Source organism: Bos taurus, chromosome X (assembly GCF_002263795.3).
Source record: "Bos taurus isolate L1 Dominette 01449 registration number 42190680 breed Hereford chromosome X, ARS-UCD2.0, whole genome shotgun sequence".
NCBI lineage: Eukaryota > Metazoa > Chordata > Mammalia > Artiodactyla > Bovidae > Bos > Bos taurus.
Window position 1 is genome coordinate 138,717,809 of NC_037357.1, and position 136,903 is coordinate 138,854,711.

The 136,903-nt window shown below is 50.9% G+C and overlaps 3 protein-coding genes and 1 long non-coding RNA gene across 10 annotated transcripts; 2 read left to right on the plus strand and 2 right to left on the minus strand.

Moving 5' to 3' along the window:
• Positions 1-1,349: 1,349 nt before the first annotated feature.
• Positions 1,350-34,009, minus strand: XG (Xg glycoprotein). 5 transcript variants are annotated; one of them, XM_005228484.5, is made up of 15 exons: positions 33,793-34,009; positions 26,192-26,236; positions 25,780-25,803; positions 24,735-24,797; positions 23,092-23,148; positions 22,691-22,750; positions 20,446-20,487; positions 19,112-19,156; positions 16,901-16,942; positions 15,557-15,601; positions 13,332-13,373; positions 12,007-12,051; positions 9,771-9,806; positions 7,414-7,524; positions 1,350-6,255 (listed from the first exon to the last, which is right to left on the minus strand). In XM_005228484.5, the coding sequence occupies exons 1-15, from the start codon at positions 33,851-33,853 to the stop codon at positions 6,239-6,241; spliced, it is 735 nt and encodes a 244-aa protein (XP_005228541.1). In that variant the 5' UTR covers positions 33,854-34,009; the 3' UTR covers positions 1,350-6,238. The 5 variants fall into 5 exon arrangements, with proteins under 5 accessions (XP_005228541.1, XP_024844637.1, XP_024844638.1 ...); XM_024988869.2 differs by lacking the exon at positions 26,192-26,236; XM_024988870.2 differs by lacking the exon at positions 24,735-24,797.
• Positions 34,010-36,899: 2,890 nt separating this feature from the next.
• Positions 36,900-67,077, minus strand: CD99 (CD99 molecule). 2 transcript variants are annotated; one of them, NM_001244214.1, is given in 10 exon segments: positions 36,900-40,273; positions 40,466-40,519; positions 45,825-45,938; positions 48,469-48,537; positions 49,429-49,476; positions 50,837-50,902; positions 51,754-51,801; positions 53,489-53,527; positions 55,672-55,701; positions 66,932-67,077. In NM_001244214.1, coding segments are annotated over 10 exon segments (561 nt in total). In that variant the 5' UTR covers positions 66,999-67,077; the 3' UTR covers positions 36,900-40,247.
• Positions 66,403-83,953, plus strand: LOC104970645 (uncharacterized). 2 transcript variants are annotated; one of them, XR_003033523.2, is made up of 3 exons: positions 66,403-66,712; positions 68,929-69,063; positions 80,784-83,953. It is a non-coding gene; the product is annotated as an uncharacterized lncRNA (long non-coding RNA). The 2 variants fall into 2 exon arrangements; XR_817181.4 differs by having other exon boundaries at positions 80,060-83,947.
• A 9,446-nt stretch (positions 83,954-93,399) lies between these two features.
• On the plus strand, positions 93,400-108,250 carry LOC132344373 (uncharacterized). The gene is made up of 2 exons (XM_059883942.1): positions 93,400-93,797; positions 106,907-108,250. Exons 1-2 carry the CDS (start codon positions 93,411-93,413, stop codon positions 106,988-106,990), a joined length of 471 nt encoding a protein of 156 aa, XP_059739925.1. The 5' UTR covers positions 93,400-93,410; the 3' UTR covers positions 106,991-108,250.
• Positions 108,251-136,903: the final 28,653 nt, after the last annotated feature.

Sequence of the window (136,903 nt, forward strand, 5' to 3'; positions counted from 1 at the left end):
TGTATATTCTAGTCGGGGAGGTGGGGAGAAGCCAGGCAATAAACAATTGAAAGTCACACTTTATACGGTGTTGGAAGTGGATATGGGAGACAGAGAGAGAGAACAAAAGTCTGAGCAGAGGAGGTGGGCAAGAAAGTGCCCTTGGCTATGATTGCAATGGTCTCATCTCTAATTAATGCCCCTCTGGTTTATAGCCAAAGGTGAGAGAGCCAGCTGGTGCCCCCAGCCCTCCACTCCAGTGGCAAAATGTTCTCTGCTTGTCAGTCCAACTTGTTCAGTCACTCAGTCGTGTACGTCTCTTTGAGACCCTACAGACTGCGGCCTGCCAGGCCTCCCTGTCCATCTCCAACTCCCGGAGTTTGCTCAAACTCATGTCCATCGAGTCGGTGATGCCATCCAACCATCTCATCCTCTGTCGTCCCCTTCTCCTCCCGCCTTCAATCTTTCCCAGCATCAGGGTCTTATCCAATGAGTCAGCTCTTCCCATCAGGTGGCCAAAGGATTGGAACTTCAGCTTCAACATCAGTTCTTCCAATGAACATCCAGGACTGATCTCCTTTAGGATGGACTGGTTGGATCTCCTTGCAGTCCAAGGGACTCTCAAGAGTCTTCTCCAACACCACGGTTCAAAAGCATCACATCCAAGCACTGCTTTTATTTTCGGCTGAGGGGAGTTTGGGGCATCTGTCCAACCATGGACCATTTATGGAGCCCCAGCTATTTGTGGACAGGCAGCTATCTTTGCCGCACACCTGTTCTAGAAGGGCGGGGAGGGAGGTGGCCAGGATAAAGGAGAGACGGCTGCAAAGCGCAGATGTGCTCACAGCTCTGCTGGATTCCGGGGAACGCGCTGCGTTTATATTTGGAACTCCTGGGGACAAGCCTCCGTTAGGAAGGCGGGGCTTGGGTGGACGCCAACCCACACCCACTGAAGCCTGTCAACACCCAGGCCCAGAATAGTACGCGATATGAAATCAGACAAGCTAATTCTACCATTCCCTCTGGAGTCTGACCTGCAAATAAGCACTCACGGGAGGGGACTGGCTCTTGGACACCTTGATCCTTTTTTCACTTTTTGCTGCATCTTCTGTGCTAGGAAATCTCGGGAGACTTTTCACCAGTGAGAGTGGGCTTCTTGTGGCTCAGACAGAACTTGCGTTTGAGCACATTGTGACTCCAAGAAAAGCAAAAGGGTTGCCCAGTGCTTAGCGATCTCTAATGGAGAGGACGCAGGTTCGATCCCTGGTCAGGGAACTAAGACGCTACATGCCGTGGAACAACCAGACGGCCCGAGTGCCACAGCTAGAGAAAGGCTGAGCACTGCAACAAAGACTCACAGCAGCCAAAAGTTGAAAAAATATATATTTTTTAATTTCAAAGAAATAAAGCAGAAAAGGCACTGAATTACCCCACCAAGATTAACGCTTATTCTAAAACCACATGGCAGGTGGTGACTGTTTCCAGATGTATGGGTCTTCCCAGGTGGCTCCGCGGTAAAGAATTTGCCTGCAATGTAGGAGACTCAGGAGACACAGGTTTCGATCCCTGGGTCGGGATGATCCCCTGGAGGAGGAAACAGCAACCCACTCCAGTATTCTTGCCTGGAGAATCTCATGGACAGAGGAACCTGGCGGGCTACAGTCCATGGGGTCTCAAAGAGTCGAACACGACTGAATGGCTAATACTTTCACTTTCAAAGGAGTTTTTATAAGAAGCCAGACGGTTAATGCTGTTTGCAGTGAAATGGATGGGCCTAGAGTGTGTCATGCTGAGTGACGTGAGTCAGACAGAGAAGGAGAAATAGCATATGACATCCCTTACACGTGGAATCTGAAAAGATATGATACAAATGAACTTACTTAGAAAACAGAAACAGACTCAGAGACTTAGAGAGTGAACTTATGGTTGAGGCGTGGTAAGGATGGGGAAAGGGATAGTCAGGGAGTTTGGGGTGGACATGGACACACTGCTGTATTTAACATGGAGAACCAGCAAGGACCTGCTGGACAGCACAGGGAACTCTGCTCAATTTCATGTGGCAGCCTGGATGGAAGGGGAGTTTGGGGAGAATGGATACATGTATATGTATATAGTTGAGTCTCTTTGCTGTCCGCCTGAAACTATCACAACATTGTTTGTTAATTAGCTATACTCTAATACAAAAGTTTTTTTTAAAAAATAATGAAGCTAATGTTTTTTTTGGAGGGGGGGATAAAAGAAGCTAGAGGGTACAAAGAAACAGAGAATTAAACAACAAAATGTTAAGAAACATTTGCTGAAAGTAAAGATAATTCTGCTACACATGGTGGCTCCTTCAATGTGAAATACCAAAGATGCTGGAAATCTTGAACGTGGATCACAAGAAATTTAAAGGAAATTGACTTCTGAGCACAGATAAAGGAGTCCTCCAAACCTACGCAAGAAACAGCCACCAAATCTACACTAAATTACCCGAAGGAAGATAAAAGAACAGATGCACGCACATATCCTCTGAAACAGTCCTCAAAATGAACAAGACCCGCGGCAGTCAGAAGAAAACACAATTTGGAAGTGAGATTCTATCACGTCAGCAGAAACATATGGTCACTAAGACAGCTGCTCTGTCCCAGATATATACGTGTGTATACAATGTGCTGTCACAGAATATTCAATGTCTAGTTAATTTTCCGTGGAAAGAAAGAGGAAAGTCTCGCCAGAGCCACTGTATGGATCAACTGTGCTCGTGGCATGCCACACGCCTACAGAATCCAAGCAAAAATACTCACAGAAAAATTCACAAAGAATTCTTCCCCCCAGCTTTACTGAGACATAATGTACACGTAGCATTGTAGAAGGTTAAGGTGTACATTGGGACGATGATACATTTCAGGGGGACGAGGATACATTTCAGTGGGATGATGATACATTTCAGTGGGATGACCATCGCAGCTATGCTTCAGTGGGATGACCATCGCAGCTATGCTTCAGTGGGATGACCGTGGCGGCTACTTTTCAGTGGGATGATCACGGTAGCCTTGTCTGACGCCTCCACCGTGTGACATAATTCTTTCTTTCTGAGGTGAGACTATTTAAAATCTTTCAAAATATAGGATACAGTTCCTTGGTGGCTCCAGGGGTAAAGAATCCGCCTGCCCATGCAGGAGACTGCAGTTCAAATCCCTGGGTTGGGAAGATCCCCTGGAGAAGGAGATGGCAGCCCACTCCAGTGTTCTTGCCTGGAAATTTCAATGGACTGGGGCCCCTGGAGGGCTACAACCCATGGGGCTGCAAAGAGCTGCACACAACTTAGCGGCTGAACAACCACAGCCTCACCACTGTTTTGGAAGACAGATGCCAGAAGTCAGTTTCCTTGAAACTTCTTGTGATCCACGTTCAAGATTTCCAAAACACTCGTTTTTCAGATGAGATGACGGACACCCAGAGAGGTTGCCCAACTTGCCTAGCGTCACACAGCTTGACCTGGAGAAGCCAGACTGTGATCTCACGCTTTGGGCCTGAGTCCAGAGTTTAATCATGCCTGGCTTCCCGTACCACCTGTACAGACAAGCTAGATGCATTCCTCATTCTCGCGTTTAAATTAGAAAAAAAAATCCCTCACCACTATGTACCCCAAATATATTCATCTCTGTATGACTTTTTAAGGATGCCTTTAACAGAATCCCACAAACTGGGCAGATGAAATAAGAAATATGTATCTTCTCCCAGTTTCAGAGTCTGGAAGTCCAAGTCCAAGCGGTGGGCAGGCGGGCCTGCCCTCTGAAGGTTATACGGGGCTCTGTCCCGGCTTGCGATAGCTCTTTGCCTTGTGGCTGGGCCACTCCAAGCCACTCAGGTTCCTTTCCTGGTGTCTCTCTGTGTGTCTCTGAATTTCCCCTCTTATACAGACACAGCTCATATTGCCTCAGAAGCCATCCTCCTGTTCTGACTCATCGTCTTAACTGATCACAACTGTCCCCGATCTTTTGACACATAAGGTTCCACTCTGAGATGCCAAGGGTCAGGACATCAGTGCATGAATTTTGATACCTGTGTGTGTGTGTGTGTATGAGAGAGAGAGAGACTTGCTTTCCCCTGCATTAGGAGCTGGAGGCGGGTCAGCAGCCCTTGCATACAGTGGTTTATCCTTGGAGAAACGGTGTTCTCTTCTCTCTTCTGTTTCACTGTAGCTGGTTTACAATGCTGTGTTCGTTTCCGGTGTCGTCTTCCCTGGTGGCTCAGTTGGTAAACAATCAAATGCCAATGCAGGAGACCCAGGTTCCATCACTGATCAGGAAGATCCCCCGGAGGAGGGCGTGGCAACCCACTCCAGTATTCTTGCCTGGGGAATCCCATGGACAGAGGAGTGTGGTGGGCTCCGGTCCCTGAGGTCACAAAGAGCCCGATATGACTGACCGACTGACACATAAGGCAATTTCAGTTATTCATGGAGATATACATATATTCTTTTCCAGTATCATTTATTACCACATTTTGAGTAGAGTTCCCTGTGCTATCAAGTAAGACCTTGCTGTTTATCTATTCTACATATGGTATCGCGTATCTCTTCATCCCAAACTCCTAATTTATGCCTCCACGCTCTCCCCTTTGGTGACCAGGAGTTCGTTTTGTATGTCCATGAGTCTATCCCTGTTTTGTAAATAAGTTCATTTGTATCCGTTTTCTTAGATTCCACACGTCAGCGATATCATAGGGTATTTTGTGTTCTGCAGACTTACTTCACTTGCGGCAATACTCTCCAGGCCCACCCATGTTGCTGCAAATACCATGGGTTCATTCTTGTTCACGGCCGAGTAATATTCCATCTGTACACATGTACCACATCGTCTTAAGCCATTCCTCCATCGATGGGCTCTTAGGCGTCCCATGCCTTGGCTACTGGAGATAGTGCTGCAGTGAACACCGGGGTGCAGGTATCTAAGGGGGAGCACCCACACATGAATATCTAGGATTTCCGTGCATCATCTTTCTGCGTTCCAGACTCTAATGACCATCTTCCTCTCTGGTTCCGATACTCAAACCCTAAACGTTCTATCAGCGTTGATCTCAGTCCATCAGACTACACTAGTCTGCCCAAACTACCCATTCTCTCCTCTCCCCTAAAGAATGACTGAAACCCAAGCAAGCAGCTGGTCTACTTTTTAGATGCTGAGGGTAGACAGTTAGTCCAGGACAAAGAAAAGTATACACCAAGCAAAGCGCTGACATTGTGTTAAGAACTGGTACCCACAGAGGATCCAAGGCCAAAAATAATACAAAAAGGTCTCGACATTTCAAAATCTCTATCCCACGTTCTGAAAAAAAAAAAAAGTAGAAACCATACAATTTCATGGCAAAAAAAAACCACAAAAAAAAACACCCCAAGATCTCTCCCCAAGAAGGTTTCCACATCATGGGCCTTGCACTTAAATTTCCAGAAATCCAGCCTCATCCTCTGCAGGTGATAATACTTTGGTGAGCTGAGATAAAGTTAAATGCTGCCCCTAGGGTAGAAACACATTCATTCCTGATTCACAGGCGGTGGTGAACTGGTCCGGATTCCTGACGTTAACTAAAGGTGCTGAGTTTCCCCTGATGGCTCAAATGGTAAAGCATATGCCTGCAAAGCGGGAGACCCAGGCTGGATCCCTGGGTCAGGAAAGATCCCCTGGAGGAGGGCATGGTAACCTACTCCAGGATTCTCACCCGGAGAATCCCCATGGACAGAGCAGCCTGGTGGGCTACACTCCAGGGGGTCGCAAAGAGTCAGTTGCCACTGAGTGACTAACACTTTCACTTTTGCAAGGAAGCTGTAGCATGAGCTAAGCTTGTCTCCCCAGCTTGCTAGAAACCCAAGCAGCATCCATCCTTTGGAAGTCCTCCACGGCAGCCCCACCCGAGACCCCCAGCTATTCTCCTGGCTCCTGTGTTCTCTGACCATGTCAGTGGCCCGTGGTCTCAGCAGGACATACTCTAGAGCTCAGACCAGAGTCGGAACCTCTCAGCCCGCATGGCTGATGGAACCCACAGATCAAGCAATCTCTTTACAATCCAAGATCCAGCTGTCCACCTCGTTCCCATGGGTGTATCTGAGGAATTAGGAACCCCCTTCTTTGTGGGGCAGCACGTCTATTGCAAACAGAAGAGAAGACCCTCCAGGGCAGCGAGTGAAGCCAAGAATGAAAAGGAACGTTCCACAGAATCGACAGGGTTGTCATCTGAAGAGAGGTTTTCTCAGAGTGGTGGGTGGATTTTGAAGACCTCAGATGGTCCGTGGTTCTGCAAGGAAACATTGAAAGCAAGACGTCATACTTATAAAAAAAAAAAAAACAACAAACCATACACACACTTCAGTGGACTGATCTTCAAGCACTGTTAATTTTTTTCACTGTACAGGCGGCAGAGGATGAGATGGTTGGATGGCATCACTGACTCAATGGACATGAGTCTCAGTAAACTCTGGGAGTTGGTGATGGACAGGGAAGCCTGGCATGCTGCAGCCCACGGGGTCGCAAAGAGTCAGACACAACTGAGTGACTCAACAACAACATCTGTGATGAGGCATGTGGTCCAGAATGTAAGTGGTTTTATTTTTTTCAGAAACTCTTGCTTCCCCCCTCCCAAACTTTCAGGCTGGGGTGTTGTATAGACCAAGGCGCTTCCTGGCCAGGGTGTAAGTCAAAACCACCCAACCACCAGCAGAGGGAGGCAGAGGGCAGCTACTGAGATGTTGAAGTTTCCCAAATCCAGAACAAAAACACGATTGGTATAGACTTCTGTTTCATAGCTTCCCTCAGGGGCAGTGGAAACCTCACTCTGGCAAAACCCAGATAGATCCCGACATGAGTGGTCTCAGGACCAAAGCTTGAGAGAATCTAGATTAACGTCTGAGCTGTTGCTTCTTCTGCAAGAAAGCGTCTCTGCCCCAGCCACCTCTTTAGCGACGTCTCTAGGAATTTCCTGGATCAGCAGCCAGGATCTCTGCTCCCAAGGGCAGCTCCCTGCGCTTGTAATTCTGCAAACCCAGGAGCTTGGACCCAAAGTTGAAGCAGAAGCCCTACCTCGCCCCCCACCACCCCCTGCATAAACTCGTTTCCCTGGAGGTCGTGTGTGTGTGCGGGGTCGTTCAGTAACGTCTGACTCTTTGCGACCCCGTGGACTGCAGCCCAGCAGGCTCCTCTGTCCATGAGGTTTTCCAGGCAAGGAGACTGGAGTGGGTTCCCGTTTAGCTGGTTCTTTTTAATCCCCTCCCCTCCGTCTAACCGCTGCCCTCTACCATCTCCCCACTGGGAACGACTAACTTGTTGTCTGTATCTGTGAGTCTGCCTCTTTTTCATTCATTCACGTATCTATATATCTTTTTAAAATCGGGCTTTACCAGTTAAGGCAGACACAATTGGGGGCGGGGGCGGGGGCGGGGGCGGGGGGAGGACTTGCCGTTTGTCCTGAGAGAGTTTCTCCTCTGGTTATAGTACCTGACCGCCAGCCCGATCAGCGTCACCACCACCATGGAGACGATGGGAGATACAATTTTCGCTATCATGTTGCCTGTGGGAATGCAAGGGAACAAGACGGTCTCAGGAAAAACAGCGCCAGCGTGTATTCCCAGCAACTCCCCACTCACCTCCGCCCCTGGCCCTCCGCGCCCTCCTATTCACGGGAAAAAGATGGAATTCATCGAAGAAGCCCAAGGGAGGCATCCTGCTTTATGTAAGGGGCACTTACTAACCACATCTGATCAGTCTGGGGCATCCAACGGTTTTGTACAGAAAATATATATATATTTAATTTAATGGGTGTGTTTGGATGAATTTGTATCTTTGGGGACAGAAAAGCTTGACTCATGTTCTTCAGTCGCTCAGTCATATCCGACTCTGTGTGACCATGGACCGCAGCATGCAAGGCCTCCCTGTCCATCACCATCTCCCAGAGTTTGCTCAGACTCATGTCCATTGAGTGGGTGATGCCACCCAACCATCTCATCCTGTGTCGTCCCGTTCTCCTCCTGCCTTCCATCTTTCCCAGCATCAGGGTCTTTTCCAGTGAGTCAGCTCTTCGCATCAAGTGGCCAAAGTATTGGAGTTTCAGCTTCAACATCAGTCTTTCCAATGAATATTCAGGACTGATTTCCTTTAGGATGGACTGGTTGGGTCTCCTTACAGTCCAGGGAAATGCGTGTAGAAAGTTCAGAGCAGCCCAGGGGTCACCCGGTCAGTTACCCCTGTAGCCCCCACATCCGTTCCATTCCATACTCTGGCCCCACAGATAATACAGTTCCTGGGGCTCCGTTCAGTCAAAGCTAGCACAACACCTCTGTCTCCTGTCCTGCCCGACGCCCACACATCCGTAGACTGTACCTTGGAGATGTCCCATCCAGGAGCAGTCATTCTGTCTTCCAGCCCACCCCAATCTTGGGTGAGTCCTCTGTCCTGGCGAAAGTGAAAAAGTCTTAGCCGCTTCATTTGTGTCCAACTCTCTGTGACTCCACGGACTGTAGCCCCACCAGGCTTCCTCTGTCCATGGGATTCTCCAGGCCAGAATACTGGAGTGGGTAGCCTTTCCCTTCTCCAACGGATCTTCCCAACAATGGAATCAAACCAGGGTCTCCTGCATTGCAGACAGATTCTTTACCAGCTAAGCCACCAGGGAAGACTGAGAATACCGGAGTGGGTAGCCCTTCCATTCTCCAGGGAATCTTCCCAACTCAGGAATCGAACTCTGGTCTCCTGTATTGCAGGCGGATTCTTTACCAACTGAGCTATCAGGGAAGCCCCCTGTCTTGCCACGGACTCCATGAATCTGTGTGTCAGACCTGAATCTTGTCTGGGGAGCACCTCTCCTCCCCTACCTCCAGTCCACGAGAAGGAAAGCATCCGTGGCCTTCACAAACGTCCCGTAAACACCCAGGCCCCCGGGGAAACGGCAATACGTCCTGCAAACGGCAATACCATGGCCCCGCCCGGGTCCTGGGCCTGATGGGTTAGAAAGACAGCTCTGTCCCTTCTTTCTCCCCCAAAGCCTTGGGGTCGGCCGTGCGGCTCCAGCATCGCCCTGCACTCATGTCAGCCTCCAGATCCCCAAGAGGCTGGCCTCCGCCGTCCCAGCGACACACGGCATACCCTCGCTGGCCGGACCCCAGGCCTGCCCCGCGGACCCGTGATGGGGCGGGCGGGGCCCCGCTGGGGGCTTCTCAGGGAGTGAAGGCCGTGTTTGCTCTGCTGCTCTCCTTTGAGGCTTGAGGTCAGCTGTGGTCAACGAAATGGGCACCGGCGGTGGGCAGCAGGAGCTCCAAGCACAGCAGCCGCCCTCGCAGAGCCTCAGGCGTCTTTCAGCTCCGAGTTGGTCCCCAGAGCATCAGGCATCTGTCAGCTCCAAGTCGGTCGCCAGAGCCCCAGACATCTTCCAGCTCCAAGTTGGTCCCCACAGCTCCAGGCATCTTTCAGCTCTGAGTCGGTCCCCAGAGCATCAGGCATCTTGCAGCTCCGAGTCGGTCCCCACAGCTCCAGGCATCTTTCAGCTCTGAGTCGGTCCCCAGAGCATCAGGCATCTTGCAGCTCCGAGTCAGTCCCCAGAGCATCAGGCATCTTGCAGCTCCGAGTCAGTCCCCACGTCTCCTTCTCTGACCCCCGTGGGACAGACCCCGCCTGGAAGGAGCTTCTGCACGCCCACACACAGAGAGAAGGTGGTCCCTGAAAGCCCTCCGTGGAAACAATACCTCGCCTGCCCGGGCCCCTCTGCAGCCACATGGGGAGCCCGCCCCTCAGAAGGCCGGGAGCCCCGCCCCTGGGCCGTACCTTGCTGGTTGCCTGCTGTGGAGTGGCCGGCTCCACCTGGAAGGGGACAAGCGCACAGTCACATGGTATTCGGAAGAGCTGGTCACGGGCTGCCTACTGCTGGGAGGCGGGCATTACACGTCCAAGCAGGGGAGGGGACGGGGGTGAGGCTGTCACCTCAGGGTGTAGGGATACACACAAAGGCGTACACAAGAAGCATGCACACACACCCATATACACACACGCGCACATACACACCCACACCCACACCCATATACACATATGCACACACACCCATATACACACATGCACACACACACCCATATACACACACGCGCACACACACCCATATACACACATGCACACACACACACCCATATACACACATGCACACACACACACCCATATACACACATGCACACACACACACCCATATACACATACGCGCACACACACTCATATACACACACGCACACACACACACCCATATACACACACGCGCACACACACCCATATACACACATGCACACACACGCACACACCCACCCCTATATACACACACGCGCACCCACACACCCACCCCCATATACACACACGTGCACACACACACACACACCCATATACACACACACGCACACACACACCCATATACACACACGCACACACACACACCCATATACACACACGCGCACACACACCGATATACACACATGCACACACACCCACACACCCACCCCCATATACACACACGCGCACACACACACACACCCCCATATACACACATGCACACACACACACACCCATATACACACACACGCACACACACACACCCATATACACACACGCGCACACACACACACCCATATACACACACGCGCACACACACACACCCATATACACACACGCGCACACACACACCCATATACACACACGCACACACACCCACCCCCATATACACACACGCGCACACACAGATATACACACATGCACACACACCCGCACACCCACCCCCATATACACACACGTGCACACACACACACACCCATATACACACATGTGCGCACACATATCACACACACACAATACACACCCATATACACATATGCGCACAAACACCCCCCCCACACACAATATCCCCCACACACAACACACACCCATATACACGTGTGCACAAACATCCCCACACATACACCCATATACACACATGCACACACACACAACATCCCACACACACAACACACACCCATATACATGTGTGTTCATACATGCAATACACATACATCCCATACACACACACAACGCATTGACACACCCATATGCACGAATGTACATACATGCAACACCACACACAACACACACCCATATACACACATGCACACATATCCCACATACAACACACACTTATACACACATGCACACACCACACCCATATACACACATGTACATACACTCAACACACACAACACCCCACAACACACATCCATACACATACACACAGCCCACACACATGAACATACATGCAACCCCCCACACATACATGCACACACACAAAACACACCACCACACATGCAACAACCCACATACATACAGACACGCACATACAACACACGGACACACCCATATGCATACATGCACATCTGCGTATACACATATGCACACATGTACAACACAAGCACACGTCCACACACACACATCGGCACAGCCGTGTGTGCACACAGGCAGGCGTGCACACTAGCATCACAGGCACTGTGCCTGTGTGGACATGACCGTGGACACACACGTGCATATCTCCACATGTGTGTGCGCAGTACACGCCCGCACATGTACACATGAAGACACAAGAGCTGCACATATTTCCACATGCACACATCCGCCCTGACCCGCACACCCACAGCACACACACAGGCACGTGTGTCTGAAATTCATACTCACACATGCACAGACACACAGCATGAAGGCACATGTGAACGTATGTCCACATGCATAAAAGCAAGCGCCCTCCCAGCCACACGCACACACATGCATGTGCAGGGACACACACATGCCACACGCGTGTGCACAGGCAGTAACATGTGTGAGCGAGCCTTCATTTCTTGGACGGATTGCGACCCGCGTCCCATGCAAACCCCTCCCCAGCTTCGGTGCGCAGTGAGGACGCCGATCAGAAACCCAGGCGGTCAGGCAGCGCCCACGCGGGGGTTAGCTCCTCAGCAGGAGAGCTTCTCCTGCTTTGGCTTTTATGAAAGACCTCCTTTACCATAATTAATGCCAGGGAAGCGGAGTCTGTTGCGCCCTCCTTGCCCTGCAGGAAAGAAAGGCCACGTGAAGAGGAAGGTAAGGCCCAGAAATGCCGGAGACATCCCCAAAGGAAGTTTCAAGAAAGACAGGACCCTGAAGCAGAGGCTGTGACATCCGGGCAAAAGCCCCACCCGGATTGTCCCCGAGCCAGAGGAAGAGACAAGCGTACCCCGGGACATTCGCTGGCTGCACCGAGTCGGGCTGAGCTCACCTTGCAAGTTCAGCAGGTCTGCTAATGCCAGGGGCACGCTGACCCCCAGCTGCGAGAGAGGGGGCTTGCCTGAGCTCAAAACCCCACTTCCTGGTGCTGCCAGGGAAAAGTCCAGTCCCCAAGGCCAAGAAGCATGCCCCAAGGGCAGTAAACAGCCATCTCAGTGACTGAGCAATAAAAGGACCTTTCTCCACACCTTCTTATGTCCAGAGGGCAATTTTTTTTTTCCGGTTTTTAGCTGCATGCAGGATATGCAGGATGTTAATTCCCTGACCAGGCACCAATCTCAGGTCCTGCCAGTGAGAGCCCACCGCCCTAATGACTGGACCACCAGGGACGTCCCCAGGGAGTAATTTTTAAAAAGCGATTCCCTGGGTGCTCAACATGGTAAAGAATCCGCCTGCAATGCAGGAGCCAGGTTCGATCCCTGGGTCAGAAAGATTCCCCTGGAGGAGGGCATGGCAACCGACTGCAGTATTCTTGCCTGGAGAATCCCACGGACAGAGGAGCCTGGAGGGCTACAGTCCACGGGGCAGCAAAGAGTTAGAGACGACTTAGCGACTAAACAGCACCAACATCTACATTGACAAAGTATCACGTGACTACTTTGTACAATGTTTCATGTGGATTCTATCTCAGTTTAGAAACATGGATCCAGTGCCTTTTGCTTTTCGGGCTCAATTAGCTCCCAAGTTCACTTTACAGCACCAGAGACCCTCTGGAGACTTCTAGATCCACCCCTCGCTTTGAGAAAAGCTCGGTATAGACAAGAATGGATTTATCCCAGGGTAAATTCCTTTCTTTCTTGGCATGATGTACTATCTACATAAAGAATCCGCAATTCCTGGGCTGTTCTCTGCTAAGGAGCTTGTTGCCCGGGGCTCTGTGTCTTGTTTCCTGGACAGAGGGTTGTGGGGTCAGCCCCTGGAACCTGGATGAAACCAAGCTGATGGTCAGCAGTGAAGCAGCCCACACCCAAGACCCAGGAGGAAGCTCTAATGGGAGCCCCGGCAAAGCCCACCCAGCCCCGCCAGCCCCACGGGCCCCAGCGCTGCATGAAGCGAGCCTGTTACCGTAGCCGTCGTGCCCCGGCTGGAACCCGCCACCGCCGCCTCCTGCAGGAGAGAAGAGGGATGTGACAGCCATTCGCAGCGTGGACCTTGGGGTCCAGCAGGCATCCGCCTGGCTGGCACCAAAGCCAGACCCAATAGTCACCCCCAAAAGAGTGCTTGTTGTCCAGTGGCTCAGTCTTGTCCGACTCTTTCGACCCCATGGACCGCAGCACGCCAGGCCTCCCTGTCCATCACCAACTCCTGGAGCTTGCTCAAAGTCATGTCCATCGAGTCGGTGATGCCACCCACCCCTCTCATCCCCTGTGGCCCCCTTCTCCTCCTGCCCTCAATCTCTCCCAGCATCAGGGTCTTGTCCAGTGAGTCGTCTGGAGCCCTATATAGTGGAAAACCTCAGGACCTTCCAGAAAATGCTCTAAGGAGTCCCTCCCCCGGAGGCATGGCTTCTGGATGGAAAAACTCATGCCACAGACAGCCCTTCAGAAAGCTGTGTGTTTTCAGAGATTACTCATGCCCCCCCACCTATGCCGATCTAGGGCTTCAAGGTAACACAGGCTTACCCCCACCTCAAGGGACGCAGTTCTATCATGCTAGAAGTCAACTGCATCACATTAAACATACATTTTTTGGGGGGAAGATACACAGAGACACTTCTGCAAAGGCTGGTATAGACACAACATCTGTGTAAAGATAGGTGTGTGTGCGTGACAGGCACTCATTCGTGTCCGACTCTCTGTGACCCCGTGGACTACAGCCTGGTAGGCTCCTCAGTCCGTGGGATTCTCCAGGCAAGAATCCTGCAGTGGGTTGTCATGTCCTCGTCCAGGGGATCTTCCCGACCCAGGGATGGAACTCAGGTCTACTGCACTGCAGGCGGATTCTCTACTCCTGAGCCCCCTGGGAAGCCCAAAGATAGCAACTTAGGACTATAGCTGGATGTAGATAAAGAACAGATATGGATGCAGGTAGAGGAGTAGACAGATATAGATACTGAAATAGAGAAAGATACAGATACAGATGCTGGTATAGCTATAGACAGATATCGATATACAAATAGGTACAGATATAGATATATAGGTGGGCTTCCTTGATAGCTCAATTGGTAAAGGATCCGCCTGCAATGTAGGAGACCCCGGTTTGATTCTTGGTTCAGGAAGATCTGCTAGAGAAGGGATAGGCTACCCACTCCAGTATTCTTGGGCTTCCCTGGTGGCTCAGCTGGTGAAGAATGTGCCTGAAATGCGGGAGACCTGGGATCGATCCCTGGGTTAGGAAGATCCCCTGGAGGAGGGCATGGCAACGCATTTCAGTATTTTTTCCTGGACAAGAATGCTTGCCTGGGATACTCTGTCCAGCATCAAATGGACAGAAAGGAGCCTGGTGGGCTAGAGTCCATGGGGTTGCTAAGAGTTGGATACGACTGAGTGACTGAGCACAGCACAGATATACATGTGCATATATACAGACATAGATGTACATATACCTGTAGGTAAACATATATATATATATAAATATATATTCAGATATACATACAGGTAAACATAGAGATAGATCGATGTACATGTAGATATAGATAAAGATATAGATAGATATACATGCAGCTATACATATAAATATATATACAGATATAGATACAGATATGCATATAGATAAACATAGATATACATATAAATACATATAGATACACATATAGATCCAGGTAACATATAGCTGTAGATAGAAATATATATGCAGGTATGGATATATTTCTGCATATAGATAAATATAGATATAGGTACATATACATACAGATACACATGGATCGAGGTCTAGATACAGATATAGACAGAGATGCACATAGATACAGATATAGCTACGCCCTGACCCGCACACCCACAGCGCACACACACGTGCAAATTCATACTCACGCATGCACAGACACACAGTGCGAAGGCACATGTGAACATATGTCCACATGTATAAAAGCAAGCGCCCTCCCAGCCACACACGCACACATCCACGTGCAGGCACACACACATGCCACACACGTGTGCACAGGCAGTAACACGCATGAGCAAGCCTTCATTTCTTGGACGGATTGTGTCCCGCATCCCATGCAAACCCCTCCCCAGCTTCGGTGCCCATTGAGGATGCCGATCAGACCCAGGCGGTCAGGCAGTGCCCACGCGGGGGTTAGCTCCTCAGAAGGAGAGCTTCTCCTGGTTTGCTTTATGAAAAACCTCCTTTACCATAATTAATGCCAGGTAAGCCGGGTATGTTGCGCCCTCCTCGCCCTGCAGGAAAGAAAGGCCACGTGAAGAGGAAGGGAAGGCCCGGAAATGCCGGAGACATCCCCAAAGTAAGCTTCGAGAAAGACAGGACCCCGAAGCAGAGGCTGTGACAGCCGGGCAAAAGCCCCACCCAGATTGTCCCCAAGCCAGAGGAAGAGACAAGCGTACCCCGGACATTCCCTGGCCGCACCGAGTCGGGCTGAGCTCACCTTGCAAGTTCAGCAGGTCTGCTAATGCCAGGGGCACGTTGACCCCCAGCTGCAGAGAGAGGGGGCTTGCCTGAGTGCAAAACCCCACTTCTCAGCGCGTCCAGGGAGAAGTCCGGTCCCCAAGGCCAGGAAGCATGCCCCACAGGCAGCAGACAGTCATCTAGCGACTGAGAAATAAAGGACCTTTCTCCACACCTTCTTCTGTCCAGAGGGCAATTTGTTTGTTTGTTTGTTTTTTCGTGTTTTTGGCTGCATGCAGGATACGCAGGATTTTAATTCCCTGACCAGGCACTGATCTCAGATCCTGCCAGTGAGAGCCCACCGTCCTAATGACTGGATCACCAGGGAAGTCCCCAGGGAGTAATTTTTTAAAAGCGATTCCCTGGGTGCTCAACATGGTAAAGAATCCTCCTGCAATGCAGGAGACCCAGGTTCGATCCCTGGGTCAGAAAGATTCCCCTGGAGGAGGGCATGGCAACCCACTCCAGTCTTCTTGCCTGGAGATTCCCATGGACAGAGGAGCCTGGAGGGCTACAGTCCATGGGGCAGCAAAGAGTTAGAGACGACTTAGCAACTAAACAGCACCAACAACTATATTGACAAAGTATCACAAGACTACTTTGTACAATGTTTCATGGGGATTCTATCTCAGTTTAGAAACATGGATCCAGTGCCTTTTGCTTTTCTGGCTCAATTAGCTCCCAAGTTCACTTTACAGCACCAGAGACCCTCTGGAGATTTCTAGATCCACCCCTTGCTTTGCGAAAAGCTCGGTATAGACAAGAATGGAGTTTCTTACTCCCGCGGTAAATTCCTTTCTTTCTTGGCATGATGTACTATCTACATAAAGAATCCACAATTCCTGGGCTGTTCTCTGCCTAATGAGCTTGTTGCCCGGGGCTCTGTGTCTTGTTACCTGGACAGAGGGGTGTGGGGTCAGCCCCTGGACACCTGGACGAAACCAAGCTGACGGTCAGCAGTGAAGCAGCCCACACCCGAGACCCAGGAGGAAGCTCTAATGGGAGCCCCGGCAAAGCCCACCCAGCCCCGCCAGCCCCACGGGCCCCAGCGCTGCATGAAGCGAGCCTGTTACCGTAGCCGTCGTGCCCCGGCTGGAACCCGCCACCGCCGCCTCCTGCAGGAGAGAAGAGGGATGTGACAGCCATTCGCAGCGTGGACCTTGGGGTCCAGCAGGCATCCGCCTGGCTGGCACCAAAGCCGGACCCAACAGTCACCCCCAAAAGAGTGCTTGCTCTCCAGTGGCTCAGTCATGTCCGACTCTTTGCAACCCCATGGACCGCAGCACGCCAGGCTTCCCTGTCCATCACCAACTCCCGGAGCTTGCTCAAACTCATGTCCATCGAGTTGGTGATGCCACCCACCCATCTCATTCCCTGTCGCCCCCTTCTCCTGCCCTCAATCTCTCCCAGCATCAGGGTCTTGTCCACTGAGTCGTCTGGAGCCCTATGTAGTGGAAAAGCTCAGGACCTTCCAGAAAATGCTCTAAGGAGTCCCTCCCCTGGAGGCATGGCTTCTGGATGGAAAAACTCATGCCACAGAGAGCCCTTCAAAAAGCGGTGTGTTTTCAGAGATTACTCATGCCCCCCACCTATGCCGATCTAGGGCTTCAAGGTAACACAGGCTTACCCCCACCTCAAGGGACGCAGTTCTATCATGCTAGAAGTCAACTGCATCACATTAAACATACATTTTGGGGGGGGAAGATACACAGAGACGCTTCTGCAAAGGTTGGTATAGACACAACATCTGTGTAAATAGAGGTGTGTGTGCGTGACAGTCACTCATTCGTGTCCGACTCTCTGTGACCCCGTGGACTACAGCCTGGTAGGCTCCTCAGTCCGTGGGATTCTCCATGCAAGAATCCTGCAGTGGGTTGTCATGTCCTCGTCCAGGGGATCTTCCCGACCCAGGGATGGAACTCAGGTCTACTGCACTGCAGGCGGATTCTCTACTCCTGAGCCCCCTGGGAAGCCCAAAGATAGCAACTTAGGACTATAGCTAGATATAGATAAAGAACAGATATGGATGCAGGTAGAGGAGTAGACAGATATAGATACAGAGATAGATAAAGAACAGATATGGATGCAGGTAGAGGAGTAGACAGATATCGATATACAAATAGGTACAGATATAGATATATAGGTGGGCTTCCTTGATAGCTCAATTGGTAAAGGATCCGCCTGCAATGTAGGAGACCCTGGTTTGATTCTTGGTTCAGGAAGATCTGCTGGAGAAGGGATAGGCTACCCACTTCAGTATTCTTGGGCTTCCCTGGTGGCTCAGCTGGTGAAGAATCTGCCTGAAATGCGGGAGACCTGGGATCGATCCCTGGGTTAGAAAGATCCCCTGGAGGAGGGCATGGCAACGCATTTCAGTATTTTTTCCTGGACAAGAATGCTTGCCTGGGATACTCTGTCCAGCATCAAATGGACAGAAAGGAGCCTGGTGGGCTAGAGTCCATGGGGTTGCTAAGAGTTGGATACGACTGAGTGACTGAGCACAGCACAGATATACATGTGCATATATACAGACATAGATGTACATATACCTGTAGGTAAACATATATATATAAATATATATTCAGATATACATACAGGTAAACATAGAGATAGATCGATGTACATGTAGATATAGATAAAGATATAGATAGATATACATGCAGCTATACATATAAATATACAGATATAGATATAGATATGCATATAGATAGATATAGATATAAATACATACAGATACACATATAGATCCAGGTAACATATAGATGTAGATAGAAATATATATGCAGGTATGGATATATTTCTGCATATAGATAAATATAGATATAGGTACATATACATACAGATACACATGGATCGAGGTCTAGATACAGATATAGACAGAGATGCACATAGATACAGATATAGCTACGCCCTGACCCGCACACCCACAGCGCGCACACACGTGCAAATTCATACTCACGCATGCACAGACACACAGTGCGAAGGCACATGTGAACATATGTCCACATGTATAAAAGCAAGTGCCCTCCCAGCCACACACGCACACATCCACGTGCAGGCACACACACATGCCACACACGTGTGCACAGGCAGTAACACGCATGAGCGAGCCTTCATTTCTTGGACGGATTGTGTCCCGCGTCCCATGCAAACCCCTCCCCAGCTTCGGTGCCCATTGAGGACGCCGATCAGAGACCCAGGCGGTCAGGCAGCGCCCACGCGGGGGTTAGCTCCTCAGCAGGAGAGCTTCTCCTGGTCTGGCTTTTATGAAAGACCTCCTTTACCATAATTAATGCCAGGTAAGCCGGGTATGTTGCGCCCTCCTCGCCCTGCAGGAAAGAAAGGCCACGTGAAGAGGAAGGTAAGGCCCGGAATCACTGGAGACATCCCCAAAGGAAGCTTTGAGCAAGACAGGACCTTGAAGCAGAGGCTGTGACATCTGGGCAAAAGCCCCACCCAGATTGTCCCCGAGCCAGAGGAAGAGACAAGTGTACCCCGGACATTCGCTGGCTGCACCGAGGCGGGCTGAGCTCACCTTGCAAGTTCAGCAGGTCTGCTAATGCCAGGGGCACGTTGACCCCCAGCTACAGAGAGAGGGGGCTTGCCTGAGCACAAAACCCCACTTCTCAGCGTGTCCAGGGAAAAGTCCAGTCCCCAAGGCCAGGAAGCATGCTTCACAGGCATCACACCATCATCTTAGCAACTGAGCAATAAAGGACTTTCTCCACACCTTCTTCTGTCCAGAGGGCAATTTGCTTTTTCTTTCTGTTTTTAGCTGCATGCAGGATATGCAGGATTTTAATTCCCTGACCAGTCACTGATCTCAGATCCTGCCAGTGAGAGCCCATCATCCTAGTGAGTGGATCACCAGGGAAGTCCCCAAGGAGTAATTTTTAAAAAGCGATTCCCTGGGGTCTCAACATGGTAAAGAATCTGCCTGCAATGCAGGAGACCCAGGTTCGATCCCTGGTACAGAAAGATTCCCCTGGAGGAGGGCATGGCAACCGACGGCAGTATTCTTGCCTGGAGTATCCCACGGACAGAGGAGCCTGGAGGGCTACAGTCCACGGGGTCGCAAAGAGTCAGAGACGACTTAGCGACTAAACAGCACCAACATCTACATTGACAAAGTATCACATGACTACTTTGTACAATGTTTCATGGGGATTCTATCTCAGTTTAGAAACATGGATCCAGTGCCTTTTGCTTTTCTGGCTCAATTAGCTCCCAAGTTCACTTTACAGCACCAGAGACCCTCTGGAGATTTCTAGATCCAGCCCTCGCTTTGAGAAAAGCTCGGTATAGACGAGAATGGAGTTTCTTACTCCCGTGGAAAATTCCTTTCTTTCTTGGGATGATGCACTATTCACTTAAGAATCCACAATTCCTGGGCTGTTCTCTGCCTAATGAGCTTGCAGCCCGGGGCTCTGTGTCTTGTTTCCTGGATAGAGGGGTGTGGGGTCAGCCCCTGGACACCTGGACGAAACCAAGCTGACGGTCAGCAGTGAAGCAGCCCACACCCGAGACCCAGGAGGAAGCTCTAATGGGAGCCCCGGCAAAGCCCACCCAGCCCCGCCAGCCCCACGGGCCCCAGCGCTGCATGAAGCGAGCCTGTTACCGTAGCCGTCGTGCCCCGGCTGGAACCCGCCACCGCCGCCTCCTGCAGGAGAGAAGAGGGATGTGACAGCCATTCGCAGCGTGGACCTTGGGGTCCAGCAGGCATCCGCCTGGCTGGCACCAAAGCCGGACCCAACAGTCACCCCATAAAGACTGCTTGCTGTCCAGTGGCTCAGTCGTGTCCAACTCTTTGCGACCCCATGGACCGCAGCACGCCAGGCTTCCCTGTCCATCACCAACTCCCAGAGCTTGCTCAAACTCATGTCCATCGAGTCGGTGATGCCACCCACCCATCTCATCCCCTGTCTCCCCCTTCTCCTGCCCTCAATCTTTCCCAGCATCAGGGTCTTGTCCATTGAGTCGTCTGGAGCCCTGTGTGGTGGAAAAGCTCAGGACCTTCCAGAAAATGCTCTAAGGAGTCCCTCCCCAAAAGGCATGGCTTCTGGATGGAAAAACTCATGCCACAGAGAGCCCTTCAGAAAGCTGTGTGTTTTCAGAGATTACGCATGCCTCCCCCCATGCCGATCTAGGGCTTCAAGGTAACACAGGCTTACCCCCACCTCAAGGGACCCAGGTCTATCATGCTAGATGTCAAGTGGATCACATTAAATATACATTTTGGGGGGGAAGATACACAGAGACACTTCTGCAAAGGTTGGTATAGACACAACATCTGTGTAAATAGAGGTGTGTGTGCATGACAGGCACTCATTCGTGTCCGACTCTCTGTGACCCCGTGGAGTACAGCCTGGTAGGCTCCTCAGTCAATGGGATTCTCCAGGCAAGAATCCTGGAGTGGGTTGTCATGTCCTCGTCCAGGGGATCTTCCCGACCCAGGGATGGAACTCAGGTCTACTGCACTGCAGGCGGATTCTCTACTCCTGAGCCCCCTGGGAAGCCCAAAGATAGCAACTTAGGACTATAGGTAGATATAGATAAAGATACAGATATGGATGCAGGTAGAGGAGTAGACAGATATAGATACAGAGATAGAGAAAGATACAGATATGGATGCAGGTAGAGGAGTAGACAGATATAGATACAGAGATAGAGAAAGATACAGATACAGATGCTGGTATAGCTGTAGACAGATATCGATATACAAATAGGTACAGATATAGATATATAGGTGGGCTTCCTTGATATCTCAATTGGTAAAGGATCCGCCTGCAATGTAGGAGACCCCGGTTTGATTCTTGGTTCGGGAAGATCCGCTGGAGAAGGGATAGGCTACCCACTTCAGTATTCTTGGGCTTTCCTGGTGGCTCAGCTGGTGAAGAATCTGCCTGCAATGCGGGAGACTTGGGATCGATTCCTGGGTTGGGAAGATCCCCTGGAGGAGGGCATGGCAACGCATTTCAGTATTTTTTCCTGGACAAGAATGGTTGCCTGGGATACTCTGTCCAGCATCAAATGGACAGAAAGGAGCCTGGTGGGCTAGAGTCCATGGGGTTGCAAAGAGTTGGACACGACTGAGTGACTGAGCACAGCACAGATATACATGTGCATATATACAGACATAGATGTACATATACCTGTAGGTAAACATATATATATAAATATATATTCAGATATACATACAGGTAAACATAGAGATAGATCGATGTACATGTAGATATAGATAAAGATATAGATAGATATACATGCAGCTATAGATATAAATATATATACAGATATAGATATAGATATGCTTATAGACAAACATATGTATATAAATATATATTCAGATATACATACAGATAAACATAGAGATAGATCAATGTACATATAGGTATAGATATAGATAGATATGCATACAGCTATAGATATAAATATATATAGACATAGATATACGTATGCATAGAGATCAACATAGGTATAGATACAGATTCATATAGATACACATGGATAAAGTTATAGATACAGATATAGATAGATGTGCATCTAGATACAAATATAGCTATACATAGAGATATGTGTCTACAGACAGACACCTGTACACAGACATGTACATAAGTCCGCATGTCAGTGGAGGTATGTGTATGTGTATACACACACATGTGCACACACACATATTTACATGGAGACGACCCCCACTTCTAAGCAGCATCGGCCCTATGGCCGGTTCCGTCCACCTTGCAGACCGCAGGAGTGGACAGCTTCAGGGATGCGCCTCCCTCCCGCCCCTCAGAGGTTGGAGGGGAGAGTCCACAGCCCACCACCTTCCTCGCGGGGGCTGGGGCGGAGTCATGGAAGCCCGCACGTACCTGCGGGACGCCTGGGCGGGTAGCGGCCGCCGTCGATGAGGTCCGAGTCGCTCAGGAAGCCTGTGGACAGAGCAGAGGGTGGTCAGAGCCCGCGGTCTGGGGAGCCCCCTGCACACCCAAGCCCACGTATCGGGGCGCATGGACAGCTTATGCAGAGGGAGGGTTCCACAATTGGAGAACCTGTGCCGAAAGATCCACGAGCCGAAACCAAGACCTGATACAGCCAACATAAAAATAAATATAGGATTCTAAAAAGAATTGCTAAAAAAAAAAGGTTCTGCATATTTTAAATGCAACCCGTCTTTCACCATCGAGGACCAAATTCTCCAAAACATATTCCGGAAGGCATTTCAGTCCTTCCAAAGATGCTTCTGAAAGTCATCTTACTCCTGAGGACTCACCTCCACTGTTACCAGGCTGCGGGCGAGGAGGCGGTGGCTTTGTCCTTGGGTAGATATCTGTCGGGAAACATGTGATTTTAGGAAAAGAGGGACAGCTTCCAGCGACGAACCATTCACACAACACAAGAGGCCGGTATACAAAACGACGTTCTGGCTAATTCATGTTTGCTGTTTATCGCTTCCACGGAATCTCTGGTGCTCAGAATCCCCAAGCATAAAGCTCTTTTTAAGCATTAGTTTTTATTGGAGTATAATTGCATCCCTGGTGGCTCAGACGGTAAAGCATATGCCTGCAATGAAGGAGACCCAGGTTTGATCCCTGGGCTGGGAAGATCTCCTGGAGGAGGGCATGGCAACCCACTCCAGTATTCTGGCCTGGGGAATCCCATGGACGGAGGAGCCTAGCAGGCTACATTCCACGGGGTCACAGAGAGCCGGACACGACTGAGTGACGAACACACACACACACAGTTACTTCACCGTGTTGAGCTCGTTTCTGCTGTATGGCAAAATGAATCTACTATGCGTATGTGCTAAATCCTTTCAGTCATGTCCGACTCTTTGCGACCCCATGGACTGTAGCCCGCCAGGCTCCTCTGTCCTTGGGGATTCTCCAGGCAGGAATACTAGAGTGGGTTGCCACGCCCTCCTCCAGGGGATTGTTCTGGACCCAGGGATCGAACCCTCATCTCTTAAGTCTTCTGTGTTGGCAGGCGGGTTCTTTACCCGCCTGGGAAGCCCATGTAACTTACAGGAAATAGAAATTCATTACTCAGGGGCACCACCATCATTTTAAAGGCACGAGATTCTAGCAGGCTTTAAAAACAAAAGCCGGAAAGCAACCTTCCTCTGTTCTGAAATGTGCCAGCTGCTGGAGTCCTGAGTCACACACCCCCAAACCTGAGGCTGGCCCCCGCATGCTGCCGGGTAGATGAGTCTCCTGGGCAGTGACTCATCTTACGGGATGGCCGGCATCTATGATTCTCTGGGGCCCACAGGCGGGAAGCCCATGAAAATATGTTCAACTCATGTTTCCCAAAAACACTGGAGCAAGAAACATCCCCCCACTAGACAAGCAGAGACATCACTTTGCCGACAAAAGTCTATATACTCAAAGCTCTGGTTCTTCTAATGGTCATGTAAGGGTGTGAGAGTTGGACCATAAAGAAGGCTGAGCGCCAATGAATTGATGCTTTTGAACTTTGGTGTTGGAGAAGACTCTTGAGAGTCCCTTGGACTGCAAGGAGATCCAACCAGTCCATCCTAAAGGAGATTGGTCCTGAATAGTCATTGGAAGGACTGATGCTGAAGCTGAAACTCCAATACTTTGTCCACCTGATGCAAAGAGCTGATTTGTTGGAAAAGACCCTGATGCTGGGAAAGATTGAGGACACGAGGAGAAGGGGATGACAGAGGATGAGATGGTTGGATGGCATCACCGACTCAATGGACATGAGTTTGAGAAAGCTCCAGGAGTTGGTGATGGACAGGGAGGCCTGGCGTGCTGCAGTCTGCGGGGTTGCAAAGGGTCAGACACAATTTAGCAACAGAACAATGACAAAGGCTTCATTCAGCCTCCATGATCTTCCCTGAGTTCCAGTGGGCAGGTTCAAAGCTGTTTTGAAATGAATGACCATTCTTACCTCCACCGTTGTTGGGATTTCCAGGCTGTGGCTGGTAGGGGGGCCTCGGGTTGGGGTAGATACCTATTGGGGAAAACGACATTGCATGTTAAGAAGAGAAAAATGTCCTTCCATCAGAAGCAGCTTATAAAACAAGAATATAAGCTTGACAATAGATTTTATATTTTATTCACAGTTGGTGCTCATGAAATAATTACCATTGATCAGCTTAAAACGACTTAGACACTAGAAGCTGAACCTGAACATTTAGAAGTTGAAAAGACTACATACACACACTTACAAAACTGTCTAGCATTTATAAGGTATGTAAAAAGCAAACAAAAACTGCTTATTCCCTGAAGGCTTGGGTTTGATCCCTGAGTTGGGAAGGTCCCCTAGAGGAGGAAATGGCAGCCCACTCCAGTATTCTTGCCTGGAGACTCCCATGGACAGAGGAGTCTGGTGGGCTACAGTACATGCGGTCGCAAAGAGTTGGACACGACTGAGTGACTAGCACACACACAGGGAAATTCTACGTGCAGCTTTCTGAGGAAATGCAAGACTGTTTTCTGTGGAGGCTGCACAATTTTCTATCCCTACTGGGAACATGTAAACGTTCCAAAGTCCCCACACCGCCATCAACACTTGTTATCATCCATATTTCAATTTTAGCCATCCCAAGGGGAATAACAGCTCACTGTGATTTTGCGATCCATTTCGTGAAGGACTTGGGCTTTAAACATCTGTCCATCAGTCACACCCTCCACGACCCTATCGTTGCTGTGATTTAGTCGCTCAGTCTGACCCTTTGCAACACTATAGACTGTAGCCCGCCAGGCTCCTCCGTCCATGGGATTCTCCAGGCCAGAACACTGGAGTGGGTTGCCGTTTCCTCATCCAGGGCATCTTCCTGACCCTGGGGGTGGAACTCTCGTCTCCTGCACTGGCAGGCGGATTCTTCACCACGGAGCATCCTGGGAAGATGTGATAAACTCCTTCCAAAACCTCAGCTTGCAGTGGGGCAGCCTGGTTTCTGTCCACTCACCTGAATCAGGTAGTCACTCACCTGAGCTTGGCTTCTTGGTGGGCTCTGTGGACAGAGAACATATGTGCAATAAGCCCTGAGGGGTTTTGTGAGGCTCAAAGAAACAATCATTAAAGTCCCAATTTAAAAAAAAAAAATGAAAATCTCAAGGCACTAACAAAGATAGGATCAGTTCAGTTCAGTCGCTCAGTCGTGTCCGACTCTTTGCGACCCCACGCCAGGTACCAACACAAATTCCATTCCGTGTTCGAGGGGGAGGGGGACTCAAAGGACAAAAGGTCCCTTCACATACAAGCCCAGCATTGGCCCCTGGAGCAAATGCAAGCCCACCAGTGTTCCTTTTCTCGTTAGGAAGTTGTCCTTAGGAAGGAATCCCGGCCCCACCCAACCCGGAGCCTTCCAGTAGCTGAGGCAGGCTGCCAGAAGCACTTACTGGGGTCATCGAGAGCATCAGCCAAATCAAAGTCCCCATTCTCACCTGCAAGAACACACAGGGGATCAGTCACAGCGGGATGGAACTGGCCACCCGGCTTTCCTTTGCCCCAGCTGCCCAGATATCTCCCCCCTGCCCAACCCCACTCCCACCACCCCGAGCTCAGCAGAGAAGAGGAGTTCCACCCCTCTCTCCAGCTCCCCAGTAGTGTGTCTGTCCAAACAACCTCCTATTCCTAGCTTTCCCAGCAGGCTCTGCCCACAGCAAAAGAGATCCGTGAAGGAAGATAACTGTACCCTCATCCTTTTTTAAATCAAACTATAGTTGATTTCTGGGCTTCCCTGGTAGCTCAGCTGGTAAAGAATCTGCCTGAGATGAAGGAGACCCCGGTTTGATCCCTGGGTCCAGAAGATTCCCCCGGAGAAGGAAACAGCAACCCACTCCAGTATTCTAGCCTGGAGAACCCCCTGGACAGAGAAGCCTGGTGGGCTACGGTCCACGGGGTCGCAAAGAGTTGGACACAAGTGAGGAGAAGGGGCCGACGGAGGGTAAGATGGTTGGATGGCATCAGCGACTTGATGGACATGAGTTTGAGTAAACTCTGGGAGTTGGTGACGGACAGGGAAGCCTGCAGTGCTGCAGTCCATGGGGTTACAAAGAGTTGGACCCAACTGAGTGACTGAACTGAACCAAACTGAACTGAGTGACTAATACTTTCACAGTTGATTTACGATGTTGTTAGCTTCCCTGGTGGCTCGGATGGTAAAGAGTCAGCCTGCGAGGCAGCAGACCTGGGTTTGATCCCTGGGGACAGTGTACAGAAAACTGATTCAGTTATACATATATATAAATTATTTTTCTATACACATACATGTATCTGTTCTTTTTTCACACACTGTTCAATTATAGGTTATTGAAGTGAAAGTGTTAGTCCCTCGGTTGTGTCTGACTCTTTACGACCCCATAGACTATAGCCCACCAGGTTCCTCTGTCCATGGGGATTCTCCAGGCAAGAATATTGGAGTGGGTGGTCATGCCCTTCTCCAGGGGATCTTCCAGACCCAGGGATCAAACCCAGTCTCCTGCCTTGCAGGCTGTCTCTTTACCATCTGAGCCACCAAGGAAGCCCATGCAATCAGCCCCTGACAGCTTATAAGCGTCTCTCACCAGGCTCGTCCCTGAAGCTCGAGGCAAACCCCTCAACAATCTTCTCAAACCGGAGCGTCCAGCCACTCCCTGTTCTGAGCCTCTGCTACTTATCTCGTCCTAGTCTCTCCCTAATCCATTGCACAACAGACTGGGCAGCAACTGGGCATTTTCCAAAAAGGGCATCTGGCTGCGTCTGGGGACTAGAAGCCTCCAGAGCCAGGCTGCTGGCAGTAGGAAGCCAGGGTGCGCCCCCTCTCCCACTGGCTCTGGAAACAAACCAACTGCCCCACCCCATTCCGTGTCCACTTCTCATTCCAGTGATCTCCTTCCATTTGCAGATGTTTCTCATGATAAACAATGCTGAGTGCCAAAGAACAGATGCTTTTCAACTGTGGTGTTGGAGACGACTCCTGAGAGTCCCTTGGTCAGCAAGGAGATCCAACCAGTCCATCCTAAGGGATATCAGTCCTGGGTGTTCAATGGAAGGAGTGATGTTGAAGCTGAAACTCCAATATTTTGGCCACCTGAGGCAAAGAACTGACTCACTGGAAAAGACACTGATGCTGGGAAAGATTGAAGGCGGGAGGAGAAGGGGACGACAGAGGATGAGATGGTTGGATGGCATCACCAACTCAATGGACATGAGTTTGAGTAAACTCTGGGAGTTGATGATGGACAGGGAGGCCTGGTGTGCTACAGTCCATGGGGTCGCAGATAGTCGGACAGGACTGAGCGAACGAATAACATCTGACGATGACTCAAGGTCACGGGGGAAGTGGCCTCTGGTTGTCATGGGTGAGGCGCTCTTTGCAGAGCCCTGCGTATGACTCACAGACAAGGCGGATTCCACCCAGGGGCCCCCCGCCCCCTTGGCATGGAGCCGATCGTGTCCTGCAGGCCTGGCTGGAGTCTACCATCCTCCCTCTGGTCTCCGGAGGGGCTGCAGCCAAGAACCTACCTCCTCGACCCGCTGCCAAGCGCATCGCGGTCTAGCCCCGCCCCGTCATGATTTAGTCCCGCCCCCACCACGGTCTAGCCCGGTCCCACTGTGGTTTAGCCCCACCCCCGCCATTGTGTAGCCCCGCCTCCACCACTTTCTAGCCCCGCCCCGTCACAGTCTAGCCCCGCCCGGTACGTCCTAGCCCTGCCCCTGCCACGTTCTAGTCCCGCCCTGTCACGTTCTAGTCCCACCCCGTCACAGTCTAACTCCACCCCATCCTGGTCTAGCCCCTCCCATCACGGTCTAGCCCCACCCCTGCCATTGTGTAGCCCCGCCTTCACATCTTTCAAGCCCCGCCCCGTCACAGTCTAGCCCCGCCCCTGCCACGTTCTAGTCCCGCCCCATCACGGTCTGTCCACGGTCTAGGCCTGCCCCCGCCACTCTATAGCCCCGCCCCATTACTATAGCTCCGCCCTCCGAGGTTCACGTCACTCCGAAGATACCGATTCCAGGGGCTCAATGTCAGGGGGGATGGGGTGTGGGAGACGCAGCTCTCCCGGAGCAGTTATTTCCACCAGCTTTGTTTTTCCCCTCAGAGCCTGAGGACGGGGCTTGGAACACAAGATCTGTTTCCCATCTGGTTCCTTTAGAAGGCCCGGCAGTTTCTAATCAACCCCACATGTGCTCTGGGCTCACCACGCGGGTCCCCATGGCTGACCTCCTGGAAACCTGGGTTTAAAAGGACTCGGGCTGGTGGGTGGGAGGTCTTAGCGTCAAACCCCATACCCCCTTACCCTCCGAAAAGAGCTATTTAGGACGGATTTAATATATATATATATATATGTATATATTTTTATTTATGGCTGTGCCAGATAGTTGGCACATGGGATCTAGTTCTCTGACCAGGGATGGGACTGGGGCCCCTTGCATTGGCAGCTTAGAGTCTTAGCCACTGGACCGCCAGGGACGTCCCAGAGGGATTTTCAAGACAAAACTAGCCTGGGTTGGGAAAAATCCCCTGGGAAAAGTGGATGGCTCCCCACTTTAGTATTTTTGCCTGGGCAACCACATTGACAGAGGAGTCTGGCGGGCTACGGTCCATAGCCCGTAGTCACAAAGAGTCTCAAAAAGTCTCAAAGAGTCAGACACAACTGAGAGACTTAGCATGCAACAGATGGATAGATGATTGATGATAATTCGATTCATGGATCATAGGGAATAGATGATAATTAGAAAGATGAGAGATACACTTAGATGTTAGAAAAATAGGTATAGGATTGATAATAATTATATAGAGAAATAGAAGATAGGATATGTAAAAATAGATGATAGATACAGTGATAATACACTGCTAAGCTGACAAGAGCATTGACAGACACACGGATAGATACGACAGGTACACAGGTAAATGCCGTCTCTAGCGCTCAGGCAGGATTTCTCAACCTCAGCAGTGGTGACATTTGAACCTGGATGACAGTCAGCCTGCTCTGTAGGGAGTCTTGTGCATCAGAAAACATTGAGCTGCATCCCTTCTCCAGGGGATCTTCCCAACCCAGGGATTGAACCCAGGTCTCCCCACATTGCAGGCGGATCTTTCACCGTCTGAGCCACCAGGGAAGCCCAAGAATACTGGAGTGGGCAGCCTATCCCTTCTCCAGCAGATCTTTCCAACCCAGGAATCGAACCCAGGTCTCCCGCCCTGCAGGCGGATTCTTTACCAACTGAGCTACGGGGGAAGCCCAAGGCCCCAGTGGTGACAACCAAAAATGACTCGAGACAGGGCCAAGTGTTGCCCAGGGGGCAGTGTCACCATGGTTGAGTATGGCTGGCCGCATGAAGCAACACCTGGAGCTGTGATTTCTGCACCTCCTGGGTGAGAGACGCGTCAGTACTACGGGAACCACAGAACAGACATTCTCCCTCTGGCAGAGATCCTTGAGGCTCAACCCGTTGGTTAATCAGATGGCCGGGAGCTCAGACATCACCTCTCAAAGGGCATCCTGACTCCATGAGCATGGCCAGGGTGTTTCCCACAATGCAGCTGCCCTGTCATGGTTTGTCCAGTAGTCATGTAGAGACGTGAGAATTGGACTATAAAGCAAGCTGAGCGCTTGAATCGATGCTTTCGAACTGTGGTGTTGGAGAAAACTCTTGAGAGTCCCTTGGACTGCAAGGAGATCCAACCAGTCCATCCTAAAGGAGATCAACCCTGAATATTCATGGGAAGGACTGACGCTGAAGCTGAAGCGCCAATCCTTTGGCCACCTGATGCAAAAAACTGACTCATTGGAAAAGCCCCTGATGTTGGGAAAAATGGAAGGCGGGAGAAGGGGACGACAGAGGATGAGGTGGTTGGATGACATCACCGACTCGATGGACGTGGGTTTGGGTGAACTCTGAGAGTTGGTGATGGACGGGGAGGCCTGGCGTGCCGCAGTCCACAGACTCTCAAAGAGTCGGACATGACTGAAAACAACAAGAACCACAGTCACTCCAGCGCCTCACCCACCTACCTAATGAAGCTCTTGCACAGCTGCAATTGGAGTGGTGCCTTCATTTATTTCTCTTTGGCTGCCCCGAAGAGCTTCAAGATCTCAGTTCCCTGACCAGAGATTGAACTGTGAGCTGCGGCAGTGAAAGCCCGGAATTCTAACCCCTGAGCCACGTGACGAGCTGAAGGCATCTGCCATCCAGTGACTCCCGACAGATCAGACCAACTGGGCCGGTTAGGAGGCTGAGTCGCCTGTAGCCGCAGGTGAGCCCAGAGTTTGGTGTCACTGCCAAGGGAATAAAGGCTCAGACAGGTTTTGCTGGCTCCGCTGCTGGGCGGGACTGCAGAAAGACAGAGCTTGGCCTCAACGCTCTTCCTTTAGCCCTGGTGTCGGTTCACAGAGAACTCACATCTCCCTGCACACAAAAGCTCCCGACCTCGTTTCTGCATGCCCCACGTGCGGGAAGACGCTCAGACCGTGCGGATTCGTGGAAGGGTCTCTAGGAAGACCTTGGGCTCTGGGTGCCGGGATGGCTCACAAAACCACACCTGTTTCAATACCCGTCCTCAAACAGGTCACACAGGATGTGCCATAAGAGTTACATCCAAACCAAATCTCTGCACTCCTAACCTAGTCATTTATGCACGGGAGAGTCGGACGATAAAGAAGGCTGAGCGCCGAAGAAGTGATGCTTTTGAACGGTGGTGTTGGAGTGCCGGGAGCCACCACGGGAGATCCCACGCATGAGAAAGGTCATGCAGAAGACACCTGACAGGCAAAGGCGGATCAGGCCTCAAGGGACCCCCTGAATCTGCTCGAGCACCCACCCCAAAACCAAAGTCTGTCTTACTATTTTGTGCCTCTCACCAACTCTTCTGACATTAACAGGGGGCTATCTCCGACCACCTTTCTCTGGAAAAAGTCAACGTAGGGCTTTAGTTAATGGGCATGAAAGGAATATTTCTATTTTAACCCCTCCGATGGCTTTCTAGCTTGCCCGACGGGTTTATCCGTACTCTTGCAATTAACACACATGATTGTTCACAACTCCCCAACCTTGAAAGGCACGGGAAGCCAAAGCATTCTAAAGGTCCTAATGAGCATAAAGTCCTTTAAGGGATGAGAAAGTATTAGGGTAGTACTGGTAAAGGGCTTCATTGTTCGGCCAATGCTTGCTGCCAAGTGCCCGTGTCCCTTATCCATTGTGCACCTGGGAGTGCATTGGTTAACATAGTTGGAATGTAAGAAAAACAAGCAGCAGCCTTGGAATTAACCACCTCAGACCTTTGAGCTAATTGGTTCTTTCTTTGTTGCGACTCACTGCACCTTTGCTCCGTGAGAATGTAACTGTGTTTAGTACTTTCTGAGCCTGGGAGAAATAAAGAAGAAACACTTTAAGGGAAATTAAGTTTTCTGGCCGAGCAGCCTTTATCAAAAAAGGGTCACAAAACGCCCACAGGCCTCCAAGGCCAGAAGATAACGTATACAACATTGTTTGTGGGAAAGCTATGCAGGAAAAATCCTGGTTTCGATAAAGACAAAAGAGATGTAATGTTTGGGCTGACTCTGTGTGACTTTGCATCTTTCATTTCCCGCTATGTACAAGTCAAGGTATAAAAGTTCCTTTTGAAAATAAAGTTATGGGCCTCGCTCACCGAAGCTTGGTCTCCCTGTGTCGTTCTTTTATCCTTTTCCTTCCTTTTCTCTCTCTGTTCTTCTTTCAGGATGACTCCTTGGAACACAGGAGCTTTATTGGCTTTCTGTGTTTATCAAGGAAGATCAAGCCCTGCTCTCCGCTTTGTTATCCTTATCGCCTAAGCCGTCATCCTGAGGGTACCCCTGGATCCTGCTGGGGCTGGACCCCGGTAAGAAGACTCTTGAGAGTCCCTTGGACTGCAAGGAGATCCAACCAGTCCATCCTAAAGGAGATCAGTCCTGGGTGTTCATTGGAAGGACTGATGTTGAAGCTGAAGCTCCAATCCTTTGGCTCCTGATGCAAAGAACTGACTCATTGGAAAAGATCCTGATGCTGGGAAAGATTGAAGGCGGGAGGACAAGGGGACGACAGAGGATGAGATGGTTGGATGGCATCATCGACTCAATGGACATGAGTCTCAGCAAACTCTGGGAGTTTGTGATGGACAGGGAGGCCTGGTTTGCTGCAGTCCATGGGGTCAAAAAAGACTCAGACACCACTGAGCAACCGAACAGCAATGAGTGACATTGAAAGAAAATCTTTTAATTTCTAACCTACAACACTACTTACTCTTCAGCCCCTCCCAACCCTCAATGCCTTAGAATTTCAATATCCAAAGGACCAAATATGTGTCTCCAGTTGCTATTAAATCTTGCCCTTCATGGGTTAATTATAGTTTCCTGAGTGAGGCCCCTCCCTGCCTCTGTTCCTCAACATGCCAAGATGGGGAAGAGCCTGTATTGGAGTTTCGGGCGTAAACAACTCGCGTGCTTTTAATTTGCCAACCGGAGGGCTGACATTGAGGAAAAACATATCTAAAAAACGTGAACCGAGGCTGTCCCTGCAAAACCCCGTCTCTGGCGACAGTGACTCGTCCCACTGAACCCAGCCGCATCTCAGCTCCTTGGTCGCCCTACAGAACTACACGAGCCACTCGGACTGTTGATAGAAAGCGCAGAAGTAAAGAAAATCTCAACCCACCCCAGGGACACGGATCACTTTTTCCATGCGTGCCACACCCAGAGATCAAAATCCGAGAACCGGGGAAAAAAAAAAAAAAAAAAAACCACAGCTGGCTTCTAAGTGTGTTCCCAGCCCTACAGATCTGGGTCCGTTCCCCCCAGAACCCCGAACGTGGTACCCGGTCCCCTGGTTTGCTGTCCAGTGCCATCAGATCGGAGTCTGTTTTTCTTTTCTACACTCTGGCAGTTTGCAGCCGTTTCCTGGGAGGAAGTGGTTTGGGACGGAGTGTTTATTTTTTTCAGCAAGCAGATAGAAATGCACACCTGAGCACCTCTTTCTCTGGGAGCCAGCCCTCCCTTACCTCGGACATGCAGCAGAACACACAGGAGCGTGAGGCAGGAGAGACCCCGCCATGCCTCCATCCTTGGTCTCCAGCGAGTGGGCAGGTGGGCGAGCTGGGCGATCTGGCCACCCCACCCTCGACGGGCGACGCCGTGCTGACTTCTGTTGTCGAGAGGAAAACAGGAAAGAAAAGAAAAAAAAGGATGAACCAGCCTCTCTGCCTCTACAGCCTCTCTGCGGGCTAGTGATGAGCAGGGCGGTGCCGAACCTCCCAGCCGGAAGCCCGCCCGTGGGGACCAGCTCTTACATGCCTGCTGCGGGGAAGGCACCTCCCTCAGCTACGCCGGCCAAACACCCTACGAAGGTGGGGAAATAGGCGACCGCCTGATGCCACTGGGCATCTTGGGTTGTAGGGAAGCTGGCACACTGGCTTGGCAGCTCTGCGCCCTGTAGGCGTGGGAAGAGCCCCAGGATCAAAGGTGCCAAGCTCGTGTGTAAGCAAGAGCTGCCTCACCCCACAGACAGGGGTCATTCCCAAGACCCTCGTGCAGGGAGACGCCAGACCCAAAGCCTAGAGCAGCGCAGAGAGTGAGACATGTGTCTCAGTTGCTCAGCCGTGTCCGACGGTAGCTCGCCAGGCTCCTCTGTCCTTGGGGATTCTCCAGGCAAGAATACAGGAGTGGGTCGTCTTGCCCTCCTCCAGGGGATCTTCCCAATCTGAGAACCGAACCCAGGTCTCCCTCATTGCAAGCAGATTCTTTACCGTCTGAGCCACCAGGGAAGCCCCCGTTTAATCTCTGCATTTTTTTTTTTTGCAACTTGCAGACCCTGTGCCCTTAAAGAGTCACACTGCGCCCCTGAATCTCAGTTATCGATGCAGGTGGAGGGGCAGTGAGGGTCAGCAGCGGGGATGATGGGGGGCCAGACAACCCGACTTCACTTGCTCTGTCCCCTGATCAGTGGTAAAGAACGAACCTGCCATGCAGGAGACGTGGGTTCAATCCCTGGGTCGGGAAGATCCCCTGGAGAAGGACATAGCAAGCCACTCCAGTTTTCTTGCCTGGAGAATCTCATGGACAGAGGAGCCTGGAGGGCCTGCAGTCCGTGGTGTAGCAGAGAATCAGACACGACTGAGCTACTGAAGGACAACAAAACGCACTGTGGGCCTTGGAGGTGGTTATAGACGGGGGCAAATTCCTTCTTTTTTTTCCTTCAGTTGAAGTATAGAGTTGGTTGACAATGTGGTTTTAATTTCAGGCGTGCAGCAAAGTGATTCAGTTATACAAGTATGTTTATATTCTTTCCCAGATTCTTTCCCATCCTACATTATTTTACTGAATGTAGTTCCTTGTGGTCTATATTAGGACCTTGTCGCTGACCTGCAGGGGGAAAAAAAGAAAAATGCATTCTCTTTGAGAGCGACTCTGGGAACCCAAAACCAGGTAGTCTGGTGGTCACGGAGAGGCAGACGATTTTGAGGATTTTCAAGTCGAAGCACGGGCATCAGATGAGGTGAACACGGCCATCACTGTTTTGTTACCTCGGAAGAGCGACTCAATGGGTCTCGGACGTGATTTGGCAAAGAATTAACTGCTCTGCCCCGCCTGCCTGCCCAGGTGGAAGTGAAGTGAAGTCGCTCAGTCGCGTCCGACTCTTTGTGACCCTATGGACTGTAGCCCGCCAGGTTCCTCCGTCCATAGGATTTTCCAGGCAAGCGTACTGGAGTGGGTTGCCATTTCCTCCTCCAGGAGATCTTCCCGACCAAGGGATTGAACCCAGGTCTCCTGCCTTGCAGGCAGACGCTTTACCATCTGAGCCACCCGTCTGGCAATGCAGAAAACATATAAGAGACGCGGGTTCGATCCCTGGGTGTGGAAGATGCCCCTGGAGGAGGCCATGGCAACCTACTCCAGTATTCTTGCTGGAGCATCCTCCGGGCTTCAGAAGAAATTCCTTCGAACCAGACAGAGGCCCTGGTTGCACGACACTGCGAAAGCCATCAGACGGGAGACCGACAAGCCAGCTCTGGCTTCGAGGTTGGGCTTGGCCAGCGCACCAAGTGGCAGGGAGGACCCCCCCACCACCACGCTCCCACCCACCACTGTCCCACCCCAAGTATGTCGGAGGAGGACCCACATCCACCGAGGGGTGTGCAGAGCAGCATCAGGCCCCATGAAGTGGGCTGGAAGGAGGGACAGCAGGGGGAATTTAAAATTTAAAAAAATTCCCCAAACGCATCTGCTGCAAGCCCCCTCCAGGCTGACTTGGAGGAAGCGCGGGGTCTCAGATGGGAAAGATATGCTCGGTTAAGGGGGGAGGTGCTGTGTATGCCAGGAGGTTCGGGGACTTCCTGACGTGCTAGCACCCCCGAGACCTGGAAGCCCGCTGGTGGAGACGGGGTGCGTTAGGGAGCTCCCAGGAGCCTCCAGGGTGTGACGTGGGCAGGGGAGCATCCCCAGATTAACTTGCTGCCAGTAGAGCTCAGGGCATGCTCGGGAGAAGGTGGGTCGTAAGGAGGGACAGGGACCTAGGGTGACGTGTGATGAGAGCAGGAGACTCAGCAGCAGGTGGCCCTTGGTCCCCAGGAGGGCCTGCCTAAGCCCAGAGCCGAGCCTGACCGTGAGTGCACAACGGTGCGTCCGGCCGTTCCTGGGGAATATCGCAGGCAAGAGAATGCCGGATGCAGGAACCAGTTCTCAGGTCTGGGCGGCAGGAGAGGAAAGCGTTGAGCTGAGACAGGACTCTTGGGAAATCCTCGAAGATGGCAGTGTGAGTCACTCAGTCGTGTGCGACTCTGTACGACCCTATGGACTGCAGCTCACCAGGCTCCTCTGTCCATGGGATGCTCCAGGCAAGGACACTGGAGTGGGTTGCCATTTCCTCCTCCAGGGGATCTTCCTGACCCAGGGATGAAACCCAGGTCTCTTATGTCTCCTTCATTGGCAAGTGGGTTCTTTACCACTCGCGCCACCTGGGAAGCCCTAATATCAGTATGGTTGGTGCTTTTTCTAGGTATGACAACAAGCCCAGAAACTAAGTTCACTACACAAAAATAATAAATGTGAATGGGGGGAAACATCACTTCAGAGTTAAAAGGTGAGGCATAAAGTGAAAAAGCACATTTGCTACTTATGTCAAGTCAAACCTTTAATATGTGAAGAGTTCCTACAAATCAATAACAAAATAACACATACGGGCAAACAGCATATTCATTTCCTTCAAAAACAGAACGTCAATGGGTCTCCCGCACACAGATTCTCAATCTCACTTGTGTTAAGATAAATGCAGCATAAATACAGTTGACGGGATATCATTCTTCAGACACTGGCACCGATCGGAAAGCTTGCTCAGCAGTGGGGAAACAAATCTGACATCACTGGGGTGTATCGTGAATTTGCAGAACTTCTGTAGGGGGTGTTTGGGCAATGTCCATAAAAATTAAATATACACATGCTTTTTTTTTTCCCCCCTCACAAAGCCAACTTCAGGCATTAATGTAACACACACATTGCACTTCCATGGAGCCACAAAACTCTGCTTCCAAAGCTATTCACTGCAGCATCTCATAGCAAAACCTTGACCACAGTTTACACGGGTTGATCAAATCCATTATGACCAAGACTTGTAACAAATCCTTTGCCGGTATGTCCTCAAATAAAATCTTGACATCAATTTCAAAACCTGTTGGACTGCGATTTCTTTATACAGGACTTCCTAAATGAGTTTTAAAAGCAATCATTACGCAAGCATTTAATCATCAAACCACCCAATTTAAACTCAATTTTTCAAAAGGCCCCACCTTTGATAAAGTCCTATTTTAATCTCAACAAGACATTGAGCTGAATCTACAACCATGTACATACACCGTCCATAATAAAAGCCTAGGTGACTTCTTTCTTACAGGTAGAGGTTCAGGAATGAGTCACAATTTCCTAAACCTAACCACTTCACCAGTCTGTTGTTTAATGAGACGTTTATGCTTATCCTATGATTGTGATGCTTACAAAAATGTTGACATTATTCATAGAGTTACAAAAAGACTTTACACATTTTTTTATAAAGCAAATCAAAGCACAGACTCTGGTGACTCATTGGGGGTGAATGTGGACACTCTCTGGTCCCTTTGTAACCCGATGACCTGAGCTAGTTAGCAAGAGGACCCGAGCATATTGATTAATCCAGGCCTCAGCTCTTGACAACTGGTCGACCCCTTCCATTGACTGAAGACATTTATTTGTGTTCTGTCCTGTAGAACCGAGATGTCATGTCCACCCTTATACACACCCGGGCCACAGGTATTCCTCATATGAAGTGATGAATGGATATGATAAATACTTAATCTTCATTTTTTAAAATCATTTCATACATGCAAAAATTATCATAGTGTCCAAGACAGAGCAAGTTCAATAGACTGGTGGCGGTCTCTGGTAATACCTTGAGAAGGAAACTCCCAATGCTTTTCAACAATGACGGGAGGAGGGGTCGTGGAGAGAGGGGGGTTGAGCCTTCAGTAGGGAGATGGCTCAGTTGCAAACCACCCCACAAAACAACTGAAAGAGTCTCTCTGAGCTTCCAAGCAGGAAAGACGCAGAATTCATGACCGATATGGGGTTGGCCAAAAAGTCAATTCTGCACTTTTCGTGAGATGTTTCAGAAAAACCCAAAGGAACTTTTGGACGGAGAAGGAAATGGCAACCCACTCCAGGATTCTTGCCTGGAGAATCCCATGGACTGAGGAGCCTGGTGGGGCTACAGTCCATGGGGTTGCAGAGAGTCGGACGCGACAAGAGTGACCAGTCAATACCTTGATGGCAGCCGCTTCCCAGGTCGGGTGGTTTGTGAGGGCCACCCGCACAGGTGTGCTGACATCATACCTTTGAATCCACGTTGACCGATGTGGGGCACACAACAGTTCTTCACACCATCATCAGTAATGAGATTACGTCTTCACTTGGGTAAATGCTGCTACCCTGGATAACTACCCTAAGAGCTTTATGTGAGCAGGCCTGCGCTACAAGAAAATTAGGGAAACAACCTCATATTTCTGGAGAGGGAAGTCTATGGGTGGGGTCCAGCCCATCTGCAACATCAAGGCTTCCACGCTTTCCGAGATAAACACAAAAACCCAAGCAAAGCCCTTGTATGGGGTTGGCCAAAAGGTTCGTTCAACGAACACGTTGCTCCCTACAGCTGCAGATGAAAACGAACATGTCTTTTATTTTTACTTAAAACCAAACGAACGTTTTGGCCAACTCAGCACATAAAAGCCTGCATTTTGGAAGCCGTGCGGCGTATGCCTTGTTGTGAGCGGAGGAACTGCTTTTAAAGGCGGAGAAGTCATTGCTAATAGCCAAGAGAAGAGCAGGCACTCAGTCCACACTCTAAGATGTTAGAAAATATAGGAGACTGTCTCTCACAAAACAGTGTGGCCCCCCCAGTTAAACCAAGCCCTCCCGTGGAGGCTGATAAATGTGTTACAAAGATCATAAAAAACAAATTCCTGGCCATTTACCTACACGGAAGACGCAGGAAAGAATCTGACGCAGGGCAGAAGGGCTGCTAACAAGTATTTTCCCCACGATGTCATCAACTGGAGGAGGAAATGGCAACCCACTCTGGTATTCTTGCCTGCGAAATCCCACGGACAGAGGAGCCTGGCGGGCTACAGTCCACGGGGCCGCAAAGAGTCGGACGCGACTTAGCAAGTAAAGCGCCACCACCAATGTGAGCCAAGAAGGGAAAGAAAACACAAAAGCAAATGCCAGAAATAAGAGCTAGTGCTTAGGGTGATCTCCATCTTACAGAAAAAGGAATTGGGAATCCATGTCACTACTGTCAGTAAATTTCCAACAGCCTTCTTTAAAAGGCACCTCCCGGCAAGACATTTACGTAAATAGGACTTGATTTCTAAAATTTCTTTTTATTAGTCTGGTGTGGGGGAAAAAAATTCACTAGAAATGAAAGAACTCTTGAGGAAACTCGCTTGAGGCTTAACGCCCACTGCGTTAAAGAGTCAATGGTCAGGAGAGGTTTCAGACACATTCCATTTACAGGCAGTTTGTAAACGGTCCAGAGTTTCTGCTCGGGGAACCTCGGTGGCATAGGAACGATGATGGTCGGGAACTTGGCAACCTGGATGGGACTTGGCGTTTCAGTCGGTCGGACGTTCCTGCACTCATGGGAAAACCCCCTCAGGGTCGTGGAGAAGGCGAGTGTGATTTCCCGCTCCCGTGGATGGAAAACTCACCACAAGTCAAGTTTCACCTGCCCAGCACGGCGGAGGGGGTCGTGGTGGAGAGGGGAGTGGGGAATAAAGCATCCCAGCGTTAAAACGAGGAATCCAACTTGAAGGAAGGCACGGACAAGCCGGGGCGCGGTCCCAGTGGGTCGTCTCTGCTCCTCCAGCCCATCTCTGGAGCGGCTCGGCAGGCAAGCTTGCAAGCCCGCTGCGAGTTACTTGGCTGCCAAAGGTCTTTATTTCTCCAGAAGAGTCTGTTGAACTGCAGAGAACAAAGACACAAGAACAGATTTATTTTTTCTTTTCAAGGCGTCTCCAGGCGCCCTCCCCTCCCCAACACCCTCTGAGTGGGAGGGCAGGGCAGCAGTTGGAAGAGGTGAAATAGCCATGGTGGGGACGCAGGTGGGCATGACAGTTGGTGATGATGGCGGATGACACTCCCAGCCTGTCTCACCTGCTGGCTCAGCGGTGGTGCGATGGTTCTCCATATTCACCTGTCCTTCTTCGGCTGAAAGCAAGAACAAAACGGGCCCGAGTTGGGGCGGGGGGCGGCAGTGAATACAAAGACAACACACCCCGTCATCATTCTCAGGGTGAATCGGCATCGCCCCACTCAGCTGCCTACCCAGCCCCTCCCGGAAAGCAGAGGAACAGCCCCGGTCATCAGGGTGTGAAGGGCTTCATTGGGGTCCTGCTTGTTTGCTCCTTTGCTTTTCTGAGTCTGTCTTTTTATTTCCAAATTTCTATTCCTCGATTTCGCACACACACATCGACACCAAGAGGATCAACATGCTTGCCACCCACCCCCAACCGTCCCCAGAAAGGATCTGTGAGCATAGCATCCTTTGAATTCAAGTGTGAGGAGACAGAATTCGAAATACAGGAGAGGGAGAGGGGATGGAGAAGGGACAGCCTGGGAGTTTGAGGTCAGCAGATGCCAACTCTTATATACAAGATGAATGAAGAACAAAGTCAGACTATAGAGCCCAGGGAGCGTCTATTGAATACCGTGGGATAAAGCAGCACCAAAAAATAAAATATAACAGAGGAACGTACATATGACTGAGTCACTTGGCAACACAACACTGTCAACGATGCTTCGATATAATGCAAAGCGAACAAAAAAACACACATGATATTCCCAGCCAAAACACATTTATTTGTATCAGAGTCGGTTCAAATGAGGTGGATGAACTCTGCCATACAGAGTGAAGTAAGACAGAAAGAGAAAGCTAACTACCGTATATTAATGCATATAGTGTTAGTCGGTCAGTCGAGTCTGACTCTTTGCGACCCCATGGACTGTAGTCCTGCCAAGGCTCCTCTGTCCATGGGATTCTCCAGGCAAGAATACTGGAGTGGTTGCCATTTCCTTCTCCAGGGGGGGATCTTCCCCACCCAGGGATCGAACCCAGGTCTCCCGCATTGCAGGCAGATTCTTTACCATCTGGGCTACCAGGGAAGCCTTTGTTGATGTACAGCAGAGAGCAACGCAGTATTGTAAGGCAATTATCCTCCAACTAAAAATAAACTCTTTAAAAAAGTTAAGGTGGAAGAAAGTGAATTAAAATAATAACAATAAAGCTTGTTTAAGTCGAATGCAATGCAGGAGATGTGGGTTTGATCCGTGGGTCAGGAAGATCCCCTGGAGGAGGAAAAGGCAACCCACTCCAGTATTGTCGCCTGGAGAATCCCCGTGGATAGACAAGCCTGGTGGGTTACAGTTGATGAGGTCACAAAGAGTTGGACACAGCTGAACAACAGATCGTGCGTGCATGCTAACTAGGACGCAGGCTTCATTTCATCAAAACCAAGATTACTCCCTTCAAAGACACAGATGGCCACGGGAGTGACCAGGGTGAAAGCCATCAGGGTGACTGGTAGAGGGTGATGGGCCCACGGCAAGAGCATTGAGAGACACCCCGTTGCAGGGTTCTCAAGCCACCCCCCGTTACTAATCCCAAATCCTGCAACTCGGCCTCCAGACCAGTACCGGCCGTTCCACCCTGGGAAGGGACACGACCCTGACCCTCAGCACGAGGTTGGAAAAAGAAAACTCGTATTTACACGCAAGAAGGAGATGGTCTGATGCGAAAAAAGGGAAAGAAAGATCCGGCGTTGACTTCCGTGTTTATGGAGGGGTGCGAGGATGCACGAATTCTAGGCGGTCATAGACCCTGTCCGTCGTGGACTTCTGCACTTGACATTTCAGAAATTTTAAGTCGGGGTTGGGAAGGAAGTTAAGGGGAGGGTGTGAGGGAGGCTCAAGAGGGAGGCAATATATGTATACATATGGCTGATTCACACTGCTGTACAGCAGATACTAACATCACAAATGTAAAGCGATTATCTTCCAATTAAAAATAACTTTTAAAAAAATCAATTGAGGATGGTGAGATTTTTCAGGTTATTCCTAAGCATGTGGGTTCTCCTTTTTTCACTGAGAACTGCGAAATTCATGTAATTGGCAAAAACCAATTAGAGAAAGAGTTGGGGAAAAAAAAAAAAAAACACTTCATGGAAATGGGCTGTAAAAATCCAGGCGCTACGGAGTCATAAAGTTACAAATTCCATCATTAGTGTGAAAGATCATATCCTATGCCTTAGGGCTGGCTTTGCCCCGGGGAGGGGAGGGGGGTCTCTGCAGACAGGATGGTCCACCCAACGGGCAAGGATGGAAGGTGATTGACAAAGCCGTTTTTGTTCACGGAAGCCCCCCAGCCCCGGTGGTCGGTTTCCACTTTAAAAGGGACCACGTCTGCATTTGTCTTCACTTCTTCTACATTCGAAGGCAAACTGCGCCTTCGAATATAGCATCCCAAGCTTCTGTGCTTCGACAAGGCAGAAAACATAGAGACTTCACAGTACAGCCAGCGGGGTCACGGAGAAACATCCCTGGGGAAACGTCTTAGTAGCAAGGAGGAAAAAAAAAAAAAGGGACAGACAAGGTTTGCTTTTCGAGACAGATGCAGATCAGAAAGGATCATCTCCACGCCCCTGCCCAGGATTCTCCATGCGTCCCCTAGATCTTCGACTCATCTGCAAAGGAAGACCGGAAAAGGACAATGAAAAAAAAAATAAAAAGAAAATCAGAATCAACCGGAAATAAATGTCTGAGAGCTTGGCTTCAGGTGCAAGAGCCCACAGGTGCATGTAGCAGCAAGCTGTTAAGAGATACGTCTGCTGGGCTCAGAAGTTAAGGAGACGGGTTGATACGGCAAGAGAATCACTGGAGTGGATGCTGGGGTTAAGGGGGAGGGGGATGGTGGGGGGATGGGGAGGGGAGGCAGGAAAAGAAAGAAAAAGGAAGACAGACCAAGAGGAAGGGAGAAAGGGAGAGACAGAAAGGAAGCAATGCAGAGAAAGAAGAAAGGACGGATCGGTAGGCAGACAGAGGAAGGCTGGAAGAAGGAGGCCAGGACAAGAGGGGAGAATGGGGGGGCACGTGCCCATGGCTCATTGTCACCCAAGCCTCCAGAATCCCCTGCTACCAGGGGCACCAAGGGAGCAGCCTGGAGATGCGCCGTGAGCAAACAAGCTGTCAGCCACCCACCACGTCCAGCAACAGAACAGCCACACACCAGGGCCCACCGTGGTGGCCACGTCCTTCCAAAACCGAAACTACAGACTCGCAGCTCCACGTGGGTGCCACACGACTCACAAGGAACACCCCAGAAAAGACAACTCTCCTAGAACGGCCCCGTGTGCAGAGAACGCCGAAAAAGGGTCCCCTGGGGTCTTCCCACGCCCGATGGACCGGGTTTCGACGTTTCCATACCATCACGGTTCATGAAATACACGTAACTTGGTAACAGGCAGTAAACTCATTCTGGAAGGCCTGTGTTCCACGCGGAGCGTCTTACCCACCGAGCCAGAAAGATGCCTCACCGCTCTGCATTCGACTCTGGTGTTCATATGAGAATGTGTGTGTGCCAGTCGCTCACATACATTCCGTTTTTTTTTTTCAGAAAAGCCTGGGGCTCGTACCCCAGTGCTTTCCCTATGGAGCGCCTTCCTCGTCTCCCCGCTTGAGTGCCAAGCTCTGAGTTTAAGCGTCTTCAGACAAGGGGAAAATGTAATTGAAAGAAAGACACCGGGACTTCCCTGGTGGTCTCATGGCCAAGACCCTGCCCTCCCAATGCAGGGCGCCTGGGTTCAATCCCTGACCAGGGAATTAGATCCTACAGGCCAAACCACGACCTCCTACAGCCAAGTAAAATAAAAAAGGAAGAGGAAACACTGTTTCGCTTCCATCGAAGGCTTCCTCTTTGAAGCTCTTTTTGCTAGTTCTAGGAGAAGGAAATGGCAACCCACTCCAGTGTCTTGCCTGGAGAATCCCAGGGATGGGGAAGCCTGGTGGGCTGCCGTCTATGGGGTCGCACAGAGTCGGACACGACTGAAGCGACTTAGCAGCAGCAGCAGGAGAAACAAAAGAAAAAAATATATATCTATATATTTGGCTTCTGTTCCCCTCTAGCCTCACCTAGATTCTAACTGTAGATCTTTTACCAGTATCTCCTGGAACTCGGTCATCTGTCCATTTGGGCTTTGCTGGATGCTCACCCTTCTGCCAATGTAGCGCACCTTCCTGAGAGCGGCCAGATGGAGGGCTCCCACTCCCACATGGGAAATAAGATGCCCTCAGGCAGCCCTTACCCTCCTCTGGCAAACAGAGGGCTATAAAAAGAGCCGCTTACTTTAGATTTCCGCATCCAAACGCCCGCGTCGGACTGTCAATTTCGGGCTACAAACCGTGTCTGCGAGCCTGAAATGCTGGAAGACGGAGGGTCAAATTCCAACCCTCGGGGGTGACTGTGCCTCCGTCAGCATCAACTCAAGTCTCCTTGGGAGTTTCCCAAGATCCCTCAGGAGGCAGGCCCTTAGGCAGACAACATCAGTTGGCAGACGGCTGAGTAAGGACTCAGGATCTTACATAGGATGAGAAGTTCAAATACCTCAAGTCTCCTCCCGGGAAGAGGGGTAACCACAGCCCACGGGGCTGCCCACAAACCATATCACGACCCGCTCCTCTAGTGGTTCTGAAACAAGACCTAGACAAGAACCTTCCAGAGACCCACAAAGGTCAGTTGTGTTCAAAGCAGTAGAGTTCGCTGATATCAACACAAATCCCAAGTTAACAGGACTTGAGGACAAGGGCCCAAATGCCGGTGATGGAGTTCCCATCACCACACTGCTGGCTGTGGCATTCTCCACATTCCCGCTACAAACTGTCTGGGCCGTCCAACTGTTTTGAGTACCCCCTGGTACCAGGTTCCAGCAAAAAGGGGACCACCTGCCCGGTGTTTCCCCTGTGATTCCCTTGGGTTGAGAAAATAATATGGTGGCCCCATGGCTATGGCTGTTATCCTAAAGACGACGAAGTGTGTGAGTCACTCAGTCGCGTCCGATTCTCTGTGACCCCATGCTCCAGTCTATGGGGATTTTCCAGGCAAGAATACTGGAGTGGGTTGCCATTCCCTTCTCTGGGATCTTCCCAACCCAGGGATCAAACCCGCCCAGGTGACCTGGGCATCACCAAAAGTCTAAAGCACAGACCATCGCCTCTCCTGTCCTCGTTACATAAAAACCTCCCAAAGTGGCATGGTTAGTAACTTGCACAAGCTCACACGGCTAGACGCAGGAAGCGCCCAAATCGAAGCGGCAAAGTCAGATCCCGGTTTTCTAGCGTGTTAGGAACTCTCAGCCACTGTCCCCACGGTTCGTGCCAACCGGAGCTCTGCTTCTCTTTTAGCTTTTTTTTAATATACGGTACCCAGACCCCACGGAAAGGAGGTGGCGGTGAGCGCCCTCACCGTTCTCTTTGAAGCACAGCTTTTTCTTCTGGTAGGCGATGAAGCTGGAGATGGCTCCTCCCAAGGCCACCACGATAGCACCCACGATGCCCGGGATCACGCCTGGCGATTCTTCTGTGGGGAGAAGCACAGAGCGCCGCGATGGGCAGGAGGGAACGCTCACGGGGGAGACCACGGAGTGGGGGTAGGGGGGCGGGCTGGTGGCCCCGCCTAGAGGAAGCCAAACCAAAGTAATGAAAGTAATTTATAAATCAATTAGGCCCCGAGGACTGAGCCAGGATGTCAGCTTCCGCCTACAGGGCATTTGTTGCCTCTGACTGTCCAACGTATAACCATCCTCTCCCACGCCCTCTCCCACGCTGCCGGCAACTTCCGCGATGTGGGTGTTACAAACCCCGTCGTGCTGGACAGAAACGATGCGACCACTGCTGATGGTTTCAGAGGCTGCCTTCTTCGTTTTGAGGACGCCTTTTCAAGTTCCAGCAACAGCTAGCAGAGCTTGTGATGTATCCACCCACCCGGCTAATAGGAGTCCCTAGCGGGAAACATTGTTGCTGCGGTACAAATTCCACAGCTTGATTTACACAACATCCTCTGGGCAAGCTGCCCAAAGCAGAGGGATTCCAGGACTCAGCGACGCCCAGTTTGGGTGGGAAAGCGGGGAATACGGAAAGAACACGTGGAGAAGGCTCTCTGGAAGGCTGCCACCGACAGCAACAGACTTGATCATCACATGCAGGTTTTTCCAGCTAACGGGTGTGTGCACGCTCGTGTGTGTGTACGGATATGCACGTGTACATGTCTGTGTGTGCATCCCAGAGCATGCACACTGCAGAGGGGCATACTGCACCAGTGCCCAGAGGTGCGTGAGTGCACACATGTTCAGTGTGCTAGTGCACGAGTGGTGCGGGCAAGTGCTCACGAGTGCACACGTGTGTCTGCGTGCATGAGTATGTACTGAACGAGCACTGCACACGTACCTGGGCGCGTGTGCCTTGCATCTGAGCCTGAGTGTGTGTGCACAGTCTGTCTGCTTTGAGCTCTGTGTCCAGGTACCCCCCAGCCTGGTTGATTCTCCCCCATCACGTGGGCTCTTCGGCAGTGCTGAGCGCCCCCCAGCCCACCCCACCCTCCTAAGAGGCCGCCTCCTACCCCCAGGCTGACCCCCTGGGACCCACGTTCTAAACTATCATAAACTAGCAGACCCATCATTCTAAACGATCAGAAGACACACACCATCTTCAGAATTAGGCATCAGGTGTGATCCTATCTAACTGCCAAGAAAATTCATACGATTAAAACTTGTAAATAACATCAGAAAATGCTCCTGGAACTAGTTAGGGAAAGTCTGACGATATGGAAGGAAGTCTGTGACAAGCTTAAACAGCGTATTAAAAAGCAAACATCACTTTGCGGACAAAGATCTGTATACTCAAAGCCATGGTTTTTCCAGTAGTCATGTATGGATGTGAGAGTTGGACCATCAAGAAAGCTGAGCACCGAAGAATGGATGCTTTTGAACTGTAGTGCTGGAGAAGACTCTTGACAGTCCCTTGGACTGCAAGGAGATCCAACCAGTCCATTCTAAAGGAGATCAGTCCTGGGTGTTCACTGGAAGGACTGATGCTAAAGCTGAAACTCCAATACTTTGGCCACCTGATACAAAGACCCGACTCACTGGAAAAGACTCGGATGCTTGGAAACACTGAATGCAGGAGGAGAAGGGAACGACAGAGGATGAGATGGCTGGATGGCATCACCGACTCGATGGACCTGAGTTTGAGTAAGCTCCGGGAGTCGGTGATGGACAGGGAGGCCTGGCGTGCTGCAGTCCACGGGGTCACGGAGAGCCGGACACGACTTGGCGGCTGAGCAACATTATGACGCAGTATGACTTAAAGACCGACAGTTTCACTTAACATTGCTTGCATTTAAACTGATATAAAATACTATAGAATAATCACCTTCACTGTGTTAGAAGATGGACGCTATTCCTATTTTTCCATATGAAAAATTAAACAAATAAATCAGTTCAGCCAGTCACTCAGTCTTGACTGACTCTTTGCGACCCCACGGACTGCACCACGCCAGGCCTCCCTGTCCATCAGCATCTCGCAGAGTTTACTCAAACTCAACATCCACTGAGTCGGTGATGCCATCAAACAAATACATAAATGTACAAAGTATACAAACAAATAATATATTTCAATGAACAAAAAAAGTCCACTCAAAATGGGAAGTTTCAACAGCTCTTCAACTCAGAAAACTGATGGCAGTCTAATGACTCTGAGAACACGAAGATGGGTGAGAAAAAGCAGAAAGCATCAAGGAAAAACAAAGAGCTTTTACTGAACCTCATCTTTCTCCAGATTGATTCTCGGTATTAAAAATCCCATTGAATAATTCTGAGCTTTCATTAAAACCTGGTAAGTCAAGTCAGCAAACTAAACATCAAATCCAAAACAAAACAAAACAAAACAATCTTTTTGCATACTGCTTTCCAGGACTGGAAAACTGGAATTCCCTTGCACAGAGCGTTCACTGTATGATCACGCCACCCCTGGAATGACCTCCTTTCAGCCGACACAGGGATCACCGAAGCCTGAAACACACATAAGGAACCACAGGAGCCCCAGGGTCTCACCGTTAGACTCAGGCTGATTGGGGTCTGGCTGAGGTTTTGACTTTGGTGAGTCGGGTGACGCTCCGCCACCTGCGAAAGAGGACAGTTGCACTTGTGAGCACTCTGAGGTCAAGAAAGCAGAACATGTGTTTGCATCTGTGGGTGCTGAGTCACTCAGTCGTGTCCGACTCTTCTGCGACCCTGTGGACTGTAGCCCCGCCAGGCTCCTCTGTCCAGGGGATTCTCCGGGCAAGAATACTGGAGTGGCTTGCCATGCCCTCCTCCAGGGGATCTTCCCGACCCGGAGATCAAACCCACGTCTCTTACGTCTGCTGACTTGGCAGGCAGGTTTGCTTTTTTTTTTTTTTTTTTTAACCACTAGCACGACCTTCGAAGCAGTTGCATACAGATAGTTAAGTGGGAAATGCAAGTGTGCCCTTTGTCACGGCCGGGGACACCTCGTCGTGCTGGGGATCCCCGTACACACAGCCACCTGTGGATTTCTGTCCGTCGGCATCCAGCTGTCATCTTTCACTTCGTGTATCTCCCATAGAAAATAAAGCAGATGGCTGGGCCAGCTGCAGAACGTGTGGGGTCCAGTGCGAAGTGAAAAATGCATTTTGCATGTCCTTGCTCCAGACTGTACCAGGAATTACCGTGAGAAATGAAAGCGTGGCCTCTGTTTGTTCAAACCAAAACGCAGGCCCTCGTGAGCGTGGGGTCCTGTGTGTTCACACATGCCTGTGAGGCCCAGCCCTACCAATGGTATTCAAAGTGCCTTATTCACCCCAAAGACTCTAAGAGTTCTAAAACAAAAGTAGGCGTACAGATAAAAGCCAAAAACTCAAGCACACAAACCATACACCTATTCCTCAGGGTTTCCTGGCGAAAACTAATTCGACGTCTTTAAGACAGACGCACTCCTTTGAAATGATAAATAATCAATTCAGACAGGTAGGACATTTAAGACAGCCTACTTACCATTTCCTCCACCATCAAGGGCATCGTTTAAATCCCAGTTCTCATTCTCTAAAGGAGAAAGATAGTGAATGAATACTGAAGTTCTGCGTGAAATCAAGACCAGAAATGACTTTCTATACAGACAGTATCGAGTATCAGTCTGACCAAAGACTCAATAGGAAAACCAAACTCCGACCGTTTTCACATTCTTCTTCTCGGGTCAAGAAGAAAAAATAAAAGGAAAAACTAAATCAAAATAATGAAAGCAACTTATAAATCCATTATGCCCCATGGGCCGAGTTGGAATTCCACATTCTGCCTGCACACAATTCTTTCCCATTGACTGTCCACCCTATAACCAACCCTCCCAAGTTGCCAACGACTTCCGCAATACAGATGTTACAATGTAAGCAGGATATCTGTGGCCAAATCTGGGCTAGTGCGCACTGAAAGAGGGATTCAACTGACCCAGCTGTGCTCCGTAAAAGGATGTTTTATGCCCATAAAATAAAAGACTCCTGATGGTTTCAGATGCTGCCTTCTTCAAGACTCTTTTTCGAGTCCCAGACACATCTGGGACAGCTTGTGCATCTACCCAACTTACTGAGTTATTATGAGATGCTAGTGGGGAAGTGTTCCTGCCCCAGGGAGCCCGTGATGATACAAATTCCATTGTTCAAATTATCCACCATCCTCTGGGCAAGCTGCCCGCAACAGAGAGGGGTTTCCAGGACTGGACCATGCAGAGTTTCAGTGGGAAACGGGGAATACGAAAAGAACACGTGGAGAAGGCTCTCTGGAATGTTGCCAGCAACAGCAGCAGACTTGATCGTCTTTCCATCGATGTGTATGCATGCTCGTGTCTGTGTACGGATGAGTGGCTCCTCTGTCTGTGGGATTCTCCACGCAAGAATACTAGAGTGGACTGCCACGCCCTCCTCCGGGGGATCGTGCCGACCCAGGAATGGAACCCAGGTCTCCCGCATTACAGGCAGATTCTTCACCATCGGAGCCACCAGGGAACCCCAGGAATACTGGAGGTGGGTAGCCTATCCCTTCTCTAGGGGATCTTTAAGATCCAGTAATCGAACTGGGGTCTCTTGCATTGCAGACAGATTCTTTACCAGCTGAGCTTCTAGGGAAGCCCATGTTTTCCCATATTGATTCTCTATATTTAAAATCTTACACTGTTTTTCTCGTTTTTATTTCCATTGCAATCTTGGAAGTAAAATCAGCAAACTACACATCAAATCCAAAAAAAGAAAAATCTTTTTGAATACTGCTTTCCAGGACTGGAAAACTGGAATTCCCTTGCACAGAGCGTTCACTGTAGGATCACGCTAACTCTGGAATGACCTCCTTTCAGCTGACACAGAGGTCACCGAACTCTGAAACACATACAGGAGCCACAGGAGCCCCACGGTCTTACCAGAAGTGCCAGGCTGCTTGGGCTTTGGCTGAGGTTTTGGCTTCGGTGGGTTGGGTGACACTCGGTCTGTGAAAGAGGACAGTTGCAGTTATGAGCACTTTGAGGTCAAAAAAACAGAACATGCGTTTGCACGAGTGGGTGCTAAGTCACTCCAGTCGTGTCCAACTCTCTGCGACCCCATGGACTGGGGCCCGCCAGGCTCCTCTGTCCGTGCGATTCTCCAGGCAAGGACCCTGGAGTAGGGTGCCACGCCCTCCTCCAGTGAATCTCCCAGACCCGGGGATCAAACCCCCGTCTCTTGTGTCTGCTGCACAGGCAGGCGGGTTCTTTACCACTAAGTACCATCTGGGAAGAACTCGCACACAGATGGTTAACTGGACTGTGGGAAATGGAAGTGTGCCCTTTGTCAGAGCCGGGGACACCTTGTCATGGCGGGGATACGTACGCGCAGCCAGCTGCGGATTTCTGTCCGTCAGCATCCAGCTGTAATACTTAACTTCCAGCAGCAAATAAAGGAGATGGCTGGGCCCACTACAGAATTTGTGGGGTCCAGTCCAAAGTGAGAATGCATTTTGCATGTCCTTGCTCAAACTATGCTACCATTTTCAGCGGCCACACAGCATTCGTTCGACCAAGGATCGAAGACCTACTCGGCGTGACCCCACGAACCCACGAGGCCAGCCCTGCCAAGGGTGTTTTCATTTTCTCTCATGTCACCTCAGACACCATCAGAGGTCTAAATCAAAAGAAGACACGCAGACAAAAGCCAAAAGCTCAAAACCAACAAACAACAACACCGTTTCCTTAGGCTTTTCCGGGTGCAAACCCATTTGATTTAGTTAGAAGAGAAAAAGCCTCCTTGAAATGATAAAATAACCAGGTTAGACCCACAGGAGATTAAAGACAAGACTACTTACCGTTTCCTCCACCACCAATGGCATCGTTTAAATCGAAGCCATCGTTCCCTAAAGGAGAAAAAAACTGTGTCAACAGAACTTAAAGAGCAGAAAATGGCTTTCGACGCAGACAGTACAGAGTATCAGTCTGTATCAACCGCAATACCAAACTCCTGACCGTTTTCACACCCTTCTTCTCTTCAAGGAAAAGAACAAAAGGAAAGATCAAAATCATGAAGGGTATCTATAAATCAATTATGGCCCCCGTGGACCGAGCTGGAATTCCGACCTCTGTCTGCAGACGATCCTTTCCCTGTCGACTGTCCACCCTGAAACCAACTCTCCCAAGAGGCCCGTGACTTCCGCAACGTAGATGTTATAATACAACAGCAGAAACCTGTGGCCTGATTCGGGTTCACACCCAGTGAAAAAGTGATTCGGCTGACCCAGGCGTGCTCGATAAAATGATGTGACGTTTTAGAGGGCTGGAGATTTTAGAGGTGGCCTTCTCTGTCTTAAGGACTCAAGTCCCAGAGACACACCCAGGAGAGCTTCTGTGCCCACCCAACACAAGGTTCGGAGCCATCGTGAGTCATAAGTAGGAAACACCATCAACGTTCCAGGGAGCTCGTGATGGTACACATTTCTGCTGTTCAACAGTGACTCAGCCAGCGTGTTCTGCACACGCGGGTGGATCCAACTCAGTAATATGAGCAACGCTATCCTTTACTCAACAACACTTCCCTGGTAGCTCAGATGGTAAAGAAGTGGCCCACAATGCGGGAGACCCGGGTTCGATCCCTGGGTCAGGAAGATCCCCTGGAGAAGGCAATGGCAACCCGCTCCAGCATTCTTGCCTGGACAGTCCCACGGATGGAGGAGCCTGGCGGGCTACACAGTTCACGGGCTTGCAGAGAGCCAGACACGACGGAGCAACTAACACTTTCACCTTTTCAGGTGAGAAACCCAATAATTAAACTGAGCTATTATATATACATATATATATTAAAATAGGCGATAAGAGCTCGGTTAACTTAGGGCATTAATTGCATGCTGGGTGGCTAACTCCCAGTGAATCTATGCGTGCGTGCGTGCGTGCGTGTGTGCACTAAGTCACTTCAGTTGTGTCCACCTCCGTGCGACCCCATGGACTGTACCCTACCAGGCTCCTCTGTCCGTGGGATTCTCCAGGCAAGAATACTGGACTGGAGTCGGTTGCCATGCCCTCTACCATGGGATCTTCCCGACCCTTGGCTCGAACCTGCGTCTCTCACGTCTCCTGCATTGGCAGGCGGGTTCTTTACCACCAGCGCCACTTGGGAAGCCGCCCCCACACCCCACTGTATCTGATCCTTGCGCGGTTCTGTCATTGGCCTGAATCTTGAGATTTTTCCAGAAAGGGTGAGTGACATCAGGTATGCTCCTCGTGGACACTGAGATCTGACTCTGCTCACGGGTTAAAAGAGGGTCCCAGCTTCTAAAATTGCTCCTCCCAAGAGATGAGTATTGAAACCCAGTAAGAGACACTCGGCATAAAGAGACGCTTCCCACGGGACCCCCAGAGCACCTCGCCAAAGTGTCAGCGTCTGCTCGCTTACGGCCACTGCTGGACGTGAGACCTCACAGCATGGTTCAAATAAAAACCAGGCCGTATCCATTGCGGGCATCTAGCCGTCTGCATCTCCCCCAGATCCTGGCGAAAGTGGGGTGCACGACTGTGCTGTGTTTATGGACGCTGAGCACCTCTGCTTCTTACCGGGTGCCGGTTTTGGTGTAACAGTGGGTTTCTTGTCATCTGTGGGAAGAGAAAAGACATTTCAGTCAGAAACCTGGCGGCTGGGAAACACACTCAGCCCTCCACGCACTCCTGTTTCCTTAAAAAGAGTCAGAGAGGGGGGTCTTCCCTTGGTGGATCCAGGGCTTAAGGATCCCCCTGCTAACGCAGGGGACACGGATTCAACCTCTGATCCGGGAAGATCCCACAAGGCCAGTAAGCCCACGCTCCCACAACTCTTGAATCAATTCAAGATCCAACTCTTGAATCCTGCATGGCCTAGAGCCCTTCCTCTGTAACAAGCGGAGCCTCCACAATGAGAAGCCCGTGTACCCCAATGAGAGAGTAACCCCCACTCGCCAAAACTAGAGAAAGTCCAGGCTCAGCCACAAGGACCCAGAGGAGCCAAATAAATACATTTAAGAGAAGGAAAAAAAAAAGAGTCAGAAAATGTCTGAAGCATCATGTTTTCCAGACAGCTCAGCCAGCGGCCAAGGAGTAAAAGAGGAAGCCCGGAGAACAGCTGTTTAGCAGCAGGACATGGGGCAGAGCTCGGGGCCTTTGCAGGAGCAGGGGAGCAGCCTTTAGCAACCCCTGGCTAAAAGGCTGTTCGGGTTTCTTAGGCGGAGCAATCTTTTGGCCACCTGGGACTCCCACCGAGGCTGACCCTCTGGGCACCAAGGCAGAGTGGAGCTGAGATCATCTGGACCATGGACACCTCCAGGGCATCTCTTCCCAGCAGCCAAGCAGGAGAAGGCTTCCACCATCAAGAATAAGACTATCCCCCCACCCACAACCATTGGCTTTTGGGAACGCTGCTGCTCTCGTGGGTTTCACTGAGGCCTCCGCATCGGACCCCAGGAGTTAAAAAAAGATGTCCTGGGATGGATCCTGGGCCCCCAAATTCAACCGGAGCCTCAGAATCTGACCTTTACAAACAGGGTCTTTGCAAGTAATGTTGGTGGTGGGGGGTGGTCACAGTGCGTTAGCACAGACCCTTATAGACGAGGGCCCTTATGAAAAGGAGACTGGGAGACACAGAGGTGCTGATGCCAAGTGGCCGCGTGGGAGGAGGCGGAGATGGTGAGATGCAGCCACAGGATGAGATATGGAGTCAGTGTGACCCTGGGGGAGCAGCCCACGGGGGACCAGCCCACGGGAGACCAGACCACAGAAGACCAGCTCACAAAAGTCCAGCCCACAAGAGACCAGGCCATGGGAAGCCACCAGGACAGATCAGCCTATAGGAGACCAGTTGATGGGAAATCAGCCCATGAGAAATCATCCCACAGAGGACCAGCCCCCAGGAAACCAGCCCACGGGGGACAAGCCCATGGGAGACCAGCCCACAGGGAACCAGTCGCTGGAAAACCAGCCCACGAGGGACCAGTCCACAGGAAACCAGCCCACGGGGGACCAAGTCCACAGGAAACCAGCCCACAGGGGACAAGCCCACAGGAGACCAGTCCACGGAAAACCAGCCTACGAAGGACAAGCCCACAGGAAACAGCCCACGGAAAACCAGCCCATGGGGGACCAGTCCACGGAAAACCAGCCCACAAGGGACAAGCCCACAGACCAGCCCACGGGGGTCCAGTCCACGGAAAACCAGCCCACGAGGGACCAGCCCCCAGGAGACCAGTCCACGGAAAACCAGCCCACAAAGGACAAGCCCACAGGAAACAAGCCCATGGAAAACCAGCCCATGAGGGACCAGTCCACAGGGAATCAGCCCACGGAAAACCAGCCCACGAGGGACCAGCCCCCAGGAAACCAGCCCACGGTGGGGCCAGCCCACGGTGGGGCCAGTCCACGGAAAATCAGCCCACGAGGGATGAGCCCACCGGAGACCAGCCCATAGAAAACCAGCCCACGGGGGACCAGTCCACAGGGAATCAGCCCATGAGAGATCAGTCCACAGGAAATCAGCTCAGCGAGGACCAGCCCACGGGGGACCACCCACTTCTCCAAGCGCCTGGCAATCCTGTGTGGCCTCCTGACCTCCACGGAGTATGGAAGTTACTGCACCAAAAAAAGGATTAACGTATCCTGATGAGAGCATCTCCATTTTCCTCAACAATTGTGAGTCTGGTGATCGCCATTAAGACGTGTTTCAAAAGATTTACTATGTTCCAAGTCTATAAAATGCTTGCAATATTACTTACCATCAAGGGCGTGTGATAAATCGAAATCCTCTGGAAAAAAAAAAAAAAAAAAGAGTCCAGTTAGTTACTAAAAATTAAATTGGGAATTTAAGAAAACAATAAAAAAAGGGGCATGGTTTTGGAAGGTGGATCACGTGTTGAGTTCTCTTTTGCAATATTCACCCTCAAGCCTAAAAGTAAGAACATGTCAGCTTATCTTTTAGACTGTCGACGATCTCAGTGTTTAGCAACAACTAAACTAGCAGGAAACCAGGATAATTCTGCACGTGAGTTATTCTAAAAAAAGCAGGTCTTTCGAAATCGACAAGGAACAACTTCCAGGACTGAGCTGGGTACCCATTCCCTTCTCCAGGGGGTTCTTCACGCCCCAGGGATCCAACCCGCGTCTCCTGCATTGGCAGGTGGATTCTTCACCATCTGAGTTACCGGAGAAGCCCAGTTTCCAACACACGACGGAGAAAACGTGGAGAGGAAAACCCTTCGAATAGCAACCTATCCATAACTAAACAACCCAAACGTACTTCCTGTAGAAACACCAGACGATCCAGGAAAGCATAACTTTTCCTTTTCTTTCTTAACTGCTGCCGAGAAGGCGGAAACTGCCTTTATTCCACGGTTCTTCGATCCAGTTGCTGACTGCTTTATTGAAACGACATCAATACTATTTCTATTCCCAATTAATGATGAATTGAAGAAAAGCAAAGGGAATTCTGCTGAGTGTCCGGTCAGCAGAAAGGAGAATGGTGGCCGACTAAAGGTCGCTCAGTCGTGTCCAACTCTTTGCGACCCCATGGACAGCAGCACGCCAGGCCTCCCTGTCCATCACCAACTGCCGGAGTTTACCCAACTCATGTCCATCGCGTCGGTGATGCCATCCAACCATCTCATCCTCCGTCGCCCCCTTCTCCTCCCGCCTTCAATCTTTCCCAGCATCAGGGTCTTTGCAAATGTGCGCAAATCAAAGATGACACGCAGCTCCCCCAACCTCAGGAACTGCCGGGCATCTAACAAGCTGCCTTCATCCCCGGGAAGCTCCAGATGGTCACGATATGCTCTGTCCTGCGGAATGTCACACAGAAAGACTAGAACCCCCTTCCTCTCTGTGTGTATGTGGACGGGCGTGCAGCTGTGTGTGTTGAGTGACTGAGTGTGTGTGTGTGTGTGTGTGTGTGTGTGTGTCTGTGCCCATTTACAGAGTGGCTTGGGCTTCCCTGGTGGCTCAGATGGTAAAGAATCTGCCTGCAATGCAGGAGACCTGGGTTCCATCCCTGTATCAGGAAGAGGGCATGGCAACACTCCAGTATTCTTGCCTGGAGAATCCCACGGACGGAGGAGCCTGGCGGGACTACAGTCCATGGGGTCGCGAAGAGTCAGACACGACTGAGCGACTTTCACTCACTTGGGACCCACAGGGGTTGGTGTGTAGGTGTGTGGTTTGGGCTGTTTGTGTGTGTGTATGCGTATAGGTATGTGTGCTTGCCTTGTGCGTGTGCCCAAGTGTGCGTCTAAGTGCAGTGTGGGTGTGTGGATGTGTGGTGTGTGTACAGGTGGGGTTTCCTATGCCGATGTGTGCAGTTTGGGTGTGTGCACATGTGCAAGTGTAGAGTTTGGGGCAGTGTGTCTCTGTGTGTGATTTTCCTTCCCATAAGAACAGGCAGGCAGATCCTATTTGTAAAAAAAGAACGCAATAATGCCATTTGCGGCCACATGAGTGGACTTGGAGACGATTATACTCAGTGAAGTCAGTCAGACAGAGAAAGCCAGATATCATGTATCACTGACGTGTAGGATGTAAAAAAATATTATACCAGTGAGGCTATTTATAAAACCAAAACAGGTTCAGAGACACAGAGAAGAAACTTGTGGTTCCCAAAAGGCAGAAGTGGTGATGGCGCAATGAATAAGGAGTTTAAGACTCAGACGCACACACGCCTACATCTGGGGCTTGCGAGGCGGCTCGGACAGTAAAGAACCCGTCTGCCAACGTAGGCGACACAGGCTCGATCCCTGGGTCGGGAAGACCCCCTTGGAGGAGGGCAGGGCGACCCACTCCAGTGTTCCTGCCTGGAGAATCCCACGGACAGAGGAGCCTGGCAGGGTTATAGTCCACGGGGTCGCAGAGAGCAGGACATGACTGAGCGACAGATGCATATGTGTGCATATGTGTGCTCTGCAGGTACACTCTCACGGGTGCGTATATGTGTGTGTCTGTGCCCGCGCGTGAATACGTATTGAACAAGTGCTGTGTGTGTGTGTGTGTGTGAATACGTATTGAACCAGTGCACGCACCTTCTGTCTGAGTGGCTGTGCACACACTGCCTCCCTGCTTAGCAGTCCTCACTGCAGACTCTGGTACCCACCCAGCCGGGATGGTTCTCTACCCATCACCTGGGCAGCGTCTCCACACTGACCAGGGCCCCGCTCTCCCCAGAGGCTGCCTCCTGTGTCCCCACCCCGACTTCGAGAAGCTGACGGCTCCCCTGAGTGCCTCCCACCTCGGCGGGGAGTTGGGGGGGGTGCCCACACACAGACCCACCCCCAGCCCCACCCCAGCGGTCGTGGAGGTGGGGCGGACTGTCCACACGGCCAGAAGCCGAGTGCCCGCTGCAGACCTCGGAGGCAGAGACCTTCAAGGTGGTTCACTCGCTGCAGAGCGTGGCAGAACCCCAGCCCCTGGGCCGGAAGCCTTCGAAGCGTCTGTGGTTTGCAGGCGGTGCCCCCTCAAGCCTCCAGATATGCTGGAGGAGGGGACGGGGGGGGCACCCCATGACTCAGATGGGGCGAGGCAGGCCCCGGAGGGGACACGGGCCATGAATCATCACCCAGCATCCTCCCCATCGCGCTCGGCCAGCTGGTTTCCTTCCTTCCGTCATCCCATCCTCCCGAGACCCCGGGCGTCCCCAAGGCCTGCATGCTGGGCTCCTCATGGGGGGCACCGCCTGGGGCTTCACCTGCCGCAAAAACCATGAGTCCGTGCCCCTAATAACCACTGAGCCTCCGGGTGCCCAGCACCGAGCTCGAGGCCATGGTCCAGCTTCTCTGGAGTCCCACCAGGGTGATACTTGGACACGCCCCAACGGGAGGACAGGAAGACCATAAACACCGAGTCACAGCAATGATCACTCTCCCCGTGGGTGCGGGACACCGAACCACCTCCATGGCAGCATCTCCTGGCTGTCCGAGGGACCCCTCTTAGAAAGCCCTTCTCTAGCACCATGGATGTCAAGTTTTGTTCTCCGGCGCTCAGCCCTCTTTCTGCATGGTGTAGACGCCGCGGGCGTGATTACAATGGATTATATCCATCAGTGGTTACAGAGGTGAAGCATAAGCTGGAGAGAAGTTTTGGGGGGGCAGGTGAGATCTCGGGGGAAGCCAGCATCAGCCTTCGCAGAGGCGGACAGGAAAGCTTGCTTCCTGCAGCCGGACAGAGTGCGCAGTCCACACCCCAGGCGACACTCACCTTCTTCCCCAGCACTGAGTCCCCTTATCTTGTAGGAATGCAGAGATGACAAGCCACGGCCTGGTGATAAGCTTATAAGGAGTCTGACTGATCTATTCACCTTATGTATAATCTATGTATCATTTATGTGTGATCATTCATCTAAGATCTATCCCCTGCAGAAGGGAAAAGCTACCCACTCCCAGGATTCTGGCCTGGGGAGTTCCTTGGACTGAAAAGTCCATGGGGGTCGCAAAGAGGCGGACACGACTGAGCGACTTTCACTTTCAAGATCTCAGTTTAGTTCTTTGCGACGCCATGGACGGCAGCACGCCAGGCCTCCCTGTCCATCACCAACTCCCGGAGTCTACTCAAACTCATGTCCATCGAGTCACAGATGCCATCCAGCTATCTCATCCTCTGTTGTCCCCTTCTTATCCCACCTTCAATCTTTCCCAGCATCAGGGTCTTTTCCAATGAGTCAACTCTTTGCATGAGGTGGCCAAAGTACTGGAGTTTCAGCTTTAGCATCAGTCGTTCCAAAAGAGACCCAGGGCTGATCTCCTTTAGAATGGACTGGTTGGATCTCCTTGCAGTCCAAGGGGCTCTCAAGAGTCTTCTCCAACACCACAGTTCAAAAGCATCAATTCTTCGGTGCTCAGCTTTCTCTATAGTCCAACTCTCACATCCATACATGACCACTGCACAACTTCAAGATCTATCCATCTATATTCATCCATCCATCCAACTGTCCAATCCTTACATCCATCCATCTAACTGCATAATCATTCCATCTACCGGCCTTATCTATTATCTATCATGTGTCTAGCTAGGCATGCATCCTGTCCATCATCTATAAATCTATAACCCATCGTCCATCCATCAATCATCAATCCCATCTACCAAGGGCTGGCTCAGTCCAGCCAGGCCCTGAGTGCTGTGCTAAGTCGTTCTAGTCGTGTCCAACTTTTTGCAACCCCGTGGACTGTAGCCCGCCAGGCTCCTCTGTCAATGGGGATTCTCCAGGCAAGAAGACTGGAGTGGGTTGCCACGCCCTCCTCCAGGGGATCTTCCTGACCCAGGGATTGAACCCGGGTCTCCCGCATTGCAGGCAGATTCTTTACCAGCTGAGCCACCAGGGAAGCCCCAATCAGGCCAGTGGTCCTTAACTCAGTCCTCAGCACAGTGGCAGGGGTGGGGTGGGGTCGGGGCTGCCCTCATGGGTCAGGCAAGCACCCCATCCCCGTGACCTCACCCCCTATGACCCTCCCGCCCAGTCTCAGATCCACCCAGGCCCTTTCTCTTCCTCCTACATCGTGTGACCCCTTGTTCGAGCACTGAAGCCTTCACCTCCCTGGCTCCCTTTGTCCAGCAAGGCTTCATTCTGTGCCCAAGATGAGGGCATCTTGATCCTCCATGGAGCACTGACCTCTAAGACAAGATAGCCGGCCACAGCAGATGGTGACGGGCAATACTGGAATTCTCGACCTGCAGAGAGAAATCTGCACACCTCCCCGCCCGCCCCAGAGGCAGCAGCATCTGCTTGCTGTCTGTCTATCCCTGATGAGGTTCACCGCGCCCTTGCGGTCACACCACCACGAGGCTTCTGGTCGGTTTGCAAAGGGGCAGAGTGCGATCAGACAAGGCTGGGGGTGGGGTGGGGGTGTGGGGTGTGGGTGGTGGGTGGGAGAAGGGGAGGGACGCTGAGAAAAAGAAGTGGTCACAATGTTCTGGCTACGCGGTCTGGGGATGACTAATACCTTCCAAGCTCTGGAATGCAACCCTCCTGACTTTAGCCGCGTGCTCAAGGAAGGGCGGTGAACAAGCGGAATTCACCCTAACTCTCTGCAGACACTGGAAAATCAGTGATTGACACGCGTATGTTCCTCCTGGCGGATTCTTCACCGTTCTGGGTCGGGTTTTTTTGTAGGTCTTTCCTCCCTCCTGTGGGTACTGCCCTACGGAAGTCCCTTTAGTATTTGCTGGAAAGCTGGTTTGCTGGTGTTAAACTCTTTTCAGTGTCTGCTTATCTGTAAACCTTTTGACTTCCCCGTCAACGTTGAATGAGATCCTTGCCAGGTAATCTTGGTTGTAGATTACTTTTTTTTACTTCAGTACTTTAAAGATATCCTGCCATTCCCTTCTGGCCTGCAGAGTTTCTGCTGAAAGATTAGCTGTTAGACAAACTCAGAGGTGGGATTCAAGAGTCAGGGGACATGTATGCCTGTGCGTGCTAAGTCGTGTCCGAATCTTTGTGACCCCACTGGACTGTAGCCCACCAGGCTCCTCTGTCCATGGGATGCTGCAGGCTAGGATACTGGAGTGGGTTGCCATCCCCTCCTCCAGGGGATCTTCCCCACCCAGGTACTGAACCCAGGTCTGTTAACATTTGGCAGGTGGGTTTGTTTTTTTTTTCACCACTAGCATCACCTGGGGAATCCCAGACACATGTACCCTTATGGGGATGACAGAGGATGAGATGGTTGGATGGCATCACTGATTCAATGGACATGAGTTTGGGTGAACTCCGGGAGTTGGTGATGGACAGGGAGGGCTGGCGTGCTGCAGTGCATGGGGTCGCAAAGAGTCGAACACGAATGAGCGACTGAACTGAAGTGATGGTTAATTCATGTTGCTGCATGACAGAAATCAAGCCAATATGTAAAGCAATCATCAATTAAAAATATATTTTTTTAAGTAATCTTTTTTTCCTCTCAAAAGCACCCTAAGGAGTCATTACTTGACTCTTTGAAAAGTCGCTGACGTCCTAACTGGCTCTTCTGGAAAATAAAGAGATTCTATCAAACAGTTTCACAGGCAGAACGCAAAGCGGAAAGAACAGAGGCTTCAGACTGGCAAACGCATGTCAAAGTCCCCAGCCTGCGACCCTCAGGAACAAACAGGTTTCACTAGGAAGCCAGGTCCACCCAGAGGCACGAACAGGCCTGAAACCACACCGGGGCTTACTTAGCAATGCGTGGGCAGAAGCAAGCTGCTGTTTGCTCCTCTGACTTGTTTGATGATTTTCTTCTTTGATTGCTCTCAACTCACAGCACATCGGAGGTCTCGAACCCCCCACCCCACCACCCCATGGAGAAACACTGGGGAATTAAAAAAAAAAAAAAGAGGAACTTTTTGGTTTCCTGTTTACAGGACTTTAAAAAAAATAATTTGAGTTAGCCAAACGGTGGGGGCACCCAGTCATTCTAAGACAAAGCTGAAACTCACACACCCATACGGCAACTCCCAAAACTGTTATACGAACTTGGCAAAGAATAAGAACAGGAAATTGAAAAAAAAACCAAAAGGAACTGCTGTTTCCCTACATGAAGAGATACAACTTCAGCTGTCAAAGGCAGGGGCAGACCTGGTTTTCCTGTGTTTTCCTTTACACTTATTTATTTATTTTAACAAATGAAGGGTTTGGGGCAATCCCGCTCCAACGCCACCAAATTTACAGGCTCTGTTTTCACCATAACTTGGGCTCACTTCCTGGCTGTGTGCCATATTTTGCTGATTCCTGCGACCTTTCAAACTTTTTCATTATGATTATATGTGCAGTCATGTCACCTGGTCCCCACCCTTCATAGAAAATAGATGGGGAAACAATGGAAAGAGTCAGAGACTTTCTCTTAGGTGCGGGGCGGAGGGGGGGGTGGGCTCCAAAATCACAGCAGACGGTGACTGCGGCCATGAAATTAAGAGACGCTTGCTTCTTGGAAGAAAAGCTGTGACCCACCTAGACAGCATATTAAAAAGCAGAGACATTACTTTGCCAACAAAGGTCCGTCTAGTCAAGGCTATGGTTTTTCCAGTGGGCATGTACGGATGTGAGAGTTGGACCATAAAGAATGCTGAGCGCCAAAGAAGTGATGCTTTTGAACTGTGGTGTTGGAGAAGACTCTTGAGAGTCCCTTGGACTGCAAGGACATCCAACCAGTCCATCCCAAAGGAGATGAGCCCTGGGTGTTCGATGGAAGGACTGATGCTGAAGCTGGAACTCCAGTACTTTGGCCACCTCATGCGAAGAGTTGACTCATTGGAAAAGACTCTGATGCTCGGAGGGATTGGGGGCAGGAGGAGAAGGGGACGACAGACGATGACATGGTTGGATGGCATCACCCACTCAATGGACATGAGCTTGAGCAAGCTCTGGGAGTTGGCGATGGACAGGGAGGCCTGGGGTGCCATGCTCCATGGGGTCGCAGCGAGTCAGACACAACAAACCATTTGCGTGTCCCGTACAACCAGGCCATTCTCCCAGGAGGACACGCGCATAAAAAACTACTCACAACTGTTGAGTGTGCTAGAAGCTTGTGTGTGTGTGTGTGTGTGTGTCTTTGTCCCATATGGTTTTAAGGGTGATTATAAATTAGGATTGGGACTTCCTTGGTGGTTCAGTGGTTAAGAATCCACCTGTCAATGCAGGAGAACAGAGGTTCGATCCCCTGTCCGGGAAGATCCCAAATGTGTCAGAGCAACCAAGTCCAGGCACTGCAGCTACCGAGCCTGGACTCCAGAGTCCGGGAGCCGCAGTCCGGGAAGCCCCATGCCCAGACCCGCTGCTCTGCAACTGGAGAGTAACCCACACTCGCCACATCAAGAGACAGACCCTTTGCAACAGTGCTCAGTCCTGTCTGACTCTTGGCGACCCTGTGGACTGCAGCCCCCCAGGCTCCTCTGTCCATGGGATTCTCCAGGCAAGAAGACTGGAGTGGGTTGCCATGCCCTTCTCCAGGGGATCTTCCCGACCCAGGGATCGAACCCAGGTCTCTTGCGTCTCTTGCACTGGTAGGTGGATTCTTTACGGCTGAGCCATCCGGGAAGTCTAACAAAGACCCAGTGCAGCCAAAAAGAAAATTAAAAAAAAAAAAAAAATCCACAAAGCTCCGTTGGAAACAGGTATAGACGTCTCTTCCCTCACTCTTTTCATTATGATTACACATGCAGTCATGGCATCCGGTCCCAACCCTTCCCAGCGAACAGATGGGGAAAAATGGAAACAGTGACAGACTTCGTTTTCTTGCGCTCCAAAATCACGGTGGACGGTGACTGCAGCCATGAAATTAAAAGACACTCGCTCCTTGGAAGAAAAGCTATGACCAACCTAGACAGCGTATTGAAAAGCAGAGACGTTACTTTGCCAACAAAGGTCTGTCTAGTCAAGGCCAAAGTCCTTTCTCTGCCCTTTTCAAAGGTGGGTAAATATTTTGCATGGCTAAAGGAACCTGTTTTGACAACCTGTACAGAAGGGATGACATTCACTTAGCTGCTTTTACTTTTTTTATATATATATATTTTTTTATTTGGCGACACCAGGTGCTTGCTGGGGCCCCCCGGTGACTCAGAGGGTAAAGACTTTGCCTGCAGTTCAGGAGACCCGGGTTTGATCCCTGGGTCTTCTTTGCAGCATGCGGAAATAATTCCCCGACTAGGAATCTAAACCAAGCCCTCTGTATTGGCAGCCCAAAGTCTTAGCCACTGGGCCACCAGGGAAGTCCATGAAGGGTTAGTTGCTCAGTCGTGTCCGACTCTTCTGTGACCCCATAAACTGTAGCCCTCCAGGTTCCTCCATCCATGTGATTCTCCAGGCAAGAATACTGGAGTGGGTTGCCATGCCCTCCTCCAGGGGATCTATCTGGCCCAGGAATCGAACCCGGGTCTCCTGCATTGGCAGGCAGATGGACTCTTTACCATCTGAGCCCCTAGGGAAGCCTGTTATATACCCACAAAAGGACTTCCGGAGATCCATAAACACACAATGCCTTATTAATCATAAGAATTGGTGCAGGAAGACTTGCCTGGCCGTCTGGGGGGTTAAGACTCTAGGCTTCCGTGTATGTGGAATCTAGGAAAAAATGGTAGAGACGCACCCCTCTCTCTGCAGGGCAGGAACAGAGAAGCAGATGTGGAGGATGGATTGGGTGGACAGAACGGGGGAAGGAGAAGGCGGGATGAACGAGCAGAGCAGCTCGGACATGTGCATACTACCACAGGTAGGAGAGAGAGCTGGTGGGCAGATGCCGTATGCGGGGTTCTCCGGCGGCTCACTGCAGTGCAGCCTCATGGGGGCTAGAAAAACTCTCGCGAGCAGGTGTGACTCACACAGCAACAGACAGCAAAACGCTTTCACGAAGAACTTTTTACTGAAGCAAACCAAGCAGGTTTTAAGGCAGGAAAGAGAGAAACAGGAAATCCAATCCGGGCCCTCCCCACCAAGCTATCAAGTATTCCAACAAGTCCCCACGGATCAGGCTGAATGTCTTCTAAAGCCTCCTCGCGAAAAGCACAAGCTCTTGAACGTGTTTTCAACTGAAAGCCGCTTTTGCGACGCCTTGGAGTGCAGCCCACCAGGCTCCTCTGTCCATGGGATTCTCCAGGCCAGAGTACCGGAGTGGGTTGCCATGCCCTCCTCCAGGGGAATCTTCTCGACCCAGGGATCCAAACGGGGTCTCCTGCATGGCATGCGGATTCTTTAGCAGCTGAGCCGCCAGGGAAGGCACACAGTTTAAAAGTTCACACATTAATTAGCAAACCCTCCCTAAACCAAACAGCAGTCGGGAGCCAGGGCTTAAAAAATGCAACCTTCATAGCCTGAGCTGGAAATTTCCACATCAACATTTTTTTAGGTCCTTGGGGTGCCGAAGTCTGGTTCCTAAACCGTGCGTACCACCGATCCAACCAGTCCTGAAGACTGGACACAGCCCACGTCTCTGTCTCCTTAAAAAACAACCATATATAAAGGAGAGAAAGCAACCGTTAATTGGACAAACAGGTTTTTTTTTTTAAGCCACACCCAGCAACTTTCCTTTTAAAAGGACAGATTAGACTGGAAACCAGGATCTCAACTTCCATTTTAAGACGAGAAAGGAAAATGCAGGCAACAGGCAGGCAGGCTGGGTGTGGAGGGTGGTCGGCCTGGGCGTCCTTTATTTTATTTTATTTTTCCAAGGTTTTTCCCAATTATCTCCTGGGCCACATGGTTGATCAGTTCGCGTCTCTTGGATGCGGAGCCCTCCACCCGAGCGGCGCGCTCATCAAGTCCCCGCGGCCCTAAGACACACACACACACACAACTTGATGGTTTCCAGGCCTCCGAGTTCTTCCTGCCTCCCTCCCCCTCTCCCGGGTTTCAGGCTCCCGGGCCGACTCCAAATTTAGGCCGGGGCCGTAGGGCGTGGCTCCGGGGAAGCGGCCGTCACCAGGCCGGGCCCGCGAGCAGCCGGGCCCGGGGGCGGCCGCAGGGGCGCACCGGTGCGCCCCGGAACGAAAGGGGAACCCGGACGGGGCGGGAGGTGGGGGTCTCGGGGAGGGGGTCTGAGGCCGCCGCCAATGCCCATTGGGTGCCTCCAACTTGAAGACTTTGTGGATTTGAAAGCAAACAAACAACAACAAAAAAAACTTTGAGAGGGTCCGCCTCCAAAGGCGCACGGGGAGAAAGCGAGCGGAAAGAGGGAGCCTGCCTCCTTGGGGCGTCCGGCCACCGCTGGCACGGCGGATCCTTGTCGTGGGGAGCAGAGCCCCGCGCGCCCCGCTCCAGCCACACAAAGTAAGCCTCCCACCGAGGCGCGTCTCCAGGCATCGTGCGCCCCCACCAGGCAGGTGAGCCCAGGCACCGCCGCCCCCAGGTACCCTCCCCAAGTGCGCCCCCCGAAGTGCGTGCCAAACGATGCCCAGCCCCCACGGACCGCCTCTTAAGGTTCGCCGCCCCCGCCCCCCTTTCCTGGCGTCCCAACGCGGGTCGCCAAGTCCGATCCGCGCGCGCCTGGTCGTGGTCGGGTGGGGGGGTTGGTGGGTGCCCACCGGCCGGCGCTCACTCACCCTGGGTGGACACCAGGCTTCCAAGCAGGGCGAAGAGGAGCAGCGTTAGGGCGGCCCGACGCGCCATGGTGCGCCCCTAGCCGCGCAGGGAGCGTCCCGGGAGTGTCGCGCGCGCGCGGGCTGGGGCGCGGGCGGCGGCGGGTGGGCAGGACAACCCCACCCGCCCCCACCTCCGGGGCGGGGCAGGCAGGCGGGCGGAACCCGGGTGGGGTGCAGCGCGATCGCCCCGCCCCGGCCTGAACTCTCCCCGCCCGCGGGCGCCACCCCAAACCCTGGGCCCCCGGGGAGCGAGCCGCCGGGGAGGGGCGCGCGGGCTGGAACCCAACCCTCTCCGGCTCGGGCCGGGTCTCCCCGCCCCGCTTCCACTCCTCTCTTCTTGGGAACCCCTAGACAGACTCCATTCTCCTCCCCTTCTCTGTTAATTGTGCTCCTCTCTGCCTTGGACGCCGCAGCCCGCGGGCCCGCGTCCAGCCTGGACCAGCACACTGCAGAGCGTGGGTGAGGCTTTTAAGGGCGCAGGGCGAGGCCCCTGGGGCTTCCCAGGTGGCCTTAGCGGTAAAGAACCCGCCTACCTCTGCAGGAGACGTGGGTTCGATCCCTGGGTCGGGAAGATCCCTTGGAGGAGGGCATGGCAACCCACTCCAGTGTTTTTGCCTGGAGAATCCCATGGACAGAGGAGCCTGGTGGGGCTACAGCCCATGGGGTCACACAGAGTCGGACAGGACTTGATGCTTACTTCCCAGACTGGCCAAGAACCTCCTTTGCAGGTTCTTTGCACTCCCTAAACATCTTCTCCCCAAAGGCAGGAATGGGGAGGTGCAGGCCACCTCGACTTCTTACCCATTCGAGGCAGCTGGCTGGCGCCCAGGTTGGGGGTGGGGAGCGACCTTTCTGGGGACAGTCGCCAGCCACAGCCGCAGCATGGCCCTTTGGCCCTGTCCCAGGCTTAGGTGGGTGCTAAGAAGCTTCAGTCGTGTCCGACTCTCTGCCACCCCATGGACTGTGGCCCGCCAGGCTCCCCTGCCCATGGGATGCTCCTGGCAAGGATACTGGAGTGGGTGGCCATGCCCTCCTCCAGGGGAATCTTCCCGACCCAGGGATCGAACCCACGTCTCCTGCATTGGCAGGTTCTTTACCACTGGCACCACCTGGGGAAGTGAAGCTCTGAGCTTGAAATGCTCTCTGCCTGCCTTCAGGGCCCTGGAACAGCGGGTTAGACCGAGAAATAGCCCTGAGTCACAGTTCCATCATTCCACCCTGCCCCCCGGCTCAGACCCTCCCCATCACACACCTTTCCACTCAGGATGACTCAGAACCCTCCTCCCATTCCACCCCACCCGCTACACACACACACACACACACATACGCACGCACACCGCTGCCTGCTGCTACCTTCTGCCCGTACACACAGCAGACATGTGTTCCCCTGGGTGGGACACAAACCTGGCTGGAGAGATGCAGTGACCCACACACACCCCAGGGCTCCTCGACAGCTAGACAAACACACTTCCAAGGCGTGGAGAACAGTGGTTCTTTTTTCTTGGCCAACGGAAACCCCAACACACACAAGATTGCAGTTACATAATGTAAGCATGTGGGGGGGGAGGGGACAGAAAAACGGCCTGTGAAAGTGTTACTTTTGTGGATTGACTGCTCCCCCCCACCCCACCTCCCCTCTCCTGCAATGCATGCATGCTAAGTCCCTTCAGTCTTGTCTGACTCTGTGACCCCAGGGACTGCTGCCGCTGTTAAGTCGCTTCAGCCGTGTCCGACTCTGTAGCCCACCAGACTTCTCTGTTCATGGGACTCTCCAGGCAAGAATACTGGAGTGGGTTGCCATGCCCTTCTCCAGGGCATCTTCCCGACCCAGGCATCGAACCTGCCTCTCCTATGTTGGCAGGCGAGTTCTTTACCACTGAGCCGCCTGGGAAGGCCAGAGAGACCCGCACCTCCTTGCAAACTTCTCTCTGCATCTTTTTCTGCCTCTCACTTTTCAGGCTTTTCACTCTGCCAGTTATCGCAGTCTTGAGGCCAGTAGAGGGTGTGCACCTTGGGCGGTTGTAAAGACCTTTCCTCCCTTCTTAGGGAGGAAACGGATGCTGGAGCTGCTGCAGCCATTTTGGCACCTTGAGGTAAGTCAGACTCTCAGTGAAGAAACCATGTGCTTCCTGCCAAATTCCAAAGACCCTTCCCTGGGAACTTTCCACTTCATCCCATGTACCTTCAAAAGAAACACCCTACCTGGGTGTTTCTCCAACCTCTGACAACTGCACTGCACCATGGCTGACATGTTTCTCTTTTTGGAAGCTTCTGGAAGCTGGGCGCATTTGATCACTGAGCGACTGAGTCCCCATCCTCAGCCATCATCTTTGGCAGCATTGCTCTCTGGATGGCAGGCTTGGAGTTTTTTTTTTTTTCTTTATGTCTCTCCAGAGAGACATTCTGAAGACTTCTCTGATTCATTATGATGACTTTGCTTTTCTTTTTCCAGTGCTGATTTCCTTGGTTCCAAACAAAAAAATTTCCATAACATCATGCAGATGCTTTGGCTCCAAGAGGCCCTAACTTCCAGAATGAAAATTAAGTTAGTTGAAAAATCTTCCTGACTTGTATCCAAACACCACGGAACTGGAGTGAAGTTCATTAGCCAGACCGGGAGTGGGACTGAGCACATTTGGGAACAGGCGAGCAACGGGTCTCATCAGGTCAATGCATTCAGCTAACGCTGTCCTTCAGTTGCTAAGTCTTTGACTACATGTATTGCTTGAAGCTTCAGCTTCAGCATCAGTCCTTCCAATGAATATTCAGGACTGATCTGCTTTAGGACGGACTGGTTGGAACTCCTTGCAGTCCAAGGGACTCCCAAGAGGCTTCTCCAACACCTCGGTTCAAAAGCATCAATTCTTCATTGCTCAGCTGTCTTTATCATCCAACTCCTGTGAATAATCTCTTTCTCTGCTGCAGATCTCAGCACTGCAGTGTTTGCTTTTGCTGATCGTGTTCAGGATCTAAGTCGTGTTCAATTCTTTGTGACCTCATGGACTATAGCCTGTGAGGGTCATCGGTCCTTGACTTTCTCCCGGAGTTTGCTTCCAATTCATGTCCACTGAGTCAGTGATGCCATCCAGCCATCTCATCCTCTGTCATCCCCTTCTCCTCCCGCCTTCAGTCTTTCCCAGCATCTGGGTTTTTTTTTTTCCCAATGAGTCAGCTCTTTGCATCAGGTGCCGAAAGTATTGGCTCTTCAGTTTCAGTCCTTCCGGTGAGTATTCAGGGTTGATTTCCTTTAGGATTGACTGCTTGACTGGGTGTCAAGCAAATGAAGCTACTCCAGCAACAGCTTCAATATATACATACCGGTTGGACCACAGGACGTGACCAAGGTTGGACCATTTTTGATGGATGCAAAAGGCAATTCTACATTTTACTGTTACCCTCGGTGTCTCCCAGTCTTATTCTGGGACCTAATCTATTTCTTCAGTTTTTTAACGGCTAGTTCATCTGACTTTGGTCCATTTGTAATCTGCCGTCCCAGCCAGACCTTTGTGTATATGTATGCATGTTAAGTGACTTCAGTCGTGTCCGACTCTTTGCAACCCCATGGACTGTAACCCACCAGGCTCCTCTGTCCATGGGATTCTCCAGGCAAGAACACTGGAGTCGGTTGCCATGCCCTCCTCCAGGGGATCTTTGCAACCCAGGGATGAAACCTGGGTCTCTTTTGTCTCTTCCTTTGGCAGGCGGGTTCTTTACCACTAGCGCCGCCTGGGAAGCCCATATATATATATATAAGCTGTAAAACACACGTGTGCACACAGGTTAAACAACAGACGCTTATTCCCACAGCCCTGGAGGCTGGAAGTCTGAGATCTCGCAGTGGGCAGATTCTGTGTCCGGTGGGGCCAGCTTCCTGGCTTGTGGGTGACCACCTTCCTTCTGTGACCTCACCTGTTGGAGACACAGCTCTGGTGTCTCTTCAATTCAGTTCAGTTCAGTTGCTCAGTCGTGCCCGACTCTCTGTGACCCCGTGGACTGCAGCACGCCAGGCCTCCCTGTCCATCACCAACTCCCGGAGTTCACTCAACCTCACATCCATCGAGTCAGTGTTGCCATCCAACCATCTCATCCTCTGTTGTCCCCTTCTCCCGCCTTCAATCTTTCCCAGCATCAGGGCAGCTCTTCGCATCAGGTGGACAAAGGATTGGAGTTTCAGCTTCAACATCAGTCCTTCCAATGAACATCCAGGACTGATCTCCTTTAAAATGGACTGGTTGCATCTCCTTGCAGTCCAAGGGACTCTCAAGAGTCTTCCCCAACACCACAGTCCCAAAGCATCAATTCTTTGGCGCTCAGCTTTCTTTATAGTTCAACTCTCACATCCATACATGGCTACTGGAAAAACCGTAGCCTTGACTAGGCAGACCTTTGTTGGCAAATTAACGTCTCTGCTTTTTAATATGCTGTCTAGGTTGGTCATAACTTTTCTCCCAAGGAGTAAGCGTCTCTTAATTTCTTGGCTGCAGTCATCATCTGCAGTGATTTTGGAGCCCAAGTAAATGAAGTCAGCCACCGGATGCCATAATCTTAGTTTTCTGAATGTTGAGCTTTAAGCCAACTTTTTCACTCTCCTCTTTCACTTTCAAGAGGCTCTTTAGTTCTTCACTTTCTGCCATAAGGGTGGTGTCATCTGCATTTCTGAGGTTATTGATATTTCTTCTGGCAATCTTGATTCCAGCTTGTGCTTCCTCCAGTCCAGCGTTTCTCATGATGTACTCTGCATAGAAGTTAAATAAGCAGGGTGACAATATACAGTCTTGACGTGCTCCTTTTCCTATTTGGAACCAGTCTGTTGTTCCATGTCCGTTCTAACTGTTACTTCCTGACCTGCATGCAGGTTTCTCAACAGGCAGGTCAGGTGGCCTGGTATTCCCATCTCTTTCAGAATTTTCCATAGTTTATTGTGATCCACACTCTCAAAGGTCACTCTTCCTCTTATAAGGACATTAATCCTATCCCGGGGACCGGCCTATAATCTCCTTAAACCCGGCCTCCTCGTCTAACCCCGCCTCCTCGTCTAACTACATCTCCTAATACGGTCACCTTTGGAATCAGGGCTTTCATATGTGAATTCTGGGAAAGACACACACTCATTCACTCCATGACAACCTCCATCTATCGAGAGTATTCTTTACAACAGCAGAATAGTAAAAAGATAAAAACAGACACACACACACACACACAAAGCAGCTATCGGAACTGCAGGAAATCAGTCTATACTTGGAAACTGCAGCCGTTTGAAAGCTTCTCAGAAGATCGTTTAATGGTTTGCAAATACTTGTAAATCCCTAAAGGCACAGCCTAAGCCAATGCATATTCTACAGAAACTCTCCCGAGAGGACGGAGAGAAAATAGCGAAGGCAAATGAAACCTTTCCTTGATTAGTTAGTATATGCTGAGAAAGGTTTTAGTATCTGTTTTTTAAATTTTCTGCACTGTATTATTTTTGAACAGGATGTAAACATATTACAGGCTTCCCTCATAGCTGAGTAGGCAAAGAATCTGCCTGCAAATGCAGGAGACCTGGGTTCCATCCGTAGGTCGGGAAGATCCCCTGGAGGAGGGAATGGCAACCCACTCCAGTATTGTTGTCTGGAGAATCCCATGGACGGAGGAGCCTGGTGGGCTACAGTCCATGGGGTCCCAGAGAGTCGGACACGACTTAGTGACTAAACAACAACAATAGAATAGAATTAAATAAAACGAAATAAAGTACAGCATTAGTAGAACAACAGAATAGAATAGAATAAATAGAATAAAACAGCATTAATAGAAGAGAAACGTTAAAAACTAGAAAAATAAAGTGTATAAAATAGGTTCTTTGTTTCCCGAGACAAAGAGAACCTAATCTGTCAATGTCTGCAGCAGACAGCTGGCTGGGAAGCGTTCCTTAATAGTCACACATGGAGATCTCTCTCCGTATTTGTCCTGAAATTCCCTTTCCCAACTCAACATCCCCTGGCCTGAGAACAATCAGGAGGCTCCCACACATCTTTGAAGGGTCCCCAAGTTGCAACCAACTGATGACCTAAGAAAGCAAATCCCACAAAAGTGAGAACCACAGCCGTAGATTTTTTCATTTTCCAAGGGATGGATTAGATTAAAAAAAAACACACAACAAACATGGATCGTTCAGCATCTGGAAGACATTTGGAGTCACCAGTCACGTCAAAATCACGAGTCCTTCATCGTCTGGAGCTAGTCTGCCTGCTCCGATCAGGACGTCCCTGGGCAGTGACACCTTCAAGGGAAAAAAAAAAAACCCACCAGCCAAGTCAAGGAGTTGGGGGGACAGGGCTGGGGGACTTCGAGATTTAGTTTATCCACAGTGAGGGCAAAGGTGGAGAAGGGCGTGGCAACCCACTGCAGCGTTCTCACCTGGAGAATCCCCCGGACAGAGGAGCCTGGAGGGCTACAGTCCACGGGGTCACAAAGAGTCGGACACGACCAAGTGACTGAACTCAACAGCAAGGAGGGGTCTCGGAACCTCAGACCCAGTAACTGCTCAGTCGGAAGCCCCGGCATCCGCTGGGACTTGCACTGAGATCAGGAGTTAGGGGGACTGTCTTGCAGGACCCGGCCGACCGTCAGCTTGGCTCCTGCAGCTCTCCTGGGCTCCCTTCCGCATTTTACAGCTCCGTCATCCCGGTGTCTGGGTGCCTCACTTGGGAGACCCTGGCGACTGCTCCCAGAGGCTGGCGTTGCTGGAATGCTGCGTCCTTCTGGGCAGTCAGCTGGATGGGCCTGAACGCCCTGTGAACTGCCGTCACCTTGGCGGCTGTGGGCATGTCTGCTGACCTCCCCAGGAGTGACTCATCACCCAGAAGTCCCCACTGGCAGGTCCTGACCCCACACGTAGTCCTCCCTGGAGATCGAGCCTCAGTGTCTGCTTCTGGGGGGTGTCCAACCCCACACACCCCCTGTCTTCCTCGCTTGGAGAACCCTGATGTTTTTCTTCTACATTAATGCAAATATTTATTGACATCTCAAATGGGGTTAGGTACAATATATATTTTTTTTAATTTTAGTTTTAATTGGAGTTTAATTGCTTTACAGGATCCTGCTGGCTTCTGCCGTTGCGGCTGTTCAGTTGCTCAGTCATGTCCGGCTCTTTGTGGCCCCATGGACTGTAGCCTGCCCGGCTCCTCTGTCCGTGGGATTCTTCAGGCAAGAATACTGGAGTGGGTTGCCATGCCCTTCTCCAGGGGATCTTCCTGACTCTGGGATGGAACCTGGGTCTCCCTCATTGCAGGCAGAGTCTTTACCGTCTGAGCCACCAGGGAAGGTGTGAAAGTTGAAAGTCGCTCTGTTGTGTCCGACTCTCTGCGACCCCGTCGACTATACAGTCCATGGAATTCTCCAGACCAGAACACTGGAGTGGGTAGCCTTTCCCTCCTCCAAGGGATCTTCCCAACCCAAGGATAGAACCCAAGTCTCCTGCATTGCAGGTGGATTCTTTACCAGCTGAGCCACCAGGGAAGCCCATCCTTCACTATATATAGAAAATAATCAACAAGGACCTAATGTGGGCTTTCCAGGTGGTACGAGCAATAAAGAACCCGCCTGCCAACTGAGGAGACGTAAGAGACTCGGGTTTGATCCCTGGGTTGGGAAGATCCCCTGGAGAAGGGCATGTCAACCCACTCCAGTATTCTTGCCTGGAGAATCCCCTGGACAGAGGAGCCTGCCGTCTACAGTCCATGGGGTCACAGAGAGTCGGACACAGCTGAAGCGACTGAGCACGTACGCAAGGAGCTACTGTATATCATACGCACGTCGAGTCAATGATCTGTAATAAGCTACATGGTAAAAGAATCTTAAAAAAAAAAATAGATTCATGTGTACCTATAACTGAGTCACTTTTCTGTACAGCAGAAACTAACAGCATTGTCAATCAACTACACTCCAATAGACTATAAATATTTTTTTAAGGAAAGTTTAAAACTGTAAATTAAGTCAGCGTGCCTCAGGGGAAAATGCTAGTTTCGTCACTCCGATCCTGGCGTGAAAATAACATATTGATTGCTCTAAGAGGAACACCCTTCTCTTAGGGTCGGGACAAACGGAGATTATACTGCAGGGCTTTGTTTGCTTCAGAACTAAGTGGAAAGCAAAACAAAGCTTACAAAAGCAGCAGAGAGACAAACAAACAAAAAAGAAGGTAAAAAAGGACACGCCCAGCGGCCTCCCCACCGCCCCCACCCTGGCAGACACCCAGTATCCGCGCGTGGCTCAGCAGCGAGACTGACTGCTGAGTCCTCTGGTTTGAGCTGTTTTGTTTTCGCCTTCTCCATGGAGACTTCCTGCGGCCCTAAATCTGGCTTTTCTGTAACCGCAAAGAACAAAGTCTTGAAGATCAGTTAAGATTTCCGGCACTGCAGCAAGTTCTGTAAAGTGAGGGGATGGCACTCAAACAGCTAGATCGGGTAGCACATTCATATTGTGAAAGCTACTTGTCATTGCCATGGATATTTTGAAAAAACGCAACACACGCCCCGGAGATGAAAAAATAATATGTGTGTTCCGCCCTCTGTAGCAGTTCTGTCTCTCTCTCTCATACCGTCTTTTAAGTCTCTGCCCACCGCAGAGACATGTATCTGTAGCTACAGGTTTCCCAAATAGATGAGATGTTGTTGTTCAGTCGCTCAGTCGTGTCCGACTCTTTGCAACCCCATGGACCACAGCACACCAGGCCTCCCTGTCCATCACCAACTCCTGGAGTCCACCCAAAATCATGTCCATTGAGTCGCTGATGCCATCCAACCATCTCATCCTCTGTCATCCCCTTCTCCTCCTGCCCTCAATCTTTCCCAGCATCAGGGTCTTTTCCAATGAGTCGGCTCTTCCCATCAGGTGACCAAAGTATTGGAGTTTCAGCTTCAGCAACAGTCCTTCCAATGAATATTCAGGACTGATCTCCTTTAGGATGGACTGGTTGGATGTCCTTGCAAGCCAAGGGACTCTCAAGAGTCTTCTCCAGTTCAAAAGTCTCTCACCGTTCAAAAGCATGACTTCTTTGGCGCTCAGCTTTCTTTACGGTCCAACTCTCACATCCATATGTGAGCACTGGAAAAAGGGTATCTTTGAGTCTACAGACCTTGGTCGGCAAAGTGATGTCTCTGCTTTTGAATCCGCTATCCTGGTCATAGCTTTCCTTCCAAGGAGCAAACAGTCTGTGATTGTAACTGCTGACCTATCTACAAGCAAACTCAATAGTGCTGTGTTCTGTGGCTTGTGTCTCTAAGTTAACGGGCACCATGGGGAAAAAGAGAATACACACGCTTTTCTGAAAAAGTGGGTCCCCTGGCCCGTGGACTGTCTCTCTTTGTTCATGGTGGGGTGATACCCTGGGGACAGACTAGAGGCCAACACACCCCTGTGTCCACTGGATGATGGAAAAAAAGAGCTGCGACACTCCAGAACTAGGGCATGAAAATGCAGTTTCCCAGGGCAGGGGCAATGCCATCCCAGCCCCTCCCCTTTCAACTCTCCCAGAGCCTCCTGGCGTCAGTGGCCCATTCAGCTGCCCTGCCAGCCACTGGGCAAACTCAGTGGGCATGGCTCCAAATGCCCAGCTTCTAGGAGACACCAAACTCTTTGAATTCTTTTTCAGGGACAGTTAGGGCATGTCTGTGGACATCCTGAGAGCAGCATAGACAACCAGCTCCCCACCACCACACCCACCCCACTTCGGCAATCAAAGGTCGAGAAGTCGTGTGCCCGGTGGCTGGGTTGGGGTTTGGAAGGGAATGTACAAGTGTGTGTTTGCAGACAGGAATGTAAAGGCCCAGGAATTTGAGTGACTCGTGCAAAAATGTCATGCCGTAGGCTGAGCCCGGCAGGGTGGGAGGGGGAAACCCCACGCAGGAGACAGCGCCTCATCAGCAAGGCCAGGATCTGTGTCTCAGGAAGTGGTTGCAGCCGGCAGGGGTGACTCACTGGCAGGAAGAAGAGAATGCAATGGGCGATGACCCGGGAGGCATTTGCGTGGTGGTTCGGCTCCCCTGGTGGCTCAGCTGGTTAAGAATCTGTCTGCAGTGTGAGAGACCTGGGTTCCATTCCTGGGTTGGGAAGATCTGCTGGAGAAGGGAAAGGCTATCCATTCCAGTATTCTTGGGCTTCCCGGGTGGCTCAGCTGCTAAAGAATCTGCCTGCAATGTGGGAGACCTGGGTTCGATCCCTGGGTTGGGAAGATCCCCTGGAGGAGGAAATGGCAACCCACTCCTGTATTCTTGTCTGGAGAATCTCATGGACAGAGGAGCCTGGTGGGCTGCAGTCCTCGGGGTCGCAGAGAGTCAGAGATGACCGAGCGGATAACAGTCCCACCTCTGATTCTTCAAGGACCTTTTAAACTGTGTGTGTGGGGGGGCGCTCCCCACACAGCCCTGACAGAGGAACCTGAGCCCATTCCGGAGCTTTTCAGTGTCAACCAAAGAGGCAGAGCGGGGCCGCGGGCAGGAAGGGGCTCCCAAGGAGACTCAGGCTGCCCTAGTGGACGCCGACGGGACACAGAGGAGGGGGACCCCACAAGCTGCCGGTTGATAAAGGGAAGGGAGGTAGAACTGAGTAGATCCGTTCACAGATCTGGGGAAGGTCACCCCACATAAGAGACCGCTGGGCTCAGTGCCCAGGGCTGCTTTACATCAGGACTAGATTTTTTTTCTGGACACAGCGGGGACTTCGAATCCCGTGGAAGAGACAGCAGAGGACCAAATCTTCAAAAGAATATAAGGCATCTCTGTGTGGTGAGCTTTCTTTACAGTCCAACTCTCACATCCATACATGACTCCTGGAAAAACCAGAGCTTTGACTAGAAGGACCTTTGTCGGCTAAGTGATGTCTCTGCTTTTTAATATGCTGTCTAGCTTGGTCATAGCTTTTCTTCTAAGGAGCAACTGAAAGCTGAATGCCAAAGAATGGATGCTTTTGAACTCTTGTGTTGAAGACTCTCGAGAGTCCCTTGGACTGCAAGGAGATCCAACCCGTCCACCTTAAAGGAAATCAGTCCTGAATATTCGTTGGAAGGACTGATGCTGAAGGTGAAACTTCAGTATTTTGGCCACCTGATGCAAAGAGCTGACTCATTTGAAAAGACCCTGATGCTGGGAAAGATTGAGGGCAGGAGAAGAAGGGGACGACAGAGGATGAGATGGTTGGATGGCATCACTGACTTGATGGACACGAGTTTGAGCAAGCTCCGGGAGTTGGTGATGGACAGGGAGGCCTGGCGTGCTGCTGTCCATGGGGTCGCAGAGTCGGACACGACTGAGCGGCTGAACTGAACTGAGGTGACGAGCACTTGTTGAGCTGTCGGGGGCTCTGTTTGCTTCCTGGGGGCTCCGGCAGAGGCCCAGGTGTTGATCCAAGCCGTTCCCCAGAGGGGAAGTGAGGGTTTGCATTGACCATTGAAGAGGAAGCAGGATTCATGGCTCAAAGAGGGTGGACGTGTGTTAGTCGATCGGTCGTGTCCAACTCTCTGTGACCCCAGGGACTAGCCCGCCAGGCTCCTCTGTACATGGGATTCTCCAGGCCAGGATACTGGAGTGGGTTGCCATTTCCTCCTCCAGGGGGTCTTCCCAACCCAGAGGTGGAACCTAGGTCTCCTGCGTTGCAGGCAGATTCTTTACTAGCTGAGCTGCCAGGGAAGCCCTCAAGAGGATGCTGTGTGTTGTGACCAGCTCAGGGTGCAGAAAAAGAGGACTCCAGGGCTGCTTTCGGATTGGGACCGCCCAATCCGAAAGCAGCCCTGGAGTGTCCCCAGGCATCACGCTTCCGTTCTCCTCTTCTGGCGACCCCCTCAGAGGCTTGCTCCCCGAGGCATCCCCCTCCTTGCCCCGGGCCTGCCGCCGCCCTGTGCCCTGGGCTTGCACTCTTTTATAAAAAGATTATTTTTGGATGGACGGGGTCTTGGCTGCTGCAAGCAGGCATCCTCGCATTGTGGCAGGCGGGGGCTGCCCTGCAGCCGTGGTCTGAGGGCTGCTCCTTGCCGTGGCTTCTCTTGCAGAGCACGGGCCCCCGGGGACCCGTGGTGTCTTCCCTATGCAGGGATTGAACCCAGGTCTCCCACACTGCGGGCAGGTTCTTTTCCGCCTGAGCCACCAGGGAGGCCCCGCCAGGCTGTGGTAGGCAGTTTCTTCTCCACTGGGACCACATGGGAAGTCCCGGGCTTTGCTCTTAAGCTGCTTCTACTGGGGATCACCTTACTAATAGCCTTTCTGCAGGCATCAAAGTGCAAAGGTCTTTTCTCCATCTTAAAAGTAGTCTGCTCATTACAAGCAGAAAAACTAAAAGAATACAGGAAAAGGAAAAGAAAACATGGTTGCCCTTGAAGGAAAGCAGAGGTCTTTCTCACAGTCATCTTCTTGAGCCTAAACTTCCCCATGCACGCAGAATTAGATAAGACCCTATTGTCATTAAAAGATTTGCATAGAATGTCTTGGCTGGAGTGGACTTGCTGATAGTTCGTCCTTCCTTGGGTGTCCCCGGTGGCTCAGATGGTAAAGACTCTGCCTGCAAATGCAGAAGACCTGGGTTCGATCCCTGGGTGGGGAAGATCCCCTGGAGGAGGAAACGGCAACCCACTCCAGTCTTCTCGCCTGGAGGATCCCATGCGCAGAGGAGCCTGGCGGGCTGCAGTCCGTGGGGTCACAAAGAGTTCGACATGACTGAGCACGCAGGTGGTCCCGTGAGGCCAGTCAGCTTTGGCCCTGAGTATAGCCAAGAGTTCCGTCTCCAAGTTTCACACATTCCAGCCCTGAGCTTGCAATGCAGAGGCTGTTGCAGTGAAAAGGAGATTAAAAAAAAAAGGAATGAGTTTTTTTTTTTTTTTCTTTCTCTTTCCTAAGAACAAAGAAGTGAAAGAAAACTGAGGAGGCCTGGACATTTCTAGTATCGGGTTTTTTGGTTGCTGTTGTTACTTAGCTGCTCCTAAGTCTGCACATCTGTATCTAAGTTTCCTTTTATGCCCTCTGAGTCTGCAGCTCCTACACCTCACATGTAGTTTTCCTTTGACTCTGTGCTAAGTACTTCCTGTATCTGGTGTTTACCCTTAAAACACCCTTCCTCTTGCAGTTATACAGCAGAAAGAGGGCGGCAGGGTCAGCGGACTGCCGGAGTCAGTTAGCAGGTTACTGATGCCAGCTTATGACTGTCTTGGCGAGAACGCAAAGAGGAAGAAATGAAGACCTTTGTTCCTCATCACCGACTCCTGACTGCAAGCCCTTGTCTTGTATAAGCCCCTAGACACCTCATCTGTCCTAAAGGAAATCAGTCCTGACGCTGATGCTGAAGCTGAAACTTCAATCCTTTGGCCACCTGATGCGAAGAACTGTCTCACTGGAAAAGACCCCGATGCTGGGAAAGACTGAAGGCGGGAGGAGAAGGGGACGACAGAGGATGAGATGGCTGGATGGCATCACTGACTCGATGGACATGAGTCTGAGTGAACTCTGGGAGTTGGTGAAGGACAGGGAGGCCTGGTGTGCTGCAGTCCATGGGGTCACAGAGAGTTGGACACGACTGAGCGACTGAACAAGACTCCCCATCAAGGGGCAGGGAACAGTCCTTGAGGCATGAGTATACTGGGTTCCCCTCTCTGCCAGCTGAGAATAAAAGCCCCCTTTCTATTTCTTCCAACCTCTGTCTCCGTATTTTTCATTCGGCTTCAGTGGGCAGAGAAAGTGAAGATTCTGGCCAGCAGTGAAGCTTGTACAAGACCCCCCGACACATCAGAATTTCAGGGCAGGAGGAGACCTCTGACTTTGGTGAGTTTTTTTTTTTTTTTTTCTTTTTTCAGATTCTTGGATCACGCAGGCAAGGCTGGGAGCCACCGCGGCCAGGGTGAGTCCTCAAAAATCATTGTCAGATCTGCAAGATGAATGGAAGCGGGCGGAGCGCTCAGCTGTGCCTTCCGAACACGCCCTGCTCCTTCCCAGAAGTGCCTGTGTCATTTGGTCTTTAAGAAAGCAGAAGACTCCCCGGGTGCCCCGCCCAGGGCCCTCCGGTTTCGCTGGAAACTACCTGACAATTCAATCAATGCAGACTATGTGGACATGTCCATGCCAGACTCCCTGACTATCCCTTCCCCCATCCTTCCCCCTGCTGAACATAAGGTGATTACAGAGTGTTGAGCAGAGTCCCCTGCGCTGGACAGCAGGTCCTTGCTGGTTCTCCATGTTAAACACAGCAGTGAGTCCATGTCCATCCCAGACTCCCTGACTATCCCTTCCCCATCGTAACCCTAATTTCTTTCTCTAAGTCTGTGAGTCTCTTTGTGTTTTGCAAGGAAGTTCATTTGTATCGTTTATTTTTAGATTCCACATATAAAGGGAAAGTGAAAGCAAAAGTTGTTCACTCGATTCTAGCTCTTTGCGATCCCATGGACTGTAGCCCACCAGGCTCCTCTGTCCATGGGATTCTCCAGGCAGGAATACTGGAGTGAGTTGCCATGCCCTCCTCCAGGGGATCTTCACCACCCAGGGGTTGAACCCACATCTCCTGCATTGCAGGGGGATTCTTCACCGTTTAAGCCGTCAGGGAAGCCCAGATTCCACATATAAGTGGTGTTCTACAATACTTTTCTTAGAAGAGCATTTTTAAAGCCCTTAAATGAGTGTGCGGTCTTTTACCCAGCTCCTCCACAAACTTGAAGCATCCGTGTCAAAATTTAATTCTACGTTAAGGGAATAAGGAAGCTCTCTGAGGTCTCTTTGGATTTTCAGCTACCCCTTGGTAGAGAGGTGTCCTATTTCAATTGCATATTTCACTGGTAAGAGAAAACTTTTCTGAAACACTTCAAGCCCCTGAAGCCACCGCTGAATCTGAGTCTTAGCACTCAGTTAAAAGTATGATCTGAAGAATTAAAGAATACAATGAGATCAATAGCGAGCCATCCTGACCACAGGTAAGCTAAGCCTTCTTCTCTGTCTCTCTCTGCTCCCCGACTATCAGTATGTATTCCAAGTTTGCATTTTTAATATCACAGAAATCACCACGATATTTTCAAGGGGCTAATGGGAAGTCATTATGTATGACTTTATGTATGTATGACATTATGTATGGATGTGAGAGTTGGACTGTGAAGAAAGCTGAGTACCAAAGAATTGATGCTTTTGAACTGTGGTGTTGGAGAAGACTCTTGAGAGTCCCTTGGACTGCAAGGAGATCCAACCAGTCCATTCTAAAGGAGATCGGTCCCGGGTGTTCTTTGGAAGGAATGATGCTAAAGCTGAAACTCCCAATACTTTGGCCACCTCATGCGAAGAGTTGACTCATTGGAAAAGACCCCGATGCTGGGAGGGATTGGGGGCAGGAGGAGAAGGGGACGACAGAGGATGAGATGGCTGGATGGCATCACCGACTCGATGGACGTGAGTCTGAGTGAACTCCGGGAGTTGGTGATGGACAGGGAGGCCTGGCGTGCTGCGATTCATGGGGTCGCAAAGAGTCAGATACGACCGAGCGACTGAACTGAACTGAATGAGAAGTCAAGAGGTTCTTTATGTTTAGTATAAAAGAGAGCTTTGTGTGCCTCCCCCGGGAACGTAATTAGCAGGAACCTGGGCGAATTAAAGAGTCACGTTTCCTTTCCATTTTCCTTCGGATTCTTCTGTTTGTGTGGAGCACTGACTGATTAAAATATTTAAAGCCCTGGTCATGGAGAGATTCACTTTCCCGGAAAAAAAAAAAAGTGAAAAAGCTAAAGCACAAACGGAGGAGGAAGGCTGCTCCTGGGCACATATGCAGAGAATAAGGATTTTCCTGGTGGTGAGGGGCTAAGACCCTGAGGTCCGAACGCCCGGGTTCCGTCTCTGGTCAGGGAACTGGTTCGCGTGGGCCGCAACTCACCCCTGGTGCAGCGAAATGAACATGTACATATTTAAGAGCACACGAACATAAATGTTCTGAGAGTCCGCCAACCTCTTCCGGGGACCCAATCTCTGATTTACGTGGCTCTCCAAAGCCCACCTCTTCAAAGCATCTTAGAGAAAACTTAGTCGCTCGGTCCTGTCCAACTCTCTGCAACCCCGTGGATTGTAGCCCGCCAGGCTCCTCTGTCCATGGGATGCTCCAGGCAGGAATACTGGAGGGGGTTGCCATTTCCTCCTCCAGGGGGTCTTCCCGACCCAGGGATGGAAACCGGGTCTCCCACATTGCAGGCAGATTGTTTACCGCTTGAGCCCCTAAAGCCCATAAAGTCACCGCCTCCACAGTCAAAACTTTCCGTATCAATTAATTTCATCTACCACGAGCACATGCTAAATGCCAGTTTTCGTTCCTGATCGCCAAGTCTCACCCACAACGCATGATCTGTGCAACATCACCAGTTACTGTGTCTTTCTCCCCTGTGAAAATGCTTCTTGAAAAATAAACGAGCAGTTCTTTGAAACTCATCACGAGAGAGGCCACACTTCGAAAACGTCCTTTTTCACCCCCTCCTGCTCCCCTCACCCCAGCACCCAGGCTGGGCTAGAGCCAGTTTGGACGTGTGGGGGCCGTTGATGACTTTCTACCATTTTGCTGTAATTGACAGCGAGCCCGATTTTCCTAGTTGATGGGCACACAGAACTTGGACGATGCAGCGGTCGGGGGTGAAAAGTGCAAGGGTCAGTCGCTCAGTCGGTTCTGACTCTTTGCGACCCCAGGGACTGTAGCCCACCAGCCTCCTCTGTCCATGGGATTCTCCAGGCAAGAAGACTGGAGTGGGTTGTCATTTCCTTCTCCAGGGGATCTTCCCCACCCAGGGGATCAAACCCCGGTCTCCTGCATTGGCAGGCGGATTTGTTACCACTGAGCCACCAGGGAAGCCTGCGTTTGGGGGTGGGGGGAACTTTCTCTGGAAAACCAACGCTAGATCCTCCGTGATCCTAGACAGATCCAGGCAACAGCCATCACGGTCGAAGGCATTCTGGGTTTTGACAGGGGCACCATTTCCCTCCCTGGGACTCTATAAATGAAGAAAGAGACTCTTCACCCTGCGGTTGGAGGTAGGCGAAGGACAAGGTGTGGGACTAAAGTGGTCCTGCTGACAAAGCTCCACCACATGCTTCTCACGATGCGCCCACTTCCAGCCACTGCTGCTGTTGTTCAGCTGCTAAGTCGTGAGTGTCTGCTCTTTGCAAACCTGTCCATTCACCCATCCATACATCCGTCCACAAACTCTTCCATCCATCTACCCACCCATTCATTCATACATCCATCCACCTATCCATCCATCATCCATCCATCATCAATCCATCCATCATCCATCCACCAATCCATCCACCATCCATCCATCACCCATCCATCATCTATCCATCATCCACCCATCCATCCATCCATCCATCCATCACCCATCCATGCATCCATCCACCCATCCACCCATGGACACTTAGCTTGCCTCCACAGTTACAGCGGTCGCCCACAGTTCTTCTATAAACACCAACCACACCAGTGCACACATCTTCACGTGGACACGTTTTCACGGCTCCTGTGTGTCTGCAGCTAGGAGAGGCGTTGCCGGGTTCCATGGTAAGCCTAGCTGAATCTTCCGAGGAGCTGCCAAGCTGCTGCATATCGGCCCCCCTTTCACTTCAACTTAAGTGCCCTTAAATCCCACTCCTGGACTCAGCCACCCTGGGACTTGTAACCCCGCAAATTACCATGGTGCCTTCACTCCTGGGAGGCTCGCCAGAATGTGGGTTATGCTCGGCTTCGGACGACTTGAAAAGTGGGCCGTCCGAGCCTGCCCTCCGAGCGTCACCTTCCTAGCCCCCTACATACGCTGCCAGCATCCCTGGTGATGAGTGTGGGATGCTGGAAATCTGTGCCAAGACCGGGAAGCAGGGAAACCCAGAGGCCATGCTGGGACACGGGCACTGGGGGGTCTTCCCAGCTGTCGCTAGTGGTGAAGAACCCGCTTCCCAATGCAGGAAACATCAACTATGCAGGTTCGATCCCTGGGTCAGGAAGATCCCCTGGAGAAGGGAACGGCTACCTATTCCAGTATTCTTGCCTGGAGAATCCCATGGACAGAGAAGCCTGGAGGAGCTACAGTCCATGGGGTCCCAAAGAGTCGGACACGACTGAGCAACTAAACAGCGGCAAAATGAGATGAGCAATCTCAAAACCCCCAACAGAATGGGAACATCCTGCACTTCAGTCTCCCAGGGCTCCCAGGACAGCAGGTGCCCAGCATCCCAGGGCCAGCTCGTCCTGTGGACTCAGGGCTGGACCAGGCTTTGGGAAACTGGCTGGAAATTGACCAGGAAGGCAGTGCAATGCCCCAATCTGGCCACTAGGTGGTGTCATAAGACCGTGTCGCTGTTGTGGTTCGGTTCTAGGTCGTGTCCGACTCTGCGACCTCCTGGACTGCAGCACGCCAGGCCTCCCTGTCCATCACCAACTCCCGGAGCTTGCTCAAACTCATGTCCATCAAGTCGGTAATGCCATCCAACCATCCCATCCTCTTTCGTTCCCTTCTCTTCCCGCCTTCAATCTTTCCCTGCATCAGGGTCTTTCCCAATGTAGTCAGGTCTTTGCATCAAGCGGCCAAAGGATTGGAGCTTCAGCATCAGTCCTTCAGGCCTGATCTCCTTTAGGATGGACTGGTTGGATCTCCTTGCAGTCCAAGGGACTCTCAAGAGTCTTCTCCCCAACCAGGACCACCGCCATCCCCAGAGGCAGCCCAGCAGGGTTGTCACAAGCCAGCCCCAGCCAAACCCTGGGAGGCGGGCGTCCCACAAGGTCACAGGGTATTTCAAGAATAACAAAATCTAACATAGACTCACAGACGTGGAAAACAGGAAAATGAAGGAGAGATAAATTAAGAGAGAAATTAAGAGTGGCTCAGTGGTAAAGAGTCCGCCTGCCAATGCAGGAGACCTGGGTTCAATCCCTGGGTGGGGAAGATCCCCTCGAGAAGGGAATGGCAACCCACTCCAGTATTCTGGCCTGGAGAATACCCATGGACAGAGGAGCGAGGCGGGGCTACAGTCCACGGGGTCGCAAAGCGTAGACACGACCGAGCAACTAAACAATAGTAAAATGAGATGAGCACTCTCGAAAACCCCAACAGAACCGGCAGTTTCAGTCTCCCAGGGGGTCCCAGGACGGTAGGTGACACGCGCCCAGCATCCCAGGGCCAGGTCGTCCTGTGGACCCAGGGCTGGACCAGGCTTTGGGAAACTGTGGGTAGAAATTGACCAGGAGGGCAGTGCAATACCCGATGTGACCACTAGGTGGCGCCATAAGACCGCATCATTGTTGCTGTCCACTCCTAGGTCGTGTCCGACTCTGCGACCCCATGGACTGCAGCGCGCCAGGCCTCCCTGTCCATCACCAACTCCCGGAGTTTACTCAGACTCATGTCCATCGAGTTGGTGATGCCATCCAACCATCTCCTCCTTGTCACCCCCTTCTCCTCCTGCCCTCAATCTTTGCCAGCATCAGGGTCTTTTCCAGTGAGTCAGCTCTTCCCATCAGGTGGCCAAAGCATTGGAGTTTCAGCTTCAGCATCCGTCCTTCCAATGAATATTCAGGACTGATGTCCTGTGAGATTCATAATCTGACGCAGCCATAGTCCAAGGACCATTGCTGTCCCCAGAGGAAATCTAGCCAGGCTGTTGAAAGCCAGCCTGAGCCCAAGCCTGGGAGGCGGGTGTCCCACAAAGTCAGAGGGGGATTAAACACTGAAATATCTGAACTAGACTCCCAGACATGGAGAGCGGCAAAGTGGAGGAGATATCCCTTAAGAGTTTGGGATTAACGTGTACACACTACTGGTAAAGAATCTCTCTGCAACGCAATAGATGCAGGAGACCTGAGTTCGATCCCTGGGTCAGGAAGATCCCCTGGAGGAGGGCATGGCAACCCACGCCAGTACTCTTGCCTGGAGAATCCCATAGGCAGAGGGGCCTGGTGGGGCTACAGTCCATGGGGTCACAAAGAGTTGGACACGACTGAGCCACTAAACCACCAGCACCAGGATCCCCCCAAGTGTGAGCTCAGACCATCTCTTAGCCAAGCTGATTTTACCAAAGAGGCCTGTGGGTAGCCTGGCATTAATTTTGCATCACTCCCTGTTGATCTCCAAAAGACTTCTTTATGCACGTGTGGTCAGAGAGGGGTCTCCTGACTTAAGAGAAGGAGAAATCAGGGACCTGGCCTGGCCCCAGCCTCCTGCCTTCATTGTTCTGCTGGTCTCATCTTGGAGTCTATATCTGCAGGGAGTGAGTCTCCAGCTGTTTTATCCTGGGATGGGAGAGGAGGGTCCCATCTGTTTCCTGCCTCGCTCTGTGCTCCTAGGCTTCCTCCATCTCTTTGGAATGATGGAGGTGATGGTGGTGAGCTTGTCTCACATGTGAGCCTTTTCTTACAAGCCATCTAACTTTGCTAGGACTTCCCCCAGTTTTCAGTCTGCTGGAGAACTACTGCATATATCTATTGTAGGAATTAATGGATTCCACCCCCTCACACACACCTGGAACAGGAGGAGAAGGGGCCGACAGAGGATGAGATGGCTGGATGGCATCACAGACTCGATGGACAGGAGTTTGAGCAAACTCCGGGAGTTGGTGATGGACAGGGAGGCCTGGCGTGCTGCAGTCCACGGGGTCACAAAGAGTCGGATACGACTGAGCGACTGAACTGAACTGAACATCTGGGACCCATGAACCCCCCAGGTCCTGCCAAGACACACAGAGATTTCATCACTTCCTCCCCCAACTGATAAACAAACCCTCATGTATTTTTTAAGTTTTTTTTTTTTTCTTTTGATGTAGCTCATTTTTAAAGTCTTTATTGAATTTGCTACTATATCGCTTCTGTTTCACATTTTCATTTATTAGACTGCAAAGCACGTAGGATCTTACCTCCCAGACCAGGGATCGAACCCGCACTCCCTGCATCGGAAGATGAAGTCTTAACCACTGGATGGGCAGGGAAGTACCGAGACCATCAATTTTTATCAAGCCCCACCGTGCAGGGAGCAAGGACTTCCGCCTCTACACAGAGGGCATCAATACTGGTTGAACTCGGGTCTCAGCATCTCCTAGCTGAGCAGGGTTTCAAACGTCAATTGGAAGCCTCAGGTCTGCAAGCCACTTATCAGAGTCCACATTTCATCAGCAGTCCCCTGATGCAGGAATTAGGTGAAATTTTATCCACCTGAATCGACACTTTTTTTTTTTTTTAAATGAAGACTTATAAACCCAACCATTCAAAAATACACTGTTTCTTTTCCTGTGGTTCCTGTAGTCCTGTCATTGGCTGACAGTTGCTGCAACAAAGGTTTTTGCAAGTGCAAAAGTCTCAACTCCTCCTGGGAGCTGTGTTTGTTACTTTATTGCCTGATGACCATCTTTCCAAAAGCGCTGAAGTGAACGCGGCTGTCTTGTGGAACAAAGACGTTATCCCAGGAATGTCAGCAATGTTTCCTTGTAAAGCGACCCCCTTCTAAGAGGCAGGCAGACCACAGCTTCTGATCTTTCCATGCAAGTCTTTTAGGATCAGTGCTTCTGTTCAGGCAGAAATGCAGCGTGCTCTGTGCTTAGTCACTCAGTCGTGTGTGACTTTCTGTGACCCCACAGAATGTAGCCCTCCAGGCTCCTCTGTCCATGGGGATTCTCCAGGCAAGAAGACTGGAGTGGGTTGCCATGCCCTCCTCCAGGGTATCTTCCAGACCCCGGTCTCCTGCACTGCAGGCGGATACCTGACCGTCTGAGCCAGCAGGCAAGCCCAGAAATTCAGTACGTCTAAAATATTAGTTTAAATTTATTAGGATCATCCACAGGAAAACCTTACCTATTTTCCACTGAGGTTACCCATACGAAACTTTGAAAGCATCTGGATAAATTAGAAAAAGGCACACCCTAAAGATAAGCACCAGGCAATCCTAGAGGAAATCAACGCTTAATATTCATTGGAAGGACTGAAGCTGAAGCTCCAGTGCTTGGGCCACCTGATACGAAGGACTGACTCATTGGAAAAGACCCTGATGCTGGGAAAGATTGAAGGCGGGAGGAGAAGGGGACGACAGAGGATGAGATGGTTGGATGGCGTCACCGACTCGATGGACGTGAATCTGAGCAAACTCCCGGGAGATAATGAAGGACAGAGGAGCCCTTCGTGCTGCAGTCCACGGGGTTGCCAAGGGTCAGACACGACTGAGCGACCGAACAGCCACAACCATAAGAAAGCTGAGAGAGCAAAGCAAGAAACCACCCACTGAAAAGACGAAATGCCAGCCGGGTCCTAAGGCGACACCTTGCTACTCTGGAAACTTCCCGTTTTAGTTCGTTGGCTCTTCTCGCTTTTTATCCTTTGCTTTATCTTTTTTTTTGGCCCCCCCAAATGAGCAATTCTGTTTGCTCATAGACTAACACGTGGGCTCAACCTATAATCACAGGAACCTACCAAGAAGGATACTTACGCGAACTTCAACATCACCCAAAGACACACACACACTGAAAACCACGCTCAACCAGCTGCCACAGACCCAGACAGCAAACGGACGGTTTTTCAGATCGGCTTTTCTGAGCAAGAATTCTGGGATCCAGGAACGGGACCCGTGACCAAGCTTCAGGGCTTTTGAACACTTGTGACTTCACATGCAGCTCCGGGAGACGGGGCCCCCAGATCCATCACCGTCCGCAGGAGATAGACGTGGTCGGGGGAGAGAGGGGGCGCGTTCAGGTGAGCTCCCTATGATAAAAACGCACATTCGGGCGTTCAATGATAAAAACACATGTTCGGGCGTTCAAAGGGATGTCGAGGTGGCGGGCAGTGAGTGTTGAAGTCATTCAGGCAACTGAGTCAAGCCAGAGAAAGACAGCGTCCAAAAACTCCCAAGAAGGATGCTCTGTCTTGTATTATGAAATGCTGGCCGGCTTCCAGCTTGCTCTAGGATTACCGCCCCACCACCACCCCCGAAGATCTGCAGTGCGTTTAGAAAGGCATGCACACACACACCTGTTCCATAAGCCCATGTAGACACAGAGCAGCTTGCCAGGACATCCACGGCGTCTCTGGTTGGACCACAGCCAAATGCTTTGCTCAGACACGTGAAGCCAGACGACGAGGAAGGAGAGACTTGGATGCTTCATTCTGTTAGTCACCTGGGAGCCCTGCATCACAGGGTCGGGGGGACCCTTCCTGGTCTCGGCCACCTGCCCCAAGCCCCTGGGGCTGTCCTCGCCCCTGACTTCCCAAATGCTACTGCCAGCTCCAGTGAGAACCCACCCAGGGGACGCGCCTGTCGCTTAAAGGATGTCCACTCATCACTTTGCTTGTCAAGAACCTTTGGAGGGATGTAGTGGGGATTTGGGGTTCGTACATGCAAATTAATATATGCACGCGTGCTAAGTCGCTTTAGTCGTGTCTGACTCTTTGTGACCTCATGGACTGTAGTCCGCCAGGCTCCTCTGTCTTTGGGATTCTCCAGGCAAGAATACTGGGGTGGGTTGCCATGCCCTCCTCCAGGGGAATCTTCCCAACCCAGGGATGGAATCCACATCTCTTACGTACCATGCATTGGCGGGTGGATTCTCCACTAGTAGAAGCCCAGACTAATAAATTTAGGATTCATAAACAAGGTTCTACTGCAGAGGAAAGGAAGCTATATTTAGTACCCTGTGGCCAACCATCATGGAAGGAATATGAAGAGCTATATAGACATATAACTGCATCATTTTCCTCTATAGCAGAAAGGAACATGATATTGTAAATCAACTATAGCTCAATAAGAGTAAAAAAAAAAAGTTTTTTTTTTTTTTTTTTCTTAACTTTGCATCTAAACTCCTCAGCTAGTCATTTCAGCATCTTTCAACGCCCCCATCCAGGGGGTGAAAAAGTGAACGTGTTAGCCGGTCAGCCGTGCCTGACTCTTTGTGACCCCATAGACTGAAGTCTGGCAGGCTCCTCTGTCCGTGGGGTTCTCCAGACAAGCACTGGAGTGGGTTGCCATTCCCTTCTCCAGGGGATCTTCCCAACCCAGAGATTGAACCCTGGTCTCTTGCATTGGAAGGGAGATTCTTTACCATGTAAGCCTTTAGCCTGTTTGACATATAATCTGCTTCACCAGCCAGCATGTGTGTGCATGCGCACACAATCACACACACACACACATTAGAGTTTCCTCACAAGGTGGCTGCTCACTGCAGGCAGCGCCTTCTGCCATATTATAACCCACCGGATTTCTTAAGGATGCCCATCGCATCCACCCAGTCAAACTCAGGACCGTGTCAGCAGTGGCGACCTGCAGTTTGAAAACCATCGCAGCAAAGCCAGGAGGAGGGCACGTCTGTCCACCCACGATTTCCTTCTAAACTTCAAGTTTCCCTCCAGGGAGGCTCTGGCCAGGATTTCCAGATTGGATTTTACACTCGGGGGCAAGAAAAGGTGTTAGGCAAACGTACGCAGATGGAGACGGTTGGATGGCATCGCTGACTCGATGGACGTGAGTCTGAGAGAGCTCTGGGAATTGGTGATGGACAGGGAGGCCTGGTGTGCTGCAGTCCATGGGGTCAAAGACAGTTGGACACGACCGAGCGACTGAACGACAACAACAAATTCCTGCTCACCGGATCCTTCCTGGGGGCGACTGTGTGTACAGATACTTAGTATTCCTCCTTCCAGGTGGGCTTGAGACGTCCCCCTACTTGTAAATCCTGCCCATCCAGGTGCGCCCATCTCCTACTTCCTGCACAGACGGCAGACCCATCCTGGCCTCCCGGAGCCATCATCGAGGGCTCCGTCTTTGGCTCCAGCAGGCACCCTCTGCCCCCCACCTTATACCGTCCTGATGGGGAGACCGTAGTGGGAGAGGCGCGGCTTCAGCAAGGGGTCCAGGGTCTCTCTGCAATCCACAGGGGAGTCTTTCCTGCCCTGGGTTCACACCAGACCAGAGCCTCGCCGTGCAGTCACCCCACACGTCCTGCCTGCATCCCCACTAAGGTCTCATCACAGGAGATGCTGCTCCTGGAGAGGTCAGGTCCTGCGTCCTGCCCGCCAGGCTCTGGAGGCCACGGCTGCCTGTCGCTTCAGTCACATCCGACTCCCTGTGACTGTATGGACTGCAGCACGCCAGGCCTCCCTGGCCATCACCAACTCCCAGAGTTCACCCAAACTCACGTCCATCGAGTCAGTGATGCCATCCAGCCATCTCATCCTCTGTCGGCCCCTTCTCCTCCTGCCTTAGTGAATTCCTTCTCCTTTCCTTGGGCCTGCGCCTTGTGGCCTAAAGAAAGGGGTGTGTGTGTGTTCCGGGACAGCATCCGGTTCCTCACCCACACGGCGCCCAGGAGACTGGGAGACACACGTCTATGGAGGGAGGTTTCCAGCCCGGCAGGGCAAAACCCACATGGCTATTCCAAGAGCTGCAGCCCGTGCAGTGTGCTCCCCACCCCACCACCCTCTATGTAAGGACGCTCTGGTTGAACCCAAAGCCCCCCACCCCAGTTCAACCACAGGCGAGAAAAGAGGAGGAAGGGGCTGTCTTTCTCCATCAGCTGACCCTCCCCCTCCCCCGGACACAACCCTGAATCCCACATTCCTGTCATTACAGCTCAGGGCACCAGCTGTCAGTGTCGGATGGGGCAGGGGGCCTGGTGGAGAGTTAGGGGTTTGGGACGGAGAGAATTAAGGACGGAGGGGTCACGCGGAGAGGTGTGGACTCGGGGAAGACACATAGAAAGACGGGGGAGGGGGGAGGCCACGCGGAGACGCAAGATGGGGAGACAGCCAAGGCCGAGACAGCGCGCTAGGAGACCAGAGCGCACAGGCGCAAGGGGCGCGAGGGGGCACGTGTGCGGGGGGTGGGCGAGACTAGGGTGCCGCGGCCTCCCATCTCCGGGTCTGCGGCGGGCGCTCCCCCTCACCACATCACCCCACCCTGCGGAGAGGCAAGCAGAGGGAGTTCGCCAAGGCTGAGACCGCGGGCGCGAGGTGACCGGGGCGCACAGGCACCAGGGGCGCGCGGGAGCGCGCGTGCGCGGGGGCGCTGGGCAGGGGACGCGGCAGGCGTCGCCCCCCGACTACCCCCCGACCACCCCCCACCCCGCTCCGCAGCCCCTCCCGCGAGCGCGCCCCCGCGCGCCCCGCACGGCCGCGCGCTGCGCCCCGCGAGGGGCCGGGCTTCCATCCACCTGTCAGTGCGCGCCCGCCGCCGCCGCCGCCGCCCAACTTTGCGGGGACTTGCCGGGGCGCGCCGCCTCCTCGCGGCCGTCCGCGTCCTCGCCCATGGCCGCGGCCCCCGCCCGCCCGCCGCCCGCCCAGCCCGGTGGACGCCGGGCGCGGTGAGCGCAGGGCCGAGCCCGGGGTGGGCGCTGCGGGGTGGGGGTCTCCCCGCGCGCAGCCGCCCCGGGAGCTGCCGCGGCCGAGCGGCGGGGGCCCTGCCTCGCTGCCGCCGGCCGCCCCCCCGCCGGAGCCCCGGCACGGAGCATTGCGGATGCGGCGCGGGGCCGGCGCGGGGCTCCGGGCGCGCTCGGGGGTCGTGAGCGCCGCGCCCCGCGCCCCCGCCCGCGCGCCCCGCCGGGGCCATGCAGTCGCTCATCTCGCCCGTGACCAAGGCCATCCTGGTGGCGCTGTTCATCTTCGCCATTCTGCTCATCCTGTACGTGATCCTCTGGTACATCTGCCGCGATGTGGACTGCGACCACGGCATCTGAGCGCCGCCGGCCCTGTGCCCCGCCGCGCTGAAGGGCGCCCGGGCGCCCGGCATGGGGGCCGCGGGGCCAGCCGGCGCGCGCCCCCAGCCCGGCCCCGGGCCCCGCCGCGCGGCGCCCGCCGCCCGCGCCCCCTGCCCGTGACCTTCACGACGGACCGGACGGAGCGGGTGAGCGCGCTCGGGCGGCCGCCCTGCGGGGCCAGCCAGGGGCGGGGGTTGGCGGCTGAGGGGGTGTTGGGGGGGTACGGAGAGGAGCCACAACTTCGCGCAGGGCGCGGGAGCCGGGCGCGGGACCGTCCCCGGTGGGGCGCTGCGCCCCGGGACTCGCCGGCCAGCGGGAGGCGCTAGGCGGGGAACGCACTGGGGCGCCTTGGGTCCCTCCGAGAGGCTGGGCGCTCCCGCCATCGGTCACCCCCTGCGCAGCGGCCCGGTCCGAGCGGTACCGAGCGCCCGGGGTCCCCCCTCCCCCAGCCCGTGGCTCGCGGGAAAAGCGCTCGAAAGCCCGCGGATCGCCCTCCTCGCGTTCCCGGGCACTCCCAAGGTGGGTGCCACCCCGCTGGCTCGGGGCTTCCTCCCGCGTCCACCTCCCTATCCCCACCCCAGAGGAGACGGAGAGAAGGGAAAGCTTTGCCCCACACCAGGGCTCCGGGAGCAAGTTTGTGACTTAAATAAAGATCTTGTTAGCAAGAACATTACAAAAAAAAAAAAAAAGATAGCATTCCTCCGGAGCGTTCCTCTACAAAAAGAACGTGTGAGCAAAAACACCCAGCTGAAATAGACTGCCAATTTATGCATCCGCAGAGAGCTAGGTCGTCTTCCTGGGGTAATCAGGGCAGGAATGGGGGCGGCGGCGGGGGGATGAGCCGCGGGTGGGGGGAAATGTTTTGGGTCCTGGCGGTCATGTGCGAGCTGCCTCAACCCTCAACCAGTTCTGCTCTGTGCAATTCGCGCTCCGGGGTGTTTCTCTGCCTCTAAGCCGTTTCCAGCCCCCTGAGGGTTAAGGAGACCGAAAAGGCAGACAGTGTCTCCTGCTCCCCAGGAATGGTTGGACAAACCCCCCGACAGGAGCCAGAGCGTCTGGTTTGGGGCCATCAGCCGTGTGCTGTGCGTTCTCTCCTGGGTCCTCTGGGTTTTCTCCTGTGGTTAAAATTGGTGTCACCCTAGTCCAGCGTCTAGCGCTCTGCGGCTTTTCACGCTGTGTATCCGCCAGGATCCAGTGTCTGGGCCCCAGGAGGGAGAGGAAGGGAGACCCATTTTTAAGTAAACAAAAGCACTGTTGGGTTTTGGGTGGGGGAGGACTCAAGAAAGACCCCAGGAAACCCAGCCTCCCCTCCCCAAACACACACACACACACCTTGTAAAGCCGTCCTAAAGGCGTTCCGTGGAGCTGGCTCGGGGAACCTGTCTACTAAGATGTTTATCTCCTACACCTGTAAATGGCCTGTCCCAGCTTCCCAAGACCCCCAGTCCCTTCCCCTGCCCGCCCCCCGCCCCCACAACGTCCCCAGCTCAAGAACCAAAGCCTAGGACAGACTCTAAACAGACCAGGCTAATACTTGTCAATGTCTGAAGCAGCATGTCAATTTCTGAAGCTCTCCGGTGCTCTAGCTATCAGGTGACATGAGCTGGGCAGAAACAGGATGAAAAGGTGTTCCGGATACCTTGAAAAACTATTCCTCCCCCTCCTCATCATCGGAGAAAGGACCTCACACGTCCGAGCCTCACACACGGCACGCGGCTCAAATGATAACAAACACACGCTCTGCAGGAGGTCACAGTGGGACAAGCAGAGATACTCCAACATCTAGACGTCGTTCAGACGCCTAAATTCTAAAATCTAAATCTAAGGGAAAAAAAAAAAAAGATTAGATACCCGAATCTGAGACGAGCCTGGAGAAGGTTGCTGGGATTGAGGGGCGTCCCTCGTGGGAAGCCCCCCCTCCTTTCTGGGAGGAAAACACAGTCGATGGGGAAAAGAACCCAAATTATGTAACCATGACCATCCTTGGGGGGGTTTCCTGACGGTGGAGTGTCGGTCCCCGCGGCCACGCACGCACCCCAGAGCCCCGGGGCCCCGTTCCCATCTGGTTGATACACTGTTGGCCTCTCTGTGGGTTCTTTTCCTCTCAGGCCTCTTCAATCCCAGCAGATGGCTGTCCCTTCCGTTTCCCAGAAAAGCCTTCCCATCCACCTGCATGTCACCTCCACGACCCAGGAGACGTGTCTCCTGCACTGCCGTCCCCGAGTGTCTGCAGAGCGGGGCACGGCAAAAATCAGGGCAGGAACCCAGGATTCAGACAGGCTGGCGGGTATAAAGGCAGCTGCCCCGTGGTGGCTTGGCGGGTGAGAGGGAGGTCAGAGGAAGGGGCATGTGCAGAGGTGCAGAGCTCATTCCCTTTGTGGTACAGCAGAAATTAGCACACTGTGGTAAAGCCACGCTGCCCCCGATAAAGTAAATGCTCTTGCTGTCAGATAGGAATTGTCACAGTACATAGACACCTCTCCCTTCCAAATTAAAAAAAAAAAAAAAGACCAGGGTACAAGGACAGCGCTTTAGACAAAATGAAACCTTGGCCTTCCTGTTTGCCGTGGCCTCTGTGATCTACAGAAGACCTTCCCAAATGGGCTTCGGGATCGCTGCCAAGAGCCCCATTTCAGGTACAGAAAGCAAGGTGGTTTGCCGCCCAAGGTCACAGGGCTGGGAAGTTCGGAGTCCCCGGCAAAGGACAGAGTCACCCTGGCAGCAGACGGGGTCCACTCGGGAGACCTGTCCCCTGCTACATCCATCAGTATATCTGTCCACTCCTCCACCCCTTCTCCACGGGAGCTCTGAGACCTGGAGGTGGAGGTCTGCGGACCCTGTGGCTGTAATCTGTCTAAAGAAAATGCAGCCTCTGCCAAGGATCGTTCTCGGGGGGTCCAGACAGATGAATCGCAAGCCCACCCAGGTCGCTGGTCTGCAAGGGCTGGGGAGAGAGTGTGACAGGGTGCCCTGTCTCCTTCTGAACTTTCTCCGGGGTGGGCAAGGAATGCAGAGTGCTTGCCAGAAAGAAAAGAAAAAAAAAAAAAGAATGTGGATTCCTATAAATAGCACTTGCATCTAATAGTCCCCGAGAGCGTGTTACAAAGTTCCAGACAGTGAAGAAGGATTATTATTTACATCGCGTTTTATGCTCCTGACAGTAACATGAGCCCAATGATTATCTCAATTACACAGAACAGAAGAAAGAAAAAAAAAAAGAGACAGGCTAAAAAGAAAATGGTTACGTAACTTTCCTAAGATCACAAGGAAAACAGGATCAGTCACCAACAGTCTCCACGCTCTTCTCCCCGCGGACCTGCGTGCACACGCACCTGTGTTTGTAAACAAAAGCTGTGTCGGTCCTGAGTGATGGGAGTCAGACAGAGAAGGAAAAATATCCTGTGACATCCCTTAAGTGCGGAATCTTAAAAAGAAATGATGCACACGAACTTATTTGCAAAACAGAGACTCACAGACTTAGAGAACGAACTTATGGGAGGGAGAGTCAGGGAGTTGGGGATGGACGTGGACGCACTGCTGTATTTAACACGGAGAACCAGCAAGGACCTGCTGTCCAGCACACGGAAGTCTGCTCAATACTCTGTAATCACCTTATGGTTCCCAGGGGGAAGAATCGGGGAAGGTATAGTCAGGGAGTCTGAGATGGACATGGACACACTGCTGTATTTCAGATGGAGAACCAGCAAGGACCTGCTGGACAGCCCACGGAACTCTGCTCAGTACTCTATAATAACCTTATGGTTCCCAGGGGAAGGATGGGGGAAGGCATAGTTAGGGAGTCTGGGATGGACACACTGCTGTATTTAACATGGAGAACCAGCAAGGACCTGCTGGACAGCACAGGGAACTCTGCTCAGTGTCACGTGGCAGCCTGGATGGGAGGGGAGTTTGGGGGAGAATGGGATACATGTACATGTCTGGCTGAGTCCCTTTGCTGTCCACCAGAAACCATCACATCATTGTTAATCAGCTATTCCCCAGTACAAAATGTTTTTTGTTGTTTAAAAAAAGCCAAAACCTGCATTGGTTGCATTTCCATTCAAAACAGTTTTAAATTGTGTTTCTATCTTAACCTATTCCTTACGGTTTAAGAATAATATTGTTCTGTTACGGTTTTTTTTTTGGGATACACTACAAATTAACTGCTTAATGCATATTTCTAGGTGCTGTTTTTCAGTCTCTTAAGTTGTGTCAGACTCTTTGTGATCCTATGGACTGTAGCCCGCCAGGCTCCTCTGTCCATGGGATTCTCCAGGCAAAAACGCTGGAGTGGGTCGCCATCTTCTCCTCCAGGGATCGAACCCAGTTTTCCCGAACTGCAGACAAGATTCTTAACGGTTTCGATCCACCAGAGATTGTGTTGAGACACCTCCAGACTTCCCATCTGCAGCTTCTCTCCCCCCATTCCTCAAACTGGAGGGTCTCCACAGAGGCAAAGAGAAATCTCAGCTTCTTTCGAAGATCAGTTAGCTGTTGGAAGTGAGCTCCTTGAGTCTGCAGATAAGCGTCACAGAAAACAGAAACAGAGCCTGCAGGACCTACAAGCAGGGCGTGTCGATGACACGGATAAGGAGGCGGTTTGTCAATCAGAGAGGAAAGAACTTTCTGGGACTTCCTTGCAGGCTCAGACCGAGGTTCGATCCCCGGGTTGGGAAGATCCCCTGCAGGAGGGCCTGGCAACCCACTCCAGTCTTCTTGCCTGGAGAATCCCACGGACAGAGGAGCCTGGCGGGCTGCAGTCCACGGGGTCTCGAAGGGTCAGACACGACTGAGCAACTAACGCTTTCCTGGGACTTCCCTGGGGATCCAGAGGTAAAGAATCAGCCGGCCAATGCAGGAAACAGACGTTCAGTCCCGGGTCTGGTCAAGGAGCTAAGATTCCATATGCCACAGGGCTCTCACGCTGCCAACTATAAAAATAGATTTTCTTTAAGAAAAAGAAAGAGCTTCCTAACACTTAAGCTCAAGCAGCACAGGAGCAGACAGGCCCAGAAGTGGCTAGAGGTCTTTGTTTTATTGTTGGCGTTCAGTTGCTAAGCTGTGCTCAACTTTTTCGGTGTTTTTTTTTTTTTCCGTCTGGGCGGTTACGTTTGCTCAGGATGTGTGACCCAGGGTGTGGGGGGCGGGGGCGTGGTCTCAGCTAAAAACTTTGGCTGCAGGGGTTTCATACCCCATTAGCTGGGCCACACACCAGCCGGCCTCCCACGGCATGCCGTATCCCTGAAAAGCTAGAGTCTATGGGAGAAGTAAGCGTGTCATAACTCCAGATAAGTGACTTCGGGGCAGGAAAGAATTGGGTATGGAATCTGATTCTTGCTCGTCTAGCTATTTTCAGCTTAAAAAAAAAAAACAAAGGAGGCAGAGAATGTTTGTCAAACCATCACGATGCCTCGTACCGTAGCTGTGGTTCCCATTTTTGCTTCACTTCACAGATGTTCACCCTTAAAATGGTCTGAGTTGCAGATGCTCCTAAAAGACGTGGGCACGAAGAGGTAATACTTGGCAGGTAATGAAGATACTCAGTCCTAAAGGAAATCAGTCCTGAATATTCATTGGAGGATTGATGCTGAAACTCCAATAACTTTGGCCACCTGATGCAAAGATCTGACTCATCGGAAAGGACCCCGATGCTGGGAAAGATTGAGGGTGGGAGGAGAAGGGGACGACAGAGGATGAGATGGTTGGATGGCATCATCGACTCAGTGGACATGGGTTTGGGTGAACTCCCGGAGTTGGTGATGGACAGGGAGGCCTGGCGTGCTGCAGTCCATGGGGTCGCAAAGAGTCAGACACGACTGAGCGACTGAACAAAAACAAATGAAGATAAGAACATCTCACCTGTAAGTTTCAAGACGCTGTATTCTCTGTGTGTCAGCCTACACTGAGATTGCGGAGTGAAATGGATCCGAACCTGGAAGGTGCAGGGGAGAGTTCTCGTCAGGGGCGGAGGCCACATGGCTGGTGGGGCCCCGAATCAGTGTCTGAAGCCCGCAGTCCAGGCTCAGATGCTGGGCTGTGCACACAGGGATAAGACAGTTCATTCGAAGAGGTGAACAGCCCCGTGGAATGTCCCGGGACTCCCCGAGTGGCTCAGATGGTAAACAATCCACCTGCAATGGGGGAGACCCAGGTTCAATCCCTGGGTCGGGAAGATCTCCTGGAGGAGGGCATGGCAACCCACTCCAGTATTCTTGCCTGGAGAATCCCATGGACAGAGGAGTCTGGCAGGGTTACAGTCCATGGAATCACACAGAGTCGAACACAACTGAACCAACTTAGCATACATGGAATGTTCTAGACCCCTACTGTGCCTTTGGAATCAATTTGTCTCTAAAAGGCAGTGTTTCCATAAGTCACACCCCTCCCCCACCTCCAACGCCAACACAGGCTGAGTCTGTGCATCCCAAATGGAATCTAAAACTTGACCTTCTGGCCGCACGGGGTCTACACCCTTCCCCGTTTCTCGCTGGGAGGGGTGTCTTTTCCCCAAAACCCACGTCCCCACCCTGATTCGACAGACATCGACCCACCACTGTTCTTTCCAGCAACGCCCAGCCTGCCCTCGACTCCCACCACGACCGGGACTTTTGGAGAAGAGCTCAGCTTTCTTCCGGAGCCAATCCAGGGAAATGACTCGGGACGCCAATTTGGCAAATGCGGCTTTTAGCTCAAAATAGCGAGAGCAGAAGGCGACAGCTGGATGGGCCCCTCGGAGGCAATTCCATAAGGATGCCCCAGATAGTCCAAAGCAGACAGGAGCCTTCTCCGCTGGTGGGGCGAGGGGTCAGACGTATGTGTGTGGAGAAGTCCGGTACACTGGTTGTTCTCAGCGAGGCATTCACACCTTCTCTCCGCAGTTGGAATTTTTTTCTTTTTAATTAACGTATTTCCTTATTTCTGGCTGCACTGGGGGTCTTGGTTGCTGAGCCCGTTGTTTGTCTAATTGCGGCGATTGGGGACTCCTCTCTTGAGTTGGAATGTTTGTATTTTCATTGCGGTGGCTTCTCTAGCTGGGGCTCCCGGAGTCCAGAACGCAGGTCTGCGGTTACGGAGCATGGCCTTAGTTGGTCTGGGGCCTGTGGGATATCGGGGGCGACAGAGGATGAGATGGTTGGACGGCATCACCGACTTGATGGACGTGAGTGTGAGCAAGCTCCGGGAGTTGGTGATGGACACGGAAGCCTGGCGTGCTGAAGTCCACGGGGTCGCAAAGAGCCGGACACGACTGAGCGACTGAACTGAACTGATATGGAATCTGCCCAGACCAGGGATCGAACCCATGGCGTCTGCATTTGCACTCATAGTCTTAACCACTTAAGACCACCTGGGAAGTTCCTCCCCACCAATGATTGGCTTTTAAGGGGCTGAGAGCAGGGATCACAATTCATTAAGCATCTCCTGTAGGTTTAAGGTTGGTTCATGTGCTCCTTACAAATCCCCGGGAGGTGCTGTTGGGTTTTCCTCTGCGTGGTGAAAACGAGAGTCCAGGCACGTGGTCTGTGGGAATCTGAAGGGCAGCCTGCCAGGGTCAGCAGTGGCTGAGGAAGGGCCATCTGGGCCTCAGTCTCCATGGGACCAGATGAAAGCCTGTCCCGCCCCTCATTTGCCTCCCGGTGGCTCCTTCGATGCCTGAGCATGCCCGGAGGTACTGGTGTTTGCGTGAGTGTGAGGACGGTTGAAGACCTGGGTTGACCAGTCGCCCGGGGTGTCCATGGCCGGGATGGGGTGATAACATTTATAAAAGGTCAAACACACCCTTGACTCTATCTGTTCAGGACACTCTGAGCAGCTTGCTGTGTCACACCTTACGCTTTCCTACAATTTTTACTGAAACATACTTTGTTCACAGTGTTAACAATAGTTTCAGGCATACGGCAGAATGATTCAGTTATAAACACCTGCGTGCGTGCTAAGTCGCTGCAGTCGTGTCTGACTCTTTGCGACCCCGTGGACTGTAGCCCGCCAGGCTTCTCTGTCCGTGGGGTTTCCCAGGTGAGAATTCCATTCTTCCCTCTCTCTCTCTCTCTCTTTTGTCATCCTTGTTTTTTGATGTGTGCATGACAAAGCCCTCAAGTGTTACCACTTGAGGTAACTTGATCATCTCGAAATCTCCTGAAATCCTTTGATTTTTATCAGCACTGTGATTTGGCCAGCACCGCGATTTTGAGAGACGTGGGTCGCCTCATCAAAGAACCATCTGTCCTTAAGCCTTCCTTGTTTTTTAGTTTTTATTAACTTAAAAAAAAAAATGTGGCCACATTTCAAGGCACGTGGGATCTTTCTTCCCCGACCAGGGATCAAATCCACATATCCTGCATTTAACCACAGCACCACCAGGGAAATCCCTTTATTGACTTACTTTGAAATTTCCCGTGACTTCTTCAGGCAGATTGGAAAGAGTTTGGGATCCATCTGCTCGTGAAAAGTAAAATTTCACTGTGTTTTTTTTTTTTTTTAAGGAACAAGCATCCTAAAGTTTTACTCTGTTTGAAGTTCATTTTGTTCTCTGTCATCTTTTTCTTTTTTTTTTCCTTGAAATGTTTCTAGAGTGAAAGTCTCTGAGTCCTGTCCAACTCTTTGCAACCCCACGGACCACAGCCCACCAGGCTCCTCTGTCCATGGGATTCTCCAGGCAAGAGTACTGGAGTGGGTTGTCATTCCCTTGTCCAGGGGATCTTCCCAATCCAGGGATCGAACCCTGGTCTCCTGCATTGGCAGGCAGATTCTTTACTGTCTGACTCACCAGGGAAGACCTGTTTTTTTTTTTCTTTCTTTTTTTTTTTTTTTTTAAATAAAAACAACCAAAGGAATTCTATTTAGGAAATAATTATTCGTCTCCTGGAATGAAAGCCTCTCCCCTGTCTCTTCTTCAGTGCTCAGGGCTTTATTTAGTCTGCTGAGCTATAAAGAGAGGCCACTTTCTGCCAGAGCTGGGTGACCTGTTTCAGGGCCTATATTTGCCCGTCCTGTTTGGCGTGCCCAGCCAGCCTCCTCTCTGTAAGAGAATGAGGTGAAACCAGGGGAGGCCCGGAGTTGGCCTGGAAACCAGGATGTCAGCTTCCATCACTAGCACAAAGCCCCAGGCTTCTGAATTGCTGTGGTGCAATCGCTCAGTCACGTCCAACTCTTTGCGACCCCATGAACTGCAGCATGCCAGGCCTCCCTGTCCATCACCAACTCCCAGAGTTCACCCAGACTCACGGCCATCGAGTCAGTGATGCCATCCAATCATCTCATCCTCTGTCGTCCGCTTCTCCTCCCGCCTTCAATCTTCCCCAGCATCAGGGTCTTTTCCAATGTGTCAGCTCTTCGCATCAGGTGGCCAAAGGATTGGAGTCTCAGCTTCAGCATCGGTTCTTGCAGTGAAGGTATGTGGTTGCTCAGAGTCGTGTCTGACTCTTTGTGACCCCAGGGACTGCAGCCCACCAGGCTCCTCTGTCCATGGGATTCTTCAGGCAAGAACACTCCAGTGGGTTGCCATGCCCTCCTGCAGGGGATCTTCCTGACCCAGGGATCGAACCCACGTCTCTTGCCCTGCAGGCAGATTCTTTACCGTCAGAGCCACCAGGGAAGCTGGACTTTACGGGGTTGTGAATGGTGGAGTGTCTGGTTGGGACTGACAGGTGAGCCTCCTTGCAAAAGCTGAAGTAAGCAGTGCTGTGTCTGGGGCAGCGGCGGAGCTCAAAACCTCAGAAACGTGTCCCTCTTGCGGCCCTGGAGGCTGGGTGCCCCCAGGCGTCTTCTGGCAATGAGGTGAAGGCGCTGGTGGGAGCGCTGATAAGGGCTCCTTCCCGGCCTGCTCGACGGGGGCCCGCTCGGCTCCCCAGCCTCGAGCGCACAGCGGCACTGCCTCTGCTGGGTCCCCAGCCCCGCCTCCTTCGTGGGAGGAGCTTTGCGATGCCTCCTACGCGACCCGATGCCCCCGCGTGGTCTCCCGGGCTGCAGATCCTTCCCTGCCTCCCGTCTCAGGGGTCCCTTCTGGAAGCAGCGTCGGGGGAGTCGGGACCTCACACCCCCCGTGGGGCAGGGACCCGGCCGACCGCAGCCTCCACGTTCCCCGAGGCTCGTGTTCACCGGGCCGCAGAGCTGAGACGGGCGCCCGACCCGGCCCTGGGACGCGCTCGCTGTCTGTCTCTCTGTCTGCCTCTCTGTCTCTCCTTGTCTGTCTGTCTCTCTGGCTCTCTGTCCATCTTTGTCTATTTGTCTCTGTCTCTCTCTCTCCCTGTCTGTCTCTTCCTGTCTGTCTGTCTGGCTCTCTGTCTCTGCTTGTCTGTCTCCCTGGCTCTTTCTAGGCCTCTCTCTCTGTGATTCTCTGTCTGTTTCTTTCTCTCCGTCTCTCCTTGTCTGTCTCCGTCTGTCTGTCTCTCTGTATCTCCTCGTCTGCCTGTCTCTGTGGCTCTTTCTCTCTGTCTCTATCTCTGTCCTCCTGTTTCTCTCGCTGTCGTTTTTTCCCCATGGCCCTGTTTCCCATCACTCTCTGTCTCCCTGTCTGGCTCTTCCCCCGTGTCTCTCCTTCACTGACTGTCTGTCTGTCTGTCTCTCTTTCTCTCACATCATCCACTCCCTTCCATCAGGCCTGTAGCATCAATGCTTGAGAGTCCCTTGGACTGCAAGGAGATCCAACCAGTCCATCCTAAAGGAGATCAGTCCTGAATGTTCATTTGGAGAACTGATGCTGAAGCTGAAACTCCAGTCCTTTGGTCACCCGATGCGAAGAGCTGACTCATTGGAAGAGACCCTGATGCTGGCAAAGATTGAGGGCAGGAGGAGAAGGGGACGACAGAGGATGAGATGGTTGGATGGCATCACCAGCTCAATGGACATGAGTTTGAGCAAGCTCCAGGAGTTGGTGATGGACAGGGAGGCCTGGCGTGCTGCAGTCCATGGGGTTGCAGAGTCGGACACGACTGAATGAGTGAGCAATGACATTCTGAAGGCTGGAGTCTGAGAGCCAGGTGTGGTCAGGGCCGTTTCCTCCTGAGGCCTCTCTCCGGGCGTGTGGACGGCCGTCTCCTCCCTGAGTCCTCACATGGTCCTCCCTGTGTGTGTCTGTGTCCCAACCTCCTCTTCTCATGAGGACCCCAGTCCTACGGGATCAGGACCAGCCTAGTGACCTCATTTCACCTTCATTCTCTCTTTAAGGACCGTCTCCAAACACAGCCCCATCCTTAGGTCCTTGGGTGACGCTTTCAACGTCTGAGTTTTGGGGAAGACTTAGTTCAGCCCAAGCTTTCCAGCTGGAAGCAGACGATAAAGCATCTGCCTGCAACGCAGGAGATGCAGGTTTGATCCCTGGATCAGAACGATCCTGTGGAGAAAGAAATGGCAACCCACGCCAGTCTTCTTGCCTGCAGAATCCCATGGATGGAGGAGCCCGGCGGGCTACAGTCCATGGGGTCGCAAAGAGTCAGAGGTGCCCAAGCACACGTGCAAACTGACAGGTCAGCCCATGGTGCTCAGCAAAGACAACTTCCAAGAGCTTCCTCACGACCCCCGGAGGCTGCAGTCTTTGCTGGCCGTGGCTGGTACCGGCTCTGAGTGTAAACCCTTGGCTGGGGAGATGGCAAGGTGATTGGATGAAGGGACAGCCTGGTCTGTGCTGGATCAGACGTCTGGGCAAGGAGCCAGGAAATATGTGTAACTGCTGTGTGGGGCTGGGGAGCCTTCTCGGGGACCCTTGCCCGAGGTCTCAAGGAAAAAGAGGAGTTCTCCAGAGACGGCTGGGGAGATAGTACTCACACACACGCATGCACAGAATTGCTGGGGTGCCTAGCGCCCCATTTCTGCATTTTTTCCCCCGGAAACCCCATATTTACAGGATCTAGAACAGGGCTGTCCAAAGGAAAAACAAATACGAGCCACTGAAGTCGTTTGCAATTTTCTGGCAGCCGGCGAGGTCCAAACTTCCAGTTGAAAAATAAATAAGTTGAAAAATAAATAAGTACTAAGACTTTTATGCAAACACGATAAAGATTATAATATGACTTATACGGAAGCCGTTAAGAGGAAATCCTGAGAGTCCTCTTCCCAAGAAAGACATTTGTATCCGTTTCTTTAATTTTGTATTTGTACAAGATGATGGATGTTGACGAAACGTGTGGTCATCATTTCATGATGTATGTGAATCAGACCTTTATTGTGGACATCTTATACTATCCTGTGTGCCAACTGTATCAATAAATGTGGAAGAGAAACATTGGTGTGCTAAGAGAAACATTTGTCTGGTAGCCATGAAAAAGAAACTAGAATGGTAATGATGAAGTCAATTGAAACAATGTATTTGACCTGATCTCTATATCAAAATAGTATCATTATACACACACACACACACACACACACACACACGCATGTGTGTGTAGGTATACAAAAACAAACATGTCAATTTACATAGTAGTAGAGGTATGTGTTTCTATTTTTTAACACACAACATTTATAGAAATTTATGAAAGCATCTATATTCTTTGGGTTTCCTAGGTGGCATGGTGGTAAAAAACTTGCCTGCCAATGCAGGAGACCGAGGAGACGTGGGTTCGATCCCTGGGTCAGGAAGATGCCCTGGAGAAGGACATGGCAACCCACTCCAGTATTCTTGCCTGGAGAATCCCACAGACAAAGGAGCCTGGCAGGCTACCGTTCATGGGGTCACAGAGAGTCAGACACATACACAGACTGTGAAGTATAAATTTTATAGGCATGTACGTACCTTCCGTATGTAATTTACTAAAGCTATATTTTAAAATTCTGTAGTTATGTACATGCACTTAGAATTGTCTAACCATCATGTACAAGTAATATCCAGACATACATAATTTACTAGAGTTATATTTTGAAATTCCATACTTCTGTACGTGCACTTAGAACTCTCCGTCTAACCATCAGTAAGAAGCTCAGCATCCTGTCTTCTTTCTTCGTTTTTATCATTACAAAAAAAAAAAAAAAAAAGTGTCTGCTGTGTTAAATGTTAGTTGGTTTGATCACCCCAGGATCAGACCCGCATCTCCTGCATCGGAAGGTGGTGTCTTTACAGCGGAGCTACCAGGGAAGCCCTCGCCTCACGCTTGTTGGGAAGATCCCCTAGAGAAGGAACTGGCAACCCACTCGGGTACTCTTGCCTGGAAAATCTCATGGACGGAGGAGAAGCCTGGTGGGCTACAGTCCGTGGGGTTGCAAAGAGTCGGACACGACTGAGCGACTTCACTTTCTCTTCTTTCTTTTCTCTTCACAACCCCCTTAGGGCCTCCGAAGGGACAGAGAAACCCTGGTCGTCCTGGACTCTTCCGTTCCTCCTGTCTTCCAAGTAGAAGACAAGATGCCGTGAGCAGATTCCCTGCGTGGACCACGGGCGTGGCCGCGACTCTGATGTGGCTGGAAGCAAGATCCAATGCCTGAGGGTCCCTGGATGGGCCCTCCTTTGCGAAACCGGCATGCCATCCCAGGGGTGCAGGGTGGAGGGGGGACCCCCTGCGAGGATCCAGCCCATCTCCCCATCACCCGTCTTGCGAAGCCATCACGAGGCGGTCAGGACCCACGAGCCGGTGTCAACCTTCCCCCGGGGCGGGGGGCCATGCTGGCATCTACAACCTCCATCCATCCCCCCGGGGTGGGGGCGTTCCCACCCAGCCCCGCCCACCTGGCCCGTGCCTCCTGGGGAGTTTCATCCGCCTCGCCCCCGCGCGCAGTGATAACTCTCCGGGTGGGGACCCTGCCGCCCAGCGGGGCCTCCCACGGGAAGGCTCTCCGCTTACTCCCGGCTTGACGCGTCCGGAGGACAAGCAGCTTCAGATCGCACCATCACCGTTTCCGGCAGGCGCCGCTGCGGTCCGACCCTCCTCACGTCTCAGATGCAGCCCCGTTCGTCTTGACAAACGCGACGCGCGCCCGGAGCTCTTCGGCTTCGTCCCGTACGTGCAGGAGAAAGACGCCCAAGGGATCCCAGCTGCTCTCCTTGCCGACGCTCCCCACTCTGAGGGGTTTAACCCGTCTGCCGCGAGAAGACACCCGGATGGGGAAGAAAAGAGAGTGACCCTGGAAAATACAAGATGCTGGGGACTTTGCAACCGGGACAAGAGGGTTCTGGGACCTCCCCCAAAACGCACCCGGTAGCGTCGTCTCTCTCTGGGACTCTCAAGGATGCCGCAGTGATCTTTCCACGTTGCACCATGGATAAGACTTGTGGGAGCCCTTCCAGGCAGCCACGGAGGACTCCGGAGCATTTATTGTTATTATTTTTTTTCCTGTCTGCTCTGTTTAAACCGAGAGGGATCCAGGTTGACGGTGGAGGTGGGCCCCCCGCCCTGGGGGGTGCGTGTGTGTCTGTGAATGTCCCCGCCGATGCCGACCCCCAGCCCCCACTGACCCGTTCTCAAGCTGCTGATGAGCGTTTTCTACGTCTACCCCCCACCCACCCCCCGCCCCCCAAGCGCTCCGTCTTTCTGTCCCGCGGGTGTGGTCTGTGGCGCCTCTGTTTTATCTCGTCTCGTGGCTTCTGCCTGCCCCCTGCGTGGAGACGGGCAATAAAGAGAAAAGCTATTCCAGACATTATGGCTATTCCAGAAAATAAAATATTTTTGAAACCGCACATCAGGGCTATGGCTCTTTTGTCTCGTGGTGGGCTAGTGGGCTGCTAACCCTTGGAAGATGCATGGAGAATTCATTTATTCTGTAGACGATCAAGGGAAGGTGTTTCTTTTCTTCCCCCCCCCCCCCCAAACTTTAAAATTTTCATCTTGTATTAGGGTTGTTGTTGTTCGGTCAATCAGTCATGTCCAACTCTTTGCAACCCCATGGACTGCAGCATGCCAGGCTTCCCTGTCCATCACCAACTCCCGGAGTTCGCTCAAACTCATGTCCATGGAGCCGGTGATGCCATCCAACCATCTCATCCTCTGTCGTCCCCCTTCTCTTCCCACCTTCAAACTTTTCCAGCATCAGGGTCTTTTCCACTGAGTCAGCTCTTCACATCAGGTGGCCAGAGGATTGGGGCTTCAGCATCAGTTCTTGCAAGGAATATTGCTGGGGTTTAGCCAGTTTACAATGTTGTGATGATTTCAGGTGAATAGCAAAGCAACTCAGCCATTCCCCCTCAAACAGCCTCCCGTCCCGTGGAAGTCGCTCAGTCCTGTCCGACTCTTTGCAACCCTATGGACTGTAGCCCGCCAGGCTCCTCTGTCCATGGGACTCTCCAGGCAAGAATACTGGAGTGGGTTGCCATGCCCTCCTGCAGGGGATCTTCCCGATCCAGGGATGGAACCCCTGTCTCCTGCATTGCAGGCAGATTCTTTGCACTCGGAGCCGCCAGCCTGCCAAATAACCTTGAGAACGAACCTTTTTGAAAGCAAAGGGGGCTGCTGCTGCTGCTGCTGCTCAGTTGCTTCAGTCGTGTCCGACTCTGTGCAACCCCATAGACGCAGGATTGTCTAATTAAGTCGCAGCCTGTCCGTTTATCCTGGAAGGCTAGTGAAGAAGATAAGAATTTACACTGTTCTTTCAAACATTATTATGTTGAAAAAAAAAAAATGATCTTGCCCCTCTTGGGGAACTCTGCACAAAGGCTGTAAAGAGTTGGTTATAGGTCGGAGTTGTGTGTCCTGGGGCGGCGCTGATAAGGCGGCATGACAGTCGTCTTTAACGGTCACGTGAAAAGTCTGGACATGAATGGAAAACACAGGCTCTCATACCCAACCCAGTGCTGCACAGGTTATCAAAGGGACTGGCAGAAACCGCATCCTCATCCACAAACAGCCCCAGTGAGAAACTCTGTATTTTGGGGACACCCACATCCACGTGAATCCAGCATCCTCACTATTCTTGCTAAAAGTCTCAGTCCAGAGGAAAAAAAAAACATCATTAAGATGATTATTGATAAGTGTTTGGTGCTCATAGTGGTTCAGTTCAGTTTGGTCGCTCAGTCCTGTCTGGCTCTTTGCGACCCCATGGACTGCAGCATGCCAGGCCTCCTTGTCCATCACCAACTCCCCGAGTTTGCTGCATCGAGTCGGTGATGCCATCCAACCATCTCATCCTCTGTCGTCCCCTTCTCCCACCTTCAATCTTTCCCAGCATCAGGGTCTTTTCCAGTGAGTCAGTTCTTCGCATGAGGTGGCCCATATTGGTAGTTTGGAGGAAAAAAAGGTATTAGATCAGGAATATTCATACGTTTTGAAAGATCGTGGTGTTGTGGGGAAACATAAGAGAAAACATAAGGAATGATAAGGTCCTAATTCAATATGCTGTGATAAATGGAAAAGAATACAAAAAAAGAATATACAATACACACACACATATATACATATATATATATATACGATGTAACAATTCATTTGCTGTATAGCAGAAATTAATACAACATTGTATTAAGCAACTGTACTTTAATGAAAACAATTTCTCACTGTTGGAGACTAATCAGATGGTCCAGTGGTTAAGATTTCACCTGCCAACTGAGGGGCCAAGGGTTCAATCCCTGGTTTGGGAGCTAAGATCTCACATACACTGTAGCCAGAAAATAAAATATAAACCAGCAGCAGTATTATAACAAATTCAATAAAGACCTAAAAAACAAAACAGGAAGAAATTATAAAAAATGTGAACACGGTTCTCACTGGTTTAAAAGAAATTCGCCAGCCTAACCCACGGTGTACTTTGGATGTGAAACCTGCGTGTGTTGTATATACACAATTATGTCTCTGCCGGAAATGGAAGCATTTAAATCAGCTGAGATAACTGGGATACAAACACACATGCGTATGTATAGACATTCCTGGATCGCATCGCTGACTCAAAGGACGTGAATTTGAGCAAATTCTGGGAGACGGTGAAGGATGGGGAAGCCTGGCGTGCTGCAGCCCACGGGGTCGCAAAGAGTCAGACACGACTGAGCGACTGAACAACAGGTCATAGACGCACGATTATGCCTTTGCATGTAATAATAACAAAGACACTTATGTATCATCCATTATATGCTGGGCGGGGAGGAGGACTCAGAAACACAACTCTGAAGTCAGATTCACTCATGTAGAGTTGCTGTGTAGGAGAAATGCAGACAACAGCGTCAATTAACTAACGTCTTTTTTTTTTTTTTTTGAAATAACAAACATCGACTCTAGTTTCTACAGTAGAGTAGACATCTCCTTCTCCTCCCGCCTTCAGTCTTTCTCAGCATCAGCGTCTTTTCCAATGAGTCAGTTCTTCACGTCAGGAGGCCAAAGGATTGGAGTTTCAGCTTCAGCATCAGTCCTTCCAATGAATATTCAGGACTGATCTCCTTTAGGATGGACTGGTTGGATCTCCTTGCAGTCCAAGCGACTCTCAAGAGCCTGCTCCAGCAGCCATCTACTCTAGAAGCTGGTGTATGTTTATGTATTTGGCTGCCTCCGGGGCCTTAGTAGTCATACCTGTGATCTTTAGCTGCAGTGTGAAGAATCTAGTTTCCCGACTAGGAATCAAACCCTGGGCCCCTGCATTGGGAGTCCAGAGTCTTAGCCACTGGACCACCAGGGAAGTCCCAACTAGACATCAGTTAAAAAAAAAAAACAATAGTATGAACACGTCTGGAAGAAGGAGACGGAGCCGCTTTCTGGGATCGATTGTAAAAGAGGAAACAGGGCATGCATCTGGCCCCTGCGTTTGCTATCACCACAGCGTCTGTTGTTGCAGAAAGTGAAAGCGAAAATGCATCACCCGAGTCACAGCGCCAGCTCAGCCTTGCCAGCCGGGAAGAGATGCCGCTGATCTTTTATAGATTGGGGAGCTGATATATGTGAGCCATTTGGCCCCGTTATCACAAGCCAGGAGCCAGCCCCACTCAAGCTCCACGTGTCCGAACCGCTGGGCCCATGCATTAATCCCCAGACACTCTCACTTGCTTATTTGGCTCCTTCTCTTCATCCATCTCAGTGGGGACAGCTCACGGTTCTTCTCGTGTGTGAAATGGGGCTATTTATCTTCCTCACTGGGGGTCACGCAGGGTAGGAAAAGTGTCCTACCAGTCCAACTCAGCCCCAGTCTGAGTTGACGCCACGTCCATCAAGTCGGTGATGCCACCCAACCATCTCATCCTCTGTCGTCCCCTCCCGCCTTCAGTCTTTCCCAGCGTCGGGGTGTCTTACGAGTCAGCGCTTCCCATCAGGTGGCCGTAGTGGAGTTTCAGCTTTAGCATCAGTCCTTCCGATGAATATTCAGCACTGATGTCCTTTACTATGGACTGGTTGGATCTCCTTGCAGTCCAGGGGGCTCTCGAGAGTCTTCTCCAGCACCCGTCAGCTCTAGAAGCTGGAAAAAATGCAGGACTAACATGTATTCCCCGGCGTGTGGACAAGTGGTTGGAACGCGGATGGAATGCCTGAAGGTCCACGCGTTGCTCATTTCGTAACGCCCGGAAGGCCCACGTCTTTCCCTCCCTCTTTTATTTTTTAAATCAAAGGCACCTCTCCAGCACAACATGTTTGTTTTTGGAATCTCCACCTCCGTGTATCTCTGAGCAGGGCCAGCCAGATAAGTTTAAATAGCCAATTATCCGGGATTAAATGAATCGTTCCGCACCAGCGGAGCAGAGAGACAATGAAAGCTGGCCTTGTAGCATCTAGACCCTAGAGAATTCCATCTTCCCCCGAGTAGTCTGGGCGAGCACACACCTCTGCACTCCCCTTTTTAAAGCACAGCCCTGAGCACCGCCCCGCCCCCAGGAAAATGCACTTTGCTCAGTGTAGGATAAAGCTCGGAAATCTTTTTGTTTTTTTTAAGGGAGTCCACAGGGAGCTCCCCCTGTGCAGACTTGGCCTCTTTCAACAGTGAATTCTAAAAGCATGCATGTAGCAAGACTCATTTTTAAAACTTAATAAAAAAAATTTATTATTTATTTTAAATCCCTTTCAATCTTCATTTGCTCTGTACCCAATAAATGACTCTTTAAAACCAACTGGGGACTTCCCCGCTGGTGCAGTGGCTAAGGGTCTGCCTCCCACTGTGGGGCGAACTGGGTTTGATCCCTGGTCACTCCAGTATTCTTGCCTGGAGAATCCCAGGGGCAGAGGAGCCTAGTGGGCTGCCGTCTAAGGGGTCACACAGAGTCGGACACGACTGAAACGACTTAGCAGCAGCAGCAGCAGCAGCAGCAGGGAACTTAAAAGAAAGCTGAGCGCCAAAGAATTGATGCTTTTGAACTATGGTGCTGGAGGAGACTCTTGAGAATCCCTCGGACTGCAAGGAGATCCAACCAAGTCCATCCTAAAGGAAATCAGTCCTGAATATTCGTATACATGTCCCCTCCCTCTTGAACCTCCCTCCCACCCCTCTAGGTTGTCCCAGAGCACCCACCCCCGGCCCCCACCGAACTTGAGCTCCCTGGGAAGACAAACAGATTGTGCCAAAACAAAACGCTCAGTTTTTGCAGACCAGAGTTTCCTACATGTTTTGATCCCCAGAGACCCTGTTCCTGCGGTGAGTGTCCTGACTTACATTTCTCTTGGAAGGAATTGCTTGGCATAGTTGAGAAAGCACTTAAGAACGCAGAGAGAAGAATGTGATGGTTCATGTGAGCAATGAAGCCAGCTTTCTGCTTCTGACTGTGCTTCGGTCTCACAGACCCCTTGCCTCACCCTGACCTCTGTATGGTGAGAAGACTCCTACACCTGCATTCTATAAATATTTGCTGTTTCATTTTCTGAAGTTGTCTGCCACTGATGCCAGGTAAATATATGTTAAAACATTTAATTGATCAACATCCTTTTAAAAAAAAAAATCACCCTTAGCCTGAGTTTCAGCGTATCTCTCCTTTCCCAAGCCCACGACCTGCTTTTCTCAGACCCGTGCAAAAGCGATTTATTTTCTGCATTTATTTTTTTTTTTCTGCAATCTGGCAGTCTCTGAATCTCCCAATCAAAATAAGTGCTGTCTTTTTTTTTTTTTTTTTAATTCTTGCCCAAACATTCCCCGTGTCTCTACAATAAAAAGCAATTTCTGTTTTGACAGCATCTTCTCACATAATTAGCTTATTCATCTGGTTGACCAGATATACACATTATAGACTTTTTCAAAAAAAAATGACATTTTCTGGCAGGGAGAAGAGCTTTCCAAGGGAGCTGCTGATGACTTGTATGGGGTCCAGGCACCGACTGTACAGCGATAGTTAGTGATGAAGCTTATCTGTGAGTTTTGGTTGAAGGTGGACCCAGTGCGAGACCAACCAGGATCCTCAGACCCCGCTGCTAAATTTCACTGTTGTCGTTGTTTGGTCACTAAGTCACGTCCAACTCTTTGTGACCCCTGGACTGCAGCCACGCCAGGCTTCCCTGTCCTTCGCCAACTCCCGGAGCTCGCTCAAACTCATGTCCGTCGAGTCGGTGATGCCATCCAACCATCTCATCCTCTGTCGTCCCCTTCTCCTCCTGCCCTCAATATTTCCCAGCATCAGGGTCTTTTCCAAAGAGTGAGGTCTTCGCATCAGGTGGCCAGAGTATTGGAGCTTCAGCTTCAGCATCCGTCCTTCTAATGAATATTCAGAGTTGATTTCCTTCAAGATGGACTGGTTTCATCTCAAGACTCTTTTCCAGCACCACAGTTCAAAAGCATCAGTTTCAGTGAAGCCGGCTCAGGTGGTAAAGAATTCAGCAACTTATGGAGCCAGGTCAGGTCCACTTGCAGACTTTCCACGGAATCCCCCATCTCGGCGGGTTTTCAGGGAGGCCCCCCCCAGTGCTATCAGCAGACACTCTAGGATCTGCAGGTGTGCCGCATCCAGGCATCTTTCAAAAGAGAGCGTTCCCACGCTCAGAAATGTCATGCTGGCTCAGGTGCCAAATATCCCATCTCCGAAAGGCTAGAGAGTATTTTGCAAACACCTGAATGCCTTATCAAGCTGGAGCACAACTTTGGCAGTGCGTGGGTTGGTCTATTTCCAAAAGAAAAAAAAATTTATTTTTGGCCACCAAAAAGTCTTTCCACTAAAAATGAATGCATTTGATTAAAACATGTGGAGTAAAATGCACAATTTGGATTTCAAAATATTTGGAGGAGGTGGGGGAGGGTGGAGCTATGGACGTTTCACAGAGAGGTTATTTAGTGCAGGTGAAAGTCACTCAGTCATGTCCAGCTCTTTGTGACCCATGGACTGTAGCCCACCAGGCTCCTCTGTGCATGAGATTCTCCAGGAAAGGAGACTGGAGTGGGTTTAAGTTTGACACAATGTGGCATCGAGTGTTATAAATTTATTTCAAAATATAGCTTAGGGGATTAAAAAAAAGGGCTGAGTTAGAAACGTGGCTGGGAGGATATTTTTAAATGTTGGAAAAAGCAAGTACGCTGACTATAAATGCCCATACACTGAAGTATGGGTCCCATGGGTTGATTTTTATCGATCCTCTATCTGAAGGAACATGAGGAGGTTGTATAATTAATTGGCGGTGATTAACCACCCATTGGTAAACGGGCAGATGTAATAAAATAAACCAGTTTGGGGAACGATCATTCCCCAATGAAATTGTCGCTCCAATAAACCCAGAAACATGGGAAAATGTTATAGCTGGGTAGCTTAGAAAGTGGACCACGAGCTTCCCAAGTGGTTCAGTGGCTAAGACGCTGCACTCTCAGTACAGGGAACTTGGGTTCCATCCCTGGGTTCGGGGGTGGGGGGCGGGTGTGAGTTAGATCCCATATGTTGCAGGTAAGAGTTCACATCCACAACTGAAAATTCTGTGTGCCCCAGTTAAGGTCTGGCAATAGCCAAGTAAATAAATTTTTAAAAGCAAAACTGGGCCAGTGTACAGAATTATCGGATCACTGCACTGTACACCAAGAACTCAGTGTTGTTGGTCAGTTATACTTCAAAAGCAAGCAATAACTTAGGGGGAAAAAAAAGAAAAGATCAGATTGGTGGGCACAGAGGCGAGGGATGAAGGGGAAGGGGTCATTGCAGGATGATCGTCCAAAGATGCAAACATCCAGTTATAAGTTAGATAAGTCCTAGGGGACACTCCAATCCTTTGGCCACCTGATTCGAAGAATTGACTCATTGGGAAAGACCCTGATGCTGGGAAAGATTGAAGGCAGGAGGCGAAGGGGACGACAGAGGATGAGATGGCTGGATGGCATCACCGACTCAATGGACATGAGTTTGAGTGAACTCTGGGAGTTGGTGATGGACAGGGAGGGCTGGCGTGCTGCCGTCCACGGGGTCGCAAAGAGTCAGACACGACTGAGCGACTGAACTGAACTGAACTGAGAGGATATTCTGTACAACATGATAAAGATAATCAACACTGCCTCACATTATATACAAAACTTGTTAAGAGAGTAAACCCTAAGAGTTTTCATCACAAGAAAATTTAAGAAAAATTTTTTTCTCTTTCTTTTCTTTGGTATGTATCTGAAGTGATGGATGGTGAGCCAAGGTATCATGGCCATCATTTCATGACATATGTAAGTGAAGCCTTATCCTGAGCTGTATCCTTGAAGCTTGGACAGTGCTGCCCGTCAATTCTATCTTAGAAAAACTGAAAGAAGGAAAACAAGGGAGGATTCTAGGTGGGAAAAATATGATGGAAAAATCCTTTATCATCGCAGCTTCACTTTCAATGAACTGCAGGGAAAACAGATCTGCAACCATGAAGACAGAGTCCCGGGAAATGTGCATTTTTCCCCCAAGGAGTTTATTAGCAATACATGATTCAAATGGATAAATTATTTTCCAGACATATCTGGAAGCCTGTATCCAGTGTGGTTCAAGGGCGTAAGGAAAGCAGATTGTAACGGGTTCTGGGGATCAGAAAGATACACACTTGTTTCAGTTTCTATTTAATTTACTTTAAGCCAGAGACGTCCATGCTGATCTAAAGCCTCATTCCTCAATTCTAATTAAAGGGAGGAGTAACTAATTCAAAGCAGGGACTAATAAAAACTCGCCTGCCTTTTAGAATGGACGCGTAGGATCCTCCGACTCGGACCTACAACACAAATTACATTTTAGGCGCTGTTATCGGAGTTTGAATTCCATGACTGATTGTCTGAACCAGACAACCTGACAGATGAGGGGAAGAGGGCATGCAAATTAAGTAAGTGTGCAGAGTGGGTTGGGTATTTAGGGCTGCATTTGCACTTGGCAATTTTTATCCTCCTCATCCAGCTCCTTAGGATTTATGTCTAGAAAATATGCAAGACAGTGAAACCAAATTTTCTGAATATTCTGTACAAGCAGTGGAGAGCCTGCATCATACAGCCTGTTTCGGGTGACTTGCAATCGACTTGATACAAAATTTCTCACAATAAAGAAGAAAAAAAATCAGTGTAGCACAAGCTACAGCCTCAACACCAAATACATTAGGGGTAAACGAGATTGAATCAGGGAGGATTTATTTCTAAGTGTTCTGGCGGGAGGTGAAATGTAAAAAGGATCCTTTTACACTTGGCACGTACGTATGTCAACCCCGATCTCCCACTTTGTCCCACCCTTCCCTGTAAGAACGTAAGCATAGGAAGCTCAGCTCAGTTCTCTGAGATGACCTAGAGGGGTGGGTGAAGAAGAACTAAAGAGCCTCGTGATGAAAGTGAAAGAGGAGAGTGAAAAAGTTGGCTTAAAGCTCAACATTCAGAAAAGAAAGATCATGGCATCTGGTCCCATCACTTCATGGCAAATAGATGGAGAAACGGTGGAAACAGTGGCTGACTTTATTTTTAGGGAGCTCCAAAATCACTGCAGATGGTGATTGCAGCCATGAAATTAAAAGACGCTTACTCCTTGGAAGAAAAGTTATGACCAACCTAGATAGCATATTCAAAAGCAGAGACATTACTTTGCCAACAAAGATTCGTCTAGTCAAGGCTATGGTTTTTCCTGTGGTCATGTATGGATGTGAGAGTTGGACTGTGAAGAAGGCTGAGCACCAAAGAATTGATGCTTTTGAACTGTGGTGTTGGAGAAGACTCTTGAGAGTCCCTTGGACTGCAAGGAGATCCAACCAGTCCATCCTAAAGGAGATCAGTCCTGGGTGTTCATTGGAAGGACTGATGTTGAAGCTGAAACTCCAATCCTTTGGCCACCTGATGCGAAGAGCTGACTCACTGGAAAAGACCCTGATGCTGGGAAAGATTGAAGGTAGGAGGAGAAGGGGATGACAGAGGATGAGATGGTTGGATGGCATCACCGACTCAATGGACGTGAGTTTGAGCAAGCTCCGGGAGTTGGTGATAGACAGGGAGGCCTGGCGTGCTGCGATTCATGGGGTTGCAAAGAGTCGGACATGACTGATCGATTCAAGAGGGAGGGGGGAGACCTGATTCACTTCATCCTGCAGCAGAAACTAGCCCAACATTGTAAAGTTACTATGCATGTGTGTCTCACTCGTTCAGTCGTGTCTGACTGTTTACCTCCCTGCCCCTGGACTGTAGCCCACCAGGCCCCTCTGTCCCTGGGATTCCCCAGGCAAGAATACTGGTGTGGGTTGCCATTTCCTCTTCCAAGGGAATCTTCCCAACCCAAGGATCAAACCTGGGTCTCCTGCTCTGCAGGCAGACTCTTAACCAGCTGAGCCACCAGGGAAGCCCAAGAATACTGGAGTGGGTAGCCTATCCATTCTCCAGCAGCTCTTCCCGACCCAGGAATCAAATCCTGCATTGCAAGCGGATTCTTTACCAGCTGAGCTACCAGGGAATGAGCTACTCCAATAAATGCTCCAATAAAAAAAAATAATAATAAAATAGAAAATGTCTTTATGGCTCCCAAACAGCCGCTAAGCTAAGAACACCTTTCACGTTCCTAAATGGCTTCATTTTCTTTTTTAAAAAGTTTTTTTTACATTTTTAAAAATTCTTTCTTCCAGTTTTACTGAGAGAACGGACATACACCACCGGCAGAGCTGAAGGCGTACGGCATAGCGATGTGACTCACATCAAATTGTTTAGTGAAGACTCCTCTTTTCATACAGATGATTCAAATTCTCCAGATGAAAGAAATAGAAAAAACACCTTTCCGTCCGTCCTTGCAATGGGCTCCAGCTGCCTGGCCCGAGAGGTCACCCCACACGTCCCCACCCTGGGGCAGCCAGCCAGCTATGAATGACCCATTGTGCAAAAGAGCAGCTCGGTGGTGCAAACCAGGCTCCGGAACACCCGCGGGATCATGCTGCAGAAATCATGGTGTTTTTTTTTTTTGCTGGACTGTCCCTCCCACCCTGCTCTCCGTGAAACTCCCAGCAACCCAGAGGTCAGGGGACATGAAAGCCATCAAGGAAGGCATGTGACCAGCCTCTGCAGTGAGGGGCGCTTTGCACCTGCATTGCAGACAACGCCGAATGCAGTAGCAGTTTCCAGTCTGAAGCTGCAGCACGTGTCCACACAGCTCTGCTGACTCCTGACCTGCAGAAGGAGCCCTCGATCTGGGGCTCAGGTGAGCCGAGCTGTCACTTGACTGAATCCCTTAACACCTACGGATATAGCCTTGCAGTCTGTGTGTGTGTGTGCTGTTGTTCAGTCGCTCAGTCGTGTCCGACTGTTTGCAACCCCACGGACTGCAGCACGCCAGGCCTCCCTGTCCATCACCAACTCCTGGAGTTTACTCACATTCATGTCCATTGAGTCTGTGATGCCATCCAACCATCTCATCCTCTGTTGTCCTCTTCTCCTTCTGACCTCAATCTTTCCCAGCATCAGAGTTTTTTCCAATGAATCAGTTCTTCGCATCAGGTGGCCAAAGGATTGGAGTTTCAGCTCCATCATGCGTCCTTCCAATGAACACCCAGGACTGATTTCTTTTAGGATGGACTGGTTGGAGCTCCTTGCAGTCCAAGGACCTCTCAAAAGTCTTCTCCAACAGCACAGTTCAAAAGCATCAATTCTTCAGTGCTCAGCTTTCTTCACAGTCCAACTCTCACATATATACATGACCACAGGAAAAACCATAATCTTGACTAGACGGACCTTTGTTGGCAAAGTAGTGTCTCTGCTTTTTAATATGCTGCCTAGGTTGGTCATAACTTTCCTTCCAAGGAGCAAGCTTCTTTTAATTTCGTGGCTGCAGTCACCATCCGCAGTGACTTTGGAGGTGAAAAAGAGGTGAGCTGAGCTGTCGCTTTATCGAATCCCTTAACACCTACGGATACAGCACCAAGCTCTGTGTGAGTGCGTGTGTGTGTGTGTGCCTGGACAGTATTTTTCCACTTGCGAAACAGACCATCTCTGCTGCATAATCTTTTTAAGCTAACGACAGGGAAAAAAAAAAAAAAATTCCTAGCCGTGAAATGTTAATGGGATGCCAAACTCAATTTTCCTGCTCCAGAGAAATCTGTGTCTTCCTGGGCACAGAGGGAAGAGGAGTTGGCAGAGACTTAGTGCCCCAGGCAGGACACTCAATTATTAAGGCCGGGTCAGGACACCCCATGACACCCACATCTTGAGGGATGTCTGGCTATTGGCAAACAGAGTGCGAAAACTCAGAGACAGGGCTCGTTTCATGACAGTCATTTGTATGGTGGTTTTTTTTTCAAGTTATTCAGACACTAAGCTGCCCTGATGGCTCAGATGGTAAAAAATCTGCCTGCAATGCAGGAGACCTGGGTTTGATCCCTGCTTTGGGAAGATCCCCTGCAGAAGGGATAGGCTACCCACTCCAGTGTTCTTGGGCTTCCCTGGTGGCTCAGCTGGTAAAGAATGCGCCTGCAAGGCGGGAGACCTGGGTTCAATCCCTGGGTTGGGAAGATCCCCTGGAGGAGGAAAAGGCTCCCCATTCCAGTATTCAGGCCTGGAGAGTCCCATGGACAGAGGAGCCTGGTGGGCTACAGTCCGTGGGGTCACAGAGAGTTGGACACGTCATTTTATTTCTTATTTTATTTTTTATTTATTATTTGTATGTCTGAATTGTCTTTTTTTTAAATTTATTGATATTGATTGGAGGGTAATTACTTTCCAACATTGTGATGGTTTTTGCCAACATCAGTATGAGTCGCCCACAGGTGTACAAGTGTCCCATGCATCCTGAATCGCTACCCAGATTTTCCCTCTAAGCTGTCACACAGCAGGGACTTCGGGTGCCTTTGCTTCATCAAACTCACCCTGGCGATCTACTTTGCATACTATAATGTCCTGAGAGTCATTTTAAAAAGAGACAGACTTCCGTGCCACATGGCACAGCCAGAGAATAATCATAATAACAGAAGAACATAAATAAATCAATAATAAATCAAATCAAACCAAGTAATAAAAAAAACTTAAAAGACTAGTGCAGGGCTTCCCTGGTGGTCCAGTGGTTAAGAATCCGCCTGCCACCGCAGGAGACATGGGTCCAATCCATGGAGACGTGGGTTCAGTCCAGGAAGGTTCCACGTGCTGTGAGGCAACTGAGCCCGGGGTCCCGAAACAAGAGAACCCGTTGCAGCTTGAAGACTGTACACCGAAACTGCAGAGTAGCACCCCTCATGCAGCTAGAGAAAGCCCGTAGACAGCAGGAAAGACCCAGGCCAGAGCGCTGGGGTGGGTGGCCTTTCCCTTCTCCGGGTGACCTTCCCAACCCAGGGATCGAACCCAGGTCTCCCACATGGCAGGCGGATTCCCCACCAGCTGAGCCACCAGGGAAGCCCAAGAATACTGGAGTGGGGTAGCCTATCCCTTCTCCAGGGGATCTTCCCAACCCAGGGATCGAACCCAGGTCTGCCGCATTGCAGGAGGATTCTTTACCAACTGCGCTATGAGTGAAGCCCCCAAGAAAGGCCCAGTGCAGCCCACAAACAAATAAACAAATAAATAAAAGAAATAAACTTGCTTTATCTTTCAAGAATTAACAGCTGTCTCTTAAGACCCAATCCATGATGACTATCGATCAATAGCCCATGAGGTTGATTCTATCCATATTAATGAACCGGTAAGGCAGGCTGGTCAAACACTCCAGGGCAGGTGTGCGCTAAGTAATTTCAGGCGTGTCCGACTCTTTGCGACCCCATGGGCTGTAGCCCTCCAGGCCCCTCTGTCCATGGGATGCTTCAGGCAAGAATACTGGAGTGGGTTTCCATGCCCTCCTCCAGGGCATCTTCCCGACCCAGGGATGGAACCTGCATCTCTTACATCTCACGCCTTGGGAGGCAGGTTCTTTACCACCCGGGCAGGCGCAGTAGAGAAGAAAAAAAGAGATGGCAGCCCATTGTTCTGTATGCCTCTTCCTTTTGACAAACAAAATCATTAAGGGAAACATAAAAAGAATTGCCCGAGTGAAAAATAAACGAGAAGGGCCGCACACCTGTGCCTTGTGTGCATTCAGATCAAATATTTACACAGAGGTAACCTGAATTTCTAAGTCCACGTGCATGGCGCTGTTTTCTGTTTAAAAATATTTTCTTTTTAAAAAAGGGCTGACTCGAAGGTGTCACAGCCCAAAACAAAAAAAAAAAGAGGCAGTGTGGAAAGTTGCAAGTGGAACAGAAGAACAGGTCTTAGACGCCATCAGAGGCAGACCCGCCAGACGCAAAGGCGGAACCCTCCTCTGGGAACCGGCAGCGAAGAGTCCTAGGCCAACCTCTGCGGACACAGCGGGGTGTGTACGACGTTGCAAGAAGAGATTCAGCACTGGAGGAGGCTGGGGAAAGTGGGGCTTCAAAGGGATGGATGTTCATGAAATAAAAATCTGTAGGGCTTCCTAGGCGGCTCAGATGGTAAAGAATCCGCCTGCAATGAGGGAGACCCAGGTTCCATCCCTGAGGCGAGAAGATCCCCTGGAGGAGGGCATGGCAACCCACTCCAGTATTCTTGCCTGGAGCATCCATGTACACAGAAGCCTGGTCGGCTACAGTCCAGGGGGTCTCAGAGAGTCGGACATGACTGAGCGACTGAGCACACACGCAGACTGTGAGGCGAATTGAATAGGAGAAAACTGGATAAGACGAAAAGCAAAAACAAAGCCCGAGGTGTCAAAGCTGCCACTACAGGGGGAGATGAAGAAATTTTAAGTCATACATGGTCAGTGCAGGAATTACTCTTTATAAATTTTTTTATTTTAAAAGAGGAGAAGGCAATTACATACAAAAATTCCTCTTATTTGAAGGGAAAGACATGAACATCTTGCAGCAGAGTTTCATGGTTTTTGAATTGCACTTTATTTTATGCCAAGCTGTATATTATGAAGGTTTTAAAAACTGAACTATTATCGCATTAGAAAGGGAACACGAAGGGCCTCAGTGATCCACTGGCTAAGACTGTGCTTCCAGTGCAGGGGCCCAGGTTAGATCCCTGGTTGGGGAACTAGGCCTACGTGCCCTAACTAACACCCAGTGAAGCCAAATAAAGAAACATAAATATTAAAAAAAGTAAAGGTGACATGCTGTGTGACCTTCTGAGACTGGTTTCTTTCACTTCACTTGGTGCTTTTCAGCTTCTTCTGTGTGGCGGAGTGTGTCAGGGGCTTGTTCCTTTATTTTTAAATTAATTTATATTTTAAAAATTACACCTTCATAGACTGGAAAAAAATTTTTTTTTAAATAAAGGTAATACACTACTAAAGTACTGATGGGTAGTAGACCTACAGGGACCTGATTTAGTTAGTAAAATAAAATGCGTTATAATTAGTTTTTCAAATAGTATCTCGTTCTAATGAAGCACACTGATTTATTTCCTAAGGAGCTAAGTCAGAGCATCTAAAATCTCTCGCTTCTTGTAAATCACAAAAATGGGCAGAAGACCTAAATAGACATTTTGCCAAAGAAGACACACAGATGGCTAAGAGGCACATGAGAAGACGCTCAGCATCACTCATTATAGTTGGTATATGTGCGGGTGGAGAGGGAGGGGTGTGTAGGTGCAGGTGGACAGGTAGGGGTGCGTAGGTGCGGGTGGACAGGTAGGGGTGTGTAGGTACAGATGGACAGGTAGGGGTGCATAGGTGCAGGTGGACAGGTAGGGGTGTGTAGGTACAGATGGACAGGTAGGGGTGCATAGGTGCGGGTGGACAGGTAGGGGTGTGTAGGTGCAGGTGGAGAGGTAGGGGTGCGTAGGTACGGGTGGACACGTAGGGGTGTGTAGGTGCAGGTGGACAGGTAGGGGTGCATAGGTGCGGGTGGACGGGTAGGGGTGTGTAGGTACAGATGGACAGGTAGGGGTGTGTAGGTACAGATGGACAGGTAGGGGTGCATAGGTGCGGGTGGACAGGTAGGGGTGTGTAGGTGCAGGTGGAGAGGTAGGGGTGCGTAGGTACGGGTGGACACGTAGGGGTGTGTAGGTGCAGGTGGACAGGTAGGGGTGCGTAGGTGCGGGTGGACAGGTAGGGGTGTGTAGGTACAGATGGACAGGTAGGGGTGCATAGGTGCGGGTGGACAGGTAGGGGTGTGTAGGTACAGATGGACAGGTAGGGGTGTGTAGGTACAGATGGACAGGTAGGGGTACGTAGGTGCAGGTGGACAGGTAGGGGTGTGTAGGTACAGATGGACAGGTAGGGGTGTGTAGGTACAGATGGACAGGTAGGGGTGTGTAGGTGTGGGTGGACACGTAGGGGTGCATAGGTGCGGGTGGACAGGTAGGGGTGTGTAGGTGCAGGTGGAGAGGTAGGGGTGCGTAGGTACGGGTGGACACGTAGGGGTGTGTAGGTGCAGGTGGACAGGTAGGGGTGCGTAGGTGCGGGTGGACAGGTAGGGGTGTGTAGGTACAGATGGACAGGTAGGGGTGCGTAGGTGCAGGTGGACAGGTAGGGGTGTGTTGGTACAGATGGACAGGTAGGGGTGCATAGGTGCGGGTGGACAGGTAGGGGTGTGTAGGTGCGGGTGGACAGGTAGGGGTGTGTAGGTGCGGGTGGACACGTAGAGGTGTGTAGGTGCGGGTGGACAGCTAGGGGTGTGTAGGTACAGATGGACAGGTAGGGGTGTGTAGGTGTGGGTGGACACGTAGGGGTGCATAGGTGCGGGTGGACAGGTAGGGGTGTGTAGGTTCAGGTGGAGAGGTAGGGGTGCGTAGGTACGGGTGGACACGTAGGGGTGCGTAGGTGCAGGTGGACAGGTAGGGGTGCGTAGGTGCGGGTGGACACGTAGGGGTGTGTAGGTGCGGGTGGACACGTAGGGGTGTGTAGGTGCAGGTGGACAGCTAGGGGTGTGTAGGTACAGATGGACAGGTAGGGGTGCGTAGGTGCAGGTGGACAGGTAGGAGTGCGTAGGTGCAGGTGGACAGGTAGGGGTGCGTAGGTGCGGGTGGACAGGTAGGGGTGCATAGGTGCGGGTGGACAGGTAGGGGTGTGTAGGTGCGGGTGGACAGGTAGGGGTGTGTAGGTGCAGTTGGACAGGTAGGGGTGCGTAGGTGCAGGTGGACAGGTAGGGGTGTCCAGATGTCGGCATAGATGTGTGACTAGACACACCTCTCAAGACAGCCAAGACTGAAAATCAGCAGAGTGGAGAGGAGGGGTCAGCCAGCCCGCTGGGCAGGGCAGGCCCCGCATCGCGGTGAGGGTGGGCTAGACGGCTCCTTGGTGGGGCCTGGAGGGTCTCTTGGCCCGTGGGGCAGACGGGAGGGGGCTCCCACTGGGGGTCCTCCAGACCAGAGGAGTCCTGGGCTGTGGGAGTCACGGCTGCAGGGGGGAGGGGCTGACCTGGAGGTCGGACGACCTGGGTCCCAGATACCCTATTACCCATCAGAGCCCAGGACGCCGGAGGGTTTCGTCATTTTCTTCCACTCCCTCCTGTCCATCCTGAGCTGCTGAATCTTAAACACCTGGGGTCGGTGGGGGGAACGTGGTCTCATCTGCACCTGGATGCCTGCCACTGGGTTGGAAGCCAGGGACCCAGGAGTGCCTGGTCCCTTGTGTGGAGGTGCCCACAGCCTCGGAAGACGACCACCCCAGTCTCTAGATCCAGCCTTGGCCGGGTGAGCGACGCCCTCCTCTCTGCTCCTTCGGTCCTCGCCTGGGGACCCCCTACCCCCACTCAAGCCTACAGTCTTCGGTTCTTCCGCCACCAGCATCTTTCCAAAATGCCCACCCAGGACGCAGCACATCGCCCTGCAAAGGTGAGGCTTCCTCAAGGCCCTTGGATCACAACAGGCCGCCGGATCCGCTGTGATGATTCAGCAGCATCCTCCCCGGGAGAGCCGGGAGATGAGTAATTGGCCCAGGAGATGCTCTGTTTCGAAAATCAAGGGTGGCTTTCAAGACAGACTTGCCTTTTTTTTTTGCCTCCCTCTCTTTTCTTTCACAGAAGGAGCTACACCAACAGAGCGCAGCTTTCAGGATGTCAAAATATTTTTTGTAGCTTTCCTAGGAGCCAGGGAACCTTTTTTGAAAAATCTTTAGCTGGGGTTCTGCCACCTTGGCTAGTACACTTCCGCGATTTCTTCGTCGCTGTCTCTTTCTCGTTTCGAGAGCCTGAAAATGCTTCAGAGAGCCAGGACTGAGACTACCCAGTTACACTGAAGTCTGTTTGCAGTTGTCTAACCCTTTTTAATTTTTTTTTTTCAAATATACCTTTTCAAATCAGGAGATTTCAATGCACAAAGCCAAGGGTGAAAGATCGAGTTTGGACTTGCAGCTTTCAGCGGGAGCCGGGGCGTGGAAAGACTACCGATTTGGCAGTCAGATGTGTTATATAAATCACTTTCATCTGTCTCCGTAAAAACAGGAAATCGGCTCAGATGAATAATTTATTTGTTCAATTAAAAAGATTGGCCCCTTCACACACATGCCCTGGAGACCAAGCTCAAATAATTAACACGGCAATAAAAAGTCAGATATCATGTGAAGAAAAAAAAAAAGAGTGGTTTACATACACACAGACTCCAGTGATGGAATTTTAGATTCTCAGTCAACAAGCTTCCTGCTTCTTAAGGGTGATATTGGTCCACACTTCAAGGTTGAATGAAGACCATGTCTCTCAATGACTCCTGGATTTTTAATTTCCATGCACGTTGCTTTCAGATTCTGCATTTTCCCCAGGAAAGAGGATCTAGAGGAAATCAACCCTGAATATTCACTGGAAGGACTGATGCTGAAGCTCCAATACTTTCACCTGATTCGAAGAGCTGACTCACTGGAAAAGACCCTGATGCTGGGAAAGATTGAAGGAGGGAGGACATGACTTAGCAGCTAAAAAACAACTATATATATATATATATATATATATATATATATATATAGTAGTTCAAGGAGCTCTGCTCAATATAATGTCACAACCTAACTAGGAAAATAATTTGAAAAAGAATGGATACATATATACATGTAAAGTCAGTGAAGTGAAGTTGCTCCGTCGTGTCTGACTCTTTGTGGCCCCGTGGACTGTAGCCTACCAGGCTCCTCCATCCATGGGATTTTCCAGGCAAGAATATAAGGGATACATATATACATATACTTTGCTGTATACCTGATAACCTTGTTAATCAACTATATGTGCCGATATAAAATAAAAAATTTAAAAATCATAATAATAAAACTTAAAAAATGCATTCAGCATTGTGTTTTATAACTGGGTTGCTGTAAATACGAGTATCATCCGGGCTGGATTCCATTCACATCTTTTCCTTTTCATTGTAAAAGAGATGAAAAGAGGACTTCCCCCGGCGGTCGAGTGGTTAAGACGCTGCATTACGAACATATGGAACGGGACCTCAATCCCTGGTCTCAAAACTACAAGGTCCCGCATGCCATGCGGGACCAAAAATTAAAAGTAAGTAAACGAAAGAAGTGAAAGCGTTTTCACGGGCCCCTGAAGCTTTCACAGACGCTAGGAACGGCAAGCACTTGCTGAAATTTGCTTTATTGTGTGTGCTTTACACACATTGCGCTTTTTACAACAGCGTTGTCGCAACCCTGCCTTCTCACATAACGATCAGCATTTTTTAGCCATGACGTATTTTTTTTTTAAATTAAGGTAGACACATTATTTTGATAAGACTCAATGCTTACTGTACGTTTAACCCACTACAATCCAACATGTACCTAACTTTATTCAAAATAGGCAAATTTCAAAATATTCAAAGTGATACATTTATTTTTAATCGGAGGGTAATTGCGTTGCAGTATTGTGTTCGTCTCTGCCATACATGCAGCTGAATCGGCCACAGCTAGACACACGTCCCCTTCCTCTTGAACCCCCCCTCCACCTGCCACCCCATCCCACTCAGCTAGGCAGTCGCAGAGCCCCGGGTTTGAGCTCCCTCGAACGTGACTTTTATACACACTGGGAAGCCAAAGTTTTGTGTAACTCTCTTTCTTGTCAGTGCTGTTTCTAGGAAATATTATTTTTACTTTTTAAATTTCTTATTCAATATTTAAAGGTTTTGCTCCAGTGTTTAAAGGTTTGCGGTTATTACAAAGTTGTAATACAAAGTTGCCTTGGTGGTAGAATGTATCCTTGTGATTTTTATTTAGTTTTATGCATAACAGCTTGTCCCTCTTAAGAACCCCACCCCTATCTTGCCTCTCCCACTGGCCGCCTTCCCTACTGGTCACCACAAGTTTCTTCTCTGTATCTGTGAGTCTGATTCTGTTTTGTCATATTCACTAGTTTTTAACAAGCGACTTAGTTACACACACACACACACACACACACGCTTTTCCAGGTTATTACAAGATATTGAATATAGCCCCCTGTGCGGTACAGTGGGTCCTGGGTGGTTATCCATTTTATATATAAAGTGAAAGTTGACCAGCTGTGTCTGACTCTTTGCCACCCCATGGACTATACAGCCCATGGAATTCTCCAGACCAGAATACTGGAGTGGGTAGCCGTTCCCTTCTCCAGGGGATCTGTCCAACCCAGGGATCAAACCCGCGTCTCTTATGTCTCCAAGACATCGGCAGGCAGGTTACTTACCACTAGGGTGACCTGGGCATCCACATTGCTCCAAATGATGTAATTTCCTCATTTTTCACGGCCGAGTGATATTCCATTGTATCTGTGTAGCACTTCTTCTTTACTCATTTCTCTGTCCATGGACACTTAGGTTGCTTCCATATCCTGACTATGGTAAGTACTGCCTTGTAGAAGAAAATGTGAAAAATGCCAGCCGTTCTCTTGAAAAGAAACCCCTGCAAAGTGGACCAGACGTGGGTGTGAGTTGAGACAGAAGATTAACCTACACCAAACCTGTCCACAGAGCCTTTAGATCCTCAGGCTACAGAGGCTACTCGGAAAGGACTTTAAAAAAAGAAATAGTCCAGATGTTATTTCCAGCTATCAATGCCTCGGCCGTTTCAGTCGAAAGTGGGACGGGAGCTATATATAAACACGTCAACAAATGAAAACCCTTTTGTGACTTTAACTGCCTCAGGAAAAACACCTCGGCTTCAAGCTGGATATCTGGCATCAGGTTAGAGACGGTGGGGCGGAATCTTCTTTTCATGCTCGCGTTGAAAACACAGCTCTCAGACAGTGTGAAGCTTCCGGAAAAGGTGAGAGCGTGTTTAATTTCGCTGAAGATGAAGACCCTGCTCTGAGGAATAGCAAACTCAGAGCCAAAAAAAATACAGAATCACTGGATCCTTGAGTGTGTGTGTGGTGTGTGTGTGTGTATGTGTGGTGTGTGTGTGTGTGTGTGTCTGCTCACTCTGTTGTGTTGCCCTTTGGCGGTGAGATACGAAATGCTAAAATGCAATATATATGTATTTTTAAAGTGAAGTCGCTCAGTCGTGTCCGACTCTTTGTGACCCCAGGGACTGTAGCCCTCCAGGCTCCTCTGTCCATGGGATTCTCCAGCAAGAATACTGGAGGGGGTTGCCATTTCCTTCTCCAGGGGATCCTCCCGACCCAGGGGTTGAACCCACATCTCCTGCATTGCAGATAGATTTTTTTTACCCTGTGAACTAACAGGGAAGCCCATATTTTTAAAAGCTTTCCTGTGCATACATTTGAAACTAATGTAATATTTTAAATCAGCCATACCTCAATAAAAACAACATCTGTAAAAAGATGTGGTGGGGATTCCCAGGCGGCACGGTGGTTAGGAATCCACCTGCCAATGCAGAAGACACAGTTTTGATCCCTGGGTCAGGGAATACCCCCTAGAAAAGGAAATGGCAACCCACTCCAGTATTCTTGCCCAGAGAGTCCCATGGACAGAGGAGCCTGGTGGGTCACAGTCCATGGGGTGACAAAGAGTCAGACAGAACTTACCGACTAAACAGCAGTATATATATTTAAAAATTTTACTCTATGTCCACCTGAAACCAATATAATATTGTGGATCAAATTTTATTAAATAAAATTGCAATTTTGTAAATCAACCATACCTGAATAAAAACATCCCTTGTAAAAAGTATAACATCACCTATTGAGAAACAATACCAAAAAACTTTTTATTGTGATAATATACATGGTGTTATAAACATACATATTATATACACTATAAATATATCTACATTATATTTATTATATGTATATTATAAATGTATATTATAAATATATTTACATTATATTATATATTATATATTTATAGCAATATATTTATAACATTATGCATATTATCACAATAATTTTTATTTATATATACAATCAAGAAAGATAATTTTGTGATTTTAACCACTTAAAATTTTTTTTTACATGCACCATTTTTAAAGTCTTTATTGAACTTGTTACAACATTGCTTCTGTTTAATGTTTTGGTGTTTTGGCCACGACTTGTGTGGGATCTTCACTCCCCGACCAGAGATCGAACCTGCCAGCCCCTGCCCTGGAGGGTGAAGTCTCAACCACCAGACCACCAGGGACATCCCCATTTTAACCATTTTAAAGTGCAACATTCAGTGGCAGGAAGGACTCTTAACCTATTGTACAACCACCCTTGCTATCTGTTTCCAAGTATTTTTTTTTTTTTTTTAGTGTAGGAATCCAAAGAGGAAAAATGCTTACTTTCTAAAAATGTGTTTGGACAAAGGCCTTGAGAACAGATGCCAGTGTATCTTTCTAAAAATGATGAAATCGTCAGAGTCAACTGGAGTCCATGGCATTTGGGAACAAACGAGCTTAGATGCTGAAGCTGAAACTCCAGTCCTTTGGCCACCTGATGCGAAGAGCTGACTCATTGGAAAAGACCCTGATGCTGGGGAAAGATTGAAGGCAGGAGGAGAAGGGGACGACAGAGGATGAGATGGTTGGATGGCATCACTGACTCGATGGACATGGGTTTGAGTAAACTCTGGGAGATGGTGAAGAACAGGGAAGCCTGGCGTGTGACCATGGGGTCCCACAGAGTGGGGCACGACTGAGCACCTGAACTGAACTGAACTGAGCTTTGTTCTGCTGATCATTGTTCTGGGATCCAGCAGAAACTCTGGGTCCATTTGGCTCTAAGTCATCCTTGATGAAGGAAGGAAGGACCATGTAAAAGTTCAGTAACGATCAAGATCATGGCTCCTGAGATTTGAACCATCAGATTCCTCAAAAATGCGTTCAATGATCCCCACGACGCTCTTTATTATTGCCTTTAAATAGCTGAGACCCCCATGTGTCCTGGGACATGCAGACCAAGGATGGGTCTAGTAATACTCCCCAGGGACCTCCGATGCTACCCAGAAATGGTTCGCTTACCCCTTCCTCTCCTGTGCATCTCAGCAGAGACTCTGTTGGCTGCCCACATGTTTTCTCAACGGCATAACCACCCTTACATTTTTTTTTTTTTTAGCAAAGAACACGGCTTAGATTATTTAAAAAAAAAAAAAAACAATGTCCACTAACAAGCAGATTTGTTAAGTCTTCCTACACGTGTGTGGGCTTCCCTGCTGACTCAGTGGTAAAGAATCTGCCTGCAATGCAGGAGATGGAGGAGATAAGGGTTCAGTCCCTGGGGTGGGGAAGACTCCCTGGAGGAAGGCATGGCAGCCCACTGCAGTATCCTTGCCTGGAGAATCCCACGGACAGAGGAGCCTGGCGGGCTGCAGTCCATGGGGTCGCAAAGAGTCGGACACGCCTGAGCGACCAAAACGCAGTCTATACGCTGAACATCTAAGTATGTAAAGGAATATCTTCCCAGCATTTTACTTTTCTGAACTTTTTTTTTTAATGGCTTTTAAAGGGACAGCAGGATCACAATAAAAATCCTCATCCTTGGGGTCTTCCCCAGCGGTCCGCTGGTTAGGAGTCTGCCCTGTCAGTGTGGTGGACCTGATTCAATCCCAACTGACAAGCCTTTAAGTGCAGACAGGGGAAAAAAAAAAAGTCAGTCTGTTACCATAAACCCAGCTGCAGTAGAAAGGGGCTTGTTAGGAATCATACGGCTTCCATTTAAAAAAAAAAAAAGAGAGAGAGAAGCCAAACTTGAACTGTGGATAAAACACACGTGAAACCATCTCTGGCGATTGAACACGTGGCAGAGACCCCGGACGTGGTGTCTGGGGGCATCCGAGGCTACAAGGAAACTCGGGGAACAGCCCACTCTGGGGAAGGAGCCCAGCCAGCTAGCTGCACCTGCCTTCTTTGTCCTGTGGGACACAATAGCAGGAGATAAAACAGGGCAGCAAATTTAGAAGCGGAATTTAAAGACGCCCTATCTCGCGCCTTCCCCCCAGAGACATACAATACTGCGTTGCACGCCCACAAAGGGCATTGACAATCCTCACAGCTGCTTCTAGAAAGAGGTACCGCAAAATGCCAAAAAAAAAAAAAATACAAACAAACCAAAACAAAACACAAACCACCAAACATCTTGACGACGCCCCTAGTCTGAAGTGTTCTAAGCAGTTTTCTAAGCAGTTCCTTGGGAACACAGTCAGCACAGCGTCCCCGTGGGAAACACCAGGATACTCTCTGTGTTCAGAAGAGAACCTTGATGCTCCTCCGGACATCTGACAGTGTCCTCCTAACACCAGCTAGGGACAGATTTGGCCACCTGATGGCAAAGAGCCAGCTCACTGGAAAAGACCTTGACGCTGGGAAAGATTGAAGGCGGGAGGAGAAGGGGGCAACAGAGGATGAGATGGTTGGATGGCATCACCGACTCGATGGGCATGAGTTTGAGCAAGCTCCGGGAGTTGGTGATGGACAGGGACTGCAAAGAATCAGACACGACTGAGTGGCTGAACAACAACGAAAAAGGGATAAAGTGGGTGATTAAATAGTTAATCCCACAAAGTAAGTAGGAAAAATATGTGAGACCTCTGTGAGTTAATTGGAGGAGGGCATGGCAACCCATCCAGTATTCTCGCCTGGAGCAACCCATGGACAGAGGAGCCTGGTGGGCTACAGTCCGTGGGGTCTCAGAGAGTCCGACATGACTGAGGGGAAACGCCTCATCTGTAGGAACGATCACTCAAGCCAGCAGGTTTGCTGAATCAGAAAACCAAGAAGAAAACACAAGACCTGCCTGTGAACGATAAAACAATGATGATGTGAGCCCTATACCCTATCCGGTGAGTTCAGTGGGTTAATGACCCCTCAGACATGCCCTCTGCACACATGAAAGACAATTATCTGTGGACTAGCTGAACCACACAGGCACAGGAAAACCCCCCTGCTCAACGTGCAGGAGGAGCTGATGATGGAAGCGCCGTGTCCACTCGAGAAAGACAGAGAAGATCTTCTTTCCTTTTCCTACTTTTCCTTCGATTCTAAAACTGTAGCCCAGTAAGGGGCTTCCCAGGTGGCCCAGTGGTAAAGAATCCGCCTGCCAATGCAGGATACGCAAGAGATGCAGGTTCGATCCCTGGGTCGGGAAGATCCCCTGGGGAGGAGTGCATGGCAACCCACTCCAGTATTCTTGCCTGGAGAATCCCAGGAACAGAGGAGCCTGGCGGGCTACAGTCCACGGGGTCGTAGAGTCGGAAACAACTGAACGACTAAGTATACGGCTCAGTAAGTTCGCAGGGTCCGGCACCCTGTAAAACCCACCTGCTTCTTAGACTCACAGCTTCCTATTCTAATAAATCATTTTGTATCCATCACTTTGCTCTCACCGAATTCTTCTCTGGGCTGACGTTAAGGACTGTGGTTCCAGAGCTCTTTGGAGACCCCCAAAATAACAGCTAACACTTTCATTAGGAAAAGAGTGTTTCCCTGGGACCCTCTCACCTCTTAAGGTAGCAGGTCCCAAGAAAGACAACCAGGTGTGACTTTCTTTGTCCTGGGTTACTGATTATCCTGTTGCCGTTTAGTCGCTCAGTAGTGTCTGACTCTCTGCGACCCCATGGACTGTAGCCCACCAGGCTCCTCTGTCCGTGGGATTCTCCAGGCAAGAATACTGAAGTGGGTTGCCATTCCCTTCTCCAGGGGATCTTCCTGACGCAGGGATCAAACCTGCATCTCCTGCACGGGCCGGCGGACTTTTTTTTTTTTTTTTACCACTGAGCCACCAGGGAGCCCAAGGGACCTTGCAGATATAATTAAGGTTGAAAAGTGAAAGTCGCTCAGTCGTGTCCGACTCTTTGCAACCCCATGAACTGCAGCATGCCAGGCATCTCTGTCTATCACCAACTCCTGGAGTTTACTCAAACTCATGTCCATCAAGTCGGTGATGCCATCCAGCCATCTCATCCTCTGTCATCCCCTTCTCCTCCCGCCCCCAATCCCTCCCAGCATCAGAGTCTTTTCCAATGAGTCAACTCTTCGAATGAGGTGGCCAAAATACTGGAGTTTCAGCTTTAGCATCATTCCTTCCAAAACACCCAGGACTGATATTTAGAATGGACTGGTTGGATCTCCTTGCAGTCCAAGGGACTCTCAAGAGTCTTCTCCAGCACCACAGTTCAAAAGCATCCATTCTTCGGTGCTCAGCTTTCTTCACAGTCCAACTCTCACATCCATACATGACCACAGGAAAAACCATAGCCTTGACTAGATGGACCTTTATTGGCAAAGTAATGTCTCTGCTTTTCAATATGCTATCTAGGTTGGTCATAACCCTCCTTCCAAGGAATAAGCATCTTTTAATTTCATGGCTGCAGTCACCATCTGCAGTGATTTTGGAGCCCCCCAAAATAAAGTCTGACACTGTTTCCACTGTTTCCCCATCTATTTCCCATGAAGTGACGGGACCAGATGCCATGATCTTCGTTTTCTGAATGTTGAGCTTTAAGCCAACTTTTTCGCTCTCCTCTTTCACTTTCATCAGGAGGCTTTTTAGTTCCTCTTCACTTTCTGCCATAAGGGTGGTGTCATCTGCATATCTGAGGTTATTGATATTTCTCCCGGCAATCTTGATTCCAGCTTGTGCTTCTTCCAGCCCAGCGTTTCTCATGATGTACTCTGCATAGAAGTTAAATAAGCAGGGTGACAATATACAGACTTGACGTACTCCTTTTCCTATTTGGAACCAGTCTGTTGTTCCATGTCCAGTTCTAACTGTTGCTTCCTGACCTGCATACAAATTTCTCAAGAGGCAGGTCAGGTGGTCTGGTATTCCCATCTCTTTCAGAATTTCCCACAGTTTATTGTGATCCACACAGTCAAAGGCTTTGGCATAGTCAATAAAGCAGAAATAGATGTTTTTCTGGAACTCTCTTGCTTTTTCCATGATCCAGCGGATGTTGGCAATTTGATCTCTGGTTCCTCTGCCTTTTCTAAAACCAGCTTGAACATCAGGAAGTTAACAGTTCACATATTGCTGAAGCCTGGCTTGGAGAATTTTGAGCATTACTTTACTAGTGTGTGAGATGAGTGCAATTGTGTGGTATTTTGAGCATTCTTTGGCATTGCCTTTCTTTGGGTTTGGAATGAAAACTGACCTTTTCCAGTCCTGTGGCCACTGCTGAGTTTTCAAAATTTGCTGGCATATTGAGTGAAGAAGCACTTTCACAGCATCATCTTTCAGGATTTGGAATAGCTCAACTGGAATTCCATCACCTCCACTAGCTTTGTTCGTAGTGATGCTTTCTAAGGCCCATTTGATTTCAGTCCATGGAATTAATCCTCCAGGCCAGAATACTGGAGTGGGTAGCCTTTACCTTTTCTCCGGGGGGAATCTTCCCAACCCAGGGATCGAACACAGGTCTCCTGCACTGCAGGCGGATTCTTTACCCGCTGAGGCACCAGGGAAGCCCGAGAATACTGGAGTGGGTAGCCGATCCCTTCTCCAGGTTATGGAGCTTAAAATAGGGAGATGATCCTGGATTAGCCTGGTGGGTCCACTCTAATCCCATGAGCCTTCAAAAGCAGAGAACGTTGTTGGGCTGGAACAGCAGAGAAGGGAAGGCAGGAGGTGCTAGAGATGCCGAGGGTGGGATGGATGCCCTTCCCTCCCCACCACTGACCACCAGTTCAGAAGCGGGGAATTCAGCCTTACAGCCCCAAGGAAGTGGGGGTCCTGCCATCCACCAACCCAAACAAGCTGAGAAACAGGCTCTTCCATGTCACTGCCAGGGGAGCCCAGTGGGTAGATGGCTCTGCCTTGACCGTGTTAGACCTCGAGCCTGGGATCACAGGAGAGACTTCTCACCCACAGGGCAGTGAGATGGATCAGATATTGGTGATGCTGCCCTGGGTACACGTGGGGTCACCTATTGTTGTTCAGTCACTCAGTCGTGTTCGGCTCTTTGCGACCCCATGGACCGCAGCACGCCAGGCCTTCTGTGTTCATCACCATCTCCCGGAGCTTGCAAAAACTCATGCCCGTCAAGTCGGTGATGCCATGCAACCATCTCAGCCTCTGGGGCTGCCAGGTTAGGATTTCTGCAACGTTCTGGGTAGGGGTCTGTGTGAGGTCTCCTTGGGGGTCTGGGTTAGGGGGAGTTGTCGAGAGTGGGGTCCCAGCTGTGATCTGGGTGGGGTTCCCCGGCTCCTGGAGAGTCCCAGCTGGGAGTCCACGTCCAGTCTGGGTGGACTGGGAGGGGGTCCCACCATCTGGGCAGGATCCTCCAGTCTGTGGGAGGTTCAGTGCTCTAGGCTGGAGGGTGGGCGTTGAGAGTGGGGGTGGTTAGTGTATCAGGAGTCCGTGGTCAGAATGGATGGTTTGTGGTCCAGGTTAGGCTCTCAGGGTCTTCGAGCCAGGAGAGGGGCCCTGGGGCAGGAGTCCAAGGTAGGGGTTGGGTCCACCTCTGGGTGGCAGGTCGTGCAGTCAGATGGAGTCCTGGGGGTCTGAGTGTGGTCCCAGGGGTGAAAGGGCTTTGGGACCTCAGGGGCTGTGTCCCTGGGGACTGTGGTCCAGACAGGGAATGTGTGTGTGTGTGTGTGTGTGTGTGTGTGTGTGTGTGTGTGTGTGTGTGTGTGTCCCTGGGGACTGGTCCAGACAGGGGACGTGTGTGTGTGTGAGTGTGTGTGTCCCTGGGGACTGTGGTGCAGACAGAGGGTGTGTGTGTGTGTGTGTGTGTGTGTGTGTGTCCTTGGGGACTGTGGTCTAGACAGAGGGTGTGTTTGTGTGCATGTCCCTGGGGA

Bases quoted from the DNA above. Each gene is read 5' to 3' on its own strand.
- XG (XM_005228484.5), bottom strand. From the start codon at position 33,853: ATGGAGGCATGGCGGGGTCTCTCCTGCCTCACGCTCCTGTGTGTTCTG. The intron at 19,157-20,445 runs GTAACAGGCTCG...TCTTTCCTGCAG, and splicing joins GCCGGGGCACGACGGCTACG to GGCGAGGAGGGCGCAACATA. The intron at 15,602-16,900 runs GTAACAGGCTCG...TCTTTCCTGCAG, and splicing joins GCCGGGGCACGACGGCTACG to GGCGAGGAGGGCGCAACATA.
- CD99 (XM_024987849.2), bottom strand. From the start codon at position 66,998: ATGGCGCGTCGGGCCGCCCTAACGCTGCTCCTCTTCGCCCTGCTTGGA. The intron at 55,702-66,931 runs GTGAGTGAGCGC...TTTTTTTTCCAG, and splicing joins AAGCCTGGTGTCCACCCAGG to AGGATTTCGATTTATCACAC. The intron at 48,538-49,428 runs GTAAGTAGGCTG...CCTCTTTCGCAG, and splicing joins CCTTGATGGTGGAGGAAATG to GTGGCGGAGCGTCACCCGAC.
- LOC132344373 (XM_059883942.1), top strand. From the start codon at position 93,411: ATGCGGCGCGGGGCCGGCGCGGGGCTCCGGGCGCGCTCGGGGGTCGTG. The intron at 93,798-106,906 runs GTGAGCGCGCTC...CAACCCCCTTAG, and splicing joins CGACGGACCGGACGGAGCGG to GGCCTCCGAAGGGACAGAGA.